The sequence below is a fragment of the Meles meles genome, chromosome 18 (assembly GCF_922984935.1).
Source record: "Meles meles chromosome 18, mMelMel3.1 paternal haplotype, whole genome shotgun sequence".
NCBI lineage: Eukaryota > Metazoa > Chordata > Mammalia > Carnivora > Mustelidae > Meles > Meles meles.
This window is the reverse complement of record NC_060083.1, coordinates 23,653,696-23,775,406: the sequence shown is the minus strand read 5'-3', so window position 1 is coordinate 23,775,406 and position 121,711 is coordinate 23,653,696. Positions and strand designations below refer to the sequence as shown.

At 39.3% G+C, this 121,711-nt stretch overlaps 1 protein-coding gene and 1 pseudogene across 1 annotated transcript; one reads left to right on the top strand and one right to left on the bottom strand.

The window, feature by feature from the left end:
* Window positions 1–6,981: 6,981 nt before the first annotated feature.
* On the bottom strand, window positions 6,982–86,340 carry CPD (carboxypeptidase D). The gene is made up of 21 exons (XM_045985017.1): window positions 85,519–86,340; window positions 79,597–79,844; window positions 54,236–54,378; window positions 53,483–53,652; window positions 52,292–52,641; window positions 51,621–51,812; window positions 49,925–50,092; window positions 40,355–40,464; window positions 32,412–32,514; window positions 31,779–31,921; window positions 30,128–30,297; window positions 25,862–26,185; window positions 23,085–23,280; window positions 20,573–20,708; window positions 19,298–19,429; window positions 18,420–18,515; window positions 18,253–18,317; window positions 13,775–13,906; window positions 13,060–13,245; window positions 12,612–12,711; window positions 6,982–11,104 (listed from the first exon to the last, which is right to left on the bottom strand). The coding sequence occupies exons 1-21, from the start codon at window positions 86,253–86,255 to the stop codon at window positions 10,878–10,880; spliced, it is 4,128 nt and encodes a 1,375-aa protein (XP_045840973.1). The 5' UTR covers window positions 86,256–86,340; the 3' UTR covers window positions 6,982–10,877.
* A 24,429-nt stretch (window positions 86,341–110,769) lies between these two features.
* On the top strand, window positions 110,770–119,190 carry LOC123930027 (annotated as a pseudogene).
* Window positions 119,191–121,711: the final 2,521 nt, after the last annotated feature.

Here is a 121,711-nt window from a genome sequence, read left to right as displayed (position 1 = left end):
TAGCTAAGGTATCTTTTCTCTTATTGCTTTCAGAACTTTTTCTTTTCAGAAAGTTGATTAAGATATGTCTTAGTATGGATTTCTTTGGTTTTATCCTGCTTGAGATTTGCTCAGCTTCCTGAATCTTCGGTTTATGTCATTTGCCAAATTTGGGGAATTTTCAGCCATTGTTTCTTCTAATATTTTTTTCTGCCACATACTCTTTTTCCTCTCCCTCTGGGACTCTGATGACACAAATACTAGACCTTTGGTTAGAGATACGGAGTACTCTCCATATCTGAGGCTTTACTAATTTTTTTCAGCCTGTTTTCTGTTGTTCATATTGGGTAATTTCTGTGCTCTGTCTTCAAGTTCACTGAGAGCCGTATCTTTCCTCTGTCCCCTCCATTCTGCTATTGAGTGGGTTGACTGAATTTTTAAATTTCACTTATTGGGTTTTTCAAATCTAAAATTTCCATTTGATTCCTCATATCTTCTATTTCTTTGCTGAGACTCTTTTTATCACTTGTCCTAAGTTTATTTGTAATTTCTCACTAAAATATTTTTTATGTCCTTGTCAGGTAATTCCAACATGTGTCATCTTAATATTGACATCTGTTAATTATCTTTTTTTCTTTCAAGTTGAAATTTCCTGGGTTCTTGGTATAATGAATGATTTTTAAGTTGTAGTCCTGGCTATTTTAAGGTATTATAAGACCCTGGATATTTAAGTCTTCTGTTTAAGCAGAGCTCCTCTGACGTGCTGGTGGGGGTGCTGGGGAGCTGGCTTGTTGATTCAAGGTTGAAGTAGAGAAGTTCAGGTTCTCCCCTGGCCTCTGTTGATAACCCAGTTGCTATGTTGGGGGTGCCTTGCTACCCTTCTCCAGATGGCACCCACTGACACCATTAACGGGGGGGGTGGTGTGCTTATAACCACTGTGCTGTGATGGAGGTCTTGGCTCTTTACCTGGGTCATCATCTTCATTTTAAAAAAAATATTGATTTCAGAGTGTGCAGGGGTGAGGGGGCAGAAGGAAAGGGAGAATAAGAGGGGAAGTCGACTATCCTTGAGTGTGTTTCTGAGGTGGGCTTGATCTCCCGACTTGGGGATTGTTGCTTGAATGGAAACCAAGAGTCTGAGAGTCAACCAACTGAGCCTTCCAGGTTCCCTGACCTGGGCCTTCTTTGACAACACCCACCACCCTGGCTTCTTTATAGCCAGGTGCAAGTGGAGTCTTTGCCCCCAGTTTAGCCATTGCGGTAAGGGGTAGAGATGGGCCTCAGTTTTCTCAGTAGCATTTGGGTGGGGTAGTGCAATTATTGTTTAAAACTATTCCATCTTGGGGCGCCTGGGTGGCTCAGTGGGTTAAAGCCTCTGCCTTAGGCTCAGGTCATGATCCCAGGGTCCTGGGATCGAGCCCCACATCGGGCTCTCTGCTCAGCAGAGAGCTTCTCTCTCTCTCTTTGTCTGCCTCTCTGCCTGCTTGTGATCTCTGCCTGTCAAATAAATAAATAAATAAAATCTTAAAAAAATAGTTTCTCAAAAAAAAAAAAAAAAAGACAACTATTCCATCTTGGTAGACTGCCCCTTTCTGTGTCCTTTGGCTACAGAAGTATTTTCTTTGGGATTTTTGTGTATCTACCCTTTGGCATCTCTGGATTGCCAGTTCCTCCGTTATGGGATATATAATGCAATACCCACTGTAGGATATATGAGGCAGAAATAAAACCCAAGGAATTCACCACATATCATTCCTTGAATCCTGAGGTCCCTAACTGGTCTGCATTCTTCTCTCCACCGTCCTGAATCTTATTTGTTTTGTAGACAATACATGAGATTTTTTGCTCCTGTCATTAGGAGGAATAGAAGAGAGATATATCTACTCCATTTTGTCTGGAATCAAAACCTCCACTTACTTTTTACTAGATTTCAATTCTTTGCTAAAAGTCTTCATCTTTTCTTTTTGCATTTATTCATTGCCATTATTTTAAAGTTTCTGATTGATAAATGAAGAGTCTGTAACTCTCATGGGACTGCTTGTTTTTTTTTCCCCCCTTGACCTTTCATCTTTTGTCTTTTGACAAGAAATAACTTTCAATTATTTGTATATTATAAATTATACATTATAAATTAAAATTTGTAGTAATCATGTGAGGCTTCAGATGTTATCTTCCCCAGGAGTCAGTTGATTGCTGCTTGGTGCCAGCGGTTTGGGTAGTGGCACATCAGCTTACTCCAGCCCCGGGTGGCACTAACACCACATAGGATTCGGGGTTCGTAAACATGTGTCTGTCTCTGATTATCCCTTGCTTCTAATACTTAGCCTCTCAAGTGTCCTAACTGCAAGCCTGTTGAACAGCGCCCGCTTCCTTGATAGATGCTAAATTTATATTTTCCCCCGACCCAGTGATATTGCCTACAGGTTCTGCTCGAGTTTTCTGCCTCTGGACTGACCTCTTCACTAATAGGTATCTCTCTCAGTCACTGGTTATGAATCAACAAATGCCTTAAGATAAAACTTTACTATCATGTTCACCCCTGAATTCCCTTTGCTTTAGGATCTCAACCCCATAAGTCCTTGGTAACTTAATAGTTCTTCAATCCTTCAAACAAGTTTTTGGTTTTGTTTATAAATCTAGCTTTTCTCATTGTTCTTGATGGATAGGTCTTTATGTTTCAAGCCAATTCACCCACAGCTGGAAGTTGAACTGAATTATCTTATTTTTAATTAGCTTATAGGTTATTTTGTATTTTTCAGGTGCACAATCAAATCTGCAAGTGATGACAAATTTGCTTTTTCCATGTCAGTATCCATATGTTATGTATATTTCCATGCCTTATGGCTGAGCTCTCTTCCATCAGTCTAGTGAAATTCAAGCACTTGGTAGTAGGTTTCTTGTGGGTTTGTTTTGGTGATAGGGTGGGGCTTTTAAGTGCTCCAATTTTGCAATACTCTTTTATCTTGCAAGACTCTTAAATTTTCCTCTTTGCTGCTTTTCTTTCTCATCTAATTGTTAAAGGGTGCTTCTACATTTTCACTTTTTTCCTTCACCAAAAGCTATGTTTCATGCTGTCCCTTTAAATCATGCCTGCCCCCCTTTGAATTGTGCACAGTTTGAAGCCCCTTCCCTATAGTTTGTGCTCTGATGTAGTTGGACATGTTTTTAGACTCGGACTGAAGATGGATTTGGTCTTTCTGGCAGTGGTTACAGATTAACATCTGCAATGTCCTTGCACAGGCATCCTCCTTCTGTCTTTCTTACAGATTATCTCCATCTGCCTTTGCTCCATAAAGCCTTGCATTGGGACGGTGCCAGGGCAGGCATGTGAGAGTACATGCTGAGATCTGGTGACTTTGCTCATTTTATTAAGTTCGATGTTTCAAAATTCTCTGACTTCAAGTTACTCTGAGAGTGTGGCTTTTGTGTAGGTTTCCTTTTCCCTTCTTGTTCTTTGCATTATTTTGCAATGAAACATTAGGAAACAGGTTGCCCTCAATGATTACAGTTACCTGGAAGCTGACCTTTACTCTTGAACGGTATGTTTAATGTACAATTCTATGTTGGAAGCTATTTAATATTTTACCCAGCACTTTCAAAATATGATTTTGACTGTACTCTGGTTTCTGTGGTTGGGAGTGAATCTAATCTTTTAGTCCTACTGCTAATTTTTTGAAGTTAATTTATTTTCTCTCTGACCACTCCCCCCCCCCTTGTCTTTTGTACTCAGCAGCTTCACTGATTGTCTAGGTGTGGGTGTTTACTTTTTCTTACTTAGATTGAGTTTCTTTAATCGATAGATACCACTTCTTAATTTGGGAAAGTTCTGCATCATTGTCTCAAAATAGTTTACATTTCATTCTTTTTCTTTTAGAATTCTGATGACCAAACATGTATTAGTCTTATGTTAAGTCACATTTTTACCCTCACCTTCCTACTTTCTACCTTTTTGTCTCTGCGCTGCGTCAGAGAGTTTCTTTGGGTCTATTTTGGAGGTCAATTTTGAAGGTCAGAGAGTTTCTTTGGGTCTATTTTGAAGGTGTGTCCAATTTGCCATTGTAACTGTGCATCCTAACTTCTGTACTTTCACTTCTGGAATTTCTGTTATTTTATTGTTTCCTGTGATAGTCTCAGGCTTATCTTTTATTCTTTGAAAACAGTTTGTTTTACAGGGTCTGATAATGTCAACACCTGAAACCAGTATAGGGCTTTTTCTGCTTTCTTATTGGTGGTGTCTTATTTCTCTGCATGCTGGGTTATCTTTGCCCATGTTTGGTCATTGCAAAATCATTAGGTCTCCCCCAAATCTAAGATGGAAGTACCATCCATTAGAGAAGAACTGAGTTTAGCTCAGTTACCTAGAGGTATCACTACATGGCTTGACACCTGGATCACGTAGGCTATGCACCCATGATTAGATTCTAGACATGATATTTGCTGTGCCCAGTCCCTTTCAAATGTGTTCCATTCAAGTCTGATGAATAGAAAACTATATATACAATCTTTCGTCTGTTGCCCTCCCAACACTCACATCCTCCAAATAAAAACCCATTGTCAACTCTATACTATCTTTTCAAGTTTTCTGTAAACCTAAAACTATTCTAAAATTATTTTCTAAAAAAGTCCAGTTGTCCAATTCAGCCATTATCATAATCACCCCACTCACCACCTATCCCATTCCCTATCTTTAGGATCAATTCTTATGAGCATGCCTCACATCCTTCAAATGCTAAATCAAAAGCCTGTTTGATCTTGAACAACTCTACCGGAATCATATAATACCTAGTAAGGGACAATAATAATTAGAAATATTAGAATAACTTCAAATACTCAAAAACAGTAGTGGTTCAGATCTAGCGATCTAGATCTCTCCCCACGACCCCCTTGCTTTGCCTCAATCTCAATGACCATCACAGAATATAATCCATGTTAATGACAATTTCTATTTAACCTGCAATCTTTCTATATGTTCCATCTTTAATTTCTCCACCTGCTGCCATTTTCCACCTACAGCTTCAATTGCATCACAGCCTTTTTATATTGCTTGTAACTGAATCCATAAATTGTCTTTGCTGAATTTGAGGTGTCCGTCTCAATATATTTCCACTTCCAATGACCACACTTTCAATCTTCTCACCCTTCTGTCTTCAATCTTGTCCAGGCTGGTCTCTAAACTTGACAACTTTCTGCTCCAATTCTTGTTTGCCTTGTCTACATTTGTTTACACATTAATAGGGAATAGGATTCCATCTGACTTCAGACAAAATGCGTAAGTAGTAACATGTTTGTTTTTTAACATTCTACTGATTAATGTAGGTGGAAATTGTGATATTAAAGTTGGGCTTCATATGCTGATTCCATTGCTTTTAAATTGTGGGTAATCATTGAGGTATTTAACTGAGCTCTGCAACAAACAGCATACAATCAGTTGGCTTTCTAGCTGCAGGTGAGTATAAGAGATGAAGCCCTAACAGAATGGCATTTATTCAGAACTGAATGGTGTTAGCACTGAACATCATGTGTAATTGCTGAGAACAATCAGCTTCTAGAAACCTGAAAAACGAAACATGATTGATAGATCACCATTTATGATACAAACCAAAAGGTTCTTGATCAGTTACAAGAAAACTCCTGACCAAAAAAATTCAGAAAAATATCTCAAACATTGAAGGGAAAAGAACCGTTATTACTATTCAGACTTTCTGCCACAGCTAATTAAGGCTCTTTTCACTGAATAGGAATAAATGCAATCTAATTTCATTTAAAAACAGTATGAAGCATTTGGCACAATTCTAAAAACTTTACTGCCATGCGATAGACAATCTACGGGACTACATAATGGAAAATTTCATCTTTTTTTTTTTTTGGTATTCATGTGTAGGGATTTCTTCTAAATTAAAATGAACACCTGTAAACAGATCTTTGTTCATATATTTGATACAATACCTCTCTTTCTTCTTTCAAAAGATCAGAAAAGAGTAAATGAAGGAAAATGATGCTGATTACCATGGGCATTCAATTCAGTCAGTTATTATAGCAATACAATCCGACTGGGTATTATTCCTCAACTGGTAGAGAAAGTAAGACTTAAGAGAATGTGAAGAAACCTGTACAATGCAAGGCCACATAGGAAGCAAGTGGGAGAGCTGAGAATTTATCACAGATTGGGCCAACTCCAATGTACACATTCAAATCTCCATGTTATGTTCCCCTCCAGCAGAGATTTTCTTTTTAGAGGAACCAACTGCTGTGGAAGTACAGCTTTATTCTCATTTCTATTTCTCTGGTCTGGACTATGAGTTCCTTGTCAGCAGAGCCCATCTTTTTACATAACTTCACTTTCCCTTTTTCTATTGGACCAGCAGTATCAACAAAAACTGAAAGCGGATGGTGAATTCATTACCACTGTGCCGAACACGGCAGGACACATTATAAAATGTGGCTCATTTGGGGACACCTGGGTGGCTCAGTTGGTTGAGCGGCTGCCTTCGGCTCAGGTCATGATCCCAGCGTCCTGGGATCGAGTCCCACATCAGGCTCCTTGCTCAGCAGGGAGCCTCCTTCTCCCTCTGCCTCTGCCTGCCACTCTGTCTGCCTGTGCTCACTCTCTGACAAATAAATAAAATCTTTAAAAAAAAAATGTGGCTTATTTGGAAAAAGGGCAAAGTTTTTAACAAACAAGTTTGAAATGTGCACATAAACTTTTCAACAGCCATTTTTATGGTGTTTGTTGTGGGGTGATTGGACATGTATCAATCTAGCTGAGCCACAAATGGAAAGAACTCTGGCTACTATATGATGTGGTTATTTCAGAAACAGCTTTCTTTTGAGTAAATTCCTGAAGACAAAAACACTCTACAGGTGACACTATGTTTCTAGCCTACTATTTTCCCCCTCCTATAGGGAGGAAAACGAAATACATAGCTTTCAAATTGAGACAATAATCTTTTCTTGTCTATTGCTTTTGAAAAAAGATTATGAGACAAAACACAAAGAAAGACAAACATCATAAAATAACTTTTATACAGGATTAGTAGATCTGTTTACATATAAAAAACAGAAAAGACCTTGTTACAATTAGATTTCACATAAATTACACAGATTGACTTTTTAAAACTACTATTCAACTTCATTTAGAGTCCCTTTTAAAAATTTCATTTTGAAGGCACAGTGCATGAAATAAACCAAAGACTGAAGCACTTGAGATGAATGAGTGTTGGGCACCTCAGAGAAATAGCTATAGAATTGTTCAGGAGCCTGGGAATGTCACTCGGACAAAATGGAGAGGTGAAAAGTTGATTTTTACTCTGAGCATAAAAAAATACCATTATATCATACCTCCAGAAAATCTGCGCATGGCCAGCATAGAATGTAGCTAGTACATTCATGTCATGCCATTTATAAAAGTCATAATCACACATATTTACACAATTTATATCCAATTGCCTTAAAATGATAGCCTATTTTCAAATTTCATAATATGTTCTGTCTACTCAAAATCAACTAAGACAATATTCTGAAAATCAGGCGGAATATTAATTAATTATTGCTAAAGATTGGAGGAATGGGTGTTGGGAGATATTTCTTTATGAAATGGAACTCCAAGTTTAATTGACATTAATCAAGGGCCCTAATCACCCCAAAGAATCTGCTACAGTTAAAACAAATCAGAAACTCAAGGAGTTACAAAAAGTTGCTAGGTAGAAAGTCACCAAACATCAACCACAGTGGAATTTTTTGTAGTAGCAATGAAGTTACTATTTTTAAAGCAATCTACCAGAGAACCATAGGCGGGGCACCATCACAGCATTCATAGCCAAGAAGCTTTTAATACAGCAGGGGCAAAACCTGGCAACAAGTGCATTTCTGGCAACAACAAGAGGAAACTATTTAGTATTGAGAATAAATGGAAATGGAGGAGTAGGACATGGTTACTGTGTAACCTGGTATTAGCTCAGAAACACAATAAGCTCAGGCATAAGGACTACCTTTTATTTATTTGTCAACTCATAATGATTTTTAAGTTCAATATTCATTAATTCAGCAAATTCCATCCAGGTGAAAGTTACCAAAGATTAACCAATCAATCACACTGGGCCAAATACACATTAAGTTTCCTTTCTGGAGGACAACAAGTCCCAAAGCAAATTCCCTCCAGTGAGAAGTGCAAGCATTCCTCAACTGGACGGGATCCCAAACACTAAGCAAGTGGTCAGCAAAATACAACAAAACCAAAAGGGGTCTCCACCCATTTGAAATTAACTTGAGTTCATCTTACCGAACTGCATAACCAGTACAAGTACATTTACACAGGCAGACGCTTTGAAAATTACCTACTCGATCACTTTGTTTTTATTAAGGAGCTGGGAGGTAAGAAGGCTTACAAACGGATCACCAGGACAAAAAACATGCCTTGTGAGTAAAGAAAGGCACAACTCAGATTTGGGCCAATTTCTTAATACTGTGATACTTACTTGCCTCCATGACTCCAAGGAAATGGAAAGTCTCTAGGAGAAACACTGAAGAAATGCATTCCCTATTCCATATGGCTTCAATGCCTTAAGCAGTTAATGTGGTCTAAGATTAGAGCCACAAATAAGAGACAAAGCAGGGCTGAGAACACAATCTTAGTAGTCATGACCTTATACATTCATGTTCAAAGCTAACACAGGCTGAGAAGGTCTTATTTTCCAGAGCAATGCATGATTTAGAAATTCATTAAAGAGTCAAGATTTATAGCAGAATTTGGTTTTACTTTCAGGATAAATTACTAAAAGAACTATTTGTGTGTTCATTTCTAAAAAAAATTGTATACATGCTTAAAGACACGGACTCCAGCCACTGTGATGAACAGTTAAGGACATGGTTATTTCAAAACAAATGAATTTAAAAGGCACCCTCTAGTGACGACCAATGCTAATAAAGAAAAGGCTGTCCCATCATTTCTACCTGCAATGTCCCAAGCAGGACCAGCCACTCAGGCTCTTTGTTGGTTTTGACTTTGCACTCTTAAAAAGTAAAGCTAAAAAGAGTAATGCTACCACATCACCCCTTTAAAGAAAATGTAAAGTCTTGTTCGAAGACATTAAATCATGTATGTTTCACTAAGTGTTAGCTGTGTATGTGGTGGGGTGAGAGTGGGTGGCAAGGGCTCAGAATTTAGAGTTGTTAATACTAGGATTAATATCAGAATGGCTTAACCTTGAACCACCCAAATTTACCACAGATACTCACTAACAGGTGTCATGATCTCATTATTCCTGCTAAACCAAATCTCTTTATATAAAGCCACTTTGGGCGCATTCCTCACAAAACTTGGAATGACCTACACAGGTGATAAGCCATTCCATATGAAGGCTTTGGGATGACCAGTACATTAATGGATATAGAATACAATTTGAAAGGATGACAGCAAGTTTTTTGATCCCCTGATTTAGTATAAATTCAGCAGCAACTTGGCCATTAAAAACATTCGAAGGTATTAAACCATTAGATCATTGGTAAGACTTATACTTACAAAAAGCATCAATTCCATTGAAAAGCATGATATGATAGACACAGTAAAATGCAAATCTTTCAGGTCTTTGCAATAACCTGAGTGGCAGTGAAGATGATACTTTCTCACCACAGTGTTACAGCACACGGCAGTCCATAGTTGACACTTTTTTTTAATGGAGGGAGCCATATTTAAATGCTTTCAATTCAATTTTTAACAAAACTGGTTGACCAAAAAGAGACTGTCAAATGAAACATTAGGACAAAGAACCCAATCACTTGCAGAGGCCTATATGAATAAGACTGCCCAAGCTATTTCAGTAACAGTAGCATATCCATAGGCTTGAACTGGAGCATGAACTGTAGGTATTTTGTGTTCAAATGTCGGTGAAAGAATGTGCAAGTAGGTCTCTTCTACACTTCTAGATGTTTTCAGTTGAATTCAGATCTTGTACATTGCCGGGTCATCTGAAAGCCATAAGTGTACAATACAGAAAAAGGTTCAAATTTAGGAAATATTAAAGAATTAGGCATTCCTAGAATAAACTAGTGCTTCACAGATAAAAAGCAGCAGCACCTGTGGGATTATTACCAAGTTGAAAGATATGCGACACAAGTTTTAGCTTTTGGTAGATCTCCCTCTCAGTTCTATTCAAATGGACATTCAGATCTTTTACAGCAAATTCAACAAGTTCTCCCTTAAAATGGGGGTATTGAGAACTTTGCTAAACCTTATAAGAGAGGTAGTGAAATCCCGCTTTAGAGCATAGCCCACCAGTTCTGATCTAACCTTGGAACAAGTAGAAAGCCAAATGCGGAAGCCCATTTATTCATTTCCTAATGTTATATATATTTAAAAATCAATTCAGCCTCCATTAAACCTGAATGATAAGAGAAACTCCAGCTATTTAATAACTAGAGAAAAGTACTTCTCAGTAGGTTGAGAAAACCTTGAGTTTTTAAAGCTTTATGTCAGATTCTGACTGCTGTCCCTGCCTAAATGTTTCTGGATTCTTTTGGCCGTTTAAAATAAAGAGAAAAAGTCAAGCCACTAGTAAACACCTGATGTGCAAAATATAACATCCACTAGTTGGCTTTATAACATAAGCTCCAAACAGCTCATCTTAAATTAAAAAGAAAAACAAAGTAGCTGTCCCATCTGCTGCATAAATAGAAAGCAGATCTTTTTTTTTTTGTTTTTTTTTTTTTTTAAAGGTAAGAGTACTTAAAGGAGGGGAAGTTCAAAACTGCCAGCCAAATTCACAGAGGATACACATTTAGCAAGTTAACTTCCCAAAGCTCTTTGAAGAAGCAAGAGAGTCTCTCTTCTTAATGCAGTGTCTCCCAAAAGGAACTGTAATTTCGCTTGGTACTTATGCTGGGAGATGTGCGAAGTCTGTGTTTCAATGTTTGCTAGAATATAGTGTTTCCTCTTCAGTGTCCGTTTCATCCTGGAACTCATGGCTTAAGAGGGACTTCTTGGAGCCTGTTGACATCATGCGAATTTCATCTTCGTACTCATCATGATGCTGCCTGAGCCGATGGAAGCCATCCTTGTGTCTGTTAGACTTGATGGAGCAGATGCACCAAATAATGCACGCTGTGAGGACCAAGGCTGACATGGTGGCACCTGCCAAACAAGATCACCATGTGAGTGCTCTTCCACTTTAAGCATCTAAATAAGCTGCTCACAATGACACTTTTGATGATATGCCCTTTATTTAATTTTTATTTCATACACTGAGAAACAACCTTTTATTATTACACAGGCAGTACATGTTTACTATGAAAATTAGAAAAATAAGAGATAAACAAAACACCAAAACCCTAAGCCAAAACTCCACATCACATCTCCATTAACTAGAGATCATTTTTAACAACTCTCGAGAGTGTATTTCCAGAGCTTCCTTCGTGCATGCGTACATATACACATATTTTTCTTTTACCACAGTGAAACTGTCTGCTGTTCTACAAAGGGCTATCAGTGACTTCTACTGATCCTTTTCAGTAAATTTTACCTCATCCCAAACCCCTCATTTATTCAAAATATTTATACACAGGTTATCAAAATAAGAGTCTTAGTAACAGAAAATAATAAAATCAGAATAAAAATTAAGTTCATGACAGCAAATGGGTGGGAAAGCCAGATTTAAACCATTGCTGACTCGTAGCTCCTATGTTTCTAATCACTAAGTTATTCACACTTTATCTGATTCAAGCTAATACTCCTTATTTTGAACACTCCACAGAAGACTCTATGATTTGACCATGTTTCCAATATACCATTCTCTATTAACTAAGAATCTCTCCCTCACACACCCTATAATAAAACTTGGCTATTCTGGGTCAAGTCCAAATTGCACTTAGAAATGAACCAAGGTTCTCTGTGTCAAAAAGATACAATACAGCAGAGCACTTATTATTTTACTACATTTTTTTTTCTTTCTAATCTCAGTGATTCAAGCTATGGCACAAATTAATCCTGGAGAAAACAAATATTTCTTCCTTCCAGGATCTTAAAAAAATAGACTATAAGTCAAAGTCCAAGGAACTTACAATCTTAATATAAAGCAAATTATTCATTCAGTAAACAACTCTTCATTAAGGCCCACTACATGCCAACCATGGTCTTAGGTGCTGGAAACGTAGATAAACTCCCTGTTCACTCAGAGTGATGATGTTTTAGTGGGAAAGATCAAATATAGACAAGTAAATGACTAAATACATAATGTAATGTCAAGTGGTAGTAAGTTCTATAATAAAAAAAAAGTGGGTGGAGAAAGTGAGAGGGGGACTATTTTGGCTAGGGTGATCAGGGAAGGCCTCTTTGTGGAGGTGACATTTGAATAAAGACCTGAAAACATGAGGGAGAAAGCCATGAGAACACACATACGGGAGACCAGTGTTCCGGGAAAATCCCAAAAAATGTTTAGATAAAGAGATATTAGAAGAAAAGTGATCAGCTTCAGGTGATGGGGAGGTGATCCACTTGCAAACTGAAATGTCAGAACTGGTTTTACTTTTTTTTTTTTTCCAAATTTTTACTTAAATTCTAGTTAGTTAACACATAGTATAATATGGGTTTCACAAACAGAACTGGTTTTAACCTCAACTACTAAAAATTTAAATTTCTTTACCTGATACAGTTACCACAAGCTCCCTTGGCAAACCAAATATCCGGTTATCTGTGTCAAAGACTATTACCACAGAACTGGCCGCGTCATGATGCACAAAGACCTAGAGGGATAAAGTGTAACAATCATGAAAATGTTTACTTTTCATGCAATATAAAGAATTATGAAAAAGTTTACTTTTCATACAATACAACTTTTCATATATTGTATCCCAGAACTATTCCTAAGGCCTTTATACTAAACCAAGGAGATGAGTCATTGTCCTCAGAAGTACGCAAAATGTTACAAAAATTTCCTTTTTGTTGCTGAAGGATAGAAAGATAACAAGATATCATAATCCAGAGTTAGTTACACATTTTATTTCTTTATTCCTCACAAGAGTTTCAAAATAAAAAGGAAATGCTATTAAGATTAAGAATTTACATGATACTATTAAATTTGAGTTTCTTACCTGGGAATGTTGTTGCTGATACCCATCAGCAATGGCATTGATATTATGGACACCTGGAGCTAACAGCACATGGAAGTAGCCTCCTTCTTTTGTGTGTACCTTTATTCCTTCATTGAGTACAATGACTGCTTTAGAAATTGGTTTTCCAGTTTTATCTTTAACAAAACCATGGACTCCTTTGTGAACCTGTAAAAAATATTCAAAATATAAATTTGTTTCCAGATATTCTCAGGGCAATAGCTTGTGGCATGACAAAAACAATACAGAAACAAAGCAAACACACCTCCCCCCCCCAATAAAACTGGCTTGTTGGTCCTTTGCCACTGACTCTGGCCTTGTTGGCTACTCATTCCTTGCTTCAGAGCAATAAGGGATAAAAGAACCCTGATACAGTCAAAACCGAAAGTGTTAGGACCCAAATCTTCTGATGTCTTGAGGATTTACTTTCCACCACAGTACGCTGTCTCTGCATGATATTCAAATGAAAAAATGTGCAACATCTCACAGGGTTTAATTACCTCAATTATAGCAGATTCCAGATAGCGGAAATCATGGCACCTATTTAGGTGATATAAATTCAACAAAACTCTTTCTATATATATATTTAAAAATAATAATATAAATTATTAGTAAAACACTAAGAACCTGTTTTGCTAAAGCTTCTCATTGACCATATTCCTGGGAGTTTTCTTCTGGTTAAAAGGGAAAGGCTCACCTCCACCAACATGCTAAGAAGAGACTTCTTATTTTCTGCCCACAAGGAAGGCAGCTGTGCTGCACTAGGAAAGTAGCAGCAGCTTGTGTATACTGTGATTTCCGGACAGTGGCCATAGGTGACACTGTAATCCTGCAATATAAAATTCAAAACCAGATGTGGAAAAAATAATAAATATAAGAATGAGACTATGTAATTCAACATATGGAGTAGAAAGAAAACTTGGGTGATATAAACAAAGAATCTGTAAAGCATTTTACAGCTAATATAAATAAACCACTCAGTATTACAATCAGTCACAAACATGGCTGTTGCTAAGAGAGTCCCTGAGACCAGGAACTAGGTCTAATTCACTGCTGTATCTCCAGGGCTTGCCATGGTGGCTGGAAGGTAGAGGGGGCTTATTAGAGTTTGTTGAATAAATCAGCGAATGAATAAGTGCATTCAAATAGCCAGCTTCCCCCTCAACTCCAGAACTTCACAGCTGTTCTTGGAGCCTGGAAGCAGAAGTTCGAGCATTTGCCCTCTGACACCTTCACCCTGCTGGTGACAGCAGCCACTGCTTCCTGGATAGCTATTCTCCAGGCACAGGAACTGCTTGGAACGACAGGTTCCAAAACCTAACTTACCACCTTCCCCCCAACAACCTCAAACCCGTCCTTTCTCCTTATTCAGTTAATGGTATTAACTCATGTTCTCACACAGACATGAAATCTCTTGTGTCTGAATTCAGTGTCTCACCATCATTCATAATTTGCCAAATCTTGTCAATATCTCTGTAATATCTCTGTAACTTCATCCCTTGACTCCATTCCCATTTTCACCACCCTAACTGAGGCCCTCATAATTTCTTGTCTAGGCTGCTCTTCACTCGTCTCCCTGCTAGTTCAATCATGTTACTATATACCTGCTCAAAACCTTCAGGGGCTTCCCATTCCTTACTAAAACAAAGTATTCGGAGCCCCAAACTCTCCTTCCATTCTTGTCTTCTGCCGCTCTCCATTACACCTCCTGTTCTAACTAAACTAGACTGCTTACTGACTCTTCCCCTACTGCTTCCTCTTTCTGGAATATTCTGCTTCACCATCTCTACATCCCAAATGCCATTTCCTCTATGAAGAGAAGACTGTATTTCTGATTAAGTGTAATCTTTTCTCTCTTTAACTTCTCATGGCACATTGAGAGTTGCTTTCTCTGAGATCAAATCAGTTAATTCTGTAACATGGTTATTTGTACAATGGGATCGGATTTATCACTAGTAGAGCAAAGCGCCTCATACCTTAAGTTCTTAGTAAATAAAGGAGAAAGGCAGGTAGAGATGAGAATGAAGTCAAATTTCTAGTTGCACATGGTAATAAAATGATGAGCTAACCACCCATCTGCTAACAATTCGTCACTAATTTGAAGTGGATGGACGACCAAGTAAGATATTATCAGAAAGAAAATAAAGAAAACCTAAGTAAATGGAAAGACATAACTGAGCTCATGAACAGGAAGACAGTACTAATGAGATGTCAATACAACCCAAAGTGATCTACAAAATTCAACACAACCCTTAACAAAATTCCAACAGCATTTTTTGAAAAGAAAGAAAAAAAAAAAGCGGAAAAAAGCGCCAATCCTCAATTCAAATGGAATTGCAAGGAGCTTTGAAAAGCCAAAAACAACCTTGAAAAATAGAAAGTTTGGAGTACTCTCATTTTTTAATTTCAAAACTTACCACAAAGCTACAGCAATCAAAACAGAGACATTGGGAGAAAAACCAGACATAAATACCGATGAAACAGAGTTGAGAATCCAGAAATAAACCCATACATCTATGGCCAGCTGATTTTTGACAAGGGTGCCAAGACCATTCAATGAGGGAAAGAATAGTCTTTTCAACACATGGTGCTTGGACAACTAGACTTCCACATGCAAAAAAACTAAGTTGAACTCCTACTTCCCATCATATACAAAAATCAGCTTAAGATGTACCAATGACCGAAATACAAGAGCTAAACCAATAAAACTTATTGCAGAAAACATGGAGGTAAATTTTCATGACCTTGGATTTGGCTATGAATTCTTAGATACGACAACAAGAACAGAGCAGCAAAAGAAAAAACAGATAAATTTGACTTCATCAAAATTAAAAACTTTTGTGCATTAAAGGGCATTATTAAGAAAATGAAATGAGGGACACCTGGGTGGCTCCGTTGTTTAAGCGACTGCCTTCGGCTCAGGTCATGGTCCTGGAGTCCCGGGATTGAGTCCCATATAGGGCTCCCTGCTTGGCAGGGAGGGAGTCTGCTTCTCCCTCTGACCCTCCCACTTCTCATGCTCATTCTCTCTCTCACACTCTCTCAAATAAATAAATAAAATCTTTAAAAAAAAAAAAAGAAAATGAAATGAAACCTACATGATGGGAGAAACTACCGGTGAATCAAACAAATGTAAGGGTTTATGGGGCACCTGGGTGGCTCAGTGGGTTAAGCCGCTGCCTTCGGCTCAGGTCATGATCTCAGGGTCCTGGGGTCGAGTCCCGCATCAGGCTCTCTGCTCAGCAGGGAGCCTGCTTCCCTCTCTCTCTCTCTCTGCCTGCCTCTCTGTCTACTTGTGATCTCTCTCTGTCAAATAAATAAATAAAATCTTTAAAAACAAAACAAAACAAAACAAAAAAACAAATGTAAGGGTTTAACATCCAAAATAAATACAGAATTCTTATAACCCAACAGCAAGAAGATAAGCAACTCAATTTAAAAATAGGCAATGGAATAAAAATAAAAACATAAATAAAATAGACAATGGAGAAACAGACATTTCTCCAAAGAAAATAAACAAATGGTCAATAAGCCCACGAGAAGATTCTCAACATTATTAGTCTTCAGGGAAATGCAAATCCAAACTACAATGAAGTAGCATTTCACACCTGCCAGGATGGCTGTCATTTTTTTAAAAAGGGAAATAACAAGTGTTGGTGAGGATGTGGAGAAATCGGAACTCTCGTACACTGTTGGTGGGAATGTAAAACAGTTCAGCTGCTGTGAAAAACAATTTCTTGGTTCCTCAAAAAGCTAAACATAGAGTGCAGACATGACCAGCAATTCCATAGGTAGGCATGGACCCTCAAAGAATTGAAAACAAGGGTTCAAATTTATATTGTACAGAGATGTTCACTGCCTGTTATTCTCAATAGTCAAAAGGTGGACACAACTTAAATGTCCATCAACAGATGAACTGATAAACAAAATGTGATATACATACAATAGAACATTATTCAGCCATAAAAATGACCGGAATACAAATACAGGCTAACAAAGTAGAAAAACTCTGAAAACATCATGCTAAGTGAAAGAAGCCAGGCACAAAAGGACAAATATTGTATGATTCCACTTACAAGAAATATCCAGGATCTATAAAGAACTTCTCAAACTCAACACACACAAAACAGATAATCATGTCAAAAAATGGGCAGAAGACATGGACACTTCTCCAATGAAGACATACAAATGGCTATCAGACACATGAAAAAATGTTCGTTCATCATCACCATCAGGGAGATTCAAATTAAAACCACATTGAGATACCACCTTATACGAGTTAGAATGGCCAAAATTAGCAAGACAGGAAACAATGTGTGTTGGAGAGGATGTGGAGAAAGGGGAACCCTCTTACACTGTTGGTGGGAATGCAAGTTGGTGCAGCCAATTTGGAGAACAGTGTGGAGATTCCTTAAGAAATTAAAAATAGAGCTTCCCTATGACCCTGCAATTGCACTACTGGGTATTTACCCCAAAGACACCGATGTAGTGAAAAGAAGGGCCATCTGTACCCCAATGTTCATAGCAGCAATGGCCACAGTCGCCAAACTGTGGAAAGAACCAAGATGCCCTTCAACGGATGAATGGATAAGGAAGATGTGGTCCATATACACTATGGAGTATTATGCCTCCATCAGAAAGGATGAATACCCAACTTTTGTATCAGCATGGACGGGACTGGAAGAGATTATGCTGAGTGAAATAAGTCAAGCAGAGAGAGCCAATCATCAATGGTTTCACTTACTTGTGGAGCATAAGAAATAACATGGAGGACATGGGGAGATGGAGAGGAGAAGAGAGTTGAGGGAAATTGGAGGGGGAGAGATGAACCATGAGAGATTATGGACTCTGAAAAACAATCTGAGGGTTTTGAAGGGGAGGGGGGTGGGAGGTTGGGTGAGCCTGGTGGTGGGTATTATGGAGGGCACGTATTGCATGGAGCACTGGGTGTGGTGCATAAACAATGATTTCTGTTACACTGAAAAGAAATTTAAAAAAAAATTATTGCGACAGTAAAAACACACAAAAAAAATGCTGTCAGAGGTTGAGGGCTGTCTTGTCAAAAAGCCATGAAGCAGATGCAATTCACTTTGATTATATCAGAAAAGTCACCTATTCTGTCACTGAATGGCCAATAATTATAATTTGATTCTCACTGTATTGTATAGAGCATACCTTCATGCTGCCCAAGTGACTATGCCATTCTGCTCCACGCATTACACCTCCTGGGATATTCTCATCTATAAAAGCATCGAGGGATATAGGATTAACAAGACCTTAAGGTAAGACACCCTCTATCCCCAAAAGCAGCAACAGGAACAAAGGGTATGGAAAATATTTACCTGATTTATTTGGGCAACCAGGCTGCCCCATGTGCATAGACGGATGATTATTTGCATAAAGAGATGCCAAATGCTTCAGAGTCTCTTTGTTTTCCACTGCAAAGAAAAATTCAGAAGTTGGAGAAATTCAAAAGATTTTACTCTAAGTTCAACTTCATGTTTCTCTCCTTCTAGTAAATCCCATACCCCCAAGTTTATCGAGGAGTTATTATAATTAACCACATGGTTCTGTTTCACCCAGGATAATCAGACAAAGAAGATATCCATCTTCCTTATATTAAAAGGTAATATGGTTAGTTTACATAAGAGGCTACCACACTAAAATACAAACTTGTTTTGGTGTATTTTACTGCATTTTAGGACAACTGCGGCCTACAACAGTAATTCTTTCAAGCTGTATTGAAAACAACACAAACTACCTCCATATACAATGGCCCCAGACAGATTCAATAAGCAGTATTCATCTCATCTTAAGTGCAACCAGCCAGTCAAGGTTTAAGGGGGGGGGGGTACAATTCTGTATTGTTAATATTTGGTTACATATAATAATGAGTTTCTTGAGGCAGGTACTGTGTCTTATTCACTTTTGCATTCCCAGTGACTACAGAGATAATAATTGTTCAATAAATGCTTGTGAACTAAATTGAACAAATGTGACAAGATGGCTACATTCCATAAAGCTAGCTCATCTTTAGATCTGACCTCTCTCCTCCAAGTAACTAAGCTGTTGATATATGTACAATCTTCCTAGATTGGTTACTGCCTCATGGAGTGTGCACAAATGCTCAGGATTTTGAAAAAATTTAGATGGGACATTATTTAATTGGAATTTCCTATCTAAGCTTGAATAGCATATAATAAACTGACATTCTACATACCTGTTTGTACTGGTTTGTCATATGGGTATGTGACTAGTACTGAACCACCATCTAAAGCAACAGAAAGACTGAAGTCCTGTTTTTGAATCAAATTTTCAATGATGGCTTTAGTCTCAGGCTGGGAGGCATTATCTAAAAAATATAAAAGTCAAACATAAAATAACAAGTTTTAAAATTTTAGTATGAATATCTAAGAAAATACTTTGTACGTGAACACAATCAGAGGCTAATTTAAAAAATATGTATATAAATACCTTATTACTCTATAAGCCACTATCTCAACAGCATAAAAGATACACTCTAGAAAGTAGATTATCTTGAGTTTTATATACTTCAGATGATGTGTAAAGGTTAATGATCTAAGCAAAGTTAAGAAAATGCTTATTTGGAAACAAAAAGGGATGGATATATTCTCTTTAAAAAAAAATAATATCGAAAGTATATAACCCATCTTTGAAAGAAAATAAAACTTTCAAAAGTCAGGATGTTTTTCACAGTGCAGTTTGCAAGAGCAAAAAATTAGAAAGAAACTAAGTGTCCATTAGTGGGAAAATTGTTGAATAAACTAGAATATTAACAGCATACTAAGATGTCATTAATAAGACTATGTTAGAGATCTGTAAGTACTGAAATGGAAAGAGATCAGTGATAAAGATATGCTCAATGAAAAAATTTGCAGAACAGTATGTACAGTTAATGATCTTATTTAAGTCAATATCAAAGAATCCATCAAATCAACATACACAGACATTGTGTGTGTGCAGGTGTATGTGTGTGTATACATGTGTATATGCGGGGATAGAGAGAGAAAATATACCTATTTGTATAGCTAGTGATGGAACCCCTCCAATATTATTGATTGAATTTCTAAGAAAAAACTTGAATTACTTTTACAAATTATAAAGGAGAAAAATTTGATAAGTGTCTAGCTTGTCATTTATATATTATATGTACAACCTAGAAGGAAAGTAACCCTTTTACGCATCTACACAATCTATCAATCTCTTAGTAAAGAAAAATAAAAATTTTTTTTTTAAGATTTTATTTATTTATTTGACATAGAGAGATCACAAGTAGGCAGAGAGGCAGGCAGAGAGAGAGAGAGAGAAGCAGGCTCCCTGCCGAGCAGAGAGCCCGATGCGGGACTCGATCCCAGGACCCTGAGATCATGACCTGAGCCGAAGGCAGTGGCTTAACCCACTGAGCCACCCAGGCGCCCCCAAGAAAAATAAAATTATCTGCAAAGTACTTTAATGGCCTAACAATCAGGCTTACTTGTGAAGTCTGTATCCAAATCTTTGCCATGAGCATTTGTTTGTCCTCTCTTTGAAGTACAGTCTTTCTCTTGTGCCCTCTCTCGCCCATCTGGATTTAGAGAAGGGACAATCACAATTCTAGTCCTGTCAACCAGCTAAAACAGAAAGAGAAATCAGTTAGCTCTATGTGGATCATAAGATACCCTTCCATGCCTCAAACAGAAAGTCTTTCTGTTTTAAACAGATGTAAAACATGGGACTAAAAATAAATAGAAAATTCTCTATGGATAGATACATAGAAAATTCTCTCTTGCTCCGAACAAATTTAAAAAGAAATATAAAACTACTGCACAACTAATATTCCCAGAGACATCCTGATGACATACAAAGGGGTCAGAAACCACTACCTACAGGCTAAATCAAGCTGGCTGCTTGCTATTGTAAATAAAGTTTTATTGGCACACCACCATGCCCATTCATATGACTGTTTTTGTGCTACAATGGCAGAGTTGAATAGCTGCAACACAGAACAGCTGTCCCACAAAGCTTAGAATATATACTATTTATCCCTTTATAGAAAAACTTTGCTGACCACTGGCTGAAACCAATAATAGACTGTATTTTCCAGATTAAAAACTGAAATGCATAGTCTAACAAGTATTAGTGTATGTCTGGAAACAATGAGACAGAAGAGCTGAAATCAGCAAAAGAAAAAAAAGAAGTAGATACTTGTCTTACTCATAATAATTTCTCCTTCGGATAATCCATAGGCATCAATACCTACATATGCAGCATTAACTAATTTCTGATATACTTCATCCTATTTATTTCTGATAGCAAATCAGAATAAGTGATCACTGGCTTATTTATTCTGTTAAAACAGTCTATAGACTGAAAATATCGGAGACGCTAAATTCATTGGTTCTTAACTTTCTCCCCTGGGAGAGATATATTTTTTCTAAAGTGTACATGCTTGAGCTTTGCTACAGGTCTCTGGGTATGTGTATATTTTCTTGAACTTGCCAGATAATTCTGGCCCTTATTTATCTGAAAACAAATGGCAATCTAGAGTAAGAGTACTACCTTAAGCCTAATTAGACCAAATGAGGCAAATTCTCATAAACTAGAAGTTTTGAAATTCCTGGTAGGAGTTTTACCTAGGACATATAGTCTCTTATAACCATAATATCAGTAGGTAGCCATATGGCCAAATATTAGAATAACCTAAGGAGCTTTTAAAGGAATACTGATGTCTTTGGGGATGGGGCACAGGCATTCGTATTTTTAAAAACTTCCCAAATGTTTCTAATGTGTAGGCAGTATTGAGACCCAGTATCCTAGATACTCTCCCATTTTTTAACAAAAAGAAAAACAAAATGTCCTTGGGATACTCCTTACAACTCACATTAAGAAATCAATACAATTTGCTTTGCTGAAAATGGTAAAATACTTTTTGGTCAAGTCTGACTGAAGTTCATCTCACCTAATCCCGTAGGTGCTTTCTGAATTTTCCCAATTTCCCAAATTTCTTTTAGGGGAGGCAGTATGGTAAAACAAAAGAGCACAGACTTTAGAGTGAGGCACGCTTGGGTTTAAATCCCAGTTTTACCACATACTAGCTGTGTGATTCCTGTAAATTATCAAATATCTCTGCCTCAGTTTTTAGATCTATAAAATGAAGATAACATAAATTGAGGATTAAATTATAACATGTTAAGTACTTGGTATAAGCTCCTGACACACAGTAGGTATTAAACAAATATTAGTTCCTTTCCCCTTTCCTGAAGTCTATAAAGACAGTGCCAATTAGTGAGTGCTCTATGAGGAGGCACACTCTTTCTTTAAGACAACATGGAACTAGGTTATTCAATCATACGTGACCAATCCTCTGGATCAAAGTTTTCTGTAGTCATGGGTAGCTAAAGTAGACAATGCCACATTGCTTTTTCTAAAATTTAAGCAGCTAAGATGTCCAATAATTTTGAACTTCTTACATAAAAAGAAAAACTATTTGTCTTCCACATCATTTTCAATATAGTATCTGAATTATAAGTAACCAGCAATGTAAGTTCTCTCAAGTTAGAATGTACAGAATGGTGAGTAAAGGTTGGAAGAGTAATTTGACTATTAAATAAAGGAGTAAAGGACTGAATGCAAATCTTTAGTATTTTTTCTTCTCTGCCTCTTAATTACACACAAAGAAATGTAATAGAAAGATGCTATTACCAAAGAGGATAGAAAAAGATGGTCCATTTTTAAAAAAAGTTTGTAACGCACTAAAAGTGCCTCTGTGTAAAATCCAACAGGAAATTTAAAATATTTTTTTAAAGTAAGCTCTAGGCCCAATGTAGGGCTTGAACTCAACAACCCCGAGATCACGAGTTACAGGTTCTACTGACTAGCCATGAAGCAGTGGTTTCTGACCCCTTTGTCAGACCCCCGAAGCCCCTGAAATTTTTTAATGGTGCATTGATCTCAATGTGTGACAGCTGTTTCCTTCTAAAGCAAGTCAAAACAGGCTATTCTCTTACTTGAGTGACAGCTGGGTTCTTTTTGTAGTTTAGGCAGAGAAATTCTGCCAGAGCCAAAAGTAGTTCAGTTCCAACGGGAGCATTTCCATGGATACCAGCAACAAAACGGATCTTTGGTTCTTCAGGCTCAGAAATATTGGGCTTATTGGAGATTTCGAGGGACCAAATGTGACGATATTCAGAGCTCTGTCCCAAACTTTCAAAAAACCAGAAACAAAAAGTCAGAAGTAATCAAGGATTCTGTTAATGCTGACATACAGATTTTTAAAAAAGACATGAAAACAAACATGAAAAGCCTTTAAAAGTCTTTAAAGAATGAGTCATTGTGGGGCGCCTGGGTGGCTCAGTGGGTTAAAGCCTCTGCCTTCAGCTCAGGCCATAATCCCAGGGTCCTGGGTTCGAGTCCCGCATCAGGCTCTCTGCTCAGCAGGGAACCTGCTTCCTCCTCTCTCTCTGCCTGCCTCTCTGCCTACTTGTGGTCTCTGTCTGTCAAATAAATAAATAAAAATCTTAAAAAAAAAAAAAGAGTCATTGTGTCAGAAAACCTTAAGAAAATTAGTTTCCCTTGACCAAAGAAAATAAAATACAAGTGAGATATTATTCGATTTAGGAAAGAGTATGACGTGGTTTACCAGTCCTCCAAATTCAGTCATTCTCATACCATCTTCACCGTACTTGCCCTACCTTCTATAATCTATACTACTATTTAGCTAAAATATGTCTTTTAAACTAACTTAAATTTTTTAGGAAAAATTTATATATACACAAATGTATAGAACCTTACTTTCTAAATGTAAATTAATTTACATAAATAAGACACTGTATACTTTACTATAAATGCAATACTAGTATTGCAGCAAAAGCATTTAAAGTGCTGTGCTTGCCCAAGAGTTCTGAGCTTAAGACCTGTTTTCTTTTATACACAGTGAGATTTACAAGAGTTTTATAGAAAAAAATATTAGCATTAAATTGAGGCAGGTTAATAGAATAGAAAAATTATTGGTTACCCACGATTCTATACTTAGTGCCCACTGGTGGACCACCTAGAACTGTCTTGTATCTCACCACTGGCAAGTGTTGCCTATTTGGGGGAAAATATTTAACTAAAAAGTGCGTCTTGAATTGGAAGGTTAAAAAAACTTAAACGAGGGTGCCTGGGTGGCTCAGTGGGTTAAGCTGCTGCCTTCAGCTCGGGTCATGATCTCAAGAGTCCTGGGATCAAGTCCCACATCGGGCTCTCTGCTTAGCGGAGAGCCTGCTTCCCTTCCTCTCTCTCTGCCTGCCTCTCTTGTGATTTCTCTCTGTCAAATAATAAATAAAATCTTAAAAAAAAAAGACAACTTAAATGAACTAAGTAATGGATAGCAAAAATAATGTTGAATTTTTCCTTTATTTAAAATAAGAAAAGACTATAAGCTCTATACAGCACTAAGATGGACAATATTAAAACCTGAATTGGGCAGAAATATTCGAGAATGAGTTGAGGAAGAGAGGTAATTGGTATTGCCAAAGTAAGTATCACTCTTTGCATCTAGGAACATTATAAGCCAGTATTTGAGAAGCTAAATGTACTGGTAAAATTAGAAGGGTCAGTGAAGAAAAACAGGGTAAAAATGCCAAAGGTGGGCGCCTGGGTGGCTCAGTGGGTTAAAGCCTCTGTCTTCAGTTCAGGTCATGGTCTCAGGGTCCTGGGATCAAGCCCTGCATCAGGCTCTCTGCTCAATGGGGAGCCTCCTTCCCTTTCTCTCTCTGCCTGCCTCTTGGCCTACTTGTGATCTCTCTGCCAAAAAAAAAAATCTTTTAAAAAAATGTCAGAGGCTAGATAATGCTCATGAGGTATGTAGAAGAGAACTAAAATGAAGCTCGGGGGAAAATGAAGAATAACGCCCTCAGCAGGCAGACAACAGGAGTCAACAAATGAAGAAAATAATTTCCGAGTGACTGTAACGAGACCTACAGAAGATTTACAATCAAACAGTGAAAGTGAGGCAGGGCAGCCACACAAAGTGAAGACACAGGCTGACTCAGCATCAGCTTTGCTTAAGCCAGTACTGCGTATTTTTCCAGGACCCTCAATCACACACTGTCCTTAAGTCTTCAGGGAATAGCAACTGTGAGTAGAGACTAGAGTACAGATAATGGCAGCAACCAGGCTTCGTTTTCTATTTGAAAAAAAAGAATGATCCCTGACAGGTGAGCTCACAGTTCCAAATTTGTCCCTTGCCCTCAGCAAAATAAAACACACCAGCTGAGAAGTGGAGAGCGTTTTTTATTCAAAGTAATCACAAGGAAGAGTGATTTTACATTTCTGGGAGGCACAGACCATCCATTGCTAATCTAACAAGTAATTCTCCAGTGTTCTTCATAACACTTTCCAGAGTCAGTGTTAGAAAGATCTCTAAGCCATATCTGTTTCAAAATAAGTAAACTCCAATTCTCTCTATATGCAGGTCCCAAATAAATTACAAGAACCATTCAACATGGCTTATGTTGAATGTAACTTCTTGGGGCACCTGGGTGGCTCAGTAGGTAATGCTTCTGCCTTCGGTTCAGGTCATGATCCCAGGGTCCTAGGACTGAGCCACGCATCGCATCGCTCTCTCTGCTCAGCAGGGAGTCTGCTTCCCCCTCCCTCTCTGCCTGCCTCTCTGCCTACCTGTGATCTCTGTCTGTCAAATAAATAAAATCCTAAAAAAAAAAAAAAAGAATGTACTTCTTAAAAAAATGTGGGGGGAATGGAAGGACAGAAAGAAAAGCAGTGAGAGTGTGGCACTTACTTGGTGAGATTCGTGATGTGTGGGTAGTTCATCACAAGTCCTCTCAGAAACTCTGATAAATCTTTGTATGAGTGGTATCGGTAAAGAGCCAGATTTGAGGAGGACCGTAACATGAGGCCTTCCAAGCCATTCTCGGCCGAAAGGTCTTTAATTAAAGTTTCAAACTCTCTAGTAGTTGGATCACTGACATCATCGGTGTTGGTGCGATCCCCCTTTCCTTTCTTTGATTCATTGCTTGAATCCGCTGAAGATCGAACCAGTGTGAAGTTGACCTGAGTAGCACCTTCACTCTTCACGGTCACATTCTGGGTAACTGGATTATACCTGAAATAAAGGAGAGATCAGAGCCAGGCTTCTGCAGTGGGAATACCCAGTCTGCAGACGGTATGTGAATCCTTGAGATAAATCCTGTGAGAGTCAAACATGTAACTTTCGGTAATTTATTATTTGTTGTAAAATTAATTAACAAAGAACAGACATGGGTAGACTGTAAAATGTGAATGAGATTTTAAGATTAAATATATGATCTCAAAAGAAAGTTCATATTTGCAGTAAATAACTCATGTCTCCTGGAATCTGAGTTCACTTGCCTGTCATCAGAGTACGTGGCTGGAAAAATCAGAGATATTACTAACTTAGCACATTATCTATCTACCAAATACATAATTCCTGGCCTATTTTTTCAGATATCTTGCTGTTTCCATTTTTCTTATACTATGCCAAAATGGAAGAAAAACAGAAAAGATTTCATTTCTCATTAGTGTGAAGCTCTAATCCATCCACTTTACAGACCACTAGATATTCAAAATCATTTTTTTTAAAAGGGAGTAGTAACTATAAATGTTTTCATGTACTTACCCTTACTTCAATTTAATGTCCAAACTAACTCTTCAGAAATAAGACAGCCAGTAAGGGAAGGGGAAAATATCCACTGGTAATGTCTACACTTACTAAAACACAATAAAGAGAACTACAAGAGGGTAAAAATGGTGAGTTTCTAATTAAACAGTCAAGTGTTTTGTAAGGGATGATGAAGATAAAGGTAAAAAAATTGAGTTTTTTTTTTCCAAAGAAGTAAGTCATCAGTTCATTTTCTCTTTTTTGAGCAAATGTATCTTTGTAGAAATAAAACTTATAAAAAAGATGAAAGTTGCCTTTCTTAGAGAATTAGAAATAAGAAAATTTCACCAAAGCAATACCTCCATAATAACATAATAACATCATACTCCACACCCTCCACAGCTAACATCATACTCAAGGGCAGAAAGCTGAGAACTTTTCCTCTAAGATCTGGAACAAGACAAGGATGTCCACTCTTGTCACTTTAGTACCAGAAGTCCTAGCCACAGCAATCAATCAAACAAACAGACAAAAGAAGTAAGAGGCATCCATATCGGTAAAAAAGTTACAATGTCGCTTTGCAGATGACATGATATTGTACATAGAAATTCCTAAAGGCTACCCCAAAAGCTACCAGAAGTAATAAATAAATTCAGTAAAGTTGCCAGAAACAAAATACCCAGAAATCCGTAGCATTTCTATACATTAATAACAAAGTAGCAGGAAGAGAAATTAAGAGAATAACTCCATTTACAATTCAACCAAAAAAAAAAAAAAAATTAACCAAAGAGGTGGAAAGACGTTTACACTGAAAACTGTAAAACAGTGATGAAAGATACTGAAGATGACACAAACTCAAAGATATTCCATGCTCATTGGAATATTGTTGAAATGTCCATTCTACCTAAATAGCAATCTACAAATTCAATGCAATCCCTATCAAAGCACCAACAGCATTTTTCATATAACTAGAACAAAGAGTATTAAAATTCATAGGACCATAAAAGGCCCTGAATAGCCAAAGCAATCTTGAAAAAGAGAAACAAAGCTGGAGGATCACAATTTGAGATTTCAAGCAAAGCTGCTGTAATCAAAACAGTATAGTAGTGGCACAAAAATGGAACAGAATAGAAATTCCAGAAATAAATCCGTACATACACTGTCAATTAATCTATCACAAAAAAGGTAAGAATATACAATAGGGAAAAGGTCATCTCAATTAATGGTGCTGTGAAAACTAAACAGCTACATGCATAAGAATGAAACTAAACCATTTCCTTACAGCATATACATAAGTAAACTCAAAATGGATGAAAGACCTAAATATAAGACCTGAAGCCATAAAAAAAGTCCTAGAAGAGAAGAGAGGCAGTAATTTTTCTTATATTGGCCATAGAAACATTTTTCTAGATATATCTCCTAAGGCAAGGGAATCAAAAGCAAAAGTAAACAATTGGGACTACATCAAAGTAAAATGCTTTTGCACAGTGAAGGAAATAAATAACAAAACAAAAAGGCAACCTACTGAATGAGAGAAGATATTTGCAAATCATTATATCCAATAAGGGGTTAATATCCCAAATACATAAAGACCTTCTATGACTTAACATCAAAAAAATTCCAAACAATCTGATTAAAAATTGCTATAGGACCTGAACAGACATTTTTCCAGAGAAGAAATACAGATGGCCAACAGGCACGTGAAAAGATCCTCAGTATCACTAATCATCAGGGAAATGAAAATCAAAACCACAATGAGATACCACCTTATACCTCTCAGAACAGCTAAAATCAAGAAGACAAGAAAAAACAAGTGTTGTGAGGATATGGAGAAAAAAGGAACCCTTTTATACTACTGGTAGGAATGTAAATTCCTACTGGGGAAAAATGTATGGCAGTTCCTCAAAAAGGAACAATACAAGGAACAATACGTTACAATCCAATAATTCCAATGTTGAGGAAAAAACCAGTAAATCAAAAAGATACACGCACCCCTATGTTTACTGCAGCATTATTTACAATGGCCCAGATATGAAAACAACCTAAGCGTCCATTGATAGACCAATGGATAAGGAAGACACGGCATATATACACAATGGAATATTATGCAGCTGTGAAAAGGTGAAATCATGACACTTGCAACAACATGGATGGACTTAGTGGGTATTATACTCAGTGCAATAAGTCAGACTGAGAAAGGCAAATACCAAACGATTTCGCTCAGATACGTAACCTCAGAAAACAGATGAACGAATGAACAAAAAGCAGAAACAGACCTATAAATAAAGAAAATAGGGGGCGCCTGGGTGGCTCAGTGGATTAAGCCGCTGCCTTCGGCTCAGGTCATGATCTCAGGGTCCTGGGATCGAGCCCTGCATCGGGCTCTCTGTTCCGCAGGGAGCCTGCTTCCTCCTCTCTCTCTGCCTGCCTCTCTGCCTACTTGTGATCTCTCTCTCTCTGTCAAATAAATAAATAAAATCTTAAAAAAAAAAAAAAGAAAATAGTACAATTGTTGCAGGAGGGTAGGTGAGCAGAATTGGTGAAGGGGAGTAGGAGATACAGACTTCCAGTTATGGAATGAATTAAGTCACAAGGATGAAAGGTACAAACAGGAAATAGAGTCAATGGTACTGTAACAGCATTGTACAGTGACTGCATTTGTGGTGAGCAGAGCATAAGGTGTAGACTTGTTGAATTACTATATTGTATACCTGAAACTAGTATAACATTGGGTGTCAACTATACACATATTAAAAAAAAATTTTAAATAAAAAAAGAGAGTGGTTTACATGAGGATAGGGGAAAAAAAGTGTGAAAGAGCTTTAAAAAGGAACAAATGTAGGGGTGCCTGGGTGGCTCAGTGGTTTAGGCCACTGCCTTCGGCTCGGGTCATGATCTCAGGGTCCTGGGATTGAGTCCCGCGTCGGGCTCTCTGCTCGGCAGGGAGCCTGCTTCCCTCTCACTCTCTCTGCTTGCCTCTCTGCCTACTTGTGATCTCTCTCTGTCAAATAAATAAATAAAATCTTTAAAAAAAAAAAAAAAAAGGAACAAATGTAAAGTGGTGGTATTTACTGGACAACATGACTAGAAGCACGCAGCAGAACAGTTGTTCTTTTTTCCCAACTAGTAGGCACTTCCCAGAATTGTTACCAGTAGTGAAGGAATCACTCACTAGAGCTTTACATCTGGACAGGGCCTAGGGACCTGTTCAAAGTGCAGAATTTCATAGATTTCTTCAATCTGACAGTTTATGTACTCACTTTATCACTGGAAGAGAATCAAATGTGTAACCAGCTCTAAACTTCCCAGCATTAAACTCAAGGTTGCTTGACTTCTCTAGGGCTTTCCGGCAATAACCTTCTAGAATAGAACCATGTTTGTCTTTCCTCAAGCCCTTAATATCAAAGTATTCAGTCACTCACTCACCCTCGAGCAGATGCTGTGATTTTATAAGTTCCTGGAACCAAGAGACGCCAATAATCTCCAGTTTTGTAGGTAGTCACTGGGTGATTAATTTCAGCAACACTAATCGTGGCATTTAATATACCCCTGCCATCCGTGGCATCTAGGACAAATCCTCTGACACCCTGATGAACCTGGATAAAGTACAAGGATACCCAGATGTCAATGTAAAGATCATCTAATTATTTTGGGAGCTCATATCCAAGATAACAGATTGATAATAAAGTAAACATGTAGAACAAATAGGAATTTAGGAGTTGAGAGTAAAGCTAGATGTAAACACCTATTAAGCAAAATATTTTAGTTTCTGAAAGGCTAATTTTTCATAGCCTAGGTTTGTCTTTATCATGAGGAATATAAATAACACTGTTTAAACTTTAGCACATCTGACAATTTCAGTATATAGGACAGTCTACCAAAAAAACTGCCCTGTCCTCTTTATTATTTTTTTTTCAAAGATTTTATTTATTTATTTGACAGAGAGAGAGAGAGAGAGAGAGCAAGTGCACAAACAGGGCGAGTGGGAGAGGGAGAAGCAGGCTCCCTGCTGAGCAGGGAGGTCCACTCAGGGCTCCATCCCTGGATCATGACCAGAGCCATAGGCAGCCACTTAACCAATACAACCACCTAGGAATCCCCTGTCCTGCCCCTTTTAAAAGGGAAATGTCAGGGCACCTGGGTGGCTCAGTCAGTTGAGCATCTGACTCTTGATTCTGGCTCAGGTCAAGATCTCAGGTCAAGAGACTGAACCCTGTATCGAGCTCCATTTTGAGCCCCATGTTGGGTCTCCACATTCAGCAGGAAGTCTGAATTCTTTTCCTCTGCTCCTCCCCCCACTTGCTCGCACTCTCTTTCTCTCAAACATATAAATAAATCTTTAAAAAAAAAAGGGAAATGTCATTTTTAAAAAACAGAAGGACTGTTCTAGATTAAAGTTGAGTAAAGAGATGTAATAATCAAATGCAATGCATGAGCCTTGACTAGATCCTGGTTCTAAAATATAGCTATGAAAAGACATTTTGGGGTAAAAGAAAGGGAAATTTGAATGTGGACTAAGTTACTAGGTAATATTAGGGAATTAGTATTAATTTTTCTTTGGTAAGATAATGGTACCTGAAGATACAGGTATAAGAGATAGATAGATAAAGATATAGGTATCCTTATTCTAAAAGATCCACTGCAGGGGCATCTGGTCGGCTGACTTGGGCTCAGATCATCATCTGACTTGGGCTCAGATCATCATCTCAGGGTCCTGGGATCGAGCCCTGCAAGGAGCCCCACATCAGGCTCTGCACTCAGCAGGGAGTCTGCTTGTCCTTCTGCCCCCCCCCCCCCAACTTGTGCACTCTATCTCTCTCTCCCAAATAAATATATAGAATCCTTTTTTTTTTTTTAAAGCAAATCACCACCATCCTGTTTAATCATTTTCAACTCCTCCCCATGCCTACAAATAAACTCATTGTCAACCATGAGTTTTCTAGATAAACACACTAAACCATGAATAGGCTGAATTCAGAAGGGTATATTTGAAAATCACTGTGTGAAAATCAAATATACATACAAAAGTATTTTTGCTCTTGGGAGAAATTTTCATACTTCACTCCTAAATAGTTACCTGTTTCATAAACTGGATTAGAGATCTTCGATTCTGTTCCCAAAATTTTGGCAGATCTTTCTCAAATGGGTATTTCACACAACCTAGCTCAATGGTCACTTCAAAGCAATTTGTTTGTAAATAGTTCCAGTCCTGCATACCACCTAAAGGATAGAAAATTAAAATCAGTAACTCTGAAGATGTGGTACTAGATCAGATCCCAAAAAGTAAACAACATTCCTAGTAAAAATGCCAAATCCATCTTTTCTCAACATTGGTTGAGAAACAGTGATATGCTTATTTGAGAGCTCCTTGATGCTTATGGTACAGGTAAGACACCTGCACTTTCATGTTGAAGAAGAATTCAAGTATAGCTTACCCACTTCTTATCAGCACACCTAAGGTTTTTGTAATAACAGCAGAGGTAAAATATAACACTTTCATAAAGACTTAGTACAATCTCTTTACTCAAAACTCCAATTATACCAAATTAAAAAATAGTTGAAAAGGTTATTTGAACGTTTTAAATTATTTAAACAATATTTTTAAAAGAATGATATTTTCTTAAAATTAAAAAATCAGTAAGAAACAGCACCATCCAGGGGGACAGGAAATCCATCAAGTTATACGGCCTTGATATTAAAGAACGTTTACCTGGGACATTATACCAACTAGCTCCATTTGTTATTCCATGAGGAAAATATTCATTAGGGTACATATTCTTGCAAGGTCTACCTTGAAACATCTGGGAATTTTCCTGAAGAAAAAAAAAATTAAGAATCTTTACTTATATTTGTTTGCATCACAGGAAGGATAAGGCAATATAATAAATGTGGTTACCAACAGGGTGTATGTGGAGGTGGGAATGGGTTGAGTGGAGCCAGGGGAAGCACTGAGACTTTTGAATGTCTAACTTTTTATGCCATTTTGATTGCTTACTATATGAACTTATTACCTATTTTTAAAAATCAAAATTACACATGCTCTGTAAAAAAAAGCAGACCTTATGACTTGCAGTTACAAGTAATATAAAACCCAACTCAATCCCTCTCCAAAAATATTCCACTAAAAAGCCTTCATATTCCTGTTTTCATCTCATGTTTTCAAGAAGCTTGAAAGCCCTCAAGATAATTCTCTCACTTCCAGATGGTCTCCCTGTGCTTCGACTGCACTCTGTACCATTACAACAGGTTGCGTCTTTTTCTTCCCTAAAAACAAGACACTACTCCCTGAAACAGTGCGAGCCTTTGTGTCCCCAGCACCTAGCGGCTTCAAGCATAGCGCATGCGCAATAGCTTGCCTGAGGAAGAGTAAAACTGCCATGAAGACCAAGTAAGTGCTGCTGGCATCTAGAGAAGAAAAAGATTACTGGCCGGAGCGGCAGTAGAGGTTTCCTGAAGAACTCAAGCTTTGAAAGATAGTAGAAAGTAAAAACTTCATTTCTTTCTTGTGGAAATAGAAAAAAAAATGTACAGAAAGCATGAAAAGAAAAATAACTATTTCCCATTTTCCCACTACTGAGAATTAACCATTTAACTTTGAAATATATAAACGGGGTACCTGGGTGGTTCAGTCAGCAGCGCATGCGACTCCTGAGCTTGGGTTCATGAGTTCAAGTCCCATGTTAGGCATAGAGCTTACTTAAAAAAATGTGTGTGTGTGTGTGTGTGTGTGTGTGTGCGCGCGCGGTGTGTGTGTGTGTGTGTGTATATATACACAACTCCCCTGGAATTAATATAAGTAAATAAATACACACACATACATATGTGTGTGTGTGTCTGTGTGTGTATGAACAATTCCCTTTCATAAACTTAACATACCAATTACAAGCTTATGAGCCCACTGCTTTCCCTCATCACTGGGTAGTGCTCTTTTGCTTTCTGGTTTTCTCACTGAAGATGTGCATGTACCTCCTATGTCTATCTATGCATTCAGTTATAAATTATATATGTGTACTACTATACTAATACAATACACATAATCTGGATAAAAATAAAAAATATTTAAGGGATAAACTTAAAAATATAAATGGAATTTTTAATATATTCTTCCTACATCTTAATGGATCATCTAGTATAGACCTCACTCCAGACACCATAGTTCTAGGAAGTAGCTATTCCTTTGACTTTATTCTCAGAGTAAAAAAGAGCCACTAAAAATCTCCAAGGAAAGGGTGGTATGTGAAATATCCATGGCTCTAGTAAGTTTATAAAAATAATGTGAAAAAGAAACTAAAGTCAGGGAGACCCATCAGAGTACTACTGAAATAATCCAAGTGTGAGATCATGAGCCCCCAGAAAGTGATGGCCTTTGATTTTACCATGCGCATTTGACATCTCCTTTAATTCTCTCTCCTCTGACCATTTTTTAAAAACCTAATTAAAATTTTCAAGCTAATGGCTTGACAACTTAAAGACTGAGGGTGAGGATGTTTAGTCTCAGTCCACACACAGGCTAGAACTCATATACCAAGTTTTTTTTTTTTTTTTAAGATTTTGTTTATTTATTTGACAGAGATCACAAGTAGGCAGAGAGGCAGGCAGAGAGAGAGAGGAGGAAGCAGGCTGTCCGCAGAGCAGAGAGCCTGATGCGGGGCTCGATCCCAGAACCCTGGGATCATGACCTGAGCTGAAGGCAGAGGCTTTAGCCCACTGAGCCACCCAGGTACCCCCATATACCAAGATTTTAAATGATGGGAGCTCTCTAGGTTTATTTTCTTCTTGTTTGCCTGTATCTTTTCATCTGTTTAAAATAACTCCCATTCCATGAAATGGTTTTTTAAAAAGACATCCACATAGTAGTGATGCAATTGGATGCAATTGCTAAGATGGTAAAAATGGCTGAGGATGGAAGATGGAGGGAAAAAAAAAGTGAGAGACAATGTCCAGCCAAGAAAAGAGGAAAAAATGGCAGCGCTTTCTAATACACAATGGGGCAGAGATCAAGGGGAGAAGACAATAGTGTCAGACTTCAGAGGTCAAGAAAGTTAAAAACAAAAACAAAAACAAAACCAACAGATTTCTGGTAAACTTTGAGGGGGGACTTCCAGGTAAAACAATGGAGGCAGAAGACAGATGACAAGAAACTGAGAGGAGAGAGCAATAAGGAAGCAGAGACAAAGACTACTGTTTTCTTCTTTTCTTTTGCTCTCTCCTGAACTAATTTTAGACTTGCAGAGAAGTTGCAAAAATAGTACAGAGAGTTTTATATACTTTCAATCCAGCTTTCCCTAATGTTAGCATCTTATGTAACCAAACTACAATGATCAAGACAAGGAAATTAACACTGGTGTAATACTGTTAACTAAAATAATTTTTATTCAGAACTCACTACTTTTTCCACTAATGCCTCCTTGAAATTTTCTTGTCACTTGGTATCTGTCACATTGTACAGCAGAAAGCTGTTTCTTCACTCTCATTTAATTGAATTAATTGAATTTCATTATACTTAAAATACAATAAACGTTATTATAAAAAGATTAGAAAATCCAAGAGCACAAAAAGAAGAAAAATTATAAGCCAAAGATCATTTAATATTTTGATACATAACTTCTAGATTCCCTTTGGCCTATACATAAACTGGGATGGATGGGAATGAACGCCCCACCCCTCAGTCTTCTTAAGGTTCTTAAAATCTGCTTTACTGAGATATAATTCACATACAACATAACTCACCCATTTAAAGTGTACATCTCAATGGTTTTTGAAGTACATTTACTGAGTTGTGTGATAATCACCATGGTAAATTTTAGGACTTTTTTTATCACCCCATAAGAAATCCACACCCATTAGCACTCCTCATTTTCTTCCAACATCCTCTCTGGCCTTCCTTGCCTCTCAAGCCCTAGGCAACCACCACTCTATTTTCTACCTCTATGGACTTGCCTATTCTGGACATTTCATATAAATGGAATCATACAATACTTGGTCTCTTGTGACTGCCTTCTTCCACTTAGCATAATGTTTTCCGGAGTTATTCAAGTTGTAATTTGTTGTACTCTATCCCTCTTTATGGCTGGATAATACTCGCTGCATGAATAGTCCATATTTTGTTTATCCATTTATCATTTGATGGCCATTTGGATTATTTTCATTTTAGCTACTATGGATAATGCTGCTATGACATTCATGTACAGTTGACCCTTGAACAACACAGGGATTAGTGGTGCCAGTGCCCCCACACAGTCAAAAATCCAGGTATAACTTCTGATTCCCCCAAAACTTAACGATTAACAGTCTACTGTTATGTTACCAATAACATAACAGTGAATTAACATATATTTTGTATATTATATACTGTATTCTTACAACAAAGTAAACTAGAGAAAAGAAAATATTGAGAAAATCATAAGAGAATATATTTGCAGTACTGTACTGTATTGCTGGAAAAATCCATATACAAGTGGGCCCAGGCAGTTAAAAACCCTGTTGATATTCAAGGGTCAACTGTATAAGCTTTTGCGTGGCATATGTTTTCATTTATCTTGGGCATCTATCTAAGAGTGGAATTGTCAGATCATATGGTAATTCTATACTTAATATTCTTAGGAACTATAATACTGTTTTCCAAAGCAGTTGCACCATTTTACAGTCCCACCAGCAATATAGAAGTGCTCCAATTTCTCTACATCTTTACCATTTTCCATTTTTAAAAATTATAGCCAATCCTAGTGGGTACAAAATGGCTATCTCATTGCGGGTTTGATTTGCATTTCCCTCATGGCTAATGATACTGCGTATCTTTTTGTATACTTCTTGGTAATTTGTATATCTTCTTTGGAGAAATGTGGATTCAAATCCTTTACTCATTTTTCAATTAGGTTGCCTTTTTATTATTTAGTTATAAGAGTTCTTCCTATATTCTAGATATAAGATTCTTAAAGATTTTTTATTTATTTATTTGACAGACAGAGATCACAGGTAGGCAGAGAGGCAGGCAGAGAGAAAGGGAAGCAGGCTCCCTGCTGAGCAGAGAGCCCGATGCAGGACTCGATCCCAGGACCCTGGGATCACGACCTGAGCTGAAGGCAGAGGCTTTAACCCACTGAGCCACCCAGGCGCCCCTAGATATAAGATTCTTATCAGATATATAATTTTCTCCTATTTTGTGGGTTGTCTTTATATTTCCTTGATACTCTGTTATGTGTTTTGAATTCTATCCCCCCAATAAGATATATTGAAGTCCTAACCCCCAAAGACTTCAGAATATGTATTTGATTGCAGAGGTAATCACATTAAAATGAGGTAATTAGAGTAAACCCTAATCCCATATGTCTGATATCTTTATAAAAAGGGAAAATTTGGTTATAGACACAGGGAGAATGCCATGTGAAGACAGAGGACTGGAGTACTCAATCTAGAAGCCAATGAATGCCAAGGATTGCCAGCAAAACATCAGAAGCTAGGAAAAGACTAGGAAGGATTCCTCTACAGGCTTCAGGAAGAGCTTACCCTTCCAACATCTTCATTTTGGACTTCTAGACTCTAGAACAATGAGAAAATAAGTGTCTGCTGTTTTAGGCCAATCAGCTGGTGAAACTTTGTTGCAGCAACTATCGGAAACTAATATGGTAACCTCGGTAGAAAAAAATGTTTTAATATTTGATGATACCCAATGTATCTTTTTTTGGGTCACTTGTGCTCTAGGAAACCAGTGTCTAACCCAATGTCACAAAGATTTATTCCTGTATTTTTTCTAAAAGTTTTATAGGCTTAGCTCTTACATTTAGGACTATGATCCATTTTGAGATAATTTTGGAATAAAATGTGAGGAAGGGACCCAAATTCATTATTTTGCATGTGCTTATTCAGTTTTTATATTACCATTTATTGGAAAGATTATTCTTTCCCCACTGAATTGTCTTGGTGCCCTTGTCAAAAAATCAACTGAACATACAAATAAGAGATTATTTATGTACTCAATTTTAATTCACTGATCTTTAGTTATGTCAGTACGGCAGTATCTTAATGACTGTATTGTGTAGTAAGTTTGAAATTGGGAGCTATGAGGTCTTTAGCTCTTACAACTTCTTTTTGTTTTAGAGATGATTTTGTCTTGTCCTATCTTTTTTTTTCTATTTCTGTTTTCATTTTTTAAATAGCTGAGCCTATTTACAGTTTTTCATATACTCAGTGTGTGTTTGGGTATATTTAATCTGTTTGGAGTGTTTGACTTACAGGTTTTTTTCTGCTTGATTATTTTTTGGTGATAGTTCAGGTTTCCTTAGACAATAGGTGCAAAATTTCATTTCCTAATTTTCTCAAATAGTTCTCCATGGATTTTACTAATCTCTTGCTCATTTTTATGATACTGGGCTGTTATACATGATGCTTAGTTAAGGGTGCCCTTTTCTGTCAGTCTAGCAGTCAAGGTACTTTAGTTTGTTTTTGTTTTATCTGCCTTGATGTAAGGGTACAGCTGTGAGTCTCCTGATTTTATGGTTTTCTTCTGTCTTGTTCAATCCTACATTTCCCATTCTTTCTTTTTTTCCTCTTCACTGTCCAATTACCAAAGGGCATTTCTTCATTTCTTTTTGCCTTTTTTCTGCCCCGGAAGTTAAGAGTTTGAAAGATTTCCCTTTAAATCCATCTATCTTTTTAAATTATGTCTGTCCCTTTAAATTGCGCCAGATCTTGAAAGTTGTATATACTTTGAAATCTCTTCCCAGTATTCCAGTACTCTCATTTGCCCAGTTGCTTCTTTATTTAGGCTTCATATTTTGGGTGTACTTAATGTTTGGTGATCATTCCATCACCTTCAGGCCTACCCTTCATTAGTGCCCCTCTTCTGTCTTCGCAGATTGTCTTGGTCTGCTTTTCTTCACCATGAAGCTATATGGCAGGGCACAAGGGGAATTGATAGATCATGACAGATCATGGCTAAGAGAAAGGAGGCTGTGAGTAAAGACTGAGGTTTTTAATTATCACCTTTCCCATTTACAACAGAAGAAATGGAGGCATAAGATTTCAGAAGAAGCAGGATGTGGAGGGATCAAGAAATGGAGGAAAATATGGGAAAGTCACAAATTGGTAATAACAGACAAGACATTATCTGAATGAACTCACATCGGATTATTCAAAGTTATACTTAGTCAAGGCAAAGTGATCTACTAAGAATAAGGGATGTAAAGCTGGGATTAGGAGATTCGGATAGAGGACAAAAGTTTAGAATTATCGAAGTGGGAAATGAGCCAAAGAGTCAAGGAGCAAAACATGAAATACTGCCAAGGAGAACTGAGGGCTCTGTTGAGGTTAGAGAGCATAGATAGTGTGGTCAATTTCCATGACTGTGTGACTTTTCTGGAACGTAGTGGTAATTACTGTGGATTGGACACTGGCAAGGCAGGTAAGTCAAAAGGGTATGCCAAGGTGTGAGTGAGAGTATCACTGAAAGGGATGTCCATAAGTAGTGGGATAGAAAGTAAAATCAAAAGAATTAAAGGTCAAAGAAAACAAAAACAAAAAGGGCGCCTGGGAGGCTCAGTCGGTTAGGTGTCTGCCTTTGGCCCAGGTCATGATCCCAGGGCCCTGAGATGGAGCCCCTTGTCAGGCTCCCTGCTCAGCAGGGAGTCTGCTTCTCCCTCTCCTTCTGTCTCTCCCCACTGTTCAAGTGTGCTCGTGTTCTTTCTCTCTCTAATAAATAAATAAAATCTTAAAAAAAAAAAAAAGAAAACAAAAAGAGGCTAAGGAACTCAAAGTCACAATGAGGATAAAAAGGAGAACTGTAAGATCAGGCACCAAATTTGATGGGGATATGAGCAAAATCTGATCACTTAATTTTTATTTTGATTATTCAGAGGGTATAATATTCTCTTATGCCATGAACATCCCTCTACTCATGGTGTGCCCAAACAGAAGGCAACTATTTTTTAAAGTGTAATAATAGATATATTCTCTTGTTAGAAACTCCCAACAATCTCACAATGAAGGCATGGGCAATGTGAAATGACAGAAGGCTGTCACTGAGACCACAGAGTTGCAGTTAATATTTTATTTACAAAAGCAATTAATAGGCTGGATTTGGCCCTAGAGCTGGAGCTTGTCAACCTCTACCTTAGACTACAAGTAGGTTTATAACTTAAATACTAGTTAAATGAAATAAACCAGCATGCTAATTTATATTATCATGTTTAGTTTATTATGATTCAGGTGCTATGCTAAAAATTGTAGACAAAAAGACATGACTTGAGATTAAAGGCTAATGGAGAAATACATAGTATATTCAAAGTGAGGTAGAAAACAGTAGAAAAAGCCGTTAAGACTGACTGAAAGGAATCATGGAAAGGAATCATGGAAAGCTTAACCAAGAAGAAAGCACTTGACCAGAGTCTTACCAGACTTTGTTTCAACCCATTTTTTAAATTAATGAATCTGAGAGTATTTTTTTTTTAAAGATTTTACTTACTTATTTGACAGAGAGAGAGAGATCACAAGTAGACAGAGAGGAAGGAGGAAGCAGGCTCCCCGCTGAGCAGATAGCCCGATGCGGGGCTCAATCCCAGGACGCTGGAATCATGACCTGAGCCGAAGGCAGAGGCTTTAACCCACTGAGCCACCCAGGCACCCCGAGAGAGTATTTTTGTTTAAACACAAGCTTACCTTGGAATAAGAAAGTGCTACTTGTTGAAACACAGCATCATCTGGTGATTTACTGTATGTGGCAAGCCCTTGTTCATCATCATCAAAAGGGTAGTTCACTACCAAAGAACCTGCAAAGGAAAATGTATCATGTTATCTCCCTCAAGATGGGTCCCAACATAAAGTACACTTTGACAACAGTGCCAATAGAAGTGCCAAGAGAAGAAACCAATACAATTTTCCAAGGCTTATTTCCTCATCAGAAATAAAAAAGTTGCTAATTTTCTCAACGGAAAATCCACTGGATAAGTAAAGTATTAAATAGCTATGCATGACACTTAAAGGTTGCCTTAACTAGAAAGGTCTTGGGAATGTACCTGAACTTCTAGGTATAATTTATGTCGGAGCCAAAACCAGAAGTATACAGACTTAATTTAAACAGTTTTACAATACATAGGATCAGAAAAAATGAGCAAAATGTGATACTCTTCTAGTAAAGTTCAGACATTTATAATGTCATGGAATTTTAAAATAAGAAAGGATCCTTGAATGTCAACTAATCCAGCCTCTTCACTTTGCAGATGTGGAGTCTAAAACAGAGAGGTTAAATGACATGTATGAATAGCAGAGCTGGCCCTGACCTACACTCAGTAAAAAATGCTAAAAATTTCCCTTGTGCTCACATTAGAAATTAGTTAACTGGAGTGACATTGTATGATTTTTCATGACCTAAGGTAAAGAAAGTGATGCTTTAAAGCATATGTAAATGATCTCAAGTCCCTTCATGCTCCTCATAGGGCATAAAGAAGTTAGGGTATTTCTCAGGTAAGAGCCCTGAGCTACATATGCCTACTCTCCCACCCCAAGATGAAATCCCCTATTTCCCTATTTGTCACATGGTTTTCATTTGTTCATCTGTCCATATATCCTACTGCTAAGCCATAGATAGTTATTTGCCCTTTTTATCATGCCACTTCATGGGAATGGAATTGAAAGAACATATTCAATTTGAATTCAGATAAAGTAATCTTGTGGTAACAAATTCCAGCAAACACTGACACAGAAAAAAAAAAAAATTCTTTAAGAAGTATGAAGAACTATGCTCATTCTATTCCCCAAAACAGTTCTAACAAAAACAAGATACTTCAATACCTCTTCCTAGCCAAATTTAAGTGTCAAAAAAATTTAATTTCACTCCAGAATTATGACCCATATCTAAAAATTCAAACAAAAAAAAGTCAACATCAACTTCTAGTCAGTACTATTTTTCCAACAGCCAATTTTCTAAGGACAGAAAAAAAAGGTCATAAAAGACTTATTTCTGTGAAACAGTCTATTTTAAAAAAATAATTAGTATCAACCTAAAAAGCAGGAACAATAAAGGAAAAAATAAATTTGACTTCAACAAAATTAAAAACTTTTGTGTGTCAAGGACATTATTAAGAAAGCTAAAATTTTTAAAAAGTTAAAATATAATCTATAGAACAGAGAACAGGAGAAAATATTTCAAAATCAGCAATCAGATAAGGGTCTAGAATCTAGACTATATAAAGAATTCTTGGGCGCCTGGGTGGCTCAGTGGGTTAAGCCGCTGCCTTCGGCTCAGGTCGTGATCTCAGGGTCCTGGGATCAAGTCCCGCATCGGGCTCTCTGTTCAGCAGCGAGCCTGCTTCCCTCTCTCTCTCTCTGCCTGCCTCTCTGTCTACTTGTGATCTCTCTCTGTCAAATAAATAAATAAAATCTTAAAAAAAAAAAAAAGAATTCTTACATCTCAACGAAAAGACAAAAAATTTTACATTGGCAAAAGACTTGAGCAGATATTTCTCCAAAGTAGATACACAAATGGCCAAGTATACAAGAAAAGATGCTCATTATTAGTCATCAGACAAATGCTTAAGTGAAAATTACAATGAAATACCACTCTTTACCCACTAAAATGGCTATAATATAAAAACAGAAAATAACAAGCGTTGATGAGGATATAGAAAAACTGGAACCCTCATACATTGCCAGGAATGTAGAATGGTATGGCAACAGCGGAAATCAGTTTGGTAGTTCCTTAAAAAGATAAAGAGGCAATCATCACATGATGGCTTTTCCATCAAAAAGCTAAAACATGGGGTGCCTGGGTGGCTCAGTGGGTTAAAGCCTCTCAGGTCATGATTCCAGGGTTCTGGGATAGAGCCCCGCATTGGGCTCTCTGCTCTGCAGGGAGCCCACTTCCCCCTCTCTCTCTGCCTGCCTCTCTGCCTACCTGTGATCTCTGTCTGACTTGTGATCTCTGTCTGTGAAATAAATAAATAAAATCTTTAAAAAAAATAGGTTTAAAAAAAAAAAAACTAAAACATGGCTGAATGAAGCTCATATGTGGAACTGAAGAAACAAAACAAATGAACAAAGAAAAAGAGACAGACAAAAAACAGACTCTTAACTATAGAGGACAAACTGATTACCAGAGGGAAGCTCGAATAGGGGGTTGGGGGAAATAGGTGAAGGGGATTAAGAGTACACTTATCATGACAAGCACTAAGTAATGTAGGAAGTTGTTAATCACTACATCATAATTCTGAAACTAATATAACACTGTATGTTAACCACACTGGAATTAAAATTTTTTTTAAAAAGCACTAAACATGGAATTACTCAAAAGAATTGAAAGCAAGGACTCAGATATTTTATACCATTGTTCACAGCAATATTATTCATAATAGTGAACAAGTAGAAACAACCCAAATGTCCTTCAGTGGAAAAATGGATAAATAAACATACATATGTACAATGAAATATACATACAGTGAAATATTATTTGCCCATAAAGAGGAATGAAGTACTAAGAAATGCTACAATCTGAATGAACTTGAAAACATTATGCTAAGCGAAAGCAGACATAAAAGATCACATATTGCATGACTCCATTTCTATGAAATATTCAAAACAGGCAAGTCCACAGAGACACAACACCAACTGGTTGTTAGCAGGGCTTGAGGGGAGAGGAATAGGAAGCAACTGCTTAGTAGGTAAGAAATCTCCTTTGGGGGAGAGAAAAATGTTTTAGAGCTAAATAGAGATGGTGGTTGCACAACAGTGTGAATGCATGAAATGTCACTGAATTGTTCACTTTAACATGATTAATTTTTTTTCTTGTATGAATTTCACCTAAATACAAAAATTGTATCAACATTTCCAAAGAGAAATTTTACTTTTCTCTATATTCTTTCAAAATCCTGGGGCGCCTGGGTGGCTCAGTTGGTTATGCATCTGCCTTGGGCTCAGGTCATGATCCCAGGGTCCTAGGATCGAGTCCCATGTTAGGCTCTCTGCTCTGCGGGAGTTTGCTTCTCCCTCTCCCTCTGCCTGCCACTCCCCCTGCTTGTGTGCACTCTCTCTCTTTCTCATAAATAAATAAAATCTTTAAAAAACAAAACAAGACAAAATCCTTCTAAATTTTTGACACCAAAGAAATCCTCTTTTAAATTTCTTTGCTAAGATGTCAAAACCCATTTAAAGATTTTATGATGAGAAAACAAAATATATCATCGAAAGGGAGGGGTAGATGGTGGTAGAATAGGAGAACCATAGGCTTACTTCATCCCACGAATACAGTTAGAAAACTATCAAATCACCCTAAACACCCCAGAAATCAATCTGAAGTCTGGCACAACAAATTCCACAACTAAACATAGAGAAGAGGCCACACAGAAGAAGGTAGGAAATGTGGAGACATGGTTTAGGAGAGAAATGGATCATGGCTGCTGAGTGGAGAGAGAACCATGGTTGCAGAGAAGGTCGAGAGACAGAGGGATGCACAGGGGAAAACAAACCGCCGTAGCAATTGGTTTGGAAAGGAAAAAGGCCTGAATTCCATGAGTCCTTGCAACCAGTGGGGCTTAAAGCCTGGAGTTTTAAATGTCAGCATGCTTGGCTCTGGGAGAGCTTAGAGGACATTGGGGCTGCTCTTGAAGAGAAGGCGGGGGAAACTACGTGTGGATATACAGCATGGAAGCAGCGATCTGAAGAGCACCTAGGGCACAAGGTGGGGAGGTTACTTGCTCATCTCAGACTGTGCCCGAGAGTGGCAGCATTTACCGAGAGACTTCTCCAGGAACAAAGAAACTGGCCAGAGCGATCTCCCTCCCCCATTCCTCAGCATAAGCACAGGGCCACCTGTGGGAACCAGTGCAGCATTGACACTCACTACCTAATTTGCTTACACCAAGCCCTATTCCCCCATCCCCCCCACCTTCCCACCTCTGTGCTCTGGAAGAACCACCCATCCTAGTCTCGCTTGCTTGAGTCCCAACCCCATGGCCCCCACCCCAGAAGACTGGCCTAAGCCCCTGCCCACAATGTATCTCCTGAACTGGGAGTTCTGTAGGGCCTCAGTCCCAGTGGTGGTGGCAACAGGTCTCATCTCACAAGCAAACTAGAGCATATCTAGTTAAAACTCACCTCATTCAAGCCAGGGACCAAACACTGCCCACAACAGGCAAAGAGCGCCTCTGCAGGCAACTGGCCTGAAGGATAAAACAACCAGGACAAAACAGCAGAGCACACATAGCACACATTGAAGACACTCCAAAAAAAAAACCAGGCTTCTAGGGGAAGAAGGGATGATACACAGAGCAGGACAATACTAGACCTTTTTATAAGACCCTTATCCTCAAGATAGGAAATGTAGTTAACTTTTCTAACACACAGAAACAGGCATAGAGACTTAGACAAAACGAGAAGACAGAGATATGTGTCCCAAATGAAAGAACAGGACAAGGCTACAGCTGGAGATCTAAACAAAGCAGATATAAATAACATGCCTGATAGGAAATTTAAAGCAATGATTATAAGGATACTCACTGGACTTGAGAAAAGAGTAGAGGACATCAGTGGGACCATTAACACAGAGATAAGGAATAACAGCAGAGTTAAAGGGGTCAATAAATTAAATGTTTGATGGAATGAACAGACCTAGAAGACAGAGTAATGGAAAGTAATAAGGTTGAACAAAGGAGAGAAAAAAAAAATTATGCGAAACAAGTCCAGACTTAGGGAACTCAGTGACTCCATCAGACACAATAAGATTTGTATTATAGGGTGCCTGGGTGGCTCAGTCGTTAAGTGTCTGCCTTCGGCTCAGGTCATGATCCCAGGGTCCTGGGATCTGAGCCCCGCATCGGGCTCTCCGCTCAGCAGGGAGCCTGCTTCCTCCTCTCTCTCTGCCTGCCTCTCTGCCTACTTGAGATCTCTGTCTGTCAGATAAATAAATAAAATCTTTAAAAAAAAAAAAAAAGCAGCATGACAAAAGACATTTACATAAAAAGGAAACCCCATAAAGCTATCAGCAGATTTTTCAGCAGGAACCTCCCAAATCAGAAAGGAAGGGCATAATATACTCAAAGTGCTAAATGGAAAAAACCTACAACCAAGAATATTCTATCCGGCAAGGCTATAATTCAGAATGGAAGAAGAGAGAAAGATTTTCCCAAACAAACAAAAACTAAAGGAGTTCATGACCAGTAAAGCATCCCTACAAGAAATATGAAAGGAGACTCCCTGAGTAAAAAAGGAGAGAAAAATCAAAAACAAACCTAATGATAATCACAGTTCACAAATTAATAAATTTGCAAAGAATAAAGAGAAAGAAATCTGAATATATCACAAACCATGGAAGACAAGAAATATTCAGAAAAAATCTTCAGAAACAACCATAAAACAAATAATAAAATGGCAATAAATACATATTTATCAGTAATTACTCTGAATATAAATGGACTAAATGCTCCAATCAAAAGACAGAGAGTGACAGAATGGATAAAAAACAAGATCCATCTATATGATGTCTACAAGAGACTCATTTTAGACCTAAAGACAGCTGCAGACTGAAAGTGAGGGAAATGGAAAAACAAACATCTATCATGCAAATGGATGTCAAAAGAAAGCCAGAGTACCCATACTTAATCAGACAAAATAGCCTTTAAAATAAAGACTACTGGGTGCTGGGTGGCTCAGTTGGTTAAGCGACTGCCTTCAGCTCAGGTCATGATCCTGGAATCCCGGAATCATGTCCCACATCGGGCTCCCTGCTCAGCGGGGACTCTGCTTCTCCCTCTGACCCTCCCCCTTCTCATGCTCTCTCTTGCTCTTTCCCTCTCAAATAAATAAATAAATAAAATCTTTTTTAAATAAATAAATAAATAAGTAAATAAAACAAAGACTGTAACAAGAGACAAAGAAGGACACTATAGAGTAATAAAGGGGATGATCCAACAAGAAGCTGTAACAATGGTAAATATTTATGCACTGAGGGATGCCTGGATCAGTCAGTTAAGTGTCTGCCTTTGGCTCAGGTCATGATCCCAGGGTGCTGGGATCGAGTTGTACATTGGGCTCCTTGCTCAGCAGGGAGCCTGCTTCTCCCTCTGCCTGCCGTTCCCCATGCTTGTGCTCTCTCTCTCTAACAAATAAATAAATAAAATCCTCAGAATATATATTTATGTACCCAATAGGGGGCACTCAAATACATAAAATAATAATAAACATAAAGGAATTAATTGATAATAATACAATAATTGGGGAATTTAACACTCCACTTATATCAATGAACAGATCATCTAAACAGAAAATCAACAAGGAAACAATGGCTTTGAATGATACACTGGACCAGCTGGATTTAACAGATATATTCATCCTAAAACAGCAGAATACACATTCTTTCCAACTGCACATGTTATATTCTCCAGAACAGATCACATATTGAGCCACAGAGCAAGTCTCAACAAACTGAAAAAGACAGAAGTCATACCATGCATCTCTTCTGACCACAATGCAATGAAACTAGAAGTTAACCACAAGAAAAAAATCTGGAAAGACCACAAATACATGGAGGTTAAATAGCATGTTACTAAAAAATGGATAGGTCAATCAGAAAATAAAAGAAAAATTAAAAAGTACATAGAAACAAATGAAAACACACTCATTCAAAACCTTTGAGATGCAGCAAAAGTGGTTCTAAGAGGGAAGTTTATAGCAAAATATGTCCTGGAAAGAAACAAGTCCACATGATTGAAGATGTATCTCCCATCATGCCAAGGTCTTGATACCACATATGTCAATCTGTAAATTATGTTCATTGGAATATAGCTAGTATTATAAACATCGTAAGTGTGTACTGTCATTCTAAAATTGCAGGTAAAAAGAATAAAAAAATAGATAAATAACATGGCAGGTTAATCTATATTCCATCACATTTCAGCTCTGATACTTAATTAGATAATCCAACATATGTTGACAATTACTTCCCTTACCCTTGATGCTAATACCTTTGCTCTTTAAAACAAAGACAAAAACAACACAAAAACCCAGCTTTATTGAACAGTTGACCCCTGAATAACAGGGGCTTGAATTGCATGGATCCACTTACATGCAGATTTTTATCAATACAATACTATATATGTATTTCTTAATGATTTTGTAGAAATGAATAAATGTATTCCTAAAAATGATTTTCTTGGTAACATAAATTTTTTTTCGAGCTTAGCATACAGTATATAATACACATAACATACAAAATACATGTTAATCAACAGTTGATGTCATCAGTAAGGCTTCTGATCAACAGTGGGCTGTTACTAGTTAAGTCTGGGGGAAGTCAAAAGTTATACATGCATTTCCAACTACACAGGGGCTAGCCCCCTTAACTCTCATGTTGTTCAGGGGTCAACTGTAATTCACGTTAACATATAATCCATCCATTTAAAGTATATAATTCAATGTTGTTCAGTACATTCACAGGGTTGTACCATGTACCATCATTATGTACCATCATTACTATCTAATTATAGATCATTTCATCATGCCAAAAGAAAACCCTGTACCCATTAGCAGTCACTCCCACTTCCTCCCACCACTATTCACCATAGCCTGAGGCAACCATGAATCTGTTATCTATCTCTATACATTTACGTGCTCTGAACATTTCATAAAATGTAATCATGTAATATATGGTTTTTGGTGACTGGTTTCTACCATTTAGCATATTTTCAAGGTTCATTTATGTTGTAAAATGCATCAGGACTGCATTGCTTTTCACAGTCAAATAATAACCAATTGTATGAGTATACTGTATATATATACACAGAGAGTGACAGAATGGATAAAAAACAAGATCCATTTATATGATGTCTACAAGAGACTCATTTTAGACCTAAAGACAGCTGCAGACTGAAAGTGAGGGAAATGGAAAAACAAACATCTATCATGCAAATGGATGTCAAAAGAAAGCCAGAGTACCCATACTTAATCAGACAAAATAGCCTTTAAAACAAAGACTACTGGGTGCTGGGTGGCTCAGCTGGTTAAGCGACTGCCTTCAGCTCAGGTCATGCCACTCATCAGATGATGGATATGTGGGTTGTTTATACTTTTAGGTTATTATGAATAATGCTACTATGAATATTCATGTACAAGTTTACATGTAGACAAATGGTTTCAGTTCTCTTTGGTATTTACACTTTCACTCTTACTCATATAGCCCCAGTTAGACATTGTGATGATTTTTTTTTTTTTTAAAGATTTTATTTATTTATTTGACAGAGAGAGATCACAAGTAGGCAGAGAGGCAGGCAGAGAGAGAGAGAGAGAGAGGAGGAAGCAGGCTCCCCGCCGAGCAGAGAGCCCCACGCGGGACTCGATCCCAGGACCCCGGGACCACGACCCGAGCCGAAGGCAGAGGCCCAAACCACTGAGCCACCCAGGCGCCCCACTGTGATGATTTTTAATCTTGACCTCTCATCCTATCCAACTGACCAATTCCTGCTGAATTCTATGAAGTGTATACGCCCAAACACTACAGAAGATTGAGGCCATTGTGCTACAGTTTAATTCATAGCAAGGAAAAAATAAGAGAATGTCTTCTAAACTTACATAAAAGAGTATTAAATTCTAGTGAAGAACAGGACTAAAGATTTCCAGTTTGTTAGTGTTTAATTTTTCTGAATGACAGAGAGTATGTTACCAAATTCCCAGTGAGAGTAATGAATATAAATGAATATAAAACACATGTGAAGGATACATATAAAACACTTGAAGAACTAAGTGAGGGTGGGGGAGAGAGGAGGGAGAGAGGGACAAGGGGAGAGAGAGAGGGAGAGGAATGTAGGAGGGAGGATAGGGGAAGGGAAGAGTAGGAAAGAAAAAGGGGGAAAATAGGAAATTGGCTTAAAAAGCAATGAGACAAGATGGGATCGGGAGGGAGACAAACCATAAGAGACTCTTAATCTTAGAAAACAAACTGAGGATGGGGAGGTGGGTAGGGAGAGGGTGGTTGGGTTATGGACATTGTGGAAGGTATGTGCTGTGAAGTGTGTAAACCTGGCGATTCACAGACCTGTACACCTGGGGCTAATAATACATTATATGTTAATAAAAAAAATTTTTTTTAAAAAACAATGAGAAAATATCTTTATTATTTTCTGCTGTAAAATCGGTAATAGGATACCCATTTTAAGATAGCCTGAAACTATAAACAGATAACATTCCACCAGGATTTTCAAACGCTCTCAACAAGAATTAATTACTGGAATATCAAGTTGCTGTTACCTCCATGCAGGTTTGCTGACAGTACAAACGGATAGGACTTCATCCAGCTCATTACAGCGATAGTTTCTGGCTGGGTAGGATCTGTGATCTGAAAGAACTGGTCTGGGAAATTTCGGTTCAGGTCAAAGTTGTTGCTGTTGTTTCTGCCAATTACACTTACTGAATCTCCTGTATGATAAAGTATTTAAATTTAAGTCATGTTTCACTTACATTTTAACCCAATACATAATATTTCAGCTATCTTAATCCAAAAATAAATGTGAACACATCAGTCTTCACTACGATTAAAACATACATTTTTCGGTATTGCACATTAAAAAAATGTATCTCCTCCAGATCTTTTCACCAGAAAGGTGAAACCATCTCCTCCAGATCTTTTCACCAGAAAGGTGAAACCATTATCCTTTCTTTTCTGCCCTCTGTTCATACTTTGAGGGAAAGAAAAAATCCAACTAGAGAAATTATATTAAAGTACTGGCTCAAAAAAAAAGTATTGCTCAATTGCCAATAATCCATACACAGACACGATCACAATGTTGAGTGGACATGACTGATCAGAGGGAGGTTCTGTTGTCCTGGTATACACGTCACGTAAACATCCTAAAGAAACAGACCGAATGAAAAGAAGAAAACTGATATGCTTACATTAAAGTAATCACAAAATGGTAGTCAGTCAAGAACACAGTTGGAAGTTTAATCTGACGAAGAAAGGGTTGAATTTAAATTTACTCTTTTTTAATAAGGAGTGGGAATCCTAATATAATCATAGTGATGAGAAAAATTTGCAAGTGAATGAGAAAAACCTACTGGGGGGTTCACTGATAGTGAGTCGTTCTCTCTCTCAGCAAAGGTCTCAAAAGAGGAATGTGGAAGGATTTGTGAGGCTGACAATAAGGAAGGTCCTTAGTGAAGTACACTGAATAATAAAAAATGGAATAACCTGCTGATTCGTTAGTTGATTCTCTCAGTGTTCAGTCAGTGAGAGTCACGTGGCTGCATATTCATATGGTGGTACCTTCTCTACTCACTGGTATGATTGCCTGGACAGAACCGCGGGTGGGAAAAAACAGACTCTCACACTCCTAGTGTTTGGCATAAAGTGGCCCCTGTAAACAACTTGCCCCCCCCACCCCCGACTATATTGCCCCGGGAGGTATATGGGCTGGTCCAGAAGAGGCAGAGGAATGGTAAGTCAATATCTCAGCAGGTTTAGAATATGCAGGGGGAGTACAACTGGGAGTCAATATAGAGTCACTGGCTTCAAAAGAGATTTGGTGTTGAGTTTTCACCTATGTGACAGTATTCCCAATACATTAATTTAACAAGATTACTGGGTAATGGTAATTTTTAAAAGCAATTAAACTTATTTTATTAAGTTATTTGTTAATTTCTTATCAATCAAATAATTAAGTTATTTAAAATTATTGTTAAAATGGAAAAATTTATTAAAATCTTATATTATTTTTAGGAAATAAGAGCCATTACCTAAGTGGAGAACTCCATTAAATGTAAACCTGATATCATAATTGTTGAATGAACTAGCCTATCTTATAAGAATACAAACGCCAGAAAAATTATATAAGAACAAAATAATAAATTCCAAGTAAACAACCAGTTCAAATTCTCTTCTACTCCCAAATATTCATGCTAAATGATAACCAAAAAGGTTAAGCATTAATAGATAGCTATTCTTTACCTTCTTGGGCCTTTTCATACCCATCAGGATTCATGGAAGGCATCAGGTGAATTCTAGTGCTGCGGACTAAATCTGTCACTTCAGGGTCTGTTCCAAAGTTCTTACAAAGGTATTCAATAAGGTTCAATAGCAGTTCCCGTCCGACCACTTCATTTCCATGCATGTTTCCAATGTACTTAAATTCTGGTTCACCTAAAAACAAAATAATTACATGGAAGAGTTTTTTTCCTTTTTATTTTACCATGGACTCTATTTTTACCCCAACGTATGTAAGACCTTGAACCAAAAATTTAAGAAAAGACATATTTTGGCAAAAGAAACAGGAAAAAGTATCTTATAAAGCAGGTTCTTTACTAATATATACATCTGTGCAGGCTCAAAGCATACACACATACACACATGTGCGCACATGCTCAAGCATGCACACACGCCATATAATATGAAAATAAAAATACCATTAGCAGAAAAAATCTAATCTATGCAGTATATTAAATACTGTGCCTAATATGGATTATGAAATGGATTTTCTTTTTTTCTTGCAAAAGATTGGTTACATTTTCTTTGTTCCAGTTACACGTACTTAAGGTGACTTTTCTAGATGAAACACAGAAAATATGGTACATAGCTCTGAAAGGCACTACTGAAATTATGTAGAAGACCATGCTTATTACCTGGTTCATGGACACCTGGGTTATCGGATATCTCCATTACATAAAGTTCTCTTGACTCTACTGATTTTCCTAATGAATAAAGCCGGGTGATGTTAGGATATTCATTGGCAAACCTTCTCAAGAAGATTTCCATATCAGGGAAATGGTGGTGGTGAAAGTCCTTTGGCTGAATTGGCTGGTGGAAGGATTGTGTTCCGGGAAGATTATTAAGCAGAGCGACTGTGCTAGCAGTTACTACTACCTCAGTTGTGTCAGGGATCACTGAAGCCACAGTTGGCCGAAGGGAAAAATTCACCTTTGTGGCCGGTCCTTCTTTCACTATTATATTATTAATTGTCAGTGGCATATACCTGAAAAAAAATTTTTTTTTTTTAAAAAGTAGGTGGCTTGGAGTTAAATTCAAACACACAATGCTTTAACATTATAAAAGCACAACAGCCTTTTCATACTCTTACACTTGGTGGTCTATCAAAACTCAAACTAAATAAAGATAAATGGGTAAATTCAAGACTTTTAGGACATGATCTCAGAGAATCCCAGATTAAGTCTTTAAAGAACTACTTCTCTTACCGTCTTCTCAGTTCCATGTATTAGAATGCTTACCAAAAATTACATGCAAAGGAAAGAATAATATGAAAGATGGAGGTCACTAACCCACCATAACAATTGCTATAGTACTCAAAGAAGGGATAAACCATTCAATCCTTTGCTGTGCCTTATCACACTGACATTCCAACTACTTTCCCAAATAGGAAAGCTCAAAATTAAATGAGACATTTTCAATTAAATCCTTAGCAAACAGATTCCTGAAAGATGGCCAGGGGAGGTAAGAAACCACTAATTTCATATATCAGAAAGCTGATGTTAGGGCAACTTTTTAAAATGTCTTTCCCAGAGCTCTGAGTTTTTTCTATTCTGGTACTCAGTTAGCTTTGAGGCAATGCTTTATACAGCTGACCATCTTTTTAAGCTTTTAAAACTGTCCTTCCTCGAAATTTTACAATTATTATCCAGTTATACTGATAGACTATGTCCCAAGACTCCACAATACTATTTTTTTGCTGTAAAAGGGAAAAAAATCAGAAAACAAAGAAAAAATAAAAGCCAGGTACAGTAAATAATGTTTCCTAGACTGTATTTCTCTCTTAGCTATAAACAGAGGCTTGCTATTTTCAGATTCTAAATTCTTACCCAGTTGAAACAGCTGTAATGTTGTAAGTTCCAGGAACAAGTAATCTGTGGAAATCACCAAATCTGCCTGTTGTGATATTATGATTAATACCAGCTACTGAGATGGTTGCATTTTCTAAACCAGATCCCGTTACTGAATCTTTAACAAATCCTTTAACTCCAATGTGAACCTAAAAAAACATGAATCAAAGTAGACTGTTCAAAGACAATTTGGAAGGTAAGAGAACATCACCCCTCTCTGCAATGATGCTAGAATTTCTAAAAAAAATAAATAAGGTCACATCTCTATTTTGCTGAAGTATTTTTCAATGCCTCCAAGTGAAAATAAAATAGACAAAAAATATTGCCCCTTACACTTAAAACATGTCTGACATGTAGACTAGTAATATGCTTTTGAAATTTCCTCTCCTCCAAACGAGACTTCTAATTTTCTCAACAAGTAATAATTTTTCATTAAGTAATAATTTCTTGTATATTCAATACTATATTACCCTGCCTGATATTTAAATTGAACTGATGTCCATGGTTCATATAGTAGTAAAGGCTCTTTAGCAAATATGATCACATGACATCGTAAGAACCTGACAGTACAAGTTCGGCTGATTACTTCAGTCTATAAAGTGTTCCAAGACAATCAGAGAAAGCCCTCCAGAGGAAAAGAACTGTTAAAGATTGTTACTCCAGTGCAACTGAATTTCTCCCTTATATCATCTGCTATTTCTATTCCCCAACCTTCCAGTCAGCTACTTTTACCTTTTCAATCAATGTGATCAAAGACTCACGATTGTTCTCCCATTCTTGTCGAAGCTGAGAAGCAGGTGGGTACTTGCAACAAGATAATTCTAATGTGATCTCAAAACAGTTGGCCCATACATAATTGTAATCTTGCATACCACCTGTAACATAAAGGAAAAAATGTTTATTCTCAGAAAGACCAAACAAATTAAATCGGCCATCTCTGAATCTATAAATTTTCTTTTCAAAACATTGTTTGAAATTGGGGAAGGCTCTTGGATTACAGAGGAGACTAAGAAGGAAGGTTAAAGGAATATATGCTGAAAAGGAATACACATAAAGGAAATGCATTTGACTGACAGAATGAATAGTGCTCAGGTCATGATCTCAGGGTCCTGGGATCGAGTCCCGCATCGGGCTCTCTGCTCAGCGGGAAGCCTGCTTCCCTCTCTCTCTCTCTGCCTGCCTCTCTATCTACTTGTGATCTCTCTCTGTCAAATAAATAAATAAAATCTTTAAAAAAAAAAAAAAAAAAAAAAAAAAAAAAGAAGAGCACAAACACACCAGGTAATAACAAAAGTATAATGATAACAGCTCTACATTTGGGTCTTTACCATATGCCAGACCTGTCCTATGAGCTTTAAGAATATTAACATTTAATCTTTACAAGTGTTTAAGGTTGGTATTATTTCACCCATTTTATAAATGTAAGAAGTAGGATAGACAGAGAGAGGTTAATATTTTTGACAGCATGAGCATGAAAGGTATACATGATCTTAAAGTTGTGAAGGATGTTCATGCCAAAGCATTATTAAGTGCCTACTATTCTAACTGTACTTCCCTTTATCAAGAAGGTAACAAGAGAGGGGCGCCTGGGTGGTTCAATGGGTTAAAGCCTCTGCCTTCGGCTCAGGCCATGATTCCGGGGTCCTGGGATTGAGCCCCGCATCAGCTTTCTGCTCAGCAGGGAGCTTGCTTCCCTTCCTCTCTCCCTGCCTGCCTTTCTGCCTATTTGTGATCTCTGTCTGTCAAATAAATAAATAAAATCTTTAAAAAAAAAAGGTAACAAGAGGAAAAAAAAGGCAAAATCTAGGGTGATGCAGCTGCATGCACAAATCAGGGGAGGAGGGAGAGGATGAGACATAACAAACCCTTTCAAAATGTGTTCAATGGAAGAGGGAAGTAAAAAGGGGAATAAGCATCCACAGCTAACCACTTTCACCACTTCTACACCCAGATAAGCCCACATACTCGTTCTGTAGAAAGTTTATTACCTTACCATTCCTGTCACTTGATTTTTTTTAATGAATTTTTTTTTTTTTTAAGATTTTATTTATTTATTTGACAGACAGAGATCACAAGTAGGCAGAGAGGCAGGCAGAGAGAGGAGGAAGCAGGCTGTCCGCAGAGCAGAGAGCCCGATGCGGGGCTCGATCCCAGAACCCTGGGATCATTACCTGAGCCGAAGGCAGAGGCTTTAACCCACTGAGCCACCCAGGCGCCCCGGCAACCACTAATCTTTTTATTATTTCCATATGGCTTGGCTTTTTCCAGAATGTCACAGAGTTGGGACAGCACAGTATATAGCCTTTTCAGATTGGTTTCTTTCATTTAATAATAGTTATTTAAAGTTCCTCCATGTCTTTCCATGACTTGATAGTTTTCTTTTTAGTGCTAAATGATATGCCATTGTCTGGCTGTACCACAGTTTATCTTACCCGTTTACCTACTGAAAGATGTGTTGGTTGCTTCCAAGTTTTGACAATTATGAATTAACCCACTATAAACATCTGTATGCAGATTTTTGTGTGGACATATATTTTCAACTCCTTTGGGTAAATACCAAGGAGCATAGCTGTTACATCATATAGTAAGAGTATGTTGGTTTTTTTAAGAAACCACCAAACTGTTTTCCAAAGTGGTTGCACCATTTTGCATTCCCCTACCACCAATGAAAGAGAGTTCCCGTTGCTCGACATTTTCATCAGCATTTGTTGCCAGTGTTCTGGATTTTGGTCATTCTGGATTTTGACCATTCTGGTAAGCAGGAAGTAGTAATTTGTTGCTTTATTTTTTTTTAAAGATTTTATTTATTTATTTGAGAGAGAATGAGAGAGAGAGCATGAGAGGGGGTAGAGTCAGAGGGAGACACAGACCCCCTGCTGGGTAGGGAGCCCAATATGGGACTCAATCCTGGGACTCGACTGTGGGACTCCAGGATATGACCTGAGCCAACAGCCGTCGCTAGGAGCCTGTAACTTGTTGCTTTAATTTGCATTTCCCTGATGACATGTAATGTGGAGCATCTTTTCTTTATTTTTTTTTTAACTTTATTGATTTATTTGAGAGAGAGAGAGAGCACGCATGACTGGGGAGAGGGTCAGAGGGAGAAGCAGACTCTCTGCTGAGCAGGGAGCCCGATGCAATGCAGGGCTTCATTCAGGACCCTGGATCACAACCTGAGCAGAAAGCAGACGCTTAACTGACTGAGCCATTCAGGCACTCTGCATCTTTCCTTGTTTGCCACCTGTATAACTCTTTTTATTTAAAGATTTTATTTATTAACTTGAGAGAGAGAGAAAGAGCAAGTGGGTGGAGGAGCAGAGGGCGAGGGACAAGCAGACTCTGTGCTGAGCACAGAGCCCGATGCAGGGCCCAATCCCCCAACCCTGAGATCATGACCCAAGCCAAAATCAAGAGTCAGATGTTCAACTGACTAAGCCACTCATGGGCCCCTCTCACCTGTGTAAGTAACTTCTTTGGTAAGGTGTCTGTTAAGGTCTTTGGCCCACTTTTTAATCAGGTTATTTTTTGCTGTTGAGTTTTAAGAGTTCTTCATGTATTTTAGATCACAGTCCTTTATCAGACATGCTTTCTTCCTTTTTTGGGCCCAATAATATTCTACTGTATGTGTATACCACATTTTCTTTATCCAAATGTCAATGGACATTTAGGTTGTTTCTTGGCAACTGTAAATAATGCTGCAGAGAACCTCAATGTGCACATATCTTTTCATGATCCTGCTTCAATTCTTTTGTATATATACTCAGAAGCAGAACTGCTGAATCATATGGTAATTCTATTTCTAACTTTCCGAGGAAGCTCCATACTGTTTCCTACAGTAGCTACACTATTTTTATATTTCCACCAACCACGCAAAGGGTTCCAAATTCTCCACATCCCTACCAACACTTGCTATTTTTTTTTTAGATTGACCATCCCAAAGGAGTATAAAGTGATAAGTCATTGAGGCTATGATTTGCTTTTCCCTGATGATTAGTGATATTGAACATCTTTCCATATATATGTTAGCCATTTGTATATTTTCTTTGAAGAAATGTCTATTCAAGACCTTTGCCCACTTTTTTTTTTAATTTTATTTTTTTTAATATTTTATTTATTTGACAGAGAGAGATCACAACTAGGCAGAGAGGCAGGCAGAGAGAGAGGAGGAAGCAGGCTCCCCGCGGAGCAGAGAACCCGATGCGGGGCTCGATCCCAGGACCCTGAGATCATGACCTGAGCCGAAGGCAGAGGCTTTAACCCACTGAGCCACCCAGGCGCCCCCCTTTGCCCACTTTTAATCAGATTACTTGAGAGGTTTGAGTTGTACCAGTTTTTTTTACATATTCTGAATATTAACCCTTTATCAGATACATGGTTCACAAATATTTTCCATAGGCTGTTTTTTTACTCTGTTGATTGCTTCCCTCACCATACAAGACATTGGAGGGTTTTGAACAGAGGTGTGATATAATCTGAATTGCCTTAAAAAAAAAAAAAAAAAAAAGTGGGCTCCATGCCCAAAGTGGAGCCTAACGCAGGGCTTAAACTCATGATCCTGAGATCAAGACCTGAGCTGAGATCGAAAGCTGAACACTTAACTAACTGACCCATCCAGATGTCCCATGAATTGCCTTTTTAAAAGATCATTCTGACTGCTGGGTGGAGAATGACTGGGGGATGAGGGGTAAAAGGGGAAGCAGAGTGAAGAATTAGGAAAAAATGATGGCTTGGATCATAATTAAGATTTCTGTTGGTAGGGGATATGAAGCAGACAGATCTGGATTTAGAAAGGATTTGTTTATACAGAATCAAGGACGACTTTTAGATTTTTAGCTAGAGAAACTAGGAAGATAGTAGTGCCATTAACTATCTGAAAGGAGAAGCTATCTGAACTATCTGAAAGGAGAAAGCTATGACATGCCTAAGCTCTGTCTTTGGTCCTCTTCTCTTATTTATTCCCTTGATGTCTCGTGATTTAAATATTATCTACATGCTGACAACTCTCAAATTTCTATCTCAAGTGAAGACCTCTTTCCCAGACTCCAGACTTGTACATCCAATTGCCTAGTCAACATCTCTACTTGCATATCATAAACTTAACGTACCTTCATCTTCTCCAAACTTGCTCCACCTGCAATCTCTCCTATCATGGCTAATGGCACTTCCATTCTTCCAGCTGCTCAGGCCAAAAACCCTTGGAGTTAAATTCCAATCTAAAGCATCAGAAACTCATGGTAGCTCTAACTGGAAAATCTAGAATCCAAAGATTTCTCCTCACCTCCATGGCTGCTGTCCTTGTATAAGCCACCATCCTTTCTTTGCCTGAATTTCTTCAAACACTCTTAACAGTTCTCCCTGTACCTGCCCTTGCCCTTCTATATTCATTTCTCAACAGAGATACGAAATTAATTCTGTTAAAATGTTAAGTCAGATGTTACTCTTCTGTATGATGACTCCCTTTTTCACTCAGACTAAAAGCCAAAGTCTTTACAGAGGCCTAATGCCCCATGTGATTTGTCTTCTACCATTTCCCTTCCTCCTTTAACCTTCTTTCATACTCTCTCCATCACTGGCTCTGCATCTGCCACAATGGCCTCCCTGCAGTTCACTGGATACACTGGGTACCTCCTGACTTCGGGTCTTTGCTCTAGCTACTACCTCTGCCTGGTATGCTCTTCTCCCAGATATCCCTACTTGACTAATTCCCTCACCTCCAGCTCTTTGCTCCAATTTCAAACTGACTTCCCCATTTAAAGTTGCTACTTGCTTCTCCCCACCATTATCCCCAAGCGCATCCCACCAACACTCACAATTCCACTCACTCTTTTGTACTTTTTCTTTTTTCTACAGTACTTAACAATATACCTACTAAGTTGTTTATTTACTGCCTATTTCTCTCGACTATATTATAAGCAACACAGGGGCAGAGATATCTACTACACCCACTGATGGATATTCCAAGCACCAAACGGTATCTGGCACACAGTAGCCCTTCAAGAAGTATCTATTGAAAAAATGAAACTAAGTAGGTAATTAAGATTTCTGTTGTGAAAGTATTAAATTTGAGATGCCCATTGAACATCTATATAGAGATGTCAAAGACTTTGTCTTCCCAGAATATATGTAAGTTTATAACCACCAAAAGCCCAGTAACCTGGTCTTAATATTCTTCTTAGAAGACAAGGTATCCATCTTTTGACCTTCTCTTATTGTCCAGCATCTTGATATGAACTTTGGGTCTGGCATCTAGGATCATCTTTGCTTAACGCTCACCTGTATGTACACATGTGGACATACACATACTATTCATGACACATAATATTTATTAATATTTTCCAATTTTTACTACTATATTGGTCATAGTACAATGGTCATTGTGTTTAAGACGTTATACTAAGATTATAGGGATTTAATAAATAAGAGACATACCTTCATTCATAGTCTAGAGTCTTGGTGAAGAAGTAGAACACAGAACACATAAAAATAACAATTTCAGAGCAAGGCAGTGTGAGCTCATGTTTTTTTGCATATGTAAAACTTAATAGCTGTGTTAAATTGCAAACATGGCCAATTCATACTTTAATTATGCCAGAAGGTAGGGAAGTAGATGGCTTACAACATTATAATCACCAGGCTGGAGTTCTGGCATTCTTTTGTCTGTTCCTTAATTGTCTTACTTAAGTAGCAATTTAAGAAACACTAGCTAAGAACAACACGAAGACCAAGTTTACAGTAATATTTTGGAGTATTATCTAATCAGCTTTTAAACTTTAATAGTACTACAGCTAGCCAGTGCCAATCAATGACACATGGAAATATATTCCCAGGGTAGGGGAAGAGAGGAAGGATAGAAGTCTTCTAAAATAAGACTTTAAGAGAAGAAATTACATTCAGTGGACTCTACAAATCACACACTGTAGTGATTTTTTTTTTTTTATATAACTCTACAATCTAAAACTAAAGGTCAGATTCATGGAGACAAAACTCTTTTTGTAGGTCCTATAGTTTGAGGAAATATTACAGTGAAGAGTGTACCTAACTGTAACACATCTTTGTGGAGTTAATCATAGCTTTACAGCATAGAATCTAGTGGAAATACAAAATATTCATTAAATCTTGGCATGTATTCCCCAAATTTTCCTTTGATAAGACCCTATTTAACAGGAAGCCATGTAAATATTGGAAATAAAATCAAGGGGGAATGAATTAGTCAGTAATTGTTATAGGAACAACTGGTAACTATGTGATAAAAAATACAGGTGAACTTTACCTCCTGGCATACCAAATAACCTCTTAAATCCATATGGAATTTGATGTAAAAATGAAACTGTAAATAAAACTGGAACTCAACATGAATATTTTTGTACTCTCAGGATAAGAATCTAAGTTTGGCAGCAAAGTAGCATGAAGGCATAAAAGGGAAAAAAAATGATAGATTTAACTATTAACAACTGTAAAATATTTGTTAATCAAAAAACTACCTTAAGGGGCGCCTAGGTGGCTCAGTGGGTTAGGCCTCTGCCTTCGGCTCAGGTCATGATCTCAGGGTCCTGGGATCAAGCCTCACATCAGGCTCTCTGCCCAGCAGGGAGCCTGCTTCTCCCTCTCTCTCTCTGCCTGCCTCTACGCCTACTTGTGATCTTTCTCTCTCTGTCAAATAAATAAATAAAATATTAAAAAAAAAAAACAAAAAAAAACAAAAAAAAAAACTACCTTAAAAAATTTTAAAAAGAGACGAAGAAAAAAACCTCATAAAATAAGAGAGTATAGCACACTCCTGGGTAACAATTTAATAATTATGTGTATGACATCTTTGACATGACCTTAACAGAGAAATTTCTTTTTCAGGAACTTATTCCAAGGTAATAGCTACAAAGAAGAGGACTATAAGGTTTAAACTGAATGAGAATAAAACTGAAAAATACCTGACTATCCAAAAATGGGGGATCAGTTTACAATTATATAAAATGGGCTACTGTGCAACTATTTAAGGTATTGTGGACACACACACATGACATTTACCATATAATAACAAAAAAGGTTATAAAACAGCATATACAGGGTGATGGGTATTGAGGAGGGCACATGCTGTGATGAGCACTGGGTGTTACACTTAACTAATGAATCACTGAACAGCATCAAGGATTAATCATGTACTATACAGTGGCTAACTGAATGTAATTTTTTTTTTAAGATTTTGTTTGACAGAAAGAGATCACAAGTAGACAGAGAGGCAGGTAGAGAGAGAAAGAGAGAGAGAGAGAGAGAGAGAAGCAGGCTCCCCGCTGAGCAGAGAGCCTAATGTGGGACTTGATCCCAGGACCCTGAGATCATGACCTGAGCGGAAGGCAGTGGCTTAACCCACTGAGCCACCCAGGTGCCCCCTGAATGTAATTTTTTTTTAAAAAAAGCATATAAAGATAAATCTTTTTGCATGATACTTTAAACTTTATTCTTCTCTGAAACATACAGCTTCTCAGTTTCCCTATACTCAAGTATGAGTTAACTGATTCAAAAGAATTTTGACAATCTAACCAACATGCTATGCTGTTTTACAGGTTTTTTTTTTTAACTCAAGTTTATTGAGTCATAGTTTATATACTATAAAAGTCATCCTTTTTAAGTATATAGTGCAATGTGTACACTCATATATGCTCCACCACAATCAAGATACAGGACATTTGTCTCATCCCAGAAAGTTCCCTTCCTCCAGCTTCCAGGTTTTGGGCAACCACTAATCTAATTTCTTTGCCTATATTTTTGCTTTCTCCAGAATGTCATATAAATAAAATCACACAGTATAAAGCCTTTTGTATGCGGCTACTTTTACTTAGCACAATGCTTCTGAGATTCATTCATACTGTTGCATATATAAATTCTCCTTTTTATTACTGGGTATTCGCTTGCATGGATGTAGTGCAATTTGTTTATCCTTTTACATGTGCTGGATATTTGAGTTGCTTTCAGTTTCTGGTGATCGTGAATAAAGCTGTGCACAGACCTTAGTGTGCGCATATATTTTCATGTTTTTTGGACAAATATCTAGGAGTGGCTTGGCTGAGTTATACAGCAAATCTAAGTTTAACTTTATAAGAAACTGTCAAACTGTTTTCCAAAGTGGCTTACCATTTCACATTCCTACCAGCAATGCATGAATGTTCTAGTTTCTCTGCATCCTCACTTAAACTGCTCATGCAATTGGTCAGATTTTTAACTCTAAATATTCTAGTGGGTATACAGTGGGATCTCATTATGGTTTTAATTTGTATTTCCCTGACAACAAATAATATTGCACATCCTTTCATGTCTTTATTTATCATCTATATTAGGAGACCTTGGAAGCTAGGGACTATTGGTGATATTGTAGAGAAGGAAGGATCTTAAGAAAGGGATCCCATAAACTGTCTATGAGCTCCTGGCCTTAATCTTGAACTGCAATGTGTGGGTATGACCCTAACAACATGCCAAAAGCATGGAGAACTGAATAACAAAACAGCTTCCAGACTGGCCCTTGGGAGGTAAGTACACAGAACAGATCTGAACAGAACTGCAAATGCTTTGAAAATTCAAACTGCCATCACAGCCCATCGGAGGCAAGTCAAAACTTACAACTGAGCCTACCTGGGTCATTGACTGCTAAAATAAACAAAGAAATTGTCATTTTTTTTATAGAATTTAAACAAGACTTGGATCTCATAAGATCCAAAATGTTCAGCCTATAACCCAACATTCTCTGATATTCAAAGAACCAGGAAAATGTCAACCACTTGAAAGGAAAAAATAATTAATAGACACCTACCCCAATGTGACCTAGATATTAAAATTATCAGACTAAGCTTAAAGCAGTTGTTTTAGCCACATTCCAAAGAAGTAAGATTAACCATTCTTTTTTTTCTTAAAAAAGGATTTAATTAACTTATTTATTTGACAGAGACACAGTGGGAGAGGGAACACAAGCAGTGGGAGTGAGAGAGAGAGAGAGAGAGAGAAAGAGAGAAGCAGGCCTCCTACTGAGTAGGGAGGGCAGATGCGGGCCTTGATCCCAGGACCCAGGAATCACGACCTGAGCCCAAGGCAAACGTTTAACGACTGAGCCACCCACGTGCCCCAAGATTAACCATTCTTAAAATAAAAAACAGAAGATGTAAAGAAGAAGGACAAAGTGGAAATTTCAAAATGAAAAATTCAATAACCAAAATTCAAATATTTACTTGATGAATTCAACAGGAGAATGGAACTGACAAGGGAGAAGAGTTAACTTGTAGACAGACAAACAGAAATTACCTAATGTAAATAACAGAGAAAAAAAGAATACTTTTAGGGACAAAGGTCTACCGAAAGGTCTGGCATTCTTGTCACTGGAGTCTCAGAAGGAGAGGAAAAGGGCACAATACCAAAAAAGGAAAAAAAAAAAAAGGTGAAGAAATTATAGCTGAAAAGTCCCCAAATTTGGCAAAAGATGTAAACTTAGATTTCAAGAAACTCAGCAAATCCCAAACAGGTTAAACTAAAAAAAAAAAAAAAAAAAAAAAATTCATGGCTAGATACTTTATAACCGAATTGCTCAAAACCAAAGACAAAGGAAAAACTCTTGAAAGCAGTAACAGAAAAATGATATGCTCATACAGGGGAACAACAATTCAAATGACTGTGAGATTCTCATCAAAAGCTGTGGAGGCCAGAAGGCAAGAGCATAAAACAAACAAACAAAACCTGCCAACCCAAAACCTAGAGTTTTATATCCAGTGAAAATATTCTTCAGTAATGAAGGCAAAAACAGACATTCTCAGTGAAGGAAAACTAAAGAATCCATAACAAACCAACTTGCTTTAAAAAAAAACAACAAAAAAAACGCTAAAGTCAGCCAACAGAAAGGATGATTACCCACCACCTGCATCAACATAGATGGAACTGGAGGGGCTTATGCTCAGGGAAATAAGTCAAGCAGAGAAAAACAATTATCGTATGGTTTCACTCATATGTGGAACATAAGGAATAGAGTGCAGGACCACAGAGGGAGGGAGGGAAAACCGGGAAGAAATCAGAGAGGGAGACAAACCAAACGGGAACCAAACTGAAGTTTACAGAAGGAAGGGGGGTGGGGATGGGGTAACCGGGGGATGGGTATTGAGAAGGGCACGTGTCATGATGAACACTGGGTGTTATATGCAACTAATGAATCGTTGGACACTACATCAAAAACTAATGACGTACTATATGTTGGCTAATTGAACATAATTAAAAAATTAATGAAAACCAAAACCAAAACCAAATAAATAAAAGAAATGCTAAAGAAAGTCAATTATTCGGGTAAAAAAATAAATGACACCAGAGAGAAATTCGGGATTTCCAGAATGAAAGAACAGCAGAAATGGTAAATATCTGGATAAATACAATGAACAATTTTTTTCCTCTTAAGTTCTTTAAAGTATGTATAACAGCTGAAAGCAAAAATCATAACGCTGTCAGGTGGGGTTTTCAATGCATATACACGTAATACAAATGACAACTGCAACATAAAGTAGGGGAGGGTACAGTGTGGTGGTGAGATTTGTGCATTCCTCCTGAAGTGGTAAAATATCAATCCTGTGATAGAACTGTGAAAAATTAAGCATCTAAATTGTAACTCCTAGAGCAACTACCAGAACAAACCATACAAAGGAGATATAGTAAAAAAAACACAAGAGATAAAATACTAAACATTCAAACAATCCCACAGAAGGCAGGAGAGAGGAAGCAGTAGAATAAAAAACAGAGGGAATAAAGAGGAAAATAATTAAAAAGTAGACTTAAATCCAAACATATCAATAATTACATTCAGTGTAAATGGTATAAATATACAGACTAAAAGACAAATTGCCAGAGGCACCTGGGTGACTTGGTTCTTTAAGCCTCTGCCTTCCGCTCAGGTAATGATCCCAGCATCCTGGGATCGCCCCCCCTCCATAGGCTCCCTGCTCAGTGGGAAGCCTGCTTCTCCCTCTTCCCCTCATGTGCCCTCTCTCTCGCTCAACTAAGTAAAATCTTAAAAAACAAATCAAAAATAAAAGACAAATTGTAAAATAAATTGAAAAACAAGAACCAACTACATGCTGTCCATCAGAAACTCACTTTATTTTTTTTAAGATTTTATTTTATTTGACAGACAGAGATCACAAGTAGGCAGAGAGGCAGGTGGCGGGGCGGGGATGTGGGGGAAAGCAGGCTCCCTGCCCAGCAGAGAGCCCGATGCGGGGCTCGATCCTAGGACCCTGAGATCATGATCTGACCCTTTATTTATTTTTTTTAAAGATTTTATTTATCTATTTGATAGCGAGAACAAGCACAAGTAGGCAGAGCAGCAGGCAGAGGGAGAGGGAGAAGCAGGCTCTCTGCAGAGCAGAGAGCATGAGATCATGACCTGGAGCAGATGGCAGATGCTTAACCAACTGAGCCACCCAGGCACCCTAAGAAACTCCCTTTAAATATAATGGTACAGACAAGTTAAAAGTAAAAGAAGGTGGGGCATCAGGTGGTCCTGGGATCGAGCCCCACACTGGGCTCCCTCCTCAGCGGGAAGACTACTTCCCTCTCCCACTCCCCTTGCTTGTGTTCCCTCTTTTGCTGTGTCTCTCTCTGTCAAATAATAAATAAAATCTTAAAAAAAATAAAAATAAAAGAAGGTTAAAAGATATACCATGCAAACATAAAACAAAAGAAAAATGGAGGGGCTAGAGTAGTATCAGCCAAAGTAGACTTGAGAACAAGGAAAAAGTAGGAGGGTTTTAAAGAGGAATACTACCTAATTATAAAAGGGTCAATTGACCAAGAAAACATTGTAGTTCAAGTCTACCATCAAGTAGATCTAAAGGACATTTAGAGCACACCCCACCCAACAACAGCAACATACATACTCTTTTCTTTCTTTTTTTTTTTTTTAAAGATTTTATTTATTTATTTTGACAGAGAGAGAGATCACAAGTAGGCAGAGAAGCAGGCAGAGACAGAGAGGAGGAAGCAGGCTCCCTGCCGAGCAGAGAGCCCGATGTGGGACTCGATCCCAGGACCCTGAGATCATGACCTGAGCTGAAGGCAGTGGCTTAAACCACTGAGCCACCCAGGCGCCCCATACTCTTTTCAAGTACAAATGGAACACTCATCAAGACAGACAATATCCTGGGTTGTAAAACAAACTTAACAAATGTACAAGAACTTAAATCATACAAGGTCTATTCTTTGACATGATGGAATTACAGAGAAATCAGTAATAGAAAGCTATATACAGGATATCCTTTTCTTAATGAAATCTCCTAAAAGTAAAGCACATTTCCTGAGTCTATAATAATAAACTACTCTCAGAAGGCAACTTACAAGTTTTGGTATCTTCCTAATCCACATATTTCTAAACTCATAGGAACCCACCAACGTGAACAGTAGTAAACTCATTTTTATTTGCAATACAAAAAAAGATTAAAATGCTATCCTAACTCTAAAATATCAGAAAGTTTTTATTCACCAGCTTCAAGTTTCACTTTAGCAATTACTTTTTGTAAATCATCTTAAAAAAACCTAGAAGCAAATGACGATATTAACTGAGTTTTGCGAGGTGCTACCAATAGGCATTATTTGCTATCTGGGTTAAATTTAACATTTATTTTCCCAAAAGTAACTGTCATTGAGTAATCTTAACTAGGCAGCTGGTTAAGATCTTTTTGCCTTGATCTTTGCCCCAACAACAACAAAAATCCCTACCTATACAAAGCTAGAGTTTCCTGTAACAGAGAACAGCCATTAAACTGGAGATAAGCCTGATGTTACTGACAGCTGCGGCTACTTCCAGATTCAGTTAATATGTCTGCTTTTTTTTTAAGGTGGTGTCATGTGGCTCAATACAGGCTAAAGGATTAAATATCAGACCTCAGAACAGTATCTTTATCCAGTTAAAGAAAATTTAAATTTGGGGAGTGGAACATTCATTACAGGCATACCTCAAAGCAATAAAATATTTTACTAATAGTAAAAAAGGGTCTGTTATTTATCTGACTTATTAACAATCATAAATAAGCACACCTCTGTTATCCGTTTCTCTCTCAGGGGGCTAGCTAAGTCAATGACCTTCAAATTTGTTTATTCGTACTAAAATAATTTTGAAAATTATGCAGTGCTTCACATAGTTGGCATCTAAAAGCTTTCATCTTCAGTTTAAATAGTTGCAAACAGTAGTTTCCTGGATGGTATAAATTTTTATATTTTTAAATAAAACTTTTACATTATTATTTTAGATAATAATAATAATTTAGATGTACCCCCAAAAATAAAATATAGATTTAATGCCTGGAATCATCTATATAAAACTTGTGTGAACATATACTCTTCTTTAACAACAAGAATTTTACATCTTCCCTTTTTCTACCTGAACTTACCCACAGGTTATCTGAATGTGATACACTTGTATGGTTCAAAGTGTTACACTGATCATCCTATAACACTTCAAACTATAATATGTATGTATGTAAATTTTCCTAAATTTCCAATTGCCTTAATCCCTAAGAACTAATTTTTATCTTTTAGATTGAATTATTATAATAACTACTGGCATAAAATTTATCAGAAAGGCAAAATTATCAATTTTACTAAGCAATAAACAGGTAATAATTACTGAAAATATCTTTTTTTAACTTAAAGATTTATTTATTTATTTTACAGGGGAGGGCAGAGAGAGAAGAGAGAGAAACCCAAGCAGACTCCCCACTGGATGTGGAACTGATGTGGGGCTTGAGCTCATGACCCTGAGATCATGACCTGAGCCAAAATCAAGAGTCCATCGCTCAATTGACTAAGCTACCCAGGTACCCCAAAAATATCTTTTAATTTTAGGAAAGAGTAGGAATGGAAGATCTGGAAATTTATTTCCTTAAAATTATCAAAACAGGTCTCTTCCTTCTCCCCACACATATCTCAGTTTGAAAATCACTGATTTAGATTCTTTCCTCTATTAACAAGAATTGATAAAGAAAGAAAAATGGTACAAATTTTGCTTTTAAACCTACCTACCCAGGTGCCTGGCTGGCTCAGTCAGAAGAGTAGTGCATTAGAGCCTCATGTTGTAGAGATTACGTTAAAAAACAAAAAACAAAAAAAACCTTAAAAAAACCATTACCTTGCCAATCCAAAGTTTTCTTTGTTTGGAAAAAACTGAATGTAATATACTATGAAACTTACAATCCTTTCATTCCTTTACCAGCATCAAAAAAAAGACTAAAAATGTTACCATTAGCAAACTGTCCAGTAGTACAACAAATTGTGATTAACAGTAATTGTTATGGGTGGCTAAATCTTCCGATACAAGGATCTACTCATACCCATTAAACTCCTTCATTTGTCTAACAACAAATTTTCATATGCTTTAGTCACTCAGTTCATTGTTATCATGGAACCAGTCCCTATTACTGTTTTCACTAGAAAGATCTAGTTTTGTTGGGGGTGGAGAGGTACTAAAATAAGTTCAACCCTTCATTCAAAAACAGAGAACTAATGAATAACTCACTCTTATGTCTCAAGCAGAAAGTCAATAGAAAAAAAACATAATCAATGCTTCAGTGTTAAGAATTAAACATAGCAAGTTTGTTTTAACTTGCCTTAGTGGGCGAAACTATAAAACATCAAACTGTATTATACAAGAACCTTATAAGTATTTTATAGAAAAAACATGTTAGGAAATTCTATAGGAAAACCATTTTGGAGTATAGGAATATAGACAGGCAATTTCCACTGTAGATTCAAATTTGGAGCTTATTGATATTTCTTTAATAAAACCACCCAGGGATGCCTGGGTGGTTCAGTCGGTTAAGCATCTGCCTTTGGCTCAGGTCATGATCCCAGGGTCCTGGGAGGTCCCCAACCCCCACCTTGCTCAGTAGGGAGCCTGTTTCTCCTTAGGCAGGCTACTACCCCAACTTGTGCACATGCTCTCTCTCTGACAAATAAGTAAATCTTTAAAAAACAAAACCAAAAAACTTCAGAGACACCTGGGTGGCTCAGTTGGTTAAGTATCTGTATTGGGCTCAGGTCATGATCCCAGGGGGATCATGAGTCAGTCCCAGATGCGGCTCCTCGCTCAGCAGGGTGTGTGCTTCTCCCTCTGGTTACCGCGCCCTCTGCTTGTGCTCTTTCTCACTCTCTCTGACAAATAAATTAAAAAATCTTAAAAACAAAAAACAAAAAACCTACTTCAAAGGACAGTGAGAAGGTCTCACAATTTTGACATCTGTGAACAATTTATTTATAGATAATAAGTGAGTTAATAAGTGATAATTTTGCACTCCCTGATATATTTTTAAAACCTAATGAGCATGGTCTCAAAAAATTTTAAGTGGGACATCTGCGTCAAATGAACAGAAAAAAACAGAGGCCCTTTAAAAATTCCCCATATTCCTGGTCTTTAAATTCAAGTTTACTTTGAGCAAATCTTAACTGAACTTGGTGTTTGTATTCTCAGCAACTTTATCTATTTCCTTCACCACTCCCACTGAATATATATTTGCTAATGATATGGTTCTACAAAGTTAAACTAAATTACACAGTTCTGCATCTGTTTTCAGTTTTGTTTAAGTTGATCAACACAATCTCTCACACAGCTCTTTGGACTGCATTTTCCTTTTTTTAAAGTTCTTTCCCATTCTCTACCACCTGAGTTAAATAGAAAAAAGAAAAAAGAAAAGAAAGGAGAAAAAAACCTGATTATCTAGACCTCAGATCTGAAGATTTAAGGACCAAATCCTAAAGTAGTGATTAACATATGGTTCTCCACCTTCATGTAAGTCTATCATGTTACAAAATACACAATTGTGCTGCTCCTAAGGGTCAGATTTTATATCAGGCTGTATATTTTAGTTTACTAAAGCAACCTCGTGACTTGAGTAGAAGCAAATATATTCTGTTTGAGAACTGTTTTACCTTTTTGCTTTCCTTTCAAATTAGGCAGCATTCACATTAGAATAGAGAGAAAGGAAGAAAGAGGTCCAAGCACCTCTTTAATATACAAGTTCAGATAAGACCAAAAGCACTTTACTAGTGCACATTTGATTATCAATAGTATTCTTCAAGCATGAACAATGGACTGAGAATTAATATGTGAACTTCCAGCATTGCTTAAAAAAAAAATCCCAGAGCAAAATGCCAGAAGTACATACACTTTAGAGGTTAAAAAAAAAAAACCAAAACCAAAACCCCACCCATATGTTCATTTATATATGTACTCTATTTTTTTTTCAAAGACTGACTTTATTTATTTATTTATTTTTCAGAGACAGAGAGAGAGAGAGAGAGAGAGGGATCACAAGCAGGGGGAGCAGGAGAAGGAGAAGCAGGCTCCCCACTGAGCAGGGAGCCCATTATGGGTCTCCATCCCAGGACCCTAGAATCATGACCCGAGCTGAAGGTAGACGCTTAATGGACTGAGCCACCCAGGCACCCCTATGTATTCTATTATACATATATATTCTAGCTGAATTTCTGGCTCCAGCTCTAAGCAATTAAATTATGTCAGGAAACAATATCAATTCAATTTTCAAAATCATATATGCTGCCATACATTTTCCTTATCTCAAAACTGATAAATCTCTTTATCATCTTGACTTCTCTCCCAATCTCCAGAGCCTATTTCCCAACTGCCCAATGGGCACTTGTAACTAGTAACTAGTACCTCAAGCACCATCCCCGATCTTCACTCCTCTCTCGCCTGAAAACACAAACACAAACTCACATACTCCTCCAATTAGTATTCCTAGGCTCAATCACCTCCAAGTTAGATCTTTGGGTCCCTCTTTTTGACACTTTGTTCTATCATCTATCGGATGGTCAATCCTGTAGTTCTTTTTGCAACAATTTCTTATATCTCACACTCCCTCTTCATTCCCCTGGCATCCCTCTAGATAAAGCCCTTATCTCCAAAAAAAAAACCCTTGCACCAAAGAACTGTGAACACCTCCCTAGTCTCTCTTCCTCTAGCACTCTTTCCCTGCCAATACATATTGTATAAAGATAACTCCAAATGAATAGCAACACACTGACCTTATCAAATAATTCACACTCTAGCAGGACACACAAAAAGCTATTAACAGCATAATCAGACAAGCATCATACTGATGATATTAACAAAAAGCTCTAGGAAAGCCAGAGAATGACAGTTACTACCCTAGAGTTTCCATCCACAGTGGAACTGGAGAAAAGCATCCCAGAAAATAGCCCAAGGTTCACATTTTGGGGAAAGGACAAGTAGTTCAATGACAGGGGAGAGGTAGGAAAGAAGAGAAGAGGGGTGGAGAGGAGAGGAGAGGTGAGGTAGGAGAGAAGACCAGAAATACAGGCTTGAGTCAGACTCTAGGCCTTTTAGTGTCATGCTAGTAAGTTTAGACTTGATGCTATTAAAGTGTGAAACAAGCAAAAGTGTAGGAACACTTTAGGGTTTTTTGCTACTTTGCTTGTAATATATAATTTTGAAAACAAAGTAATACAAGCACTAATAGAACCAGACACATAAGTATAACTAATGGTGAATTACCTTTCCTCTCTACTTCAGATTAGTAAAGATGCAGGAAAATTAGATACGAGGACAATATTCTGTATATGTTCATTAGTCAGGTTGGTTGATTTATGTTATTTAAATCTGTGTCCCTACTGATTTTTTTGTCTTTGTGATCTAACAAATACTGAGACATGTTTAAAACCTCCTACTGTATTTATGGATTTGTCTATTTTTTTAAAGATTTTTAAAATTTATTCATTTGACAGACAGAGATCACAAGTAGGCAGAGAGGCAGGCAGAGAGAGAGAGGAGGAAGCAGGCTCCCTGCCGAGCAGAGAGACTGATGCGGGACCAGATCCCAGGACCCTGAGATCATGACCTGAGCCGAAGGCAGAGGCTTAAACCACTGAGCCACCCAGGCGCCCCGGATTAGTCTATTCTTAATATCAGATACTGCATCTTTTTCAGTTCTGCACTGTCCATTTGATTCTTTCTTTGCTTTAAACAGATTCCAATTTCCTGGCATCACATGATTAACTCATAATGCCCTGGGTTTGTTTGCTTTTTGTTTATTTATTTGAGTATAGCTCCACGTGTACAACATAGGATTCAACAAGTTCATACACCATGCCATGTTCACTGCAAGTGCAGCTGCCACCTGTCCCAATACATCACTATTACGATATCATTGACTGTATTCCTTATGCTGCGCATTTTATTCCCCTGACTTCTTCATTCCATAACTGGAAGCCTGTATCGCCCACTCCCCTTCACCTACTTTGCCCAAGCCTCCACTCCCTCCCTTCTGACAAACATCAATTTGTTCTCCATCTTTATAGGTCTGATTAGGCTATTTGTTTTTGTATTCACTTGTTTGTTTTTTTAGATTCTACTTATGAGAGAAATCATATGGTATCTGTCTTTCTCAGTCTGACTTATTTCACTAAGTGTAATATCCTCCATTCATGTTGTCTCAAATGGCACAACTGCATCCTTTTTATGGATGTGTAATATTCCATTGTGTGTATACATATACACACATATTTATGTATATACACGTGCGTGTGTGTGTGTGTGTATACACCACATCTTCCTTACCCATTCATCTACTGATGGACACTTAGGTTACTTCCATCTCCTGGCTATTGTAAACAATACTGCAATAAACAAAGAGATGCATATCATGTCTCTTTCCAAATTAGTGTCTTTCTTTTCTTTGGGTAAATACCCAATAATGGAATTATTGGATCATATGGTCTTTCTATTTTTAATTTTTTTAAAGATTTATTTATTTATTTGACAGAGAGAGAGAGAGAGATCACAAGTAGACAGAGAGGCAGGCAGAGAGAGAGGGAGAAGCAGGCTCCCCGCCAAGCAGAGAGCCCGACGTGGGGTTCGATCCCAGGACCCTGGGATCATGACCCAAGCCGAAGGCAGAGGCTTAACCCACTGAGCCACCCAGGTGCTCCTCTTTTTAATTTTTTGAGGAACCTCTGTACTGTTTTCCACAATGGCTGCACCAATTCTATTCCCACCAACATTTTACCAGAGTTCCTTCTTCTACACATCCTCACCATAATGCCCTGTTCAATGAAACAGGGTGTGCTCCCCAAAAATAAGCTTTTCAGTTCATTTTTTGGACCACGTATAACCTTTCATGCTGTTCAAAACAATCTGGTAATTATTTTCCCCATGCTTTCCCCTTTCTGGCAACAAGCATATTCAAGCCAAATATCTCAATATTTAGAGCATATTAGTGCTGCTTAGTCTGACCTCCACTATGCAGGGAACAGCTGCCCACAGGACCAAAGAAGTTTATTCTCACAAAAAAAAAGAACCTGAATTAGTTACATTATACGCTATCTGGCCACATTTCCTAACTCTCTGCCCATAAAAGGAGAAGGGGGAAAAGGTTGAAATAAAACACAGAAGGAGAGGAAAAAAAGTTTGATAAATCCACAGACCATTTTCTTCTTCCAGAGGAGAAAAAAAATTCATAATTACCAGTCTGAAAAGACTCAACCCCAAGTTAGCAATGTTTAAAGCCTATGGCGGCTGCCCTAACTAATCAGAGAATGCACAGGCTCACATGAACAACACACACGCCTGACAATATTTCTGACCAATTTCTCATCTCAACACGGATGGCTCAGTCCTCACTGGAAATGGCTAACATAAACAAGACAGGGCAAAATAAAAAGCCTAAATAGTAAGTTACTACATGCAATTTATAAGGTGTTTTGTTCCTACTTAGAATTTGAAAATAAATCAACTTTACCAAGAGTAACCAAAAACAGCATACTCTGAAACTATAGGTCATGACCCATTAGTGGACTGTGAGATATATAAGTAGTTCAGATAAGCATTTTTTGTTTAATGAACTAGTAGAGACTAGAAAAAAAGCAATACTAGAATATATCACAAAGTACTATTTCATGAAATTGTTTCAGTTTTATGAACACACATATATGAGATGTATTTAAATGACTGAAAGGTAATTTTACATCTTAGATTACAATTAAAAAAAAAGTTTCAGAAGAAAAAAAGTTTCAGGACACCTGGATGGCACAGTCAGTTAAGCGTCCGACTCTTGGTTTCGGCTAAGGTCATGATCTCAGGGTGGTGAGACTGAACCCCGTGTGGGCCTCCATGTTCCAAGCATGAAGTCCGCTTCGGATTCTCTCTCCCTCCCCCTCTACCCCTCCCACTTTGTGCATACACACTCTCCTCTCTCAAATAAATCTTTAAAAAAAATTTTTTTTTGAAAAACATTCATCTCAGATCTACCAGTAAGATAACTTATTTTCTCAGAGGAATTAGGAGGAATATTTTTATAAGTTTTTATAAGATTATCTTGTCTACACATCATCTAAGATTTTAAATAACTGTGTACTCATTTCTCAGATGCAAGGAATCACTTATTCAAAAATCAAAAAAGCCTTATTGTTTCCCTTCTATAGACCAGGCACAGCTCTATGTGCTAGAAACAGAAAACTGAAAACTGAATAAATCAAGTTCCTGCCCACCTGAAGTTTAAATTCCACCAGATATAAGCACCCATGATGCCAGCTGCTAGGTTAAGGGCTTTATATCCGTTCTCACTTGGGCCTCATAATCCTGAGGTAGATAATATTTGTCTTCCCTTTATGTATGTGGGAAATGAGTCTCAGAGAAATTACTTTACTTGCGCAAACCCCCCCACCCCTGCCTCTCACACACGCGCACGCGCCCGCTCTCTCTCACACACACGTGGCTAGTCAACGGCAGAGCTGGGATTCAAACTCCAGGCAGTAGGATTCTAAAGCTCTGCTCTTAGCCACTATACTACACTGCCTTCCAGAGTTCTTCTATCTGCAAGAAAAAAATATAACAGCATTCTGCCTAAGAAAGCTTCTAAAAATTATATCAAATTGTGACTTTTGATCATACAATTTCAATTATAGGTGGCCTGGGGCTACTTGCCCTTTTTAAAATTTTGTAAGTTAAAAGAAAGCAATTCTTACAAGTTGACCTAAAACTACCATTCGATTTCATTAAATTTGCTTTGGAATAAACATATTAAACCATCAGATGATTTTTATGTCTCTTTAACTGTGAAGAAAGAAAAAAAGAATGGTAGACAAAAGGCAAAGAAATCAGCACACTGTGGTTTAAAAAAAAAAAAGCAGCAGCAGCAGCAGCAGCAGAGGGCCTGCTCCATGAAAGAGTTTGCCTTAGGCTCTCACACAATAAGGAGACTTTAGCAGCAGAGCATGACTACTCATTCAGAGGCCTTATTAGGATAGTCATTCCCTAGAGGGATCCTGCAGATTTGAGAGACATGTTGAGAGAAGCAAGGCCCACCCACATAGGCAGCTAGATATGCTGGGTCAACCCTACCAAGCAACGTGAACATGGGGGGGCCAGATCACCCCGCATCCCACACTCCTAAAATACGGTTTTCTCCTTGAGAGCAGGAATTGCTCCTGTTTGGCTCCCACCGTTTTTGTTCCTATCACCTAACACAGTATATGGGAGATGGCAGAAGCTCAGTAAATATTTGCTAAAGGGATAAATGATATTGTACAAGTTATTCCCTCTCTGGGGTCTTGATTTCCTATGCAGCAAAAGGGTTGGAGTAGATCAATACATTCACTTTTAGTTCTAAAAGTATATACTACTTTGAGCTAGAATTTCCAAATACATCACATAAAGCGGCAGTCAAATTACTCCAGGACATCCGGGTCTGAGTACATGCCTAGTCACGAGGTTTCACAATATCTTACTCACTGCAGTCCTGGATAAGATAAACAAAGTGAATTTGCCCTGCTGAAACTCTTAAAACTGCTCAATATTGCTGGGGTAGGAAGAGATATAAGTTAGTTGTAGAAATAACCAGAAAATATATCTGACCATCCACCTAGAAAAGGAGAAAAGTTGATGTTCATAAAAACAATAATAGTGGCAGCAGCAAAATGTAGCATCTTCAGATGTTGTTTTTAACCAAATAATCTTAATTACGGTGAAGGCAGGACCTTATTTTTTTTAATAGTATAACATAGATTTGCCTTCTTTAATCATCAATTAGAAATTTCTTTCTGGGGGCGCCTGGGTGGCTCAATGGGTTAAGCCTCTGCCTTCGGCTCGGGTCATGATCTCGGGGTCCTGGGATTGAGCCCGGCGTTGGGCTCTCTGCTCGGCAGGGAACCTGCTCCCCCCCCCCAAACTGCCTCTCTGCCTATGTGTGATCTCTCTCTCTCAGACAAATAAGTAAATAAAATCTTTAAAAAGAAAGAAAGAAAGAAATTTCTTTCTGTATACAATTTTCCCCAAAAAAGGTAAATTATTTTTAACACATTATTTTATATGGTATCTCCAATTAATGAAGCAACTTGACTACATCACAAAACCATTAGTTCATAAAGTCAGACTTTATTAAATATGTTTGCTGAAGACTGAAATGGGATTAACATTAACATCAAAGTATGTTTTTTGTCTGTAAAAGTGATTAAATGATTTTCAAATCATCTCTAGTTGTCATGGGCAGAAATGGCTCCTAATTATTTTAAACCTCTTTGTGGATGGTTGTTACATACAAGAAATATTAGTAGAAACTATAGGGGAATCAAAAAACCCTCAAAGTGTCAAGTCCTCAAACTTAGGATCCAATTTGAGTAAACAGTGCTTGACAGATAAAGTCAAAGAATAATCCAAAGGTTTAAATAAAGGCCCATTGAAAGAAATGTCATAAGACACTTTATAATGTAACTCACTACCATTAAAAAAGTAAGGAAAAGCTAAGGCATTTTACCATCAGCAGATTCTAAGAGGAGAAAAAGTTTATAGAGATGGTATTTCCATGAATTAGTCTTAATTAAATAGTCTAAGACTGCATAAAAAGAAAAAGGTTAGTATTCAAAGGACAACCAAAGTTTAAAAAGCACGATAGCTGTTTATATAACATTTGAAAAGAAAAGGTAAACAAACTTACTTTAACAACTCTTTTAAAAATAATATTCTGTGGAAAATGAGAACCCTTATATATTACTGATGGGAATGTAAAATGGTACAGCCACTGAGGTAAATAAAGAATTTGATGGTTCCTTAAAGCTAAAGAGAAAATGACCATATAATCCAACAATGCCACTCCTGAGTACATATCCAAAAGATATGAAAACAAGGACTTTTTTTTTTAAAAGATGTATTTATTTTAGAGAGAAAACGAGCATGAATAGAGGTGGGAGGAGATGAGGGGAAGGGACAGAGAATCCTAAGCGGACTGTACTGAGCATGCGGCCTGATGTGAGGCTCAAATCTAACAAGCCTGAGATCACACCTGAGCCGAAACCGAGAGTCAGCTGCTCAACTGACTGCACCATCCAGAAGCCCTGAAAACAAGGACTTAAACAGGTATTTGTACACCAATGTTCAAGTAGCATTATTCACAACAACCAAAAGGTGGAAACAACCCAGCGCCCATTGATAAATGAGTGGATAAACAAAATGGAGTATATGCATACAATGGAGTATTTCTTCATCATAAAAAGCAAGTGTTGAAATATGCTACAAATTGCAAGAACCTTGAAAACATCAGGCTAAGTAAAATAAGCCAGACTCAGGACAAACATTGTATGATCCAGTTCTACGAAATATCTAGAATAGGCAAATCCAGAGAGATGGAGAATAGATTCGAAGGGAATGGAAAAGTATGGCTTAACGGTCACCAAGTTTGTTTGGGATGCTGAAAAAGTTTTCTTAAGTAGGTAGTGAGGACATTGGGTGCATAACACTGTGAATGTAATGAATGCCACTTAATTCTATACTTAAAAATGGTCAAAATAGGGGCACCTGGGTGGCTCAGTGGGTTAAAGCCTCTGCCTTCCGCTCAGGTCATGATCCCAGGGTCCTGGGATCGAGCCCCACATCAGGCTCTCTGCTCAGCAGGGAGCCTGCTTCCCTTCCTCTCTCTCTGGTTGCCTCTCTGCCTACTTGTGATCTCTGTCTGTCAAATAAATAAATAAAATCTTTAAAAAAAAAAAGGTCAAAATAACAAATTTCATGTTATATGTGTGTATTCAACCACAATTTAAAAAAAAATTCCATGATCATCCCATAGATTAAAATATAAAAGGAAACCATGCCCTTATATAAAAGGGAGAGAACTGGTGGTCAGCCCATTAACTAAGATGTCTGCAATGGACGCATGGCACAGGTACTTTACGTGTGTCCGCACATGATGTGATGTAATCTATGTGAGTCTTGCTGGGAAATTTGACCAGGATCCAGAATATGGGATGTTCTGTAGGACAACTGGCCTGAACTCTTCAAAGGATTCACTATCATTAAGAAAGTATTGATACTGATGGTTCTACACTGGGGAAACCACAAAAGCAGAAGAGCCAAACGCAATGCTTGAACTTTGGCTGGATCTGATCTGGAAGAAAAGGAGCTATAAAGGAAATCTGAGGACTAATAAATGAAATTTGAGTGATGGACAGAATGTAGGATGGTAGTACTGAATTACTGTTGACCTCTCAGTTATGATAATAGTATATGGTTGTACACAAAAATGTTCCGGTACTTGGAAACCACATGCTGAGGTACTTACAAGTGAAATATTAAGGAATCTGCACCTACTTTTGGATGCTTTGGCAAAAGAGAATGTGTGAAGGGAAGGGATGGGAGAGGAGGAACATTTAGGATAATAACAAAACTTGGTGAATTTAAATGAAGGATACATAGGCCTTCGTGTAGTCTTTCAATTGTGCTGTGGGTTTGAAAATTTCAAAATAAAAAACAGAAGATTTTTAAAAATTAGAATTCCTCAAAGTTTCCTCTTTTCCACTCGAGTATTCACAAGAAAGCTAAATGAGGAGCACCTGGCTGGCTCAGTCAGTAGAGCATGTGACTCTTGATCTCGAGGTCAGGGTGTCAGGCAGGGGGAGTGGGGGAGTAGGGGGGTGGGGGGTGGGGGGGGAGCCCATGCCCACATTGGGCACACAGCTTACAGGAGGGCAGGGGAGGGGAGAAAAAGAAGAAAAAGAAAAAGAAGAGAGAGAAAAGCCAAATGATAAAGGGGAAAATATAGCAAATTCAGGGCTTTCCATACCTTCCACATCATACCAGTGTGCACCATTTGTGATCCCATCTTTGAAAGTCTCATCTTCCTCTCCTGGACAACGAGGGGCACCAGTTTTCATTATGGGATGGTTTGATGCATAGGCTTTTGCCAAGTATTTAAAGACTTCATCATCTGAGGTTTTGCTATAGATTCCAGTGGCCTTATGTTCTGGAGAGTCATCAAAAGGGTAGCTTGCAACCACCGAGCCACCATGCAGATTTCCAGAAAGCACAAACCTTTGAAAAAAAACAAAGAACATGTCACTAAAAAAAAAAAAAAAGGTACAGAAAATGCCATGTATTTAAAAATTCTACATCTTTCATAAATGAACTCATGTATCTCTTAGAGAACTAGAAGAGACAACACTATCAGCTACTGGAAGCAGAACAACAACAATGAAAGAAAAGGAAAAAAACATCATCAGTTCAACAAATTTCGGCAGTTTATGCAACTTAACTTAACCTCAAGTAACTTTAAAGAATTTTGCCATCATGGAAAAAGTAGCTGAGTAACAGTATAAATTAATGTTCCAGGAGACAACTAATTCAGGGAATTCAAATGTATGTGTTAGGTTGAACAGTATGAACTTGTCAGTGTTCAGTTACTTCTTGACCTACAAAAGTGACAATTTCATAGAGTTCAACCTAATACTTGTATTTCATAACTCGTTAACATTGTAGAAAACGTGGCTTGTATAAATATGTGTTGAATATGTGAGTTAGGTTAATAACCTTCATGATTTTTTATATTTACTTTCCCAAAATGTTTAAGGTAGGGAGTCTAATTTAAAAAGTATGTGTTTTGCCTGACTCCAGTTTCACAATATACTAAATTCACGTTTTCAAGAGAGAAGCCACAGTTGAGAAGACTGGGGGTGGGGAGAACCTGATACAGTGAGCTGCTTTCAGAGAAAAACAATATAGCACAGAGAAGATTAGTCCTTCAGTGCATCACCATAGAAGCAGCTTTCTAAGCTCAAGGTTTCTGATTGGTCCATTAAAAAATAAACTGACATGGAGACAGGGCTGCTTCCATAAAAGAAACATTTTTTTTTTTTAATGTTTCTACTTCTAAGTGAACCAATTTATAATTCGGTGAAATTTATAGACACAGAAATACTGAAGAACTCCTTTTATGGGGAAAGTAAAAGCAAAAACATGCTGAAGTCCTATTTATACATCTTTCCCTCATGGAACAGTTCAAACTATTAATGTGACTACAGATTAAACACTTTCCTCTTTGCACTTTAAATTGGATTTTCTTGCTTCTGCCTTTTTGTGGCTGAAATGAACTGACCTACAGACATTCTAAAGGGGGTTATATATAACATTTCTTTCTATATGCTTCAAAGAAACTTAAACCTATAGTATGTCTAATTTGAAAGGTTATTTTAAGCGTGATCAGTATCATCCCAGAAAATATCAAAAAGTGAAAACTACTTGTAACACAGAATCTGTTCATCAGAAGATAAAACTTAGCCAATAAAAACAGTGATTAAATACTAGAATAGACTATGAAAAGAGACTAGTTAAAAACTAACATATATAATTACTATTAGCAATCTTCCAGACACCAGAGAATGCCACTTGGTAGTGCAGCAATAGCTCAGGCTTTGGAGCCAGGCAAATGAAGGCAAGAACATTCAGTCTCCCAGAGCTGTCACTCAGTAATAAATATGATGTCACCAGTAATAAATATGATATCGCCAGTAATAAAATATGATCAGGAAGAAGTTACTGCCCCTAAAGTCATTGAACCCCAGTTTCTCTCTCATTTGTACAATGTGGGCTGAAGCTACCTGCTTCCCAGGGTTGTTATACGAATTATTACATGTACAACGCCTTTAGCACAACCACTGCTGTATATCTTCTGCTCAACGAATGTTCACTCCTTTGAAGATATCTATCATCCTACTTAGGGAATCAGGGAATCACTGCCTTCAGACTTTCATTCTACTCCCCACTACCAGTGCTAGCTCTTGGGTGATAGAATGACAAACAAAAGCCTAAGTAGAAACAAAGTCTAAGTATATATTCTAACATTTAAACTCCATTCTACCCATCTGGCCCTCACCACTAAGGTATTATCAATTTACTTCAGATTTGTATGTCTAAAGTAATTTAAGTACTTTTCTCTCCCGCTCTGATTTGGGGAAAGATATGAGAAGGCTAGTCTAGTTCAGGTAATCCATTCAGCCACTATGTCAACTATGTGCGAAACGTTCTAGGCATTAAGGAATACAACAGGGAACAAACAAACATAAAAATGTCCTCACGGCACTCATATTTTTGTAAAATAAAATGGATAACTGCATATTCTAAATAAATGAAGCAAGCCACTTTAATTGTATACTTTCAAAAAACTTTAAAGTCCGTCTGAGATTTTCTACTGAATGCTGTTTTCACTGTTGGGCATTTCTGGCAATGCTTCTCAGAGACATTAAAATGGTCTAACTGAATACTTCAAGAACAACAAAATATTTGCAATCTGTTTGAGTGATAAAATTCAATTGTTAGATTTTCTTTACTTGACTTATGTAGTCTTAAAAGTATGAATGCCACTCTTACAAGAATTTCAAGACAAAGTGATACCTATTACAGTAGCTAGAAGTTTATCATTTTTAGTCTTTATCAAACCAACTTTGCATGTCAATCCAATTTTATTTGAAAATTATTTTATGGCTTCCATGCAAATCAATTCTTTTAAATGTTCCTCATACTTGACTTCATATATTATTCCTTGCATAAGATTTAAGGTACCTCCTAAACATATTATAAATAAAGATCTATAGATATTAAAAAGTCAATCTTTAAGTTAACTCTATTGTGCTCTCCAGATAACCCTATAAACAACTTTTAAAAAAATTATAAGGACTAGGCTAATAATACATTATATGTTAATAAAACAAAACAAACAAACAAACAAAAAACCAAACCAAAACAAACAAAAATTATGAGGACTTGAGGGGTGTCTGGGTGGTTCAGCAGGTTAAGTGTCCAACTCTTGAGTGTGGCTCAGGTCATGATCTCAGGGTCATGGATCAAGCCCCATCTCCAGCTCAGTGCAGAGTTTGCTTGAAATTTCCTCTCTCCCTCTCCTTCAGTCCCTCCCCTCCTGCATTCTCTCTCTCTCTCTCAAATAAATTTAAAAATAAATAAAAACAAACAAAAAAAATTATAAGAACTTGAGTCTGATACAATAAATTCTAAAGATTCAGGAAACTACAGATATAACACAAGGCCCTCAACAGTAGTTTGTACCCACCCCTAGCCATAAGATAATTTTTTTCAACAACATACCAAAAAATCATTTATATGCTAATCTCCTATTAAAGTCCAAGTAGATGTGCTTAATTAGAGAAGCCTCATATGCCAAAAATGGGGGCCAAGAAAACTATAAAATCTTTATTTTCATAATGGGGTTAAAATCTTGTATATTTTCCTAAGTATGTGTCAATTATCAATAATACAGAAACACCACTGGATGAAGTATAAGGTAAATAAAGAAAATAAAATTCACTTTCCTAAGCAGAAATTATTGAAATAAGTCTTAAATTCTTACATACCCAAAATAGCAACAAAAGTCTATTTCTAATCTAGCCAGGTGAATAACATATCTAGAAATTATTTAAATGATTTCAGAAAATACACTGAAAAAGGTAATTTTCCCATTTAGACTGATGTGTTCAGTTCTTAAATTTCCTATTCACAGAGCTGACTCCAGGAATCAATCTCAGATTGTGTGTATGCTTGTGCTTCTAATTTTATTTATATATCAGTGTCCTGTTACTAATTTATCACTAAAGAATATGCATTTTGAGTTTATTTGTGAAAAGTGAGGATGGATGGATGTACTTTTCACCCTATATAGGCACCTACCTTCCCTTCTTATTAGAGTTACATGTTTGAAACGTGGTTCATTATAACTGGGATAGTCCATAACCACAGTACAAAATGACTTTCTGCATAATGCCAAAAAACACAGATTAACTTGTAAATTCATCACAAGCTCCTATCATTGAACTAACTGGCCCAACCAAAACTTATAATCAATAAACACTATGATATGAAAAAGTTAACCAAGAGCAAATTTTTTGGTTCCACATTTAAAGTTTAAGGCTTTTGGTATAGCCTCAAGGTGACTTGCACCAAGGCAAAGCTCATTTTCATTTCTGGTCACCGCAGAACTAATAATGATGAGAAAAATCTAGTCACAGAATTTAGATCCCTGCAAGGGTCATGACAGGGCATTTTCATTTAAGCAGTGCAAACAGTTCATTCGATATATCATCTCAGAAAAGCCCTGGCCATCATAGATTCTGACAGCAAGATATACATTAAAGTCATGTTTCTTAGGCAAATGTTCAGAGCTCATGACATGGTTATCTTTACAAGAAAAAAAAAAAATCTTCCCAGAATATGTATGTGAAATTAAATATCTATAAGAGATCTCAAAAGGAGGAGCAAAGTGAAAGGTGGAGGATAAAAAAAAAAATCTAGGAATGTCATAATGCCTATGAATTTTCTAGGTCTGTTACATGCCTTGAAATCTTGTAGATGAGATGATCCCAAGTCCCAGAGAGAAACTTCTCTATTCATTATTACTTTTATTGTATCTGTCACTTAGAAACCTTTAAATCAAGATGGAAAGATTAACTATTGCCTCGCAAGCCTTATGAAAGACCAAAATGGGGATTCAGGGGCAAGCCGAAAAAGGGAAGCTGGCAAAGCTTGAAAAGAGAAGTACATGCTCACTTCAGACATTATTCCATCTGGAGTAAGTTCTCTCTTCTTTTATTCCTCCCCTCCTCCTTTTTGCTGAAAATCCTACTCATCTCTCAAGCCACAGTTCAAGTTCTACCTCTTCCACAAAGATGGAATATTATTGCAACCCACACACATTTTGTCAGTAGGAACAATTCCTGTTAAGTTTAACTGGGTACATAAACACATCTCACAGATATTTAATAATATTCTCTTATTATGTATCAATTTCTTGAGGTCTTATTGCTTTTAATTTTTTACAACGCACACAGTGCTTAATAATACTTAAGGTATTAAATGTGATAATTAGCCATTCAGCTCTGACCCACTAATAAAGTACACAAATGGCATCAGAAACCTCTCAGAGAAGCTAAAATGAAGCAGCTCACAGATGAAAGTACCAGCTCTGTGCAAGTTCTCCAGGCACAGCCATATGCTCCGTAGCTGAGTCAAAAGTAGAGACTGGAAGAGAACCAGTTTCCTCCAAATAACCAAGACCCAGAGAGTGTCATTTATCATTGATGGGTTACAGCCTCCCTCTACAGCTGTTAAGGGCACTGACAAACAGTCCGATTGCCTGCATCCAAGTCCCAGCTACACTTCCTACTGTGTACATTATTTAACCGCTCTGACCCTCAATTCCCCCTTTATGCAAAACGGGGATATTAACGATGTCTGTTTCATGAGGTTGTGACCAACATCAAGTGAGATCATGCAGTCCAGGGAAAGAGCTTACTTAGCACAGTGCCTATAATAATAACAGCAATATCGACGGCTTATCTATAAAATGAGTGAGCTGACCTAAGGAGTTATCCTTAAGTTCTCTTCTACTGCTCATATTCTATGATCCTGTGACAATAGGGACCAGAATGTCGGAAAGAAGTCTCGCTTCTAGCCAAGGAGCTCTTTGCATCGGTTGAACAAATGACAGCCTCTAGGCAGCGCTTCTTGGACTATTAGTGGGACAAGAGACTAAATGGCCTGGGCCCCGCCCCAGTTACCAGGTGTCGCCTTCCACCTTCACTACCCCCGGCCCTTAGGCCTGCAAGCAAGCACTGTTGGAATGCCCACTCAGCCTCTGACCCCGCAGGCTCACGCGGATGGGCGAGTTGGGATGGAGGTGGAGGGCTAGGGTTACGACACTCACTTATTCTTGCGCATCCAGTCCATGAGGGCGCGCACCTCGGGCACTTCGTCCAGGTTTGGGGGCTCGCCGGTGCTGAACTGGTCGGGGAAGCTGCGGTTGAGGTCACGGCCGCGGCTATTGTCGCGACCGCTGGCCCCGGGTGGGCCACTATCGCTGAGGCCGCAGTCTCCCTCCCGGGAGCGCTCAAAGCCGTCGGGGTTGAGGCTAGGCAGCACGTACACGTCTGTGGTGTTGAGTAGGCTGACGATGCGCGGATCCCCGCGCCGGTAGCCAGCAGCCAGCTCGCGAGCTAGGTAGATCAGCACCTGGCGCGACACGGTCTCATCGCCGTGCATGTTGCCCACTAGCTTCACCTGCGGTCGGCCGGGGAGGAGCGGCCCCGCCGCGTCGGGCCCCGAGTCGCCGTCAGGAGGCGGCGGCCCCAGGCCGGCCGTGAGGCGCAGCACCCACAGCGGCCGACCCTCCACCGAGCTGCCGATGCTGAAGAGGCGGGCCAGGCCCGGGGGCCCGGCGGCCGCCGCCTCCCTCAGCGCCGAGCCCAGCTCCTCTTCGTGGTAGTATCGATTGAACTGGCCCTCGTCCGCCTCGGCGCCTGCGCTCGTCGTAGTTGTCGTCGCCTCCGCCTTCTTGATGTGCGCTGCCCAGGCCGGGTTCCGCAGCAGCAGCGGCAGCAGGCACAGCAGAAGCGGGAGGCGCCCGGGCCGCCACGGCGGCCGCGCGTCCCAGCCCCTCGCCATCTTCCAGCAGCGCCGCTAATCCCCACTCTGCTCCCGCGGCTCCGCGCTCCGGGAGGCGGGGGCCCGCCGGATCCCCTCCGGGCCTAGCAACCCCCCGCCCGCCCTCCAGTCGCAGCCAATCGTGGACGGGCCTTCTGCGACGTCACGCAGGGGGCGGGGCTTTCCTTAAAGCAGCAGTTTCTCTCTGGGCGTGCCTTCCTCCTGTCCCGGAGTAGTTTGGTCGCTCTCTTCCTTCGCTCGGGTTCCTCTCCCTCGCTTTTCCTCCTCCCCGTTTCCTCTTCTGCGTTTGCTCCGCGTTTCCTCTACTCGCGCAATCGTTCCTTTATGGCTTACCCGTTAAATTCTCACCCACTTTTCTCTGAGTACTCTTACTAGCTCCCTTCCCATCTTTGTTGCAGCTTTTCCCCGCTGCGCTTTAACGCTCCGAAGTGAGAATCTAAAGAATCAAAAGATTCCAAAGAATCAAAGAACTACAATAAAAAAATAATAATAATCAAAAGGTTCGAAAGAATCTAACTTGAAAGAGCCAAAGGACGCCATAGCCGTTTCCACCCCTCTCCCTTTCCACTGGAGCCGTCCTGCCTTGGCTTGAGCCCAGGGCCCTCCCTGCAAGCCACTGAGGACAGTGGGACACTTAGAGCTCACCTCACAAGGCAGTCCATTCCAGTTTTTAGTTTCTTTGTTGAAAGAAGGTGTCTTCTTTATGTTTAGCAGAAATCTGCTACGTAGTAGGCTCCCTTTGTGTTGATGTATAATCATGTATAATGTATATATGTCCTTAGGTGTCACTCCAGGTTATTTCACTGCCACTAATTCTTGTGTGTGCTGGTCTCAGCCCTTTGTCGGCAGATTTCATTTCATAGTTCACTTTCTCCCCTCTCACAGCTCTCCTGAAAGAGTTATTTGTTTAACTGTGGCCTTAGAATGACATTCTTAAAGAAGCAGGTATGACATTTCTGGAAACACTTGCTTGGTGAGTATAATTCCTGAACTCAATGTTTTGTCAAAGCTGGCAAATAGGGTTTGTTTTTTTTTTTAATCGTCTAGAGACAAGGCCTTTTAAACTGGTTTTTAAAATAAGTTTCAATCACTTTAGCTTGAAGAAACACAAACCCTCACAATTTTTGTATCAATTGTGAAATTTTACCCATCTAACAACATAATTACAGTAACTGTGGTATTTCCTCCTTTTTTTTTTAAAGATTTTATTTATTTGACAGGCAGAGATCACAAGTAGGCAGAGAGGCAGGCAGAGAGAGAGAGGGAAGCAGGCTCCCTGCTGAGCAGAGAGCCTGATGCGGGACTTGATCCCAGGACTGTGGGATCATGACCTGAGCCGAAGGCAGAGGCTTAACCCACTGTATTTCCTTCTTTCAGAGCCCGGCATTCCAAGGCCTTTCTTGAACTATGATTGAACCCTAACACGACTAGTAAAGAGTTAATTTCTCTGTCAAATATTTATTGAGCAACTACTGTGTGTCAGAGCCAGATACTGGTAAGATATAGATCAGATACAGTCTCTGATAGAGACATTCAGGTATGATATGAGGGAAACCTCATTCAACCTGAGGAGGATAAAGGGAGAAGAAAAGCTGAAGGGGAGAGGAGGGATTCTGGGCAGAAGGAGGAGCAAGCCCAGAAAACTGCAAGGCCTGAGAACACTTACTCCATGTTCTGAGGACTGGGTGCAGATCAAGATTAAGGATGTGAAGGTGCTCACAGGTGTGGAGGTGACCTGACAGGACATAAGCCAGAGAAGCAGGACCAGAACCCGAAAAGCCTCACAAGCCAGGGTCTGGGGAACACGTAACACAGAAGACCATGGGGAGCCATGGATGAATTGTAAACCAGGTAGATTTTAATTTTGAAAAATCCCCTTGACCCTAACATAGAGAATGGAGTGGAAGGCCTAGGGCTTGAGACCAAGAAACCCATGAGGAAGATACAATCCAAGAGGACATGATGAAGCCTTTAACTTTCAAAGGCGATGCCAGTGGAAGCAGAGAGAAGGAAATGGATATGAAAGACTTTCGGGAGAGGAAGTATATAAGGTCTGGTGGCCGAGAGAAAGGACTGTAGGCTGACTCCAAGTTACAACCTCAGCAACTTTTGCAGGTGTTCACCAAGATACAGGAGAGAAGAAAGCTCAGGCTTAGGTGATGATGATGACTTTAGCACAGTCACTGTGACTGGTGTTATAAACGCCTTGTTTGGTTGAGTCCACATCATACACAGCAGCGTAACTCATCAGGAACAGAAGCCCCCACTTGGTACAGAGACCACTTCCCCCTGGGGAGTGCTTAATCATTACACGATGCACTTTTACAATAATCCAAATCAAAGAAACCCCAGGGGACATGTTAACCTCTAATCAAATATTTCCTTTTCTACTATTTTTGCTCTCCTTTGAAACCTCTTCCTGCCACCTCACTCCTGCAGCCTCACCTAGGGAGGCGGCCTTGAAATGTAAATAAATAAGCTTGAGGGCAGTGAGACAATGAGATGTAACTTGAGCCTGAGCCCTCCCAGGAATCCTCAGACTTCTCTCAGGTCTAGAGCCTCCAGTCCTAGCAGGTACACTGTGCCAGTGGCTAGAAGTGAAACCTGACCCTGGCCACGACTCACTGGAGAAACCTCCAGCTACATACCTCTAGCTGTCCCAGAGAAGTCTTGTACCTTGTGACAGGTGACCCTTTCCTGCTCCCCCACAGGGAAAGTGTTGGCCTCACAAATGAAGGAAGTTAGGAAAAGCTTGAAGGTGAAAAGGCTTCCTGTTCACAGAAGCAGAGCAGTAAAGACCTGGACTTTTCAAAACAAGGCAGAGCTGTTGGATGGCCTTGTTGACTTTGATAATCACTTTCTTTAAAAGACTTGAAGGTAACTGAAGAACAGCATAAACCATGAACTTGTAAATATCACAGTCTGATGCAAACATCCATAAACTTACACATTCAGTTTGATAGAGGTTTATGGAGCACCTACTCTAATGAAAGATCTGCTTTGCTGGGCACAGGAGGACTGGAAGATGAATGAGAGATTCTCCTCTTCCAGGAGGCCAGAGTCTAGTGAGGAAGATAGAACATAGACAGGACAGCGTGTACCCATAGGGCCAGAGCTATGCAAAGGCACTGTGCTAAACCCTTTCTGTTGGCTGATGCATTTAATCCTCACGACTATCCTGAAGAAGGTACTATTATCATTCCCATTTCAAAGATAAAAAGACTGAGGCACAAGGTCTCACAGCTGACAAGCCACAGATCTAGGGCTCAAACCCATGGAGTCTGGCTTCAGAGTCTGTATGTTTAACCTCTGTAATAAAATTGCTTTTGTGTAGTGAACTAAAATGAAACAAAACAACAACAACAAACGCTACTGGAACACAGGAAAAGGCAACTAATTGTGATGAGTCAGAGAAATTTTCTCCAATACTGTCAGATCATGAACCAAGCTGAAATCCTAGATCAACCATTTCCTAGCTGGGTTTTTTGTTTTTGTTGTTGTTGTTTTTTAAGATTTTATTCATTTATTTGACAGAGAGAGAGAAGGAACACAAGCAGGGGGAGTGGGAGAGGGAGAAGCAGGCTTCACGCTGAGCAGGGAGCCCAATACAGGCTCCATCCCAGGACTCTGGAATCATGACCTGAGCCGAAGGCAGACATTTCATCACTGAGCCACCCAGGCACCCCCTCCCCAGCGGTTTTAAAGATGGTAAAGTTATTTCTGTTTTCTGATAATTAAATGAAACAATGCATGTATAATATTTATGGCATAGTTTGCATATTACAAGCTTTCAGAGATCATTATTTTTTTAATAATAATAAGAAATCTCAAATAGGAAAAAAAAATGGAGAAAGGGGCACTCTAGGCAGAGGGACCGGCAAGGGTAGAGGGACAGGCAAGGGTAGAGGGACAATGGCAGGTTATGAATGGTGGCTAGAATATAAGATGTGTTAAGAGGAGCTGTGAAGGCAGGCTGGGGCCAGATGGTGAAAGGACTTCAGTACTATGCTGGCGGGTTTTGCTTTATTGCACAGGAAATGGGAAACTTACAGAGCTGCTTCTGAGGGGAGTGGTTTGGATTACATCTTTGTTCTAGCAAGAGAATTGCAGGGGCTGTGTGGGGAGGGCTAAAGAGTAGTTACCGTCCGGACAAGAGCTTAGAAAGGAAAAGATAAATTAGAAAGATGTTTGGGTTGTTGGATTGACAAGATTGAACGACTGCATGGGTAAAAGGGAAGAAAAAGAAGAAAAAGATGACTTCACAAGCTAGCGAGAGTGCCCACGATCCAAGGCAAGGAAGGCAAAAGAATATCTCTTTAAGATGAGGACGAAATTGAATTGATCTTTGGATTTAGCAATGCACAGGTTCCTGGTGACCTGTGTAAGAGCAGCTGCAGCAGAGTGGTGCAGGAAAAACCAGAATGGACAGGGTTCAAGAGAGACTAGGAGCGGGCGCCTGGCTGGCTCAGTCTTTAAGAGTCTGCCTTCGGCTCAGGTCATGATCCAGGGGTCCTGGGTTGGAGCCCTACATCGGGCTCTCTGCTTGGTGGGGAGCCTGCTTCTCCCTCTTCCTCTGTTCCCTCTGGGTGTGTTCTCTCATTCTCTTTGTTAAATAAATAAATAATATTTGGGAATGGTTTTTTTTTAAAGATTATTTATTTATTTATTTGACAGAGACAGACCACAAATAGACAGAGAGGCAGGCAGAGAGAGAGAGAGGGGGAAGCAGGCTCGCCGCCGAGCAGAGAGCCCGATGCGGGACTCGATCCCAGGACCCTGAGATTATGACCTGAGCCGAAGGCAGCGGTTTAACCCACTGAGCCACCCAGGCGCCCCTGTTTTTTGTTTTTAAGGTGGGAGAAATTACAGGTTGTTTGTGTGCTAATGGGAATGATCTAGTAAAGAGGGAAAATCTGATGATACTATAGGGCGGAAAATGGCTGAAGTCACAGGATCTAATCCACCAGTGGAAGGGCTGGCCTTCAGTAGGAGCACGGATCCTTGATCTGTAGTCAGCCAGAATACACGGGTATAGGTACAAGTAAGTGGGTAGGTGAGGTGTAGAGCGCTAGTAGATATTCTCTGATTGCTTCTCTTTTCTTTTTCTTTCTTTTTTTTTTTTTAAGATTTTATTTATTTATTTGACACAGAGAGATCACAAGTAGGCAGAGAGACAGGCAGAGAGAGAGGAGGAAGCAGGCTCTCTGCTGAGCAGAGAGCCCGATGCGGGGCTTGATCCCAGGACCCTGAGATCATGACCTGAGCCGAAGGCAGAGGCTTAACCCACTGAGCCCCCCAGGCGCCCCTTTCTTTCTTTCTTTTTTTAAAGATTTTATTTATATATTTGACAGAGACAGACACAGCGATAGAAGCAGGGGAAGTAGGAGAGAGAGAAGCAGGCTTCCCACCAAGCAGGGAGCCCAGTGTGGGGCTTGATTCCAGGACCCTGGGATCATGACCCGAGCCCAAGGCAGAAGCTTAACGACTGAGCCACCCAGGTGCCCTGCTTCTCTTAATGAAATGGGAAATAAGGCCATCAGCAGAGAGTAAGGATGTTAAAGTAGGTGTCAGAAGTTCGAGAAAAGACAGGAAGGTGGGAGAGAGAAATGGAGAATAATAATAGTTTTCAGTCATTGATACTTATTTTTTATTGTTTTTTTTTTTAGTCATTGATATGTAATAGGGACCAGCTGTTTTTATCATGTCCTCTATACCTCAAAGCTAATGGGACGTGGAACAGAAGGGTTTGTTTGTTTGTTTGTTGAGGAGATCATCTAGCAGCCTAAAAACTATAGTTAGAGTCCAAAGAATTGGGTTCCGAAAAGCCAGCTTAAAGGGATGGGAGGCCCCTGAGAAGATGAACGTAGATGAAAGACTGGATCACAGTTACATTCTCCATTTCATTTGAATTTTGCTCCATGCCCAACTTCCTCTAGTGTTAACTCACCCAGACAAGTGACCACTTGCTCTTGGTTGCCTCTGCAGGAGTATGTCCAATCCTAGCACCTTGCAGGCCAAGAAACACACACGAGTAAGAGATTAAGTCATCTCATTCTGATCCAAAGTAACCATCTGAAAGCAAACTTGGGATTGGAAAGAAAGACATGATGTCAATGCCTAGTTTGTGTAACCATATCACCTTACACATGCTTTCATGTATGTTATTTCATTCATGTGCGTGACAACTCTTTAGGGGTAGCAGGGCAGGCTAAAAAGTTTCTAGATTTAAGCTGCCACTAACCAGCTCAGACAAGTCCCATAGCTAGACACATGGCAGAGCTGGGAACTCCAGCCCTATCTCCAAAATCTTTCCAGAGCTCCTGCCATCACACCCTGGGGCTCCTTTCATTCAGCCCACTCTGAGCTGTCTGTACTTGGTGTGCACATCGAACCTACAACAAGAGAGTTTGAAAGAAATAAGCAACCAAGTCTAAAACAGAAGTAGAAATGTATGTTGGTGAAACTATTTGAAGACTGTGGAAAAATGGGGTGCCTGGGTGACTCAGTTGGTTTAGCCACTGCCCTTGGCTCAGGTCATGATCCTGGAGTCCCGGGATTGAGTCCTGCCTCAGGATCCCTGCTCAGCGGGGAGGCTGCTTCTTCCTTTGACCCTCCCCCTTCTCATGTTCTCTTTCTCTCTCTCTCATTATCTCTCTCAAATAAATAAAATCTTAAACCTCTCTCAAATATATAAAATCTTAAAAAGAAGAATGTGGAAAACCAATTTTACAGGGTTAGTCGTTATTAACAAAGAAATTGTTATTAACAAAGAAATGAAAGGCATTTTTCAGGGGACCAGACACTTGGTTAGTGCCTGTGGAGGAATTAACTGGAGAATTAACTGACGTCCACTTAAAGAAGAATTAGAGAAACTGACAAAAATGTGCCTGTAAGAGACGAGGATGAAGAAAACATGAAGCAATATCCAATTAGAATTTTCACAAATGTGCTGCTGTTGTTCCCAGCAGCAAAACACAAGAACGATTTAATTTCTGAAGGGGGAATTTTAAAAAAGGGAATGAAGCCTCAAGGTGGGTGAAGTAAGGGGTGCCTAGGTGGCTCAGTGGATTAAGCTGTTGCCTTCGGCTCAGGTCATGATCCCAGGGTCCTGGGATAGAGCCCCACATCCGGCTCTCTGCTCAGCAGGGAGCCTGCTTCCTCCTCTCTCTATGCCTGCCTCTCTGCCTACTTGTGATCTCTCTCTCTGTCAAATAAATAAATAAAAATCTTAAAAAAAAAAAAAGGTGGGTGAAGTAAGAAAATTTTGAGAGATTTGAGCACATCAGTTCTTGCAGATGCTGTGGGTTCACTGCCCAGATCCTCTTTACCAAGCCAGCATATCCATCCCCTAGCTGCTGTTACTCCTGCACCCTTTTCTGGAAGATTTTTTCCTTAGCTGACAGGAAATGCTTTGCCCAGAAATCCCTGTCAAGTTACACACATGGCCTGTGTGCCCCTCCCCCCTCCTCACTCCACTATCCCACCAGGGTCATAGATGCAGGGTCCCTTGCCTCTGGATGGGAAAACTTAGGAGCAATTTATGACCCAGAGCTTTATGTGGAATCAGGCTAAGTAAGAGTTCTTTCATCTTTACTTAGCTTCTTCCTCTATCTTGCCTTCCTTTAATCCCTTGTAGGTTTCTCCTGAGGGCACTTCCTCAGTAAATCATTCAGCCAAGAATCCCTGCCCCAGACAGTGCTTCTAGAAAACCTGCTTTAAGATCACCCAAATAGGGTGTAATGCCACAGAACTTCTCTCTGTGAGTTAGATGGAATACATTTTGCTTTATGTTTTTGTTGTTGTTTGGTTTTTGTTTTTGTTTTCATAGAGTTTGCTCTTACATCCTCGGAGTCTGTATCTTTCCAGGCCAAAGAAAAATGAAAGATGTTGTTTGAAATTGCTTTCAATTTACCTTGGTTAGGTAGGCCTGTTCTTTAATTTTTTTTTTTTTAAAGATTTTATTTATTTATTTGACAGACAGCACAAGTAGGCAGAGGCAGGCAGAGAGAGAGGAGGAAGCAGGCTCCCTGCTGAGCAGAGAGCCGGATGTGGGGCTCTATCCCAGGACCCTGGGATCATGACCTGAGCCGAAGGCAGAGGCTTTAACCCACTGAGCCTCCCAGGTGCCCCCTGTTCTTTAAATTTTAGTTAGACTTTTTTCTAGGTTGTAGAAATGCTGCTGCCCAATCATGATGCCACCACAGTGATTTGGATCTGTATTTCAAAAAACAAACAAACAAAACAACAACAACAACAAAAAAACCAACAATAACTCACTATTAGCCAGCACCAAATGGACAGAAGTTCTAGTCTCATGAGGTAGAAAGGGAAAGAAGCAAGTATCAAATACTTTCAGTTATACATATGAGAAAACCTGACTCATTCTAACTTGAATAATAAATGGAATTTATTGGCTCATATAACTGAGAAGTCTGCATTGAGGCATAACTTTACCCTGTGACTAAATTGGTCACCAAGCACCTGCCTTCTGCAATGTTCACTTTATTCTAAGTTTGTCTCCCTTTGTGGTCCCATGGCGGCTGTCCGAAACTCCCCCACACCCCATGCTTTCTCATTCATACTCAGCAAGAAACAGAGGATGCCCTTGTCCTCTTAATATTGCTGAGTTTCATTTGGATTGGATCAGCTTAGGTCACATGGCCACCCCTAAACCAATCACTACGGGCGAGATGGCGTACACTGATTGGCTTAACTTAGGCTATGCACTCCATAGCTGGTGCCGCAAACCGAATCTGATCCCAGGCACTGCATGGATCCCCGAATGGAAACCAGAGCCTATGGCAAAAAGTAAGAGGAGAATGGAAGCTGGGAAGACAACCAACCTATACCAACCTGCATCACCATACTAGCACTGGAACACTTTACTCTCTCAAAGTTTATGAGGTATATCTATGTGCCCTGTCCTGCGGGGGTGGGGAGGGAGAGCATGTAAGTAAGTATGCATGAGACAGAAGGAAGGAAGAAGGAAGAGGAAGTGCCGTAATGTAGTGAATTAAGCAACATGGTGGAATGCGTAAGAAATACGTGAATAAGTAACCATGTGAATAGGCAGTTCTTGTAAACTAACACCCGTGTGAGCGTTAGAGCTTACAATGTGCTTTCCTTACAGTCCGTCTTGCTCATCCCCACAATTTGAAGAGGAGCACTTGTCCTCATTTCCGGCTTTCCAGTATCTAGACCCCGTCCCTTCTTTTAGGGAATCTTCCGCCTTCATGAGTCCTGGTGGGAGGCGGGACCTTCTCCCATTCTACAGGCTGCACATGCCAGGTGCTTGCTCTCCGGGGACGTTGGCCCACAGCCGGGGCTTGGCCAAGCAGGTGAACCTGAGACGCACTTTGAATTGTGACACAAAGTGGCAGAGACTGTAGGAAATTCATTCTGGCTGTAGTGAAGTGAGGTAGCAGCAACCCATAGTTTCCAGGTGACGGAGCAAACAGGACACCACACTCTGAGTGGCAGGGCTTGTGGCAGGGTAAGCCACAGCAGGTGGTACTTGGTGACAGTTGGAACAGTTCCCCTAGTTCTGCTGCTTGCTTTGGGGCATTGTGACTCTCCAGGGAGAATCTCCGGTTTTCCAGGCCTCCTAGCAATTCCATGAACAAACCAGTATCCTTTTAATAAATTCATCTTCAACCAGAATAATTTCTGTGGCTGCAACTTTTTGAAATACAACCCTTTGGGGTCAGTTTGTTGTTGTTGTTGTTGTTGTTTTGGTGGTTTTTGTTTGAGTGTTGGGGGTTTTTTTTTTGTTTGTTTTTTTTTTTTTTTTTTGAGAGAGCAACAGAGGGAGAGCACGACTGGTGGGGAGGAGCAGAGGGTAAGGGAGAAGCAGGCTTCCCACTGAGCAGGGAGTAGGATGTGGGACTCAATTCCAGGACCCTGAGATCCTGACCTTAGCCGAAGGCGATGCTTAATGGACTGAACCACCCAGGCGTCCCTGGGTCAGTTTTATTGTCCTCATTTTTCAGGTGAGAATACAGGGTCTGAGAGATTAAGTAACTGGTGACCAGAACAATCTTCCCAGCCAGTTTCTTCAGTACATGCCTCATTCATAGGTAATGGACAAACAGCGAAAGACTTTTTTGATCCCCAAACAGTCCTTCCCTTTCCCCACATGTCTAGTGCCTGAAATATACCATTAGAGAGGGGTTCCTTGGAGTCTGAAAGGCTTTTCTGTCAATTCATAGGCAACATGTCAGGGATCTTGCAATCTTAGCTCAGACCAGGGGTGGGGCAGCAAAGGTGGGAATTCTTACCTTAGAGAGGACTCAGCTAACAGCTGCTTGAGAGCTGGGCCTTGAGAGTGGAATATAGGTGCGTGGGACAGGAGAAGGAGAGAAATACTAAGAATAGTGTTGCTGTGTGACTAGAGCCAAAAACAGCCTTTGCCCCCACATTCCTATGGAGGATCTTTGGCTTGGCTGGCTGCTTAGTCTGCTGGGGTAAAGAGTGGAGATGTCAGCAAAGGAAGCCCCAGGGAACACGGGATTATTTGATGCTGATGGTTCTCAACTCTGGTCACCCTTTAGAATCACCTAGGGGACTTGCACAAAGCACAAGTGTAGGGGAATGGGGGATGACTGCTTGGCGGAGCTATAGGGTTTCCTTTTGGGGTGATGAAAATATTGTGGAACTGGATAAAGCTGACGGTAGCACAACATTGTGAATGTTCTAAATGCCATTGAACTGTGCCCTTTAGGGGCGCCTGGGTGGCTCCGTTGGTTAAGCGTCTGACTTTGACTCAGATCATGATCCTGGGGTCCTGGGAATGGCTCACATTGGGCTCCCCACTCAGCAGGGAATGTGCTTCCTCCTCTCCCTCTCCCCTTGCTCATGCTCTGTTTCTGTCTCTCTATCCCAAATAAATAAAATCTTTTTTCAAAAAAAGAATTGTACACTTTAAAATGATTAATTTTAAGCCTCCGACTCTTGATCTCAGCTGAGGTCTTGGTCTCAGGGTCGTGAGTTCAGGCCCCATATTGGGCTCCACGCCAGCCCTGGAGTCTACCTAAAAAGAAATAAAACAAAAATGATTAATTTTATGTTATGTGAATTGTGCCTCCATTAAAATTTTAAAAAGATACTAGTGCCCTAAGAGGGGAGAGGGTATAAAGGGCATGTATGAAGGTGGAGATTCTCAGAGAAAAAAGGAAAATTGGAGGAAGCTCTTAAGAAGTGAGACTTCAGGGCACCTGGGTGGCTCAGTGGGTTGGGCCACTGCCTTCGGCTCAGGTCATGGTCTTGGGGTCTTGGGATCAAGTCCCGCGTCGGGCTCTCTGCTCAGCAGGGAGCCTGCTTCCCTCTCTCTCTCTCTCTCTGCCTACCTCTCTATCTACTTGTGATCTCTCTTTGTCAAGTAAATAAATAAAATCTTTAAAAAAAAAAAAAAAGAAGTGAGAATTCAGGCATGCCTGGGTGGCTCAGTGTATTAAGCCTCTGCGTTCAGCTCAGGTCATGACCTCATGGTCCTGGGATTGAGCCACACATCGGGCTCTCTGCTTACCAGGGAGCCTGCTTCCCCCTCTCTGACTGCCTCTTTACCTACTTGTGATTGCTCTCTGTCACATAAATAAATAAAATCTTTCAAAAAAAAAAGTGAGACTTTAGCAGAGAGAATATGGTATATAATGGTAAGGCCAATTGTAAAGCAAAATGTAGAGTTAACCATACTTTACTTTTCAAGGCTTTTATGGGGTTCAGATTCAGATTTCTTTTGGATGTGATTCTGTGCTGGGAAAGGGCTAACTATAGCCTAGTTTTATTTGGTAATACCTTATACCTATTTTACAGGTTTACCCAAGGAGGGCCCTTGATTCTAGCCACACATTCAAACAGGACCAGGTGCTCTCTTGCCCAGATGTGGTAAGGAATGCCCAGATCCAAAGACACCCTCCAAAAAAAGAGCAAGTAACAGAGACTATGTACTCTCTCATAAAGACCTCAGAACACAACCCACACCCCCCTAACCAGAAAAGTAGTCAGTTACCAGGGAGGCTCCAGCAGCCAGCAATTCCAGCCTCTAATTTTGATGAAAATACTTGCCGAGACTGAATTGGCACAAACAACGCACATTCACACCCAGCCAGCTGGACTCCATCTCAAGAGTACACGATAAAGCTCCAGAAGGTGAAGAGATTGATGCTATTTATGGGAACAATCTGCAGTCATCTTTCTGTTATAGGTCTGGGTGGAAATGGTGCAAGGGAGTATAAGGAGCTATAAGGAGACAGCAGCTACCAAAGTGCCGCAAGCCCACACAGGCGCCAAAACTCCTAGGAGACTCCCAGTGCTGGGGACACAGAACAAGGCAGTGGGTTTGCAAAATGACCCTTGTAAGAAGAAATTACCAGCTCATATACTCACTAGAGAAGGGAACCACTTTTCACAGCACCCAAAGAAAGGAACGAGAAGACAACGAAGCCAGAGAAAGTAAGGTGAACTCATCCAACCAAAGCGAAGACAGAAGGAGTGGAAATTACAGCCAATCTCTAAGGACACCAGAGCGGATGTTTCCAGCAGATTCTCAAACGCTGCTTCCCAACACCACCCCACCCCTCACTCTCATCTTTGCCTCCTTCCCGGCATTCTGTTCTGCAGATATCCCATCCATCTATTAGTTCATCCAGCAGACCTTGACTAAGCACCGTCTTCATGCCAGACCCAGGACAAGGCTCTGGACGTACGGGAGTGAAAAAACACAATTAAGATCAGATTAAGAAAGCCCCCCCCCCCCACAAGGCCTTAAGCACTGAAAAGATCACGGTGTCGCCTTCCCAGAAGAAAATTCAAAGTAAGATTGTTCAAAATGCCACAAAACCTTACATACATGCTCAAATTAAAATAGCTTCCTTCTAAATATAAGGATGACAAAATTCTTGTTACGTTAATTAAACATGAGTGTTTCTCTTGCTTTCAGTTTGCTCTTCTTGTTCTGCTGCTGTCTTAAGGGGTGAACAGCTCTGGACATTTATTTATTTATTTATTTATATTAATATATAACGCATTATTTGCCCCAGGGGTACAGGTCTGTGAATCATCAGGCTTACACATTTCACAGCACTCACCATAGCACATACCCTCCCCAGTGTCCATAACCCAACTACCCTATTCGCTACTCCCCTACCCCCCAGCAACCCTCAGTTTGTTTCCTGAGATTAAGAGTCTATTATGGTTTGTCTCCCTCCTAATCCCATCTTATTTCATTTTTCCCTTCCCCACCCTCCATAACCCCCCACCCTGCCTCTCAAATTCCTCATATCAGAGAGATCATACGATAATTGTCTTTCTCTGATTGACTTATTTTGCCCAGCATAATGGAACCCTCTGGTTCCATCCACATTGTTGCAAATGGCAAGATTTCATTTCTTTTAATGGCTGCATAGTATTCCATTTTATATATATATATATATATATATATATATATATATATATATACACACACACACACACACACATATACACCACCTCTACTTTATCCATTCATCTGTTGATGGACATCTAGGTTCTTTCCCTAGTTTGGCTATTGTGGACATTGGTCCTATAAACTTTGGGGTGCCCATGCCCCTTTGGATCACTACATTTGTATCTTTGGGGACTACTGGGGACACCCAGTAGTGCCATTGCTGGGTCATAGGGTAGCTCTATTTTCAACTTTTTGAGGAACCTCCATGCTGTTTTCCAGAGTGGCTGCAGCAGCTTGCATTCCCACCAATAGTGCAGGAGTGTTCCCTTTTCTCCACATCGTCGCCAGTATCTGTCATTTCCTGACTTGTTAATTTTAGCCATTCTGACTGGTGTGAGGTATCTCATTGTGGTTTTGATTTGTATTTCCCCTGATGCCGAGTGATGTGGAACACTTTTTCATGTGTGTCTTGGCCATCTGGATGTCTTCTTTGCGGAAATGTCTGTTTATGTCTTCTGCCCATTTCTTCATTGGATTATTTGATCTTTGGGTGTTGAGAGTTAAAAGTTCTTTATAGATTTTGGATACTAGCCCTTTATCTGATATGTCACTTGCAAATATCTTCTCCCATTCTGTCAGTTGTCTTTTGGTTTTGTTGACTATTTCCTTTGCTGTGCAAAAGCTTTTTATCTTGATGAAGTTCCAATAGTTCATTTTTGCCTTTGCTTCCCTTGCCTTTGACAGTGTTTCTAGGAAGAAGTTGCTGTGGCTGAGGTCGAAGAGTTTGCTGCCTGTGTTCTCCTCAAGGATATTGTTGGATTCCTACCTCGCATTGAGGTCTTTCATCCATTTTGAGTCTATTTTTGTGTGTGGTGTAAGCAAGTGGTCCAGTTTCATTCTTTTGCATGTGGCTGTCCAATTTTCCCAGCACCATTTGTTGAAGAGACTGCCTTTCTCCATTGGACATTCTTTCGTATTTTGTCAAAAATTAGTTGACCATAGAGTTGAGGGTCCATTTCTGGGCTCTCTATTCTGTTCCATTGATCTATGTGTCTGTTTTTGTGCCAGTACCATACTGTCTTGATGATGATAGCTTTGTAATAGAGCTTGAAGACTGGAATTGGTTTGCCGCCAACTTTGGTTTTCTTTTTCAACATTCCTCTGGCTATTTGTTTTTTTTTTTTTTTTCTGGTTCCCTATAAATTTTAGGATTATTTGCTTCATTTCTTTGAAAAAAAATTGATAGTATTTTGATAGGGGTTGCATTAAATGTGTAAATTGCTTTAGGTAGCATAGACATTTTCACAATATTTGTTCTTCCAATCCATGAGCATGGAATATTTTTCCATTTCTTTGAGTTTTCCTCAATTGCTTTCATGAGTACTTTATAGTTTTCTGAGTACAGATTCTTTGCCTCTTTGGTTAGGTTTATTCCTAGGTATCTTATGATTTTGGGTGAAATTGTAAATGGGACTGACTCCTTAATTTCTCTTCTGTCTTGCTGTTAGTGTATAGAAATAAAACCGATTTCTGTGCATTGATTTTATATCCTGACACTTTGCTGAATTCCTGTATGAGTTCTAGCAGTTTTGGAGTGGAGTCTTTTGGGTTTTCTATGTAAAGTATCATATCATCTGCAAAGAGTGAGAGTTTCAGTTCTTCTTTGTCAATTTGGATGCCTTTTATTTCTTTTTGTTGCCTGATTGCTGAGGCTTGGACTTCTAGTACTATATTGAATAGCAATGGTGATAGTGGACAGCCCTGCTGTGTTCCTGACCTTAGGGGGAAAGCTCTCAGTTTTACCCCGTTGAGAATGATATTTGCTGTGGATTTTTCATAGATGACTTTTATCATATTGAGGTATGTACACATATACCTACACTGTGAAGAGTTTTGCTCAAGAAAGGACGTTATACTTTGTCAAATGCTTTTTCAGCATCTATTGAGAGTATCATATGGTTCTTGTTCTTTCTTTTATTAATGTGTTGTATCACATTGATTTGTGGATGTTGAACCAACCTTGCAGCCCAGGAATAAATCCCACTTGGTCGTGGTGAAGAATCCTTTTAATGTACTGTTGGATCCTATTGGCTAGTATTTTGGTGAGAATTTTTGCATCCGTGTTCACCAAGGATATTGGTCTGTAATTCTTCTTTTTGATGGGGTCTTTTTCTGGTTTTGGGATCAAGGTAATGCTGGCCTCATAAAATAAGTTTGGAAGTGTTCCTTCCATTTCTGTTTTTGGAAGAGTTTCAGGAGAATAGGTATTAATTCTTCTTTAAATGTTTGGTAGAATTCCCCTCGGAGGCCATCTAGCCCTGGGCTCTTGCTTTTTGGGAGATTTTTCATGACTGCTTCAATCTCCTTACTGGTTATGGGTCTGTTTAGGTTTTTATTTCTTCCTGGTTCAGTTTTGATAGTTTATATGTCCCTAGGAATGTTTTCATTTCTTCAAGATTGTCAAATTTGCTGGTGTGTTGTTGCTCATAGTATGTTCTTATAATTGTATTTCTTTGCTTTTGGTTGTGATCTCTCCTCTTTCATTCATGATTTTATTAATTTGAGTCCTTTCTCTTTTCTTTTTGATATGTCCAGCCAGGGGTTTATCAATTTTATTAATTCTTTCAAAGAACCAACTCCTAGTTTCATTGATTTGTTCTACTATTCTTTTGGTTTCTATTTCATTGATTTCTGCTCTGATCTTTATTATTTTCTTCTCCTGCTGGATTTAGGCTTTCTTTGCTGATCTTTCTCCAGCTCCTTTAGGTGTAGGGTTAGATTGTGTACTTGAGACCTTTCTTGTTTCTTGAGAAAGGCTTATATTGCTATATACTTTCCTCTCAGGACAGCCTTTGCTGTGTCCCAAAGATTTTGAACAGTTGTGTTTTCATTTTCATTTGTTTCCATGATTTTTTAAAATTCTTCTTTAATTTCCTGGTTGACCCATTCATTCTTTAGTAGGCTGCTCTTTGGCCTCCATGTATTTAGGTTCTTTTCAATTTTCCTCTTGTGATTAAGTTCTAACTTCAGAGCATTGTGGTCTGAAAATATGCGGGGAATTATCCCAATCTTTTGGTACCAGTTGAGACCTGATTTGTGACCCAGGATGTGATCTATTCCGCAGAATGTCCCATGTGCACTAGAGAAGGATGTGTATTCTGTTGCTTTGGGATGGAAGGTTCTGAATATATCTGTGATATCCAGCTGGTCCAGTGTGTCATTTCATTTTCTTCTTCTTCTTCTTCTTCTTCTTCTTCTTCTTCTTCTTCTTCAAGATTTTATTTATTTGTTTGACAGAGAGAGATCACAAGTAGGCAGAGAGGCAGGCAGAGAGTGGGGGGAGGCAGGCTCCCTGCCAAGCAGAGAGTCCGATGCGGGGCTTGATCCCAGGACCCTAGGATCATGACCCGAGCCGAAGGTAGAAGGGTTAAAGCCGCCCAGGCTCCCCCAGCCTGTCCTTTCATTTAAAGTCTTTTATATCCTTGTTGATCTTTACTTACATGATCAGTCCATTTCAGTGAGGGGGGGTGTTAAAGTCCCCTACTATTAATGTATTATTGTCAATGTGTTTCTTAGATATTATTATTAATTGGTTTATATAACTGGCTGCTCCTATGTTAGAGACATAAATATTTAAAATTGTTAGATCTTCTTGTTGAACAGACTCTTTAATATGATATAGTGTCCTTCCTCATCTCTTATTATAGTCTTTGTTTTAAAATTTAATTTATCTGATATAAGGATTGCCATCCCAACTTTCTTTTGATGTCGATTTACATGGTAAATTGTTTTCCACCCCCTCACTTTATTTATTTATTTGACAGACAGAGATCACAAGTAGGCAGAGAGGCAGGCAGAGAGGAGGAAGCAGGCTCCCTGCATAGCAGAGAGCCTGATGTGGGGCTCGATCCCAGGACTCTGGGATCATGACCTGAGCTGAAGGCAGTGGCTTTAACCCACTGAGCCACCCAGGCGCCCCCCCCACCCCCTCACTTTAAATCTGGTGATGTCTTTGGGTCTAAAATGAGTTTCTTGCAGGGGCAATCTAGTATTTCTACCATTCTAGTATGCCAATCTAGTATTTCTACCATTATATATTACAGACCTCTTGTCCCAAGCTGCTTTCAGGATTTTCTCTTTGTTACCGAGACTTGTAAGTTTTATTATTAGATGATGGGGTATTGACCTGTTTTTATTGATTTTGAGGGGCGTTCTCTGGATTTTGATTCTTGTTCCTGTATTTTGATGCTTGTTCCCTTCACCAACTTAGGGAACTTCTCTGTTATAATTTGCTCCAATATGCCTTCTGTCCCTCTCTCTCTTTCTACTCTGGGATTCCAATTATTCTAATATTGTTTCATCTATGGTATCACTTATCTATTAAATTCTCCCCTTGTGGCCCAGTAGTTGTTTTTCTCTCTATTTCTCTGCTTCTTTATTTTCCATCATTTGGTCTTCTATGTCACTAAGTCTGTCTTCTGGCTCATTTATTCTAGCAATAGGAGCCTCCATTTTTTATTGCACCTCATTAATAGCTTTTTAAATTTCAACTTGATTAAATTTTAGTTCTTTTATTTCTCTGGAAAGGGATTTTATTTCTCCAGAAAAGGATTCTCTAATATCTTGCATGCTTTTTTTGAGGCCACCTAGCACCTTGACAATCGTCATTCTGAACTCTAGTTCTGACATTTTACTAATGACTGTATTGATTAGGTCCCTAGCTGTTGGTATTGCCTCTTGTTCATTTATTTTTTTGAGGTTTTTCCACCTTGTTATTTTATCCAGATAAGAATAGATGAATGGGAGAACAAAATACTAAAAGGGTAGTAACGACCCCAGAAAGATACACAATAACCAAATCAGAAGAGACCGGAAACCAGGGGTAGAATAAAGGAGGATAAAAAGAAGGAAAAAAATATGTATATACATATATATGCATATAGATTAGACTGGTGGATAGAACAGAGCCACACACTTGATTTTGGGTGTATTTTGGTCTGTTAGAAGAAACTACCTCCCAAAATTATAAAGAAAGAAAAACTTATATGTATACAAAAATACAGGTAAACACGATGAAGGGATGGAGAATGATGAATGATTAAAATTTTAAAAAGATTCTAAAAAAGGAATTGATAAGATAAAAAGTTGGTTGAAAAAAAAAAGAGAGGTTAAGAATGTGATCTGGCTGGAGACTAGAACAAAGCCATGTGCTAGATTTAGGGTATATTTTGATCTATTAGAATAAACTGTATCCCAAAATTTTAAAGAAAGAAAAACCTATCTGTATACAAAAAATAAGGTTAAATATGAAGGAATAGAATATGACTATAACAATGAAAATTTAAAAAGATTTTTAAAAAGGTATTGATAAGGTAAAATAGCTTAAAATAGTTAAGAAAGAGGAAAATTTGGGGCGCCTGGGTGGCTCAGTGGATTAAGCCGCTGCCTTCGGCTCAGGTCATGATCTCAGGGTCCTGGGATCGAGCCCCGCATCGGGCTCTCCGCTCAGCGGGGAGCCTGCTTCCTCCTCTCTCTCTGCCTGCCTCTCTGCCTACCTGTGATCTCTGTCTGTCAAATAAATAAATTAAAAATCTTTAAAAAAAAAAAAAAAAAAAAAAAAAAAAAAAAAAGAAAGAGGAAAATTTTTAAAAATAGAGTAAGAAAAAAATAAAATTTAAAAAAATTTAACTTTGAAAGACTAAAGAATCATGGGGTAAAAAGCCATGAATTCTATGTGCTGTATACCCCTAGCTCTGGAGTTCCACAATTCTCATTGACTAGTGAACTTGGCCTTGGCTGGATGTTCTTGCTAATCTTTTGGCAGAGGGGCCTGTTGCAGTGTTTCTTAAATGTATTTGCCGGAGGCAGAATTACACCACCCTTGCCAGGGCCCAGGCTAAGCAATCTGCGTGGTTTTGCTCTCAGTAGCTTTTGTTCCCTGAACACTTTCCATACTGCTTTGGAGGACGGGAATGAAGATGGCGGCCCCAAATCTCCCGCTGGAGGAGCTGAGAGCTTGGGGCCCCACTCCTCAGTGCACCCTCAGAGAAAAGCAGTCAATCTCTCCTGTCTCCCTGGTCTCTGGCAGCACTCTGTGCTCCCCCGGCCTGTGACTGAGCATTTCTAACTTTGGCACTTGGCCCCTTTTGGAGTCTCCAAACCCAGCAGAAACCTGCAGCATGCTCCCACACTGCTCCTCCTGGAGGGGGAAGGTGAGTCTCCCAAATCTGCAACTTGGGGGGGTCTCTGCTCAAAGAGCAATGGCCTGACTCTGGCTCAGATCATGGTTTAAGGTAACCCAGAGCTGAAAACCCCCTCCTTGACTCCGTCTCTGTAGTTGGCTTCCCTGCTCTGATACCTGGGGGCTCTGCCACACTCACACACTCCTGGTCTTTCTATAAACCTGTGGGTTCTGAGACCACACTATCCCTCCCCACCCCCTGCTTAGCCTCTGGAGAGATGTCCCTCAGTGGAGCAGACTTCTAAAAGTTCCAATTTTGTTGCTCCACTCCTTGCCGAGAGCCGGCCCCTTCCCTGCGGTCTCTCTTCCCATGTATTGCCTCAGATTCACCTTTCTGTATGTCCTACCTTCCAGAAAGTGGTTGCTTTTCTATTCCTTGAATTACTTCTCTTATGTCTTTGATCTCCTGTTGAGATTGTAGGTGTTCAGAATGGTTTGATAACTATCTAGCTGAACTCCTGGGACCTGCTGATATTTAGGTCTCCTACTCCTCTGCCATATTGCTCCTCCTCCCATCTCTGGATATTTTCCCTGCCCTTTAAAAGCTCATGGGAAGATGACTTACTTTTCTAGCCATCATGACTGCTCTTCTCTTTCCCAGTTTCTGGTAGTCATCATGATTGTTAATGAGTGAAAAGAAGATTGGGTGGGAACAAGGGAAAAATTGGTATTCTGGAAAAAGAACCAGCCTGCTTATTGACAAAATCCCACAAAAGCCCACAAAATCATTGGTCTCTTTCATCAGGATACTGAATGAGCTTTTGGTAGTAGTGCATCAAAGTGTGGAGAAGGTTTTTGAGAACACCAAGATATTAGGGAGGCAGAATGGCTTCCATCTTCTCAATCATTTCATACCTTGAGAATGTCTAGAAATATAGAAACTGGGAGGTTATACGAACCCAATCATAAAGATATGGCTTCAGCAAATGTGGCCTTCTTTATCATGGCCTTGAGCACTAGAATTACACGTCACTTCTCGAAGCTGAACTCGGGTACCAGTGGAGCCCAGAGACAGAAGCTTGTGTATAACGTTAAACTAGGCAGGACTTGGTGTATAACGGGTCCAGCAAAAAGCAGTATAGGAATGGGTCAAGGCCAGGAAGGAAAAGCGAGTTCCTGAGATGGCTTCTGGGAGCCAAAATAATTAGATTTGGAGCCTGGGAATTGCAGAAAAAGAAAGTTTCCAAAGTTAAAAGCTGGACAATGGGAGAGAAAATAAAGGCAGTGATTTATTTTATTTTTTTTTTAAGATTTTATTTTATTTATTTGACAGAGAGAGAGATCACAAGTAGGCAGAGAGGCAGGCAGAGAGAGAGGAGGAAGCAGGCTCCCCGCGGAGCAGAGAGCCCGACGCGGGGCTCGATCCCAGGACCCTGGGATCATGACCTGAGCCGAAGGCAGCAGCTTAATCCACTGAGCCACCCAGGCGCCCCAAAGGCAGTGATTTATTGACTGGAGTTGTTATCTGAAGGCAAGAAGAAGTAGCCAAAGGGGAATATAGGAAGAGAGAATGTTGGCATGTTGGCAAGGTAGGGTAGGTTGTTTGTTAGGGGGACTAGATAGCATTTGGCTACTGGGCCCAAAAGGATGTCGTTCAAGTGGCAGTCCCCTCCCAGTGCTTAAGTCATGGCTGGATAGATCAACTCATAGCCAAAAGATGTACAATGAGTTAAGTGGGATTAGAAGTGTCTGGGCTATACCTCTGACTTGTGGTTGTCAGTCGAGTGAAGAACATGGGCTCCAGGACTTCGGGATCCCATGGTGTTAAAAACATCCTTAAAAATCAAGATAAATATATAGATGTGTATTGTTTTACCTGCCTCAAAGAGTACTCAACCTCTTTGGAAACTGCTCTTCCCCATTGCAAGCATAGTTATGGTGGAATAGTCCAATCATACTTTCTCCATTCTCCAGCTACAGGACTGGCACACAACCCAGGCTGGTCTCTGCCATAAATATGGCGATTGGTTCAGGGATTGCGTGTACCCCAAACTAGAATGATCAGTTTCTAACCAGAACTAATGGGAAGATGATCTCTTCTCTGTTCAATTTTCAATTAGAAGACTAAATGGATGAAAGCCTAGACTTGCCTGAAGACAAAAGTTCCAATTTAGTGGGGACAAGTGAATTTTGAGAATGAAGCCAACATGTGAATAGAGGCAGAGAGAACAGGTTATACAAAAGTGATCTGGGGGTGATTTTAGTCATTCCTGAGAGCAGCTCCTTCTAACTCTGTGGTCCATGGTTAGCTTGAGGAGGAAATAGAGACTGTTTTCCATTTAAACTAGTTTAAGCTATGTTTTTAAATTTTTATTTGAAGAGTCCTATCCTAGCAAAGCTAATCTGAAATATTCCTTGAAATTGATTGCCTTGGGGAATTGATATAAAGTTGTACAAGCACCATCACACACCAACTAGACTGGTTTAAAAAAAAATTTTTAAGATTTTATTTATTATTTTTTGACAGAGAGACACAGCGAGAGAGGGAATACAAGCAGGGTGAGTGGGTGATGGAGAAGCAGGATTTCCACTGAGCAGGGAGCCTAATATGGGGCTCAATCCCAGGACCCTGAGATCATGACCTGAGCTGAAGGCAGATGCTTAACTGACTGAGCCACCCAGGTGCCTCATTGGTTAAATTTTTTTTTAAAACTGTCTATACCAAAGACAAAATTGTGAAAAAACGGAGACTCTCGTACACTGCCGGAGAGTACAAGGTAAAATGGTAAAAATAAAAATAAAACACTTCGGAAAGCTGTCAGGCATTTTCTTTCTTTCTTTTTTTTTTTTTTTTAAAGATTTTATTTATTTATTTGACAGAGAGAGAGAGATCACAAGTAGGCAGAGAGGCAGGCAGAGAGAGAGGAGGAAGCAGGCTCCCCGCGGAGCAGAGAGCCCGACGCGGGGCTCGATCCCAGGACCCCGAGATCATGACCTGAGCCGAAGGCAGCGGCTCAATCCACTGAGCCACCCAGGCGCCCCTGTCAGGCATTTTCTAATAAAGTTACCCATACACCTCTCTGATGAGAGCAAATCCACTTCTAGGCATTTATCCAAGAGAAATGGAAAATGTATATCCACAAAAAAAGATATACAAGATTGTTCAGAACAGCTTTATGATAGCCCCAAATTGGAAACAACTCAAATGAGAATGAATAACCAAATTGTGTATATTCATACAATGGCATAACACTTAGCAATAGAGGGGAGTGAATTTCAATGTCGCTGAAGCTCAAAAACATTATACTGAGCAAAAGAAGCCAGATGCAAAGGAGTACATACTGTATAATTTCAGTTATTTTAAGTTCTAGAAAGGCAAGATGAATCTATGGTGATAAAAGTCAGAACAGTTGTTGGGGAGGAGAGATTGAAAGGAGGCACAAGGAAACTTTCTGAGATAATAGAGATATTCTGTATTTTGATTCAGGTGACAGTTACATTAATCAATATCTTTTTCAAAGTTCATCAGACAGTTCACTTTAAATCTCTGCATTTTGGTGCTCGCTTCGGCAGCACATATACTAAATCTCTGCATTTTGTTATATGTAAATTATATCTTGATTTTGTTTAAAAGAATGTTTGTATACCCTTGTTCATAGCAGAATTATTCACAGTAGCCAAAGGTGAAAGCCTTCAAATGTCCATTGACAGAAGAATGGATAAATAAAATATGGTATATACGTAAAACGGAAGATTATCTATCCCTATAAGGGAAGGAAATTCTGACATGCACTACCTTGAACCTTGAGGACATCATGCTGAGTGAAGTAAGCCAATCACAAAAGGGCAAACGTTATATGATTCTACTTAGATAAGATACCTAGAGTCAAATTCATAGAGACAGGAAGCAGAATGATGGTTACCGAGGGTAAGGGGAGGAGGGAATGGGGAGTTGCTCTTTAATGGGGACAGAATCTCAGTCTGCAAAATAAAAAGAGTTCTGAAGAGGTACGGTGGTGAAGGCTGCCCAGAGGGTGAATGTATTTAATGTCACTGAACCGTATCCTTAAAATTTGTGAATATGATAAATTTTAAGTTATGAGTATTTTACCACAATTAAAAAAAAAAAAAGAGTACCGAGAAAAGACCACCCACGGACTGACATGAAGTTGTCTGTCTTTGGTTTTGCCAAGTAAGCACCCTGAAGAAGTAACCTGCCATCTACTATCAGAAGATGATAACTTCATCTTCTTCATAAAAGGAGGTATACTTTTGAAGTTAAAAATGTAAGAAGGAGGGGCGCCTGGGTGGTTCAATTGGTTAAGCAGCTGCCTGCAGCTCAGGTCATGATCCCAGAGCCCTGGGATCCAGTCCTGCATTGGGCTTCTGCTCAGCGGAGAGCCTGCTTCTCCCTCTCCCTCTGCCTGCTTGTTCTCTCTCTCTCTGTCAAATAAAAAAAAGAAGAAGAAGAAGAAGAAGAAGAAGAAGAAGAAGAAGAAGAAGAAGAAGAAGAAGAAGAAGAAGAAGGAGAAGAAGGACACAGCCTCAGGATAAAAAAACAGTTCTTTCCCTAAAATGACATTAGTTATGTTCTCCTGTATTATTCTTACACTTTTTATTTCATTGCTGGCAAAAAAAACAAAAAACAAAACAACAACAACAAAAAAAAACTTCCCAGATTAGCACCAACTGGGAGACTAGAGACTATTGTTTGTAGATACTACAAAGTAGAGATTGACAACACCACCAGTCATAGAAATCCTGAGCCCCCCAAACCATTATTCTGATCCAATACAACATTTCTAGTGTCCTGAAAGCAAGCTTTCTTTCATATGGAAGAATTTAATGCAACAATGTCCCGGAGACAGCTACTGAAAGACTGAAGACCAGAGGAACCTCCTGACCAGAGGATGACGGTGAAGAAAGCTGGGGAAACAGGGCTCTCCTCCCCCTGTCGCCATCAGAAACTGAACTGGTGCTTCTCTTACATCTACCTTCTCATTTGCGTGCTTTTAATGGGGGCATTGCTTAGCCTGCAAAAACTCTGGCGGCTGCGGTTTCCCAAAAGCCAGGAAGTGAAGCCACCGAAAGCTGATGTAGCAAGGGAGGCTGAGCTTGTCTGGGTGGTGGTAAGGTGAGAGAAAATATATATAACAAGTGTGAAACCACAAGGAAAGACATAGTTGGTTTCAAGGGTCAGCCTTTGCAGCAGAGTCCCAGAAAACTCTGGGAGCCTGAACACTGACCAAGCTTCGTGCACCTGCCATGGGAAGAAGTGAACGGGCACAGCAAAGTGAGGTGGTCCAGGAAGTCTCAGTGTCTACAGTCTACCCACTTCATATTCTTTGAGTAGCATTAAAATGTTTTTTTTTCATTAGCATACCAAAATTCCTTAATGATATAGCCAAAAGTATTAGAAAAACAAGACACAGTTGAAAGGAATCCATATCATGTGATTGCTTAATATGATACTCTCGCCTTTGTATACATACATATCAAATAAGACTTTAAAACCATTTTCTGTGTTGTTTCCTCCCACGTAGGGAGCTGCAATGTCAGAGAAAAAGTCTGTGTGTCCATTTAAAAAAATAGTCACACACTGTCAGAAAAATCACAAATAAGGACAAGACACTTTTTTTTAATGCCCTCCAGCGGAGATTCTCTTTCACCAGGCTCAAGCTCTCATAGTGTTCTCAGGTGCCGCTCTGTGCCGCCATGGAGAGGTCCTCCTCACCCTGCTTGGGCTCGGACACCCTCGCCAGGTCACCTCCATGCATGGACACTTTCGCCACCTGGCTCAGACTCTAACACTCTGCTCTCAGCCACCACGACCACCACCACCACCGCCCCCCCCAACCACCCCACTGGATACCATTCTCACCTTGCACAGGCTCCAATGTCTTGCATTCAAGCAGCCTTCCAACGCCAGTACCTTGCATATACACTCTGACACCACCCGGTCTGGGGCTGCTCCTCTGCGTGGATGCCCTCCTTGCTCCACTCAGGCTCTGACACCTTGTGTGGGGCCACACTACCACACAGATGTCCTCCTCACTTTGCATGCTGGCTCTTCTTTGTTCAAACAGAGGACTTGTTTTGGAATGACCTGTAATTGCTTTGCTTTATTTCTAGATTTACATAGATTCAACTTCATGACTAGTCCGGTTATATTTCCCCCATTCCCTTAGTTTTTTTATTCTGAAATATCCAAATTGGCTGGATTTCATCATTATGTAGCTTTTACAAAAAGTGGTTTTTTTTTAATTTTTCGAAAACTTTTATTAATTTACTTATTTGTCAGAGAGGGAGAGCACAAGCAGAGGGAGGGGCAGAGGGAGAAGCAGGCTCCCTGCTGAGCAAGGAGCTCAATGTAGGACTTGATTCCAGGACCCTGGGATCATGACCTGAACTGAAGGCAGACACTTAACCAGCTGAGCCATCAAGGCGTCCCTATAAAAAGCATTTCTATATTGCCTTACCTGAGCAAAGTCTGACCATATGTCAGACTATTTGTTGGTTGCCTTCATACACAGGTAGAATTTGGGCTGGGTATTAAATTCTTGGGTCACACTCATTTCTCCTTAAAACTCTGTAAACACTGCTCTGTCATTTTCTGGCATGGACCGTTGTGGTAAATAAGTTTGAATCTGGCTTTACCTTTTCCCATTACAAGTGACTTGTGTTTTTTGCCTAGAGATATGTAGGATTATTCACTTGTTCATGAAGTTTGGTCATTTCATGTTACTATGTCATGTTTTTATGCCTCTTGTATTAATTTTTCCTACAACACAGTGTATGATTTAAATTTGTAGATTCTGTTCTTCATTTCAGGAAACTGCTTTTCTATTTGAATATTTCTATTCTTGATTTGCTCAGCTCTCTACTTCAGGGACACCAAGTATATACATGGTGGATTTCTCTTTTTTAAAGATTTTATTTATTTATCTGACAGACAGTGATCACAAGTAGGCTGAGAGGCAGGCAGAGAGAGGTGGAAGCAGGCTCCCTACTGAGCAGAGAGCCCGATGCGGGGCTCGATCCCAGTACCCTGGGATTATGACCTGAGCTGAAGGCAGAGGCTTTAACCCACTGAGCCACCCAGGCACCCCTACATGGTGCATTTCTGTTTTCTTTTCTCAAAGTGTATAATTCCTTTTTTTTTTTTTTTAAGATTTTACTTATTTGACAGAGAGAGAGATCACAAGTAGGCAGAGAGGCAGGCAGAGAGAGAGAGAGAGGGGGAAGCTGGCTCCCTGCCAAGCAGAGAGCCTGACTCAGGGCTCGATCCCAGGACCCTGAGACCATGACCTGAGCTCAAGGCAGAGGCTCCAGCCCACTGAGCCACCCAGGCACCTGTATCATTTCTATGACTGCAGAATTCTATAGAGATGTAAAATGTCTAAGTTTGAGGTGCTGTACGGAAAGTACCATAGACTGGCTGGCATACAAACAGAGTAATTTCTCTTAGTTCTGGAGGCTACAAAGTCCAAAATCAAGGTGCTGACAGATTCAGTGTCTAGTGAAAGTCCACTTCCTGATTCGTAAATGTCTTCTCACTGTGTCTTCATGTGACAGAAGGGGCAAGAGAACTCTGTGGGGTCTCTTTTATAAAGGCACTAATCCCATAAGGGCTCTGTGCTCATGTCCTTATCACCTCCCAAAGGCCCCACTTCCTAATGCCATCACATTGGGGGTTAGGATTTCAACATAGGAATTTAGGGGAGACAAAAAAAAGAATTTGGGGGAGACAAAATATCCAGTCTATACCATAAGGATAATCATCGTTGTTATAGGTATGATCCAAATACAGGAATTTTAATGTTCTTTCTCAGTTCAGGTCTCAGATACTAAAAACTTTGTGGATAGTCTTTAATGTGTATCTGAATGTGTGTGTGTGTGAGTGTGCGTGTGAATATGAGTATACAGTTTTTATATGAAATTATTAAAAAATCTTAAATGCGTGCTACATGGGTGCCACTGTTTGTAGAAGTATCGAAAGGGAGAAAACAACACTTATTTGGGAACAGATTTAACACAAGGTCCAGGCTTTGTAAGTATGTGAATGTGTAGTCTCTGATGTAGTAGGCTGAGATAAAAGATACAGCAGCCAATTTGTTTTCCAAGAACTACAGAGACTAGCCAATAATTAGAACCAATTTTTATTTAATGCTTAAATAATGGTTGAAAATGATACAAGGCCAGGATGCCTGAGTAGCTCAGTTGGTTAAGCGACTGCCTTAGGCTCAGGTCATGATCCCAGGGTCCTGAGATCGAGTCCAGCGTTGGGTTCCCTGCTCAGTGGGGAAACTGCTTCCTCCTCTGCCTGCTGCTCCTTCTGTTTATGCACGCTCTCTCCCTGACAAGGAAATAAAAGTCTTAAGAAAAATTAAAAAGCAAAACAAAACGGTAAATGCAAGGACATAAGTACTTTACACAGTTCATTCAATTCGCACAGTAATGATATAAAATAATTATTATTAGGTCATGATTTAATAATAGCGGGACTAGGTCTTAGGCGGATTAAATAAGTCTCCACAGTTGCCTCACTAGTGAGTGGTAGAGTGGGTTTGGAATCTGAGTTTCCCAGAGCAGTGCCTCCATTTTAAGCCTCTGGATTTCCTCTCTCACCCATCTTCTGCTACAGCGGGAAGTCCCGAAGGAGAAAGAGAGATGTGTGTGCCTCTAAAGTGTACTCATATTTTAAGAAGTCAAATACGTTGGCTCCCATGAATGCATATTATCTTCACAGCCATATGTCAGAACTGTAAAACATATGGACTGGAAAGCCATTTTTAGCCACTGTCACCCACTGTCTTTATTTCAACTGCTCCTTTGATCTTCTCTCTTAAGGTCCCAAAAGGCACTCAAGTTCGACATGTTTAAAATGAAATTCATTGTTTTCTGTCCCATCAACTTTTTCTTCCTCAGGTCAGTCACTGATACCTCCCTCCTCTTGCTTTCTATTTTTCTTTTTAATGGCAGATTAAAAAAAAAAAAAGAATTTCATATATTTATTTGAGAGAGAAAGCAAAAGCAGAAGGAGGGGCAGAGGAAGAACCAGACACCCCACTGAGCAGGGAGCCCAAGGAGGGGCTCAATCCCAGGGCAGGGCTCGATCCCAGAACCCCAGCATCATGACCTGAGCCAAAGGCAGACGCTTAACCGAATGAGCCACCCAGGTGCCCTTCTCCTTGCTTTCAAAATGCCATTCGTTAGTCACCAAAGCTTTTTGCTCTGTCTTCTCATCACTTCATTTTCTTGAATCTGTCCCTTTCCATTCAAAATGTCACCACCCTAATTCATTCTCTTATTACCACTGACCTAGAATGTTGTGAAGCCGAGGTACCTGACTGCTCTCTTGTTTTAACAGCTTTTTGCCCCTCTCTTCCTTTATCTCTTACATAGGCTCAGACTTCTCTTCATAAGCAGTGGTTTTCAAATTCTTCTGAGAACACACCCTCTCAATAAAAATGATTGAGCGTGAATCTCTAGCATATTTATTTATTTCTAAGTAATGAACGCATGTGACTAGACATAGATGAACATTGTAAAATGTGCAGAATACAAATTAAAAGGAAATAGAGAGGAAATGAATATTTTTATTTAAGTTTTTATTTGATTTCTCAGAGATACAAAACATTTTTGCTCTCTCTATACCTGAATAAATTTCACTGTTTTTGTTTTAATGTAGGCTTAATAATTTGTGACTCAGAGATGCACAAACATATTTCTAACTTTGGTTTATTTTGGAAAAAGGTTTTATTCATCATCATAGCTGAAAAAAGATACTCACAAAGTAATGTAGTATTAAAATACACCAAAAATGCATTTACTAAATCTGCATATTCATTTCCATCCACCAGTTATGCAAAGTTTTACCAAAATTCAGCCAATAAATTTACTGATGTCAAAGAGTTATTCCTGCAAGCCAGTTAAAGATATTGTAAACCAATGTCTAGAGTATGAATAGTTTAGAGGACTCTGTTTCCAATTTTTTTTAAGCATGAAAATTCAAATGTTTCCTAGGTGATGATACAGTTATACCAATTTCAGGAATAACAATGGAAACATTTCCAGGCATCCATTTTCAAAATGGTCTCTCAGTAAAAAGCGTTTCTTTGCAAAAGTAGTTACTTTCACATTGCACCACCCTTTCTTTGAAGATATTATCTAAATGCATTCATTATTTTAATATCGGTTAGGTAGCATAGTAGTGAAAGTCACTTGTCATAAGAGAAAAGGTCAGGAATTTTATTTTATTTCATTTATTTTATTTTAAGATTTCATTTATTATTTGACAGAGAGAGACACAGCGAGACAGGGAACACAAGCGGGGCCAGTGGGAAAGGAAGAAGTAGGCTTCCTGTTGAGCAGAGAGCCTGGTGCAGGACTGGATCTCAGGACCCTGAGATCGTGACCTGAGCCAAAGGCAGACACCCAACAACTGAGCCACCCAGGCACCGCAGGAATTTTAGAATATTAGTCTTTTTATAAGAGAACAAAATGTGTAATTCATCTTTTTTTTAGAAAGAGGTAGAGTGCACACACATGTGAGGGTAGGGGTAGGGGCAGAAGGAGAGACAGAGAGAGAATTTTTTTTTTTTTTTTAATTTTATTTGTTTGACAGACAGAGATCACAAGTAGGCAGAGAGGCAGGCAGAGAGAGAGGAAGGGAAGCAGGCTCTGCTCAGCAGAGAGCCTAATACGGGCTCAATCCCAGGACCCTGGGATCATGACCTGAGCCAAAGGCAGGCCTGAGCCCCCCAGGGGCCCCTAGAGAGAGAATCTTAAGAAGGGTCCACAGCCAACACAGAGCCGGATGTGGGGCTTGATCTCACAACCACAAGATTATGGCCTATGTGCCCCTATGGGGCACAGTCTGACCTTAGCATCTTAGTTGCCAGGTGTCCTCCTTCCTCAGTGCTTAGGTTTGAGTCTCAGACTTAAAAATATACATAAAATAAAAGCAAGTACTACAGAGCTTGCACCTGGCCTAGTACTGTTGTAATAAATACATTTACAGAAGAGGAAACAGAGAGATTACATAACTTCTCCAAAGTTAATACCTGATAAGTGATGAAGATGGGTGGGTTTGAGTCTACACAGTCTAACTCCAGAGCCTGTGCTTACAACACCTGGTTGTTCTACCGTGTCCTGCCAGTGCACCATGGCTAATTGTGAAAGGGCTGGAGAGGCATTACTAAGCCTGACAGCTTTCAGCCAATAGCATGGTCAGGACAACAAGTCCAATACCAAGTTCAATAGGAGGCATCGCTACTTCACAGCAGGTCAGACATTCAAGTCCAGGAACACTGGCATTGATTGGGAGCTGGAATACAAAAGCTTAGGAGTCAGAGATGGTTCGAAAGCTACAGTAACAGACTTTCGCTGACTCCAAGAAAAAGGACCTGGTAGCCAAGAAATAGACTGACCCAAGACTATAAACAGCCGCTGGTTCTTAACATTTCTGTGTCCAAACACTGTCTTAATCACTTTATGTTCCTCTAAGTTGTTCCTCTAACTCCCACAATGACCCTGTAAAAAAGATACTATTATGTCTTCATTTTCTAGACAAAGAAAACGAGGCTTGGGGCTCCTGGGTGGCTCAGTCTGTTAAGCCTCTGCCTTCAGGTCAGGCCATGATCTCAGGATCCTAGGATCCAGTCCTGCACCGGGCTTTCTGCTCAGTGGGGAGTCTGCTTCTCCCTCTATCCTCTCTCTCTCTCACACACAAATATTTTTTTAAAACCCCACAAAATATCTATTTAAGAAAAAAGAAAGAAATGAGGCTTAGAAAACTCAAGTAATTTTCTTAAATGCAATTTCAACACGACCTCCTTCCGACCCAATTGCAGCACCCTTGACCTGCCCCAGTCTTATTCCAAAGGCAGACTGGGAAGCGTCAACAGATCTGAGAGGTAAGCGTAGACATGATCTTGGCACCGTCCTTTCTCCAGCTTTGGATCGCGAGCAAGTGACACAGAGAGCAGGAACTGGTTGTGGTGCCTAGTGGCCGCCTTGGTGGCGGAAAGATCCATTTGTTGGGGCTACAGTTTAGCAGTGGGGCAGTGTCCTGGGCCTCTGGGGAACACGCTCCAACCTGTGGCATTCAGTGGTTCAGCAGCTATAGTCACAGGATCTTCCTGGACTGATTTATAGTAATATTTAGCCTATGGTCCTGGTTACTGCTGGAACACCCCTCATTCTATTTTTTTTTTTTAAAGATTTATTTATTTGACAGATAGAGATTACAAGTAGGCAGAGAGGCAGGCAGAGAGAGAGAGAGGAGGAAGCAGGCTCCCAGCCAAGCAGAGAGCCCGATGCGGGGCTCGATCCCAGGATCCTGGGATCATGACCTGAGCTGAAGGCAGAGGCTTTAATCCGCTGAGCCACCCAGGCGCCCCCCTCATTCTATTTTCTGAGCCTATTTCTCCATCACCCAGCAACATCGTGTTAGTAAATTTTTTTTCGTGCTTAAACCACCTAGAGTTAGTTTCTGCTGCTTGCAACTAAGAACATTGACCCGACAGTGATTAAATTTGCATTTTCATTGCCACTATCCCCGTGCAGCGCATTTCCCAAAAATTTTAAAAAGAACTAGCAGCTCAGGTCTCCTCACCACCTTCTCTTGTCACTCACTAACGCCAGGGCCACCTCTAGTTTGCCAAGCCCAGCTGAAGGAGTAGGGGGGTAAGTAAGAAGGTCTTTGTACCACGGCTGTACCAAAGTCTACTGCCTGCCAATGGACCTGTGGTAAAGCACCAAGGAAGCAACGTGCTACAAAAGCCATGCGCAAGAGTGCGCCCTCTACTGGAGGGGCGAAGAAACCTTATCACTACGGGCCTGGTACTGTGGCACTCTGTGGAATTAGACGTTTTTAGAAGTTCATTGAACTTTTTTTATTTTTAAAGATTTTATTTATTTATTTGTGAGAAAGAGAGAGAGAGAGAGAGAACACAAGCAGGCAGAGTCAGAGAGAAGCAGCCTCCCCGCTGAGCAAGAACTCCTATGTGGAACTCGATCTGAGGACCCAGGGATCATGATCTGAGCCGAAGGCAACCGCTTAACCGACTGAGCCATCCAGGTGTCCTACCATTGAATTTCTGATCCACAAACTTCCTTTCCAGAGTCTGGTGTGAGAAATTGCTCAGGACTTCAAAACAGACCTGCACTTCTGGAGTGTAGCTATCCATGCTTTTCAGGAAGCAAACGAGGCCTATCTGACGGGCCTCTTTGAAAACCCTAACCTGTGTACCCCTCACGCCAAGCATATAACAATTATGCCAGAAGGCATCCAATTCGCACCTGGCATATGTGGAGAACACGCTTAAGAATCCTCTGTGATGTGATGTGATGTGACAACTGTGTGGCTCAGTCAGTTAAGCGTCTGACTCTTGATTTCAGCTCAGATCACGATCTCAGGGTCGTGGGATCAAGCCCCACGTCAGGCTCTGCACTCAGCACAGAGCTGGCTTATCCCTCTCCCTCTGCTCCTCTCCCCCTTGTTCGTGCTCTCTTTCTCTCTTTCAAACAAAAGATTTGAGCAGACATTTTTCCAAAGACGATGTACACATGGCCAATAAGCACCTGACAAGATGTTCAACATTGTTATTCATAAGGGAAGCACACAAGAAAACCACAGTGAGATTGCTAAAGGAAATGGAGTTTCTTTTGAGGATGATAAAAGTGCTCTAAAACGATTGTGGTGATGGTTACGCAACTGCGAATGTATGAAAAACCACTGGATTGTACGCTTTAAAAAGAAATCTTTTTTAAAGTAATCTCTGCATCCAATGTTGCCCTTCAACCTGCCACTCCGAGATCAAGAGTCACGTGCTCCACCCACTGAGCCAGCATACACTTGAAACAGGGGAGGAGGTGAATTATATCTCAGTAAATCTGTTAACCAGAAAATTCACGATGAGATGCCACTTTAAGCATACTAGGATGGCTAAAATGGAAAAGACAGAAAATGGGGCGCCTGGGTGGCTCAGTGGGTTAGGCCTCTGCCTTCGGCTCAGGTCATGATCTCAGGGTCCTGGGATCGAGCCCCTGCATGGGGCTCTCTGCTCAGCAGGGAGCCTGCTTCCTCCTCTCTCTCTACCTGCCTCTCTGCCTACTTGTGATCTCTCTCTCTCTCTGTCAAATAACTAAATAAAATCTTTAAAAAAAAAAAAAAGAAAAGACAGAAAATAACAAATGATGATAAATACGCAGAAAAATTGCAACTCTCATACATTCCTGGAGGGGATTATAAAATGGTGCAGCCAGTTTGGAAGTTTCGCAAAATGTTAGACATAGAGTTACCTTAAGAACCAGGAACTCCTCTCATAGGTATATACACAAGAGAAATAAAAACACTTGTCCACACAAAAACCTGTACATGAATGTCCACGGCGGTATTATTCATGAGAGCTAATAAGTGGAAACAGTCTAATTGTCCATGTACTGACAAAGAAATAAGCAAAAATGTGTCATATCTATATAATGGAAAAATATTTGGCCATAAAAAGGAATGAAGTAAGATGTTCAGGTGGATGAATCTTGGAAACGTCAGGCTAAGTGAAAGAAGTCAGACATAGAAGACCACATGCTGTGTGATTACATTTATTGGAAATGTCCAGAATAAGCAAATCTGTGCAGACAGAAAGCAGATTAGTGGTTTTGAGGGGCTGAAGGGAAGGGGGGAATAGGAGTGACTACTAATAGGGGGAGGGTTTCTTTTTTGGGTGATGAAATTATTCTAAAAGTTGATAACAGTGACGTTTGCACAACTGTACGAATGTTCTGAAGACCACTGAGTTGCACACTTTCAGAGGGCAAATTTTATGTGAATCATATCTCAATCGACCTGTTATTAAAGGTTTTAAAAAGAAATCATAAATACGGGTGCCTGGGTGGCTCAGTCGGTTAAGTGTCCGACTCCTGATTTTGACTCAGGTCACGATCTCAGGGTTGTGAGTTCGAGCCCCTCATCAGGCTCCATGCTGGGCATGGAGACTGCTTCAGAGTCTCTCTCTTTGTCTCTCTCTCTCTTTCCCTCTATAAAAATAAAAATAAAATAAATATAAAAACCACAAATATAGTAATGTGAACACCACAAATCAAAATAGCATGATAGAATTAAGTCGTGAGTAGGACTCTAGTGAAAATATGGAGCATGACTCTTTATGTTGTAGGATAGACATCTGAAAATGTAATTATTTTGCACGAGTAGGCAAATACTATAGTGCAAATAGCAAAAGAGATAGTGAGTATCTGAAAATTGGACATTACTGGGCTAGCAATTTATTCATCTCTATTCCTCAATGTATTGTCTATTATGAACTTGTTCAGATATTAACATAAAGCCACCCATGACTTTTTTTTTAAGTTTTTTATTTATTCATGGACAGAGAGAGATCACAAGTAGGCAGAGAAGCAGGCAGAGAGAGAGAAGGCGGAGGAAGCAGGCTCCCCGCTGAGCAGAGAGCCCGATGGGGAACTCGATCCCAGGACCCTGAGATCATGACCTGAGCTGAAGGCAGAGGCTTAACCCACTGAGCCACCCAGGCGTCTCCCCATGACTTTTTATTGTCTTTTTCAAACAAAACATGGAGACTCTCAATAAAGAAATAACATTTTTTCTAGAGTAAGAACAAAATAATACTTCCCAAATTGATGAATTTGGTTTTTAAAGGGAGTCAGAAAATATCATAACTATAGCAACATTATTGAAATCTACACTTCTGCAGCAAAATAAGGCTATAAATCATTCTATTACCAAAAAGGTCTAAATCCAATTACGGAGCTAATGACACATTTTATGCTTGAGGAGAAGGCAAACAAAAGTTGTTTATCTAGTGATGTTCC

Bases quoted from the DNA above. Each gene is read 5' to 3' on its own strand.
- CPD (XM_045985017.1), bottom strand. From the start codon at position 86,255: ATGGCGAGGGGCTGGGACGCGCGGCCGCCGTGGCGGCCCGGGCGCCTC. The intron at 40,465-49,924 runs GTAACAGCAACT...TTTCCTTTGCAG, and splicing joins GTCAGCAAACCTGCATGGAG to GTTCTTTGGTAGTGAACTAC. The intron at 19,430-20,572 runs GTAAGCCTGATT...TATATTTTTTAG, and splicing joins TTTGGATACAGACTTCACAA to ATAATGCCTCCCAGCCTGAG.